Source organism: Thamnophis sirtalis, unplaced genomic scaffold (genome assembly GCF_051295495.1).
Source record: "Thamnophis sirtalis isolate CommonGarterSnake01/CBP01778 unplaced genomic scaffold, rThaSir2_p1.2 scaffold_11, whole genome shotgun sequence".
Taxonomy (NCBI): domain Eukaryota; kingdom Metazoa; phylum Chordata; class Lepidosauria; order Squamata; family Natricidae; genus Thamnophis; species Thamnophis sirtalis.
The window spans coordinates 3,564,659-3,707,296 of NW_028261391.1; the positions used below are offsets into that span (position 1 = coordinate 3,564,659).

At 46.6% G+C, this 142,638-nt stretch overlaps 5 protein-coding genes across 6 annotated transcripts in view; 3 read left to right on the forward strand and 2 right to left on the reverse strand.

Annotated features, from left to right (window-relative positions):
- LOC106538168 (prothymosin alpha) overlaps positions 1-15,923 on the forward strand; it is a 16,964-nt gene extending 1,041 nt beyond the window's left edge. Inside the window, exons 2-5 of one of the 2 annotated variants that reach the window (XM_014052600.2) lie at positions 4,338-4,406; positions 6,011-6,101; positions 13,925-13,998; positions 14,978-15,923. In XM_014052600.2, coding sequence (XP_013908075.1) covers positions 4,338-4,406; positions 6,011-6,101; positions 13,925-13,998; positions 14,978-15,025 — 282 coding nt within the window. In that variant the 3' untranslated portion in view covers positions 15,026-15,923. Of the gene's footprint in view, positions 1-4,337; positions 4,407-6,010; positions 6,108-13,924; positions 13,999-14,977 lie in introns of both variants that reach the window. The other variant, XM_014052598.2, reaches the window with a different exon arrangement.
- A 13,583-nt stretch (positions 15,924-29,506) lies between these two features.
- LOC148043439 (retinal rod rhodopsin-sensitive cGMP 3',5'-cyclic phosphodiesterase subunit delta) lies at positions 29,507-56,330 on the reverse strand. The gene is made up of 5 exons (XM_087725071.1): positions 56,150-56,330; positions 37,319-37,407; positions 35,019-35,144; positions 33,745-33,850; positions 29,507-30,052 (listed from the first exon to the last, which is right to left on the reverse strand). Exons 1-5 carry the CDS (start codon positions 56,215-56,217, stop codon positions 29,971-29,973), a joined length of 471 nt encoding a protein of 156 aa, XP_087581197.1. The 5' UTR covers positions 56,218-56,330; the 3' UTR covers positions 29,507-29,970.
- A 6,166-nt stretch (positions 56,331-62,496) lies between these two features.
- On the forward strand, positions 62,497-78,582 carry COPS7B (COP9 signalosome subunit 7B). Its single transcript, XM_087725072.1, is given in 9 exon segments — positions 62,497-62,616; positions 64,047-64,259; positions 65,457-65,633; positions 68,148-68,223; positions 70,825-70,913; positions 72,275-72,477; positions 72,645-72,750; positions 78,354-78,444; positions 78,447-78,582. Coding segments are annotated over 7 exon segments (795 nt in total). The 5' UTR covers positions 62,497-62,616; positions 64,047-64,259; positions 65,457-65,471; the 3' UTR covers positions 78,515-78,582.
- Positions 78,583-87,776: 9,194 nt separating this feature from the next.
- Positions 87,777-99,356, reverse strand: NPPC (natriuretic peptide C). The gene is made up of 3 exons (XM_087725073.1): positions 99,168-99,356; positions 97,999-98,437; positions 87,777-88,691 (listed from the first exon to the last, which is right to left on the reverse strand). Exons 1-2 carry the CDS (start codon positions 99,267-99,269, stop codon positions 98,036-98,038), a joined length of 504 nt encoding a protein of 167 aa, XP_087581199.1. The 5' UTR covers positions 99,270-99,356; the 3' UTR covers positions 87,777-88,691; positions 97,999-98,035.
- Positions 99,357-123,881: 24,525 nt separating this feature from the next.
- DIS3L2 (DIS3 like 3'-5' exoribonuclease 2) overlaps positions 123,882-142,638 on the forward strand; it is a 217,979-nt gene continuing 199,222 nt past the window's right edge. The window contains exons 1-2 of the mRNA XM_087725075.1: positions 123,882-123,969; positions 139,033-139,847. Coding sequence (XP_087581201.1) covers positions 139,130-139,847 — 718 coding nt within the window. The 5' untranslated portion in view covers positions 123,882-123,969; positions 139,033-139,129. The remainder of the gene's footprint in view (positions 123,970-139,032; positions 139,848-142,638) is intronic.

Below are 142,638 nucleotides of genomic sequence, written 5' to 3' on the forward strand. Positions count from 1 at the left end.
CATCTCCTCCTTCCCTCGCTACCTGCCTTACTTTACCCCCCTTGGGGTGCCAGCGGAGCGTGTCTGTGCGCGTCCGTCCCCCCTTCCCTCGTTACCCTAATTGGCCGGGGCTAATTGCGCGGAAACCGCTCGGCGACCCCCGCTGGCCCGGGAGACGATCGGAAGCGGTTTGGCAGGAGGAGGAGGAGGAGAGGCGGTGGGGAGGGGAAGGAGAGCCCTGGAAAAGGCTCTGCCCGGTCGTCGGAACAGGGCGATCCGAGGGCTCTGCCCGGCCGGCGCGCTTCTTTGTTTACAGCAGGCAGAGCGCGTCGCGGCTGCGGCTGTTTCCCGGTGCCTTTCCACGGGGCGATCGCTCCGGTCCCAAGAAAAAACCCTTTTCCCACGGAAAGGGAGCCAAGGCGACCCCCGACGGGGCTCCGAGGGCTGAATCGGGACTCGGGAGAGAAAAAAACGGGGGATCTTTCGCGGTTCCTTCTGCCCCCCACTTCCTTCCTAAAGTTGGGGCGCCCCCCTTTGAACTCGGATGGCCCCTAACCCTGCTTTTCCTCGGAGTTCCGACGTCGTGGGGGGGTGGGAGGATAAGCGGAGACGTCGGAAGGCGGATTGGAAGCTGCCCGGTTGAACTCGCGCGTCCCGACGGAGGAGGAACTGGTGGGGTGGGAGGAAAGACACGGAACCCCCCCCCCCTCGTCCGATTCGGGCTGCGCGGAGCCAGCCGGGCGATGCTGCGCTTTCGGGAAGCCCCTTCCTCGAAAAGCAGACGGTGCGAAAGGGAAAGAGGGCTTCGTTCCGGTCCGTTTCCCCGTCCCCCACCCCTCGTAGGGCACCTTTCCCTTTCGCGGGAGAGTGATACAATGTAGCGACAGCCGTCGTTGTTGGATGCCGGACGCCTGGGTGGGTGGGTGGAAGCCCTTGACGGGGGGGGGGGGTCGCGGTCTGGTTAGTCTCGGGGATGCCCGAGGGAGGGAGGGCTTCGCAATTCCGGCCCCCTTTTTCAGTGGGAAGGGGCGGCCGGGAACCCCCCTCCTCGACGCCGATCGTCCGGGACCCATCAAAGAATCCTAGAGGGGAGGGGGGGGAGATATTGTGGGAGGGGGCTTTTTGTTCCCGCAAAAGGGTCACCGTTGGGGCAGGTTGCAAAAGCGGGCGCCACCACCTGCGGAGGGGGGATCTCGACGGGGAGGGCAAGGGGGATCGGGGATCTCCCCTTGGGGAAACCCTTATTGGGGGGCGGACGTATCGACTCCCCCCCCCCCCCACTTTCTATCTTATCTTATTCCCAGTCCTGGGAAAGCCTTGCGCTGCTTTTTTTTTCTTTCCCTCTCGCTCCTCCCGGCATCTGGGCATTAAAATGCATTTACGAGCTTGAGATTGATTTCCAGGCGGGCGGCGGCTCTTCTCTCCAGCGCCGCCCCCGGCTGTCTGCGGGCCGCAGTAAACAGCGAGCGAGCGGTAAAAGCCAAAAGCCGCCCCACCACGTGCCGCTTTCTCTGCTGCTCCGGTCTCTTCCCCCCCCCCCACCCTATCCTCTCGCCCGCGCGCGGCGCCTCCTGGGAGTCGTAGTTCTCTCGCCGGCCGCTTTCCCCCCTTGACTGCGCGCTCTCCCGCTCGGAAAGAACTACGCGCCCCGGCGTGCCTAGGGAGGTTAGGGCCGGCTGGCCAATCGAAGTGGCGCCAACTGTGGCGCGCAGGTTTGAATTGGCCAGAGCGCATGGCCTTCCTTGCCCGCCGGGCGATGGGCCTCCCCTCTCCCTCTTGCGCCCCCTGCAGGAAGGAGGATATTGTTACTGCAAGCTCGGGTGTTTTTGTTTTTATTTTAATGGGCATTTGAAAAGCAAAGTAAAAGCTTTGAAAAACGAAGCCAAAATAAAACAAGACACCCACACAAACACACACATACTTGCCGACAGAAGCACTTAAGAATGCCTGAGTTAATAACTGGTGCATCAATGCACATTTGGCAGTGTGTGTGGTTTTTGGCTAAAAGCTGCAATCCTATTGGGGTTGTATGTCCTTATTATGCCTTCTGTTCTACTGCCTGTAATCTCTTGTTAGTAAATGGTATTCTTCAGAACTGGCTTCTGTATTGATGGGGGCTATTAATAAAACATGGTGCCTCTTATGATATACACAATGCCGGACCTGGCCTTTGTTCTGTGTTCTTTTTACTGCAAATATGCATCTTGTTTTTGCCCTGCCTAGATCAAAACGTTAGGACGTTTGTGGCTGTTGTAGCTGGCCTTAAAGCAGTAAACAGCTTTTCCCAGGCTTATAATTACAGGGAACTCTTATCAGGATCTTGTCAAAGACGTAAACATTTGACTTCAAACGTGTTGTTGCTTGTAAGCTGCAGGCTCTGTGGTGGGTGATTTTCTAGGAGATGCTGTCTAGGGAAAAAGAGAAAGGGGGGGGGGGAATTGTGATCTTGGAATGGCGTTGGAGGCGGCAATCACGGCTTTGATGGCCTCTGCATCAAAGGCAGATCGCTTGGGATAAAACCACCCTCTCCCTTGACACGAGAGTAAAGAGTTCAAAGTTAGGAAATCCGGTTCCTTTTCCGACCAATTTTGCTGCTTTCCCTACCCCAGAGCAAAGCCGGTTTTTTTTTGCTTTTTTTCAGAAGGGGTATCTAGGAATTAGGCATGCGGTGGCTAAGATGCTGAGCTTGTCGATCAGAATGCGGTTTGAATCCCTAGTGCCACATAATGGAGCGAGCTCCCGTCACTTGTCCCAGCTTCTGCCAACCTAGCAGTTCGAAAGCACGTTAAAAAATGCAAGTAGAAAAAACAGGGACCACCTTTGGTGGGGAAGGTCACAGCATTCTGTGCACCTTCGGTGTTTAGTCATGCCGGCCACATGACCACGGAGACGTCTTCGGACAGCGCTGGCTCTTCAGCTTTGAAAAGGGAGATGAGCACCGGCCCCCTAGAGTCGGGAACAACCAGCAAATATGTGCGAGGGGAACCTTTACTGGAAAGACTGCCACAATTCAACCCAGTTTTTGCAACCATTCAAGATGGAAAAAGTAGATTCAGTTGGCGTTTTTTTAAAGTGAATTCCTGATCCTGGGGTCCCACTTTTGGCCACAGTTTTGAGGCACGTGGCAGCTAAGATCTGTGAGCTGTATTTTTTTGGGGGGGGGTGTAGCGTGGTCTAAAGCTGCTAATCGGGTTTGGGTTTGGCTGGAAGCTGTTCCGTGCTGCCCTGAGAGGTTTAAGGAAGCTGCTCGTCTTAATAATCTGTGGGAAGAGAAAAAGGGGACTTCCTTATTCCTTGCCATGCCCGCCTCTGGGCATCTTGTTTTTCCCTCCGCAGGCCAGCCAGGAGTGTGTCTTCTCGCTGAATTGTGTGTTTATACGAAGGCTCCCTCCCCTTTTCCGGTGGGGGAACCGGGGGAAGGCTGTGTTTCGTAAATCTGTAGCGTGCCCTTCGCCTTCGCAGCTCGGAACACGCCAAGACACAACAATGCAAGGGTTTTTTTTAGGAAGGGGGGGGTTAGTTGTTTAGTGGCAGGTCAAACTTCCTCGCCAAGGAATTGCACGCTCACTTGTAGGGAGAGGGAAGCAGATGGAGAGGCCTTTGAAAATGAAAATAAAGTGAATAAAAACGCATAACAAAACACACTTTGCCTCGGGAAGAGTTTTGAGTCCGGTTAATCCCCTCTGTGGGATGCGGTGGCTTCAGCGGTGAAGACGCTAAGCTTGCGGATCAGAAAGGTCCGCAGTTCGAATCCCTAGCGCCGCGTAACGGAGGGAGCTCCCGTGACTTGTCCCAGCTTCTGCCAACCTAGCAGTTCGAAAGCATGTTAAAAAATGCAAGTAGAAAAAATAGGAGGCACCTTTGGTGGGAAGGGAACGGCGTTCCGTGAGCCTTCGGTGTTTAGTCCTGCCGGCCACATGACCACGGAGACGTCTTCGGACAGCGCTGGCTCTTGGGCTTTGAAATGGAGATGAGCACCGCCCCTTAGAGTCGGGAACGACTAGCACATATGTGCGAGGAGAACCTTTACCTAATCTCCTTTCTTGGAGAGGTTCGTGTTGGCTGTATTGAACGAAATTGGGGGCTGCAAAGGAAGCCGAAATGTAAAAGTCTCCATTCCTATGTAGTAGTTAGTTGTCTGTCTTGTGTTTGTTTTCCGAGTTTTTAATAGATTTTTCGAGTTTTAATAAAACTCGAAACTTGTGTATGTTTTGTTCCCCCCCCCCCAAAAAAAGGAGGGAGGGAAAAGGGTTGTCTTGTCATTCTCCCTGCCTGGGAATTTGCGCCAATAATGTCAAGGAGGCTGGAATCCCAATGATTCACTCTGGTTTCTGTCTTTTTGTTTTGCCCCTTTTAAGGATTTGAAAGAAAAGAAGGAAGTTGTCGAAGAAACAGAAAACGGCAAGGAAGCCCCCAACGGCAATGCCGTAAGTATCTCGGCTGGGATGAAATTGGGGGAGGATGGGGGGGGGCAGTTGACAGGAACATGGAATAATTGAATTGGAATGGAACTTGGAAGAAGAAGCCGGCGAACTCAGATTGAATTTTCCTAAGTAGGAGAAACTTTTTGCAAAGTTTTTTTTTTTTTAAAACTGCTCGGTCCTGCTGTGAGACTTCACTTGCTTCCCGACTCACACAACCCCTCCCAGGTATGATTGATATAACTTGGGCCGTTCGGGCTGGGATCCTAAGCCTAAACCATTAAGAGTTTAATAATCTGAATTAGCATGTTCTTTTCTATGGCAAATCTGCTTGGTTTAATTTAGCGAAAAGGACTTAGGGGAGACATGATAGCAGACTTCCAATATCTCAGGGGTTTCCACAAAGAAGAGGGAGTCAAACTATTCTCCAAGGCACCTGAGGGTAAAACAAGAAGCAATGGGTGGAAACTAATCAAGGAGAGAAGCAACTTAGAACTAAGGAGAAATTTCTTGACAGTGAGAACAATTAACCAGTAGAACAGAAATTGCCTCCAGAAGTTGTAAATGCTCCAACACTGGAAGTTTTTTAAGATGTTGGACAAACATTTGTCTGAAGTGGTGTAGGGTTTCCTGCCTAGGCAGGGGGTTGGACTAGAAGACCTCCAAGGCCCCTTCCAACTCTTGTTATTCTGTTTTGGAGGATGTATGTGAACCCCATGATATTTAGTTCCTTTCCTGTAAGGAAGGAACGCCGGCCCATATTTCGAATTATTTTATCGATAACAGGGAGTAGAAAGTAGTGGATCTTAATCGCAGTCCCTTGAAGACGTGTGTGCTGACTTCAACGCCCAGAATTCCCCAGCCAATTTATGATGCTGAGCAAGGGAGGGGGGGGGGGACACACGACCTTTTTATAACTTGTGGACTTCAACTCCCAGAATTCCTGAATCAGTCATTGGGTGTAGAGACAATAAGATCAGAGGTCTCCAACTTTGGCAACTTGACGACCTGTGGACTTAAACTCCCAGAATTCCTCAGCAAGCATAGACCTGTGGACTTAAACTCCCAGAATTCCTCAGCCAGCATAGACCTGTGGACTTCAATTCCCAGAATTCCTCAGCCAGCATAGACCTGTGGACTTCAATTCCCAGAATTCCTCAGCCAGCATAGACCTGTGGACTTCAATTCCCAGAATTCCTCAGCCAGCATAGACCTGTGGACTTCAATTCCCAGAATTCCTCAGCCAGCATAGCTGGCTGAGGAATTCTGGGAGTTGAAGTCCACAGGTCGTCAAGTTGCCCAGTTGACATGCAATAGGCAGGTGTGTTACAGAAACTTGGGGGGAAGGGGTGAGGGTCTCTTAGCAAAGTTGTATCCCCCTCCTTGTGCTCCCTTTTAGTTTCCGCGAACCACCCTTGTAAATGACAATTCTTACTTTGGTCACAGCTATGGGGACACCGTGGCGCCTTTGCTACAGGCCACAGGGTTCTGCCAGGGCCTATTAAGTCCCGGGGGGGGGGTTGGTTGTGAAGTGGGGAGGGGGGGTTGGTAGGCTCCCCGTTTTGGTTTTTTTTAAATTTTTTTTAAAAGTGTGCTTCGTTTCCGCGAAGGCGAACGAGGAAAACGGCGAGCAGGAGGCGGACAACGAGGTAGACGACGAAGAGGAAGAGGTCGGCGACGAAGAGGAGGATGAGGAAGAAGGTGACGGTAAATTCCACGCCACCACTCTTCTCCCCCCCTCCCCTTTGGGAAATGTAGTCTATGCAAATGGAAGGGGCGCCTGGTTGGAGAAGATTTTAGTAGCCTTTAGCGCTTGGTGGGAAGTGTGGAGGGGTGTGCGGCTCCCCCTGGTGGCCGCTTCTGCACAGCGCACGAGGAGCACGTCGATTTCGTGTTTTTACACACCAAGGGGGGAGTGATCTCAGCATAGGGAAAGCTGCTAAGTAGGATTGTGTGTGCATTTGCACAACGGGTGCCAAGAACTGGAATTCACAGAAGTCTCCAGGTGCAACCACTTGGGGGATGGGGGGGATTAATAGGAACTATCCTCTTAAATGACATGGAGGACCGAGCATCTCCATAAGATATTCACCATCTCCTGGTTTCTACACTGGTGTTTTAATCACAAAGCCAAACTGGGCTCTCACATATAAAGCACTACATAACCCAACCTAAGGTGGCTCAGTGGCTAAGACGCTGAGCTTGTCGATCAGAAGGTCGGCGGTTCGAATCCCTAGCGTTGCGTAACGGGATGAGCTCCCGATACCTGTCCCAGCTTCTGCCAACCTAGCAGTTCGAAAGCACGTAAAAAATGCAAGTAGAAAAATAGGAACCACCTTTGGTGGGAAGGGAACAGCGTTCCGTGCGCCTTCGGCATTGAGTCATGCCGGCCACATGACCACGGAGACGTCTTCGGACAGCGCCGGCTCTTCGGCTTTGAAACGGAGATGAGCAGCGCCCCCTAGAGTCGGGAACGACTAGCACGTATATGCGAGGGGAACCTTCTCCTTTTATTCTGTTAAATCTCTTGCCTCCTTTTAAACGGAGTTTACTTTTTTAACCTTTTCTTCTAACCCTGATTGCAGCTGGTAGGTTGAGACTAACCATGGCGACATGCAAGCTTATATCTCCCGTCTCTTTCAATCCATCGGTGCTCTCATTCCAACCAGGAATCTCTTGAAAAGAAAAGTTTTTTTATTTTATTTATTTATCCCACGTTTGTCTACAAAGATCGTCAGTCGTCCAGGTTATAGTTTTTCCAAAAGTTCTTTTTTTTTTTCTCTTTTCGGGGCAACTGGCAAATTTCCTCTTGAAAAAGCACCTTTGGGTCCCACATTTATTATTTTCATAAATACACACAAACACCTTCGTTCTTCTGTTGTCTTCCTACAACAAGGCTGAGACAATGATGAGAACCCAGCTGGCTTCCCAGCCTAAGGTGGGACTAGAACTCACCGTCTCCCAGTAATTGGCTCAACATCAATCCAATTGGCTGGCTTTCACGTGAATAGCCGGATTAGAATTTATTATCTCTTTGATGATGATTGGCCCAAAGTCACCCAGCTGGCTTTCAGAAGGCTAAGGCAGAAACTAGAACTCGCCGTCTCCTGGTGATTGGCCCAAAGTCACCCAGCCGGCCTTCCTTGCGTAAAACGAAACTAGAACTCAACATCTCCTGATTTCTAGGCCTTAACCAGTAAGGCAAACTACCTATCTCATATATATACCTCGGAAGGATGGAAGGCTGAGTCAACCCTGAGCCGGTGAGATTTGAACCGCTGACCTGCTGATCTAGCAGTAGCCTGCAGTGCTGCATTTAACCACTGCGCCACCTTGGCTCTTCTATATATATGAGATAGGTAGTTTGCCTATATATATTTAGTGTCACAACCCCTGGTAAGCCCCAATTATGGGAGGAAGCTAACTGCTTCCATCATCTGTCAATCGGCTCGTCACAAGAGTCCATCACGACAGAAACCCAATATTTTTACTGTTGCCTTTGTTAGATTTGTGTTTTATTTGTGCTGATAAATAAAGGGAGACTAGTATAGATCAGTAGTATATACTAGTATATGATCTATACTAGTCTCCCTTTATTTATTTATCAGCACAAATAAAACACACACACACACACACACACACATATATATATATCATATATCATATATCATATATATATATATATATATATATATATATATATATATATATATATATATATATATATATATATATATATATATCTCCGTTATCAGCGAAGCCAGGGTGAAAGGTATCTATTAGATTTTTACAACCCCTGGTAAGCCCCAATTATTGGAGAAAGCTAACGGATAAGAGCCTGTGGCCTAATGGCTAAGATGTCTGCCTAGTATGTAATATAGCCCAGGTTCAAATCCCAGTAAGGGTATGGCTAGCTGATGAGAGCTAAATAGCTTGAAATAGATCTATACTAGTCTCCCTTTATTTATTTATCAGCACAAATAAAAAACAAACACACACACAGACATAAATAATTTGCCATTCTCTTCTCAACTGTTTGCCTTCCGGCACTGAGAAAGCCTCAATTCTGGAGCTTCTGTTGGAGTTGAACATTTATTAGATTTTTTTAAAAAAAAAAACCACTCCATAAGCCAGACCTGTCTGGGCAATTATCCATAAAACCCGTTAAAATTTCAGTGCCGATAAAAGCAGATGCAGTTAAGATCAATAAAAGGCAAAATGAAAAACTCTGTTCTGGCTTAAGGAGCCCGTTCAGAAGCTGAGATGGTTTGTGTTAAATAAAAGAACAAGTTTTCCAGACCAAAAAGTCTAGGGAAAAAAAAGCAGCTAAAATGATGACAATTGGGCTTTTTTTCCCCTATTGCTAAACGAGGTGTTTGTTAAAAGTGAGTTTTCTCCCACGTGACGACCTTCCTTGCCACCGTTGTTAAGTGGATCGCTGCAGTGCTTAAATTAGCATCCCCGGGAGCTGAAGCGGATTGCTGCAGTTGTTATATGAGTCCAGCCGGTTGTTAAAGCGAATCTGGTGCGCAGACACACACCCACACACACACACACACACACACACACACACACACACACGGGCTCTGCCCCTCAAAACGTCGCAAGAAAGGATCCTCTGACTTGGGACGCTGCAACCGTCATAAATACGAGCCAGTTGCCAAGGGCTTGAACTTTTGATCAGGTGACTGCAACCATTGTAACTGAGAAAACCGGTCCTAGATCACCCTTTTTTTCCCCAGGGCCGTCGTAACTTGGAACCGGTCACTAATGGAACGGTTGTAAGTCGAGGACTACTCCAAAGTTGTTAATTGGGTGGGGTTTTTTTGCCAGTAGGATCATGCAGGCCTGTATTTGCAAAGTGCTGGTGTGCAGGTGAGGGAAACATCTGTTTGGCAGAATTCTCCCGGCAATTTTGCAATCTTCCATTTGGGTGTTTTCGGCTTCAATCTTTCATGGGTCGAAAAGAGTTTTAAAAAATGAAAAGGTACGTCGTTCCCCACCGCGGGATAAAACGACGACACTGCCTTCGCCTTGAGGGGCAACTCCAGCCTTTTGTGCCCTGGGGGGGGGAGAGAATGTCCTTCGCGTGGCATTTCCCCCCTACAGGTCGTCCTCAACTTACGACCATCCTCGAGCCCTGAAGTTCCGTCGCTGGGTGAAACATTTATTCAGCGAATTTTACCTCAGTTTATCAGCTTCCCTTGCTAACGGCGGTGAAGTGAATCACTGTGTTTCTAAAAAGCTAGTCACAAGGTTAAGCGGATCCGGCGTTGTCCGGAGGTCGCAAAAGGGGATTCCGTGTCCGTCATAAATATGGGTCCGTTGCCAAGCAGCCAACGCTCGATCACGTGGACGCCGCGACGGTGCTAAGTCCATTTTTTTCCAGTGCCGTCGTAAATCCCAGTGGTCACTAAGTGAGCTGTTTGTAAGTCGAGGACTATAGCACGGCGGGGGTCTCTTTTTCTGGATGCCACAGGTTGGAAAAAGCTGCAAATATTTCGAGCTCCAAGCGCCCAGCCGTTGCCCGGCGGACGTTTCCTCCCTTGGCTTGGCTGCGCTCCCCCCGTCAATGGCTTCGGTGCCAGCTGGAAGACGCCCACGAAATGCCAGCTGCTAAGCCGACCCTGCTGCCCGTCAAGGAGGCGGCTCTGCCAGGGCTCCGAAAGATGGCTGGCTCCGATTTGGCTCCGGTCGAATCGCCATCGATCCTCTGGCATCTCCGGGTATTGTTTTTTTTTCTAGCATCTCGGTTGCCGGGTGGGGATCGTTGCCTAGATACGCTGCCCGCTGATGATGGAGGCGGAGGAGGAAGGACGGGGGGGTGGGGAGGGGTGGTGGGATGCCTTGCATTGCCAGCCCCTCCCCACCACCCCCTCGGTGGGTCTGGGCTGCTGCTCCCCCCCTCCCTTCTCAGGATTGGCTTTGCGTGCCAAGATATTGAAGACGCTAATCTTGCGAGGCGGGGCGGTGAAAAAAGTTATTCTCGGGTGACCCAAATCTCCTGCCGATCCCAAGGCCACTTAAACCAGATTATTGGCCTGTCCTGGAAGGGTCAGCCAAGCCCATTGGTTTAAATACCCAGAGCCTTAGTGCCTTCCCCACCCAGTTCTGGGGCTTGGAAACTCTGGTGGGGGGAGATCTTCCTCTCCGTCTGATTTTGGGGTGTCTGTGCTTTTTCCCCCCATCCTTTCTTGAATCAAGTGGCGTTCAGTTCCACTTCTCTCTATTTTTTTTCTTCCTCTTTCCTTCTCTCTCTCTCCCTTTTCTCTCTCTCCCCTCTCTTCTCTTCCCTCTCTCTGTCTTCTGCCTCCTCCCCTCCATCTGTCTTTTTCTCCTCTTCCCTCTCTCCTTTCCACCCCTCCTTCTCTCTCCTGTCTCCTTTCTGTTTTCCTTTCTCTTCTGTCTCCCCGCCTTCCTGATTTTCCCCCTTTTCTTTCTTCTCTTCCCACTCCTCTCTCTCCCTTTTCTCTCTCCTCTGACCTTCCTCTCTTCTATTTTCTCTTGTCTTCCTCTCCTCCCTCTTTTCGCTCTCTCTGTCCCTCCTATTTTCTCTCCTCTTCCTCTCCTCTTGTCTTTCTCTCTCTGTCCTTCCTCTCTTCTATTTTCCATCCTGTCTTCCTCTCCTCCCTCTTATCTTTTTCCCTCTGTCCTTCCTCTCTTCTATTTTCCATCCTGTCTTTCTCTCCTCCCTCTTGTCTCTCCCGTTTGTTCTCTCTCTTTCTTCTGTTTTCTTTCCTGTTTTCCTCTCCTCACTCTCTGTCCATCCTATTTTCCCTCCTGTCTTCCTCTCCTCCCTCTCGTCTCTCTCTTTTCTCTCTCTGTCCTTCCTCTCTTCTATTTTCCCTCCTGTCTTCCTCTCCTCCCTCTTGTCTCTCTCTCCCTTTTCTCTCTGTCCTTCCTCGCTTCTATTTTCTCTCTCTCTCTCTCCCCTCTCTTCTCTTTCACTCCCCCCTTCTCTCTGAGTTTGGGAAGGAAAGGGTTGGGAAGCTTGTGCTGGCTCTCCTCCCTCATTAAAGAGAGGCTTATAGTGGAGAAGAGATGCAGAAATAATATGGTTTTGGCTGGGACTCCCTTGGCCGCCCCGGGGCCTCGGGTGGCCTTGCTTGGAAGGCCTCCATCCGTCCGCCTGCCTTTCCCACGAAGAAGGCCTTCGCCCCGCGGTTCTTGGAAGGAACTGGTTGCAGGGCTTCCCGTCTCCAACGCTTAGTAGCTTAACTCTTACTCAACGTCCCCTTTGCAAAGGATTTGAGCAGCTGGGATCCGGGAGGGGAAAAAAAACGAACACGGATTGAGTAACCACGTTTCATGCGTGGTAGAAATCGTCGGATAAGCCTTCAGCAACAACTTCCTGTTTTCCCCGAAAATTAAACCCTCCCTGGATAATAAGCCCAATCGGGCTTTGGAGTGCATGCGCTAAAATAAGCCCTCCCCAAAAAATATTGTAGCACGCCAGCAGCCATGAGGTGACAACGCTCTCCTCCTCCTGCACCTCAAAAATAATAGGACCTCCCCGAAAATAAGGCCAAGCACTTATTTCAGGGGGGGGGTTCAAAAGAAAAAAATAAGACCCTTGTGTGTATACGCAAGCCTAATAGGTTTTTTAAAACGGCTCCCCAAAATTAGGTTGTGTGGGAATACTGTGTTTTCCCGAAAATAAGACCGGGTCTTATTTTCGGGAAAACACGGTATTCCCACACAACCTAATTTTGGGGAGCTGCTTTTTTAAAAAAAAAAGATGTTTGGGTACAGTTGGTCCTTGGCTTACAGCAGTCTGCTTAGTGACCGTTTGTGGAGTTATGACGGCACTGAAAATTAGAGACGTGTGACTTCCATGCTTAACAGCCGTTGCAGCCACACACACACCCTGTGGTCATGTGATCAAAATTCAGAGGCTCGGCGGAGACTGAACTCGTAGTTAACAGCGGTTGCAACAGCCCCGCGGTCGTGCCGATCCGTTTTTCGACCTTCCGAGGAGAAAAAGTCCAATGGAGAAACCGGAGTCGAACTTTACAACAGTTGTCACCGAACTTGAACAGCTGCAGCAAAATTCACGCGAGAACTGTGGCGAGGAATGTCGTGAAAGGGGAGGGTGGGATTCATTTAACGACTATCTCGCTTAGCAATGGAAATTTTGGTCTCCATTGGGGTCGTAAGTCGAGGACTTGCCTGTATTTGGAAAGGAACCGTACTGGGGAAGGTTGTGTTCTGACCTAGGCTTCCCCAAGCAGCACGAAGCCGAGTCCTCGTCCCGATAAACCCCTTTTATTTAATTGACAGTGAGTTCCTCTCCAGCCAAGTCTTTCCTCTCCCACCGTCTTTCCAGAGAGTTCCCAATTCCTGACCTTTATCAGGCTTGGAGAGGGGCCAGGCCGAGATCTTTCAGATGCCGCAATGCTTTGGCAAAAATGCAGGAATGGACTCATGGCCTCCTGCAAACTCCACTCCCCTGTCGCTCCTCTTTTATTCCCTCTGGGAGGGGCCATTCACCGTCCCCCTGTGGCCTTCCTCCCAAGTCGACCCCTGTTCTTTAGCTCTTCCCTTCGTCTGGCAACTCTGCGCATGCACACACTGGGAACAGGCTCCAGCTGTTCTTCTGCCTCACTGATGTCTGACTCTGAAGGCAGCTGGTAACTGCCGTACGGCCCTTCCCCAGATTCCAGGACTGGCCCATGTTCCTCCCCAAACTCCTCACTGTCTGAATCTTGTGGGTCTGACATATACACACGGCTCTCGGATTGGAAGGCCTTGTATGGTTTCTACATTTCCCTAGAAGCAGCACATTTTTAAAAAAAAGAACTTTATTATTATTTTAGTTACACCAAGAAGCGTGCGCCATGTTTCCTTACGCAGTGCGTCATCTGGGTACAGGCGTCTCTATGCCGCATCGTTCCTCTTTTGCCACCGTTTCCGCGTTCCTATTAACACTGTTTCCCCGGATTTAGTATGATGATATATTGAGCATTTAAACGTTATGGAACTCTCCCGTTTCTCTCTCTATATATATAAATTTCAGGTAAAATTCCTAGCGGAAATGTTTCTGGAAAAGCAACACATTTCTTTTGTCCTGGGGTTTTTTCCGCTTTTGAATGAAAGCCTCCCCCGCCCCCAAAAGACCCTTCCCAGGAAGAACTCCCTTCCAACAAGCTTTGCAGCTTCCTGTAGCCACCTGGTGTGGCCCGAGGACGGGAAACAGGATGCTGGCTTAGATAAGCCTGGCCCGTCTCTTCTCTGGGGAGAGGTGGGGACACACACTTTGAGGACACAGGTTTGGAGAAAGCCCGAGATGGGCCTGGAAGCATGCAGATAACAGAAGAAGCTGGTTTGGGTCCAGGATAGTGGTGGGTTTCAAAAAAAATGTTGGAACCTCTTCTGTAGGTGTGGCCTGCTTTCTGGGTCCACTGGTGGAACCTCTTCTAAGCGGTTTGGTAGATTTGACGAACCGGTTCTACTGAACCAGTGCGAACTGGTAGGAACCCACCTCTGGTCCAGGAACTCTTTTATCAAACTCCTTCCTTCTCTAGGCGAAGAAGAAGATGGCGATGAAGATGATGAGACTGAAGGTCCAACTGGCAAGCGGGCAGCTGAGGACGATGAGGTGAGTCAACCCGCCCGAGAGAAGGCAGGAGGAGGAGGTTTCAGCCCCATCTCTACCGCTCCTCATTTTCCACTTAGCTCATCGCCACGTGAAACGCAGAAATGCAAAGCAAACGATAACAGGAATGTAAAATGCTTCATCGTTTTTGGTGCCCGAGCTCTCCCATGTACACACCAAAAGCTATAAGTGTTAAATCACGATCCTAGTCATCCTAAAAAGATTCTTTTTTTTAAAAGGTTTTTATTTTTATTCTCTTGCACACAGTTACAGGTAAACATTCACATAAGTTATAGTTCTTATTTATATTTTATCACTTTTACGCATTTGTTTCCCCATATAAAAAGTTAAATTATACTTGTTGCTTTATTTACCATCCCGTGCATCTATTTTGTATCATCACAACTCTTCTTTTCCTTTCTTTTCTCCCTCCCTTCTCTACTTCCTTTCTTCCTCCTTTCCCTTCCCTTCTTCCCTTACCTCTCCCCTACTCCTCTCTTCTTCCCCTCTCTACCCTCTCTCCTTCTCGTCCTGTCCCTTCCATCCTTCCTCTTCCTTCCTCCTTTCCCTTCCCTTCTTCCCTTACCTCTCCCCTACTCCTCTCTTCTTCCCCTCTCTACCCTCTCTCCTTCTCGTTCTGCCCCTTCCATCCTTCCTCTCCTTTCTTCTTCCTTCCTTTCTTCTCTCTCCTCTTCCTTTCTCTTATTGTGGTTATCTCTTTTCATCTCTCAAGTGGTGTATTTTCGGGATGGTATTCCCACAAGCCTAGATATAATTTATCATAAAAAGACATTCACGGTGAATCCCAAGGTACAACATGTAGTGACACTCACAGGATACTAAATAAGCCATCAAACATAACTCATGCTAGGAAACTAAATAAAACAATACAAATCGTAACGATGCAAGGAACAAAGTTATAGTGGAAACCCCTCTTCTCCCTGTCTCTCTGACCACCTTCCCACCTTCCTTTTCTTTTCAGGACGACGACGTGGATCCGAAAAAGCAGAAAACCGACGAAGACGACTAGGGGGAGTTAGGATAATAGAAAGAGAAACAACTTTTTTTTAAACAAAAAAAAAAAAGAGGAAAGAATTTTTTTAAAAAAAGAAAGGCCAGCGTGACCTGCTTTTACCTTTGAAAACTTTCTGTTACAAAAAGAAAAAAAAAATTACGTCCCCCCTCGTTGCTAATGGTCACCGTCATAAAGTAGAGCAGACAAACATGGGAAGGAAAAAAAACACCCCCCAGTAAAAGACGCCGGGCGTAGAGATGCCATTTCCCCCCCCCAACTTGTAAAAAACAACCCCCCCAAACCCCAAAATCCTCCCTCCTTCCTCCCCTCCTTTCCCTGTCACACGGGTGAATGGGGTGCGGGAGAGTGGTTGACTCAAGTCTCTCCCCTTCTTCCCCGCCCCAACGTAAAGTTCACGGCCCCAGCTTGATTTCTTAAAAGTAACTTTAAAAAAAGGAGAATTTGTTTGTATTTTTTATTTACATTTTATATTTTTGTACATATTGTGATGAGGTCGGCCATTTTTAACGCGATCTCCGATTTGACCAAAAGGGGGGGGGGTGGGAGGAGGGGAAGGGCTTTTGAAATGTACTTTGCTTTCTTTTTCTCTCTCTCTCTCTCTTTCCTTTGTTCCTATAAATGAATCAACAACAACAACGAAAAAGATCTAGACTTTACTTGTGGTGTGACCGTGTCCAAAAACCATGATCTCAAAAGGAGAAGAAAAAAAGACCTTGTAAAAAAATAATAATAATTTCAAAAATGCAAAAAAAAAAGAAGTCCAAGATTTATAATGAGCATTCCAGTAACAATTTTATTTTGTGTGTGTCTATGTACTTTTGCCTGTACCATAAAGTAGTGGGTTTGTATGAAATGGCAAGGCCAAAGATTAAAAAGGGTTTTTTTTCCTTTTTTTTTTCCTTTTCGTTCTTTTATTTTATTTTTTTTGTCTTAAGGCAAGTGGTTCCCAAACTTGGCAACTTTAAGACTTGTGGACTTCAACTTGAAGTCCACAAGTCTTAAAGTTGCCAAGTTTGGGAACCATTGGTCTAAGGAGTTGCTGTTAATTTTTTTTTTTTTTTGGCCTGTTTGATGTATGTGTGAAAAACAATATTGTCCAACAATAAACCGGAATTTTATTTTGTTGAGTTGTTCTAACAAAGCTGGTTGCACAACTGCTGTGTAGTTTATTTTTTTTAAGCTCCGCCCAGCCAAGTAAATTGAGGATTTCCCAAATACTTTTCCTAGATAAAGTGGAAACAAAACCTTTGCGTTGGTGGTATAGGTAGTGCTTGACTTTAACGACCACAATTGAACCCTGTTGTCAGGTTTCAAAAAAAAGGCCCTAATTAATTCATGAGCCTCGAGCCAAGTTTCAAAAGAAAACCAGTCATGTATTAGGAACGTCATTTTGGCAAGACCCCATTGCAGTCAGATCTAAACCTCGTTTTAACTATCGCTGAACTTTATCTCTGTTCCTTCTCAGTCTGTGTCATAAATCACATTCTCCAACGAGGTGCACGCCTCACAAGCCTGTAGTAATCTGAGATCCGACTCTACCCGAAGGCATGTGTGGAATGTGTTCCCTCCCGCATTCCTCACCATGGCAACCTATAACTTGATGAGTTGACATTCGGCTCCCCTCACTTTCCGAAAGCTAAATTGGACAGTTTATAATTTTGCCCCGTTTTGCGACCTTTCTTGCCCCAGTTAAGTGAATCTCGGTAAATTAGTAAGTTACAGGATTATTCAGTGAATTTGCTCATCCGAAGGTCGCAAAAGGGGATAACGACTCTGGGACACTAACTGTCATAAGTGTGAGTCGGTTGTCAAGCATTTAAACGTAAACCGCGTGATCATGGTGATGCCACAATGGTCATAAGTGAAAACCGGTTCTAAGTCACTTTTTCCAGGGCTCTCGTAACTCAACGGTCACTTAAACGGATGGTCGTAAGTCGAGGACTACCTATAGAAGCATTCCTACTAATCCTGGAACAACTGGGGAAGTACCTGAGGATTGGAAAAGATCTGATGTGGTTCCCATCTTCAAGAAAGGGGAAAATTGACACCCAGGAAACTACAGACCAGCCTAACATCAATACCTGGGAAGATCCTGGGGAATAAAATAAAAAGATCTGCCATCTTTTATTTTTAAATAAAGTTACAACTAGCGGCCAGCACAAGTTTGTTAAAAACATGCCAAGCCGATCTTTTCATTCTTCGATAAAAGTCACTACAAATTGCTGGACCAGCAAAATGCTGTGGACATCGTATACTTAGATTTCAGTAAGGCATTTTGGTTCCACCACAAATCCGCGAAGCCCTTATCCGTGGAGACATAAGCGCGAAGACTAATTCGCGCCGTTCGAAGCGCTAAGGAAAAACGCGACCCTAACGCGATGACATAATCGCAGAGGGCAAATCCGCGCATTCCCAAGCACTCAGTACCCTAAACCTAGCCCTAAACCTAACCCTAACGCTAAACCTAACCCTAAAACAAACCCCTAAACCTAATCCTAACCCTTACCTTAATTGAAATCGGCTTTCTGCCGCGGCGCCGTTTTAAAGCGCCCTTCTGTTGCCGCGCTGTTGTCACGGCGGTGATGACGCGCGGTGATGATGTTGCGGCTTTAGCGACGCGCTTATGTCTCCGTGGATAAGGGCTTCGCGGTTTTGTCGTGCCACGAAGCATTTGACAAAGCAGACCACAATTCTCTTGGTAAACTAGAACAATGTGGAATAGGTCTCGCCACCCCCAGATGGATTTTGTGGTGCTTCCTACAAACTAGGAAGCAGTGGGATACCCACAAGGGTCCCCATCTTAGGCCCAGGACTCCCGATTTGGATCAGTAATGACTTAGATGAAGGAAGAGAAGGGGAAACGTATTAAATTTGTAGATTTAAACTAGCAGGAACGGCCAACTCCACAGAACGCCAATGCAAAAAAGATCTTGACAAAACTTGAACAATGCGCCCTGCCCAACAAAATGGATTTTAACCTGGAGAAAAGCAGTTTTGCATTTAGGCAGTTGGGGGGGGGGGGGATCAAGTACAGTATATGTGATACCTTGCTCAATAGTAGCAACTGAGAGGGACCTAGTGGACGATCCCTTAAACATTAAAAAAAATAATGTGTTGGGACCTTGGAAAAAGTTCAGAGAAGAGCAGCTAAGATTAAAACATGAAGAACGACTGGAAGATTTGGGTCTGGCTAGTCTAAAGAATTAGGGAGTGACGCGATAGCAGTATTTCAGTATTTGAAGGGCCGCCACAAAGGAAGAGGGAGTCGAGCTATTCTCCAGAGCACCTGAGGGCAGGACAAGAAACAATGGGTGGAAACTAATCAAGGAGAGAAGCAACCTGGAATTCAGGAGAAACTTCCTAACAAGTGAGGACGATTAACCGGTGGAACAGCTTGCCACTAGAAGTCATGGGTGCTCCATCACTGGAGGTTTTTTAAGAAGGGACTGGACAGCCATTTGTTTGAAATGGTATAGCTTCTCCTGCTTGAGCAGGGGGCTGGACTAGAAGACCTCCAAGGTCCCTTCCAACTCTATTCTAAATTGGTGATACTGAGGGTCAAGAGATGGGAGTCACAACTTCCCAGGACACTGGAGAGAGAACCACCTTGATGTACGGATGAGTTATGTTTGGTCTTGGGTAGATAATTTTCTGGGACGGTACAGGGTCTCCTGCTTGAGCAGAGGGTTGGACTAGAAGACCTCCAAGATCCCTCCCAACTCTTATTATTCTATCTGCTATGTTCTCCATGGGCTCAGCTTGAGGAGGCTTTGGGGGGGGTCAACCTGTTCTCCAAAGCACCTGAAGGCAGGGCAAAAAGCCAACGGGTGGAGATCATTCAAGGAGAGAAGCAACCGAGGTGGCGCAGTGGTTAGGGTGCAGCACTGCAGGCCACTTCAGCTGACTGATCTGCAGTTCGGCGGTTCAAATCTCACCGGCTCAAGGTCAACTCAGCCTTCCATCCTTCCGAGGTGGGTGAAATGAGGACCCGGACTGTGGGGGCAAGTTGCTGACTCAATTTGCTTAAAAAAATCTGTAAACCGCTTAGAGAGGGCTGAAAGCCCTATGAAGCGGTATATAAGTCTAATAAATAAATAAATAAACAAACAAACCTGGAATTCAGGATGAAACTTCCTAACAAGGCAATTAACAAGTGGAGCAAAAGTTGCCTTCAGAAGTTGTAAGTGCTCCATCACTGGATGCTTTTAAGAAGAAGATTGGGCAACAATTGTCTGGAATGGTTGAGGGTCTCCGGCTTGAGCAGGGGGTTGGACTAGAAGACCTCCAAGGTCCCTTCCAGCTCTATTTTATGTTCCCCACGAGCTCAGTTTGAGTAGACTTTGCCTATTCTCCGAAGCATCTGAAGGCAGGACAAGAAGCAATGGGTGGGAATTAATCCAGGAGAGAAGCAACTTAGAACCAAGGAGGAATTTCCTGACAGTGGAGAACAATTAACCAGTGGAACTACTTGCCTCCAGAGGTTCTGGGTGCTGCAATACTGGAGGTTTTTAAGAAGAGATTGGATGGCAGGAGTGATAGAGGGGGAGGGGAAGTAGGAGAGGGGAATGTTGGAGGGGAGAAAGGAAAGTTGGAGGGGGGTGAAAGAAAAGGTGTATGGAGGGTTGAAGTGGTATATTGGGTTTGTATTTTGGGGAGTATTTTTGACAAGGATGGCTGTGTTTATTGCTCAATGTTATATGGCCCCGGTTATGCACAGTATATATGTGACTGTATGAAATGAAAATGAAAATAAAACATATTTGAAAAAAGAAAAGAAGAGATTGGATGGCCAATTGTCCGTAATGGCACAGGATCTCCTGCTTGAACGCGATGGGGGTGTTGGACTAGAAGTCTCCAAGGCCCCTTCCTTCCAACTTGGTTCTTCTGTTGTTCGGATTTTCCGCCCTCCTTCTGGGAGAAATGTCCCAGATTCCCACCAAGGACTTCCGTCCAGCTCCATGCAATCGATGCCGCCCGGATTCTGCTTAGAACTGATGGAAAAACCAGGGAATAAATTCGATTGGCAAGCAACTCCGAGCAAAGAGTTGCTTTAACTCGGACAAGCCCCCAGCCAGGAATGGCTCAAAAAAAATTTAAAATAAAATAGGGCAGGAGGAAAAAGGGAGGGCAGAAAGGAATTCGCATCCCAGAGGGAATGAAGGAAGACATCCGGGTGGTATATCGACAAACACACGCATATACACATACACCGAGGCTCCAGGAGCAAGACACTGCAACAGCTTAAGATTTTTGAAATTTGAAATTTAATAAAACTTGTATGCCGCCCGCTCCCATGGGACTCTGGGCGGCTTACAGACAAGGTAAAAAACATTTAAGAATTAAAAATAAAAATACAATTGCTAAAATTACACCTCATCCATTCTGTCTAAGTGGGGCTGGATATTAATCAACAGCCCCAGGCCGGCCGGAACAGCCAGATCTTGGTGGCTTTTCGGAAGGCCGGGAGCGTGGTAAGGGTCCGGATCTCAACGGGTAGATCGTTCCAAAGATAGATAGATAGATAGATATTTTATTTGTATGCCACCCTTTTCCCTGGGGGGACTCAGGGCGGCTCACAGTTCAGGGGGAGGGAGGACAAACCATGTTAAACACATAAAACAATACATCGTTAAAAGCACAACATTCATACAATTCGGGTGGGGTCAATATCTTTAACCCCAGGCCTGTCGGGACAGCCAGGTTTTAAGGGCTGTGCGGAAGGTCTGGAGGGTGGTGAGGGTATGAATCTCCACGGGGAGTTCGTTCCATAGGGTCGGAGCTGCCACCGAGAAGGCTCTCCTCCGTGTGGTTGCCAGTCGACACTGACCGGCAGATGGAAGTCGGAGGAGGCCTAATCTATGTGATCTAATTGGTCGAGTGGAGGTGATTGGCAGTAGGCGGTCTCTCAAGTACCCAGATCCAATACCATGCAGGGCTTTGTAGGTGATAAGTAGCACCTTGAAGCGTACCCGGAGATCGACAGGTAGCCAGTGCAGCTCGCGGAGGATAGGTGTTGTGTGGGTGAAACGAGGTGCACCCACGATCGCTCGCGCGGCCACATTCTGGACCAGCTGAAGTCGCCGAATACTCTTCAAGGGCAGCCCCATGTAGAGCACATTGCAGTACTCCAGCCTAGAGGCCTGGAGACTAAACCATATGAAGAATGACTGCCGGTTTTGGGCCTGGCTAGTCAAAAGAAGGACTAGGCGAGACATGATAGCAATGCTCCAGTATTTGAGAGGTTCCCACAAAGAAGGAAAAGGGGGTCAAATTATTCTCCAATGCACCAGAGGGCAGGGCAAGGAACAATGGATGGAAACTAATCAAGGAGGGAAGCAATCTGGAATTAAGGAGAAACTTCCTAACAGGGAGGACAATTAACCGGTGGGACAGCTTGCCACCAGAAGTCGTGGGTGCTGCTCCATCCCTGGAGGTTTTTAAGAAGAGACTGGAAATCCACTTGTCTGAAATGGTCCTAGGATTTCCTGCTTGAGCAGAGGGCTGGACTAGAAGACCTCCAAGGTCCCCTCCCGGCTCTATTCTGTTCTGAATTGGGGGTGGGGGTGGTGGGGAGCCTCTCAAATCTGGGCATTCCCGAACATTGCAAGAGGGGTGTGTGCATACAAACGCCCCTTGATCAAAAGAATGAAAATATTGTGTTAGGTTTCAGCCCAAAGCCATTGTTGGGGGGGGCCTGTGTGTGTTTTACAGGATTCTATCAAGCTGGGCATTCCCAAACTTTGCAAAAGAGCTGAGTGTGTTTTCTGTGATACACAAACACACACACACACACACCCTCCAAAAGAATGAAAAATCAAAAAAATTTCTTAGGCCTCAGCCCGAGCGATAAGTAAATATGTCCCCTCTGACTTCTAAGCATTCCGTTTTAACGGATTCCATCAAAGGCAGCGAGGAGCCCAGTCCTCAACTTACAACAGTTCATTTAGTGACCATTCTAAGTTTAGGTTTTATTGTCGTTTGTATGCCGCCCACTCCCTAGGGACTCTGGGCGGCTTACAGAGAAGACAAGGGGACATATAAATTTAAAAATAGACATACAATTTTTAAAAACTACACATCATACAAACTGGTTAGAGTGGGGCTGGATAATAATCAACAGCCCCCAGATCTGCCGGAACAGCCAGGTCTTCGTAGGTTTACAGAAGGCCGGAAGGGTAGTGAGGGTCCGGATCTCTACGGGTAGATCGTTCCATAGGGCCGGAGCCGCTACAGAGAAGGCCCTCCCCCGGGGAGCCGCCAACCGACATTGTCCGGACGACGGCACCCGGAGGAGGCCCAATCTGTGTGAACTTATCGGTCTTTGGGAGGTGAATGGCAGGAGGTGGTCTCTCTCAGGTAGCCAGGTCCTAAACCATGTAGGGCTTTAAAAGTAACGACTAGCACCTTGAAGCGTGTCCGGAGACCGATGGGAAGCCAGTGCAGCTCGCGGAGGATAGGTGTAACACGGGTGTACCTAGGTGCACCCACAATCGCTCGCGCAGCTGCATTCTGGACCAGCTGCAGTCTTCGAACACTCTTCAAGGGCAGCCCCATGTAGAGCGTGTTACAGTAGTGGCAACAACTCTAAAAAACATGGACTTGTACCTGTTTTTCACAGCTGCAACCTTTCTGCATTACCCCCCACCCGGTCGCGGGATCAAAATTCAGGCGCTTGTTTGGCAACTGACTCATACGACGGTCGTAATGTTGACGCGGGGGGGGGTTACGTGATCCCCTTTTGCGACATTCTCACCAGCGAAGTCAATGGGGACAGCCAGATTTGCTTAACAACCGGCTTGCTAATTTATCCACTGCAATGATTCCCTTAACGACGGTGGCAAGGAAAGTCGTAAAACGGGACAAAACCCGCTTAACGGATGTCTCACTGAACAACAGACACGTTGGGCTCAATTGTTGGTCGTTGAGATCCCAAGCTCCTTTTCGGTTCAGAGAGCTGCTGAATCCATATACAGCCATTCCTCGACGACCGCCACCATTGAGTCCAACATTCCTGTTGCTAAGTGAGACATTCGTTAAGTGAGTTTCCCCTCCTGTGAGAACCTTCCTTGGCACATCTGTTCAGGGAATCAGCGTTATCACGGTTGCTAAGCGAGTCGAGCTCCCCCCCACCACCACTTGGCTTCGCTTGTCAGAAGGCCGCAACGCGGGATCACGTGACCCGAGCCCACAACAACCGTCATAAATTTGAGACGGTCGCTAAGCACTCAAATTTTGATCACTGAACCATAGGGATGCTGCAATGGTCGTAAGTGTGAAAAACAGTCGTCGGTCACTTTTTCCCGTGCCCTTATAGCTTTGAATGGTCACTAAATGAACTCTCGTAAGTCTGAGGACTACCTACAATTTAAATCAGTGTTTCTCAACCTTGGCTACTTGAAGATGTCCGGACTTCAACTCCCAGAATTCCCTAGCCAGCATTCGCTGGCTGGGGAATTCTGGGAGTTGAAGTCCAGACATCTTCAAGTTGCCAAGGTTGAGAAACACTGGTTTAAAGGTAACAGAGGAAGTTGCTAGATTTATGAATCAAGAGTGCCCCCTGGTGGGTGAGATGGGACAAAACATGTTGTAAACCAGATACAAATCACAGACTGGACGAGGAGATTTTCAATAACCCCAGAACTCTGTTTGATCTTTCTGACAATTTGAGGCTTCTTTGTGCTGCCCCGATATTTTGTCATCCGTGCAAAGACTGAGATTCTGCTAAACACCCCGTTTTGCAGAAAGACTCAAAAGTATTCTGCAGATCAAGAATTATTCACAGGCTTATCGAACCATAACAGAGGAATTATTATTCTATCCCTTTGTTAATGTCGTTTTAGGATTGGGTGGTGTTTTTTGGAAGGAGCCAGCCGTGGGCAGCAGCTGCCAAAAAAGCCAACATAGTTCTAGGCTGCATCAACAGAGGGATGGAATCAACATCTCGTGAAGTGTTAATACCACTTTATAAGGTCTTGGTAAAGCCACACTTGGAATACTGCATCCAGTTTTGGTCGCCACGATGTAGAAAAGATGTAGAGACGCTAGAAAGAGTGCAGAGAAGAGCAAGAAAGAGGATTAGGGGACTGGAGGCTCAAACATATGAAAAACAGTTGCAGGATCTAGTTGGGTTGATCTTTAAAAGGTGGGGAAAAAGGGGGACCAATAGAACAGAATAATAAAATGTTTCTGCCTGTGATAAAAGTCTAACTAACGTCTGCTGGTCTGGGGTGTTTTTTTTTTAGCCTCAAATGGAAGGGAGAGGAAGCACTTTGCAAATCAAATTAGGTTAGATTTGATTAGTTGACCACGTCTGGAGCAAAATGACGCTCCGGCTGTAAGAAGGGGTGGGGGTGGGGGGGTGGGCTGGGAAACCGAAGCTGCTCCTTGAAAAGGTAACAGTATTTGGACCGAACCTCTAGCAGAAGCACCAAAGGACCAAAACCTGCCCGCAAAATGCATGGTTTGTTTGTTTTTTGCTACTTGAGGTGGAAAAATAGGATTGAAACCTTTAGCGCATCGCAGGATTTGAACGGATGTCTGGTTAGGGCTTTCAGGGACTGGCCCAAGCATGAGGGGAGGGGACAGAGGGGTTAAAAGCCCAAGAAAAGGTGTACGGCACCGGCCCCCCCAAATGTGGAAAATGATAGCTAGGGCCATTTGGGTCTAGTGGTTGAGGTGTTGGCCTGGAACCAGGAGACGGTGGGTGCCAGTCCAGTTTTTAAGCAGGAGAGCCAACTGGGTGAGTTTGGGGCCAAGGACTAGGAGACGGTGAGTTCTAGTCCTGCCTTAGGCATGCAAAAAGAGCTAGGTGACTTTGGGACAGCCTCTCCCTCCCCCCTCCCTTTCTCCCTCTGCCTCATATTAAACATGTTCGCCACCTTGAGTTACCAAAGCAGGATAAAAATCAAATCAATAAATGGATTGCAAGGATTTACCCTGCTCACTGCAGGCATTGTTAATGCAGAACCTCACCATATATATGTTATCAGACATGTTCATTCCGTCATTTTGGACATGACGCTTTCTCCCCTACTCTCCTCTTTCCCTTTCCCTTCCTCTTTCCTCTCCTCTCCTTTCCTTCCTTCCTTCCTTTCTTCTTATCCCTCCTTCCTTCCCCTCCCTCCTTCCTTCCTTCTTCCTTCCCTCTTCTTTCTTTCTCCCTTCTTTCTTTCTTTCTTCTCCCTCCCTCCATTCCCTTCCCTCCCTCCTTTCTTTCTTTCTTTCTTTCTTTCTTTCTTTCTTTCTTTCTTTCTCCTTCTCCCCGTCCTTTCCCATCCCTTTTTCTTTTCTTTCTCTTTCTTCTCCCTCTCTCCTTTCCCTTCCTTCCTTCTTTCTCTCTCCTTCCCTCTTCTTTCTTTTCTTTCTTCTCCTTCCCTCCCTCCATTCCCTTCTCTTTCTTTCTTTCTTTCTTTCTTTCTTTCTTTCTTTCTTTCTTTCTTTCTTTCTTTCTTTCTCCTTCTCCCCCTCTCCTTTCCCTTCCTTCCTTCTTCTCCTTCCCTACTTCCTTTTCCTTCTATCCCTTCTCTCTTTCTTTTTCTTTTCTTCTTTCTTTGCTTTCTTTTCTTCTTCTCCCTCCCTCCCTTCCCTTCCCTCCTTCCTTCTTTCTTTTTTCTTTCTTTCTTTTTCTTTCTCCTTCTTCTCCCCCTCTCCTTTCCATTCCCTCTTTCCTTTCTCCTTCTTCTCCCTCTCTTTCCCTTCCTTCCTTCTTCTCCCTCCCTACTTCCATTTCCCTCCCTCCCTCCCTTTTCTTTCTTTCTTTCTTTCTTTCTTTCTTTCTTTCTTTCTTTTTCTTTTCTTCTTTCTTTTCTTTCTTTCTTTCTTCTCCCTCCCTCCTCTATTTCTTCCCCTCATTTCCCTTCCCCCCCTCAAGTTTCCTGGTATAGTTTTAGGTGAGAAATTCAGATAGGAAACGGAGCGGGCACTGTGAAGTTTGTAAAACTGGGTGCAACCATGCTAATGAACTTCTCTCTGAGTAAACCAGCTGATGGACGTAGGTACTACCCACGCGGGCAGTAATTTCTTGGGTGACCCATACGAGATGGGGAGAATGGGTGCTGAAATCTGACAGAACCAGGGAAAGACAAAAAGGAAGTTAAAACTGTATTGCTCAAACTTGGCCATGTGAAGATGCATGGACTTCAACTCCCAGAATTCCTCAGCTGGCATTTCCCCCCCCCCTCCCAAGGCTGGCTGGGGAATTCTGGGAATTGAAGTCCTGGCACCTTCATGTGGCTGAAGTTCAGAAATTTAAGAAGTTTGCTTCTCTTTGAAAGAACTGTTGTGTTTTGCTGCCATCTAGCGGTCGTATTAGTGAACAGCTCTGAAGGACTCTGAGCGATGGAGCGTATTGATGACTGGTTTATAAATCATAAATCGACCGTCCCTCTCTTAGGCTGCTCAGGAGCCAGGAATCCTGGGAGTTGAAGTCCACCCATCTTCAACTGGTCAAGGTTGAGAAAGGCTGCATTGGAGGCCAATGAACTGCATCCTGAAAGGGACTAAAACAGTGATGGCGAACGTTTTTCGCCTGGGGTGCCAAAAAGCACGAGCGTGCTCGCTTGCCCACCCCCATAATTTAATGCTCCCCCTTGCACTGTGCTCCCTGCACATGCGTCCATGACACCCACCCACCCACTGCTCCATGCAAGCGCATGGCTTTCTTGGAGCATGGGGAGGGCGAAAACACCCCCCCGCTGCCTCCCCAGATGCCGAAAAACAGCCTGTTTTCCAACTTCTGGTGGGCTCAGGTCTGTTTTTTGCCCTCCCCAGGCTCCGGAGGCTTTCTAGGAGCCTGGGGAGGGTGAAAACAGCGTCCCCTGCCCACCTGGAGGCCTTCCGGAGGCCAGAAATGGCCTGTTTTCCGACTTCCGGTTTGCATGTTTTTTGAATTTTGAAATTCTTTTTGAAAAATTTTGAATTTTTTTTGGAAAAATCGTGACTGTCCCGCCAAAAGCGGGACGTCTGTTCACCTTAATGTTGGGCCGTTTGTCGCCCTCCGGAGGCTTCAGGGAAGCCTCCTGAAGGCGAAAAACGGCCCAACACACAAACCGGACATTCGGGAATGGACTTCTGGGTTGCCCATTGGGCCGTTTTTCCCTGAAGGCTCTGGAGGGCAAAAAAACGGCCCAACACGCAAACCGGAAGTCCGTTCCTGAACTTCTGGTTTGCGCGTTGGGTTGTTTTTCACCCTCCGGAAGCCTCCGGAAGTCTCCGGAAGCCTCAAAATGGCCGAAAATGAAGGCCAAAATCAGCTGGAACTGACAGGGCATTGCCTTGCGTGCCGTAAGAAATTGCTTTGCATGCCACGTGTGGCACACATGCCAAAGGTTCGCCATCACGGGACTAAAACCTCAGAACATCCTTTCAGGAGCACCTTTTCATAATAAAGAAGTCCTTGCTTCTTTGTGAACTGCAGCACGAGCCTGTTAGGTGCTGCTAATCCTCACTTCTCCCACAGGGTTGGAAAGTGGAAGTAATTACACCCCAAACCTTTAAGCGTCATCTTTTGAGAACTCCCGGAGGACGGGTGGGCTTCCAGGAGAATGAAAGAATGGAAGAATGGAATGTCTTCTCAAAGGGGAAGAAATAGATTGTAACTGACTAAGATATGGAAGGGACCTTGTAGGTCATCTAGTCCAACCCCCCATCCCGCCCAAGCAGGAGAGCCTACCCCATTTCTGACAGATGGCAGTCCAGTCTTTTCTTCAAAGCTTCCAGGGATGAAGCTCCCACAACTGAGAACATGAGAAATTAATTCCCATCAGCTTGTCCTCTATCTCTTGAAACAACGTGGCCCCTTTAAGAACTTGTGGACTTCACTTCCCAGAATTCCTCATGCTGGCTGGAGAATTCTGGGAGTCCACAAGTCTTAAAGGGGCCACATTTCGATAGCCCTGGTCTGTCCTGAATAAAATCTTTCAGCCTAAGACACGGAGAGGGTGAGAAATGGGAGAAGAATGCAACAATTAAGATTAATTTCTCACAAGGTGGCTCCGCCAGACATCTTCTTTTACATGTTTGGTAGCTTTAAGTCTTAAAATATATATATATATATCTGATTTCAGAAATGAGGTGCCCACTGCAAATTGGGGGTGCTAAAGGATGCTAATGAACAGATCATAATCAATCCCCTCCCCCCCCCACACTCCTTACCTGGGATTCCCGCCATTTCCCACTTAATAACCTGAAAGTCTTGAGGTTACGACAGCAACCGGGTTAGCCAACCGATGTCCTAACACAAGGACTATTTGTAATCTGTTTTTGCCCTCTTCCATTTCAGACAAATGGCTGTCCGGTCTCTTCTTAAAAACCTCCAGTGATGGAGCACCCCCAACTTCTGGTGGCAAGCAGTTCCACTGGTTAATTGTCCTCACTGTTAGGAAATTTCTCCTTAATTCCAGGTTGCTTCTCTCCTTGGTTAGTTTCCATCCGTTGCTTCTTGTCCTGCCCTCAGGGGCTTTGGAGAATAGGTGGAGCCCCTCGTCTTCTTTGGGGCAGCCCCCCAAATATCGGAAGATTGCTATCCTATCATCCATTGCTAGGAATATAATCTAACGGTTGGGTGGGCAATATATAAATCATGTAACAATACTATACCTGTTTCTTTAAATCATACTGTAAATGTGATTGGTTGCTGTTTCCTCAATCGGCCATAAGATGGAGCCAGAATCACTGTTAGATGCTGATCTGATCTGATCTGAGTGTTTTGGAAGCTGGCTGTTAGAAGTGCTGTATAATGATCAGGGCGAGCTATTCTAAGTTTTGCAACTGCTAGCAAACTTTGTATACCAGACTGTTTGTACGATTATGGACTATGTTATTTGGATTATCCCTTAACTGAAAAGGCGTTGATGACTGACTGTCTTATCCGTGTATGACTTGGACTGTTTGATGGACTCGGATACCTCTATTTCCACGAAAGTAAACGCCTATTTAAACTGCAGTGTCTCTGTATGCTGGTTTGTGTGTTCTCCAACTCAACTCTCACAACGCTTCGCTGAACGTACTCGCTCTCCCAACGGGGAGCTTACCTAACACCTAACACCTAATTCTTGGAAATAAGGAGGACTGGCCCCACAGGGAAACACTCGATGGCAAAAATTTCCTCTTGGCATTCTGTCCAGGAATCCAGAATATCTGGAAGACACACCAGGCGGAGGAGGACAAAGCTAGACAACCCGAACTTCGGATCGTTTCGTGCTTATTTTCTTCCCCCCCCCCCCACGCCGTCCTCCTGGGAAAAGCGTACCCCCGGAATGAACTCCGAGCAAAACCAGGCAAAAACGCTTGCTTTTCAATCAGAAATTTATTTATTTTTTTAATTACATTATGTAAGAATATTGCAGTCTATTTTACAAGTTGGAGGAAACGGGGGCGGTGGAAGAAAATGAATCTGGACCAGTTAAACGGAGAGTCGGAATTTAAAAAATGGAGAGAGAGAGAGAGAGAGAAAAAGAAATAGAGAGAGAGAGAGAGAAAAAAAAGGGGGGGGGGAGCCGAACAAGTGAAACTTAAAAGGAAGAGAGAGACCATGAAGAAACCGAGTGGACAGGCAGCCTGCCGAAAAGGCGACTAAGTATAGGGAGACATAGAAAGATCTAGAAAAAACAACAACAACATCTCTCTCTAAGTCCCATTTACAATCTCGATCCTTCTCGCCAGCCGGGTGCCCCCCCCAAAACCAGTCCTTCTGCCCCCCCCCCCTCCCATCCACCTTTCCAAATATCCGAGCAGATGCTCTCAAGGTGTTGCAGGCTGGCCTTGTCCCGGGCAGGAGGGCAAGAGAAGGGTGGGTGAAGGGGATGAATCTCGCCAGGGCCCCTTACCTCCTAAAAAAACAGTCTTCCGTCACTGGGGAGGAATTGGGGATTCGGCCCCGGGAATCGGGTGAGGAGGGGAGGAACTAAAGCCAGGCCCAAGCCCTGCCCCGGCTTTTTCTCTCAAACGTAGAACAGTCTTACTCTGGAAGTGCTGACGAGGAGGTCGTCGTCGTAAAACTTGGTTTCTATGATCACGTTCCCACTGCAGAGGGAGGAAAGGAAGCAGGGTAAAAAAAACAACAACGTGAAATGGCGAGAGAGAGACAATTTAAGGTTTTAAAAACTGGGCAGCGGGCCCGAGCCTAGGGGCTCTGAATGGGCTAAGCCCGTGATAAAAATAGAATAAGAAAGTTGGAAGGGACCCTGGAGGTCTTCTAGACCAGTGTTTCTCAACCTTGGCAACTTGAAGATGTCCGGACTTCAACTCCCAGAATTCCCCAGCCAGCCTTCGCTGGCTGGGGAATTCTGGGAGTTGAAGTCCGGACATCTTCAAGTTGCCAAGGTTGAGAAACACTGTTCCAGACCAACCCCCTGCCTAGGCAGGAAACCCTATACCGTTTCAGACAAATGGATATCCAACATCTTAAAAACCTCCAGAGTTGGGGTATCCACAACTTCTGGAGGCAAATTCTGTTCCACTGATTCATTGTTCTCACTGTCAGGAAGTTTCTCCTCAGTTCTAAGTTGCTTCTCTCCTTGATTAGTTTCCACCCATTGCTTCTTGTTCTGCCCTCAGGTGCCTTGGAGAATAGCTTGACTCCCTCTTCTTTGTGGCAACCCCTGAGATATTGGAAGACTGCTATCATGTCTCCCCTAGTCCTTCTTTCTATTAAACTAGACATACCCAGTTCCTGCAACCGTTCTTCATATGTTTCAGCCTCCAGTCCCCTCATCCTCTTTGTTGCTCTTCTCTGCACTCTTTCTAGAGTCTCCACATCTTTTCTACATCATGGTGACCAAAACTGAATGCAGATATCCCAAGTGTGGCCTTTCCAAGGCTTTATAAAGTGGTATTAACCCTTCACGTGATCTTGATTCTCCCCCTCTGTTGATGCAGCCTAGAGCTGTGTTGGCTTTTTTGGCAGCTGCTGCCCACGGCTGGATCCTATTTAAATGGTTCTCCACTAGGACTCCAAGATCCCTCTCACAGTTACTACTGTTGAACAAGGCACCACCTATACTGTCCCTGTGCATTTCGTTTTCCTTGCCTAAATGTAGAACCTGACTCTTTTCACCATGGTGTATCTTTTTGGCACCGAGTGCCAAAAAGGGAGCACTTCGTGTGCGAGGAGCAAAAATGTACTTCCGGGTTTTGACGCGCGCTTGCGCCCTGCCCAACAAGTCTTCTGGTTACTGCTGCGCATCTGCGTGGGCCGGTCAGTTGGCTGACACACATGCTCACACCGGAAAACAGGAGAACAGCTCTTACGGTTTCTGGCAGTGCCACACGGAAAAAAGGCCAGCTGATCGTCACAGACGCATGCGCGCCAGAAACCCAGAAGGAGAACGGGTGACACCATGCGTGCCAAGCGGCATGCCAATTCAGCACACGTGCCATGGGTTCGCCATCACAGTGCTCAGGGCTTTACTGTTATTTATTTGATTTTTATTTTGCTTTTATGGCTTTATAGATAACCCCAGGTGGCAAATACTCCTCCTTTCATCTTATTTTCATCATCACCACAACCCTGTGAGGTGGGCTGGACTGAGAAAAAATGACTGGCTCAAAGTCACCCAGTTGGCTTTCATGCCTAAGGCGGGACTAGAACTCACAGACACCTGGTGATTGGTCCAAAGTCACACCTGGTGATTGGTCCAAAGTCACTCAGTTGGCTTTCATGCTTAAGGCGGGACTAGAACTCATAGACACCTGGTGATTGGTCCAAAGTCACCTAGTTGGCTTTCATGCCTAAGGCAGGACTAGAACTCACAGACACCTGGTGATTGGTCCAAAGTCACAGCTGGTGATTGGTCCAAAGTCACCCAGTTGGCTTTCATGCCTAAGGCGGGACTAGAACTCATAGACACCTGGTGATTGGTCCAAAGTCACAGCTGGTGATTGGTCCAAAGTCACCCAGTTGGCTTTCATGCCTAAGGCGGGATTAGAACTCACAGACACCTGTGTTTGTAGGCCAGCACCTTAACCACTACACCAAACTGCTTAAACTAGTGAATTATTTCAGTTGCTGTCTATATTTATTTTGGATATTTTTATTGTTTTAGATGGTTTTACTTATTTACTAATGGTTTTTATAGCTTTAGCACTGAGTCATTGGTTGAGATGGGTGGCTATAGAAAGTGAAGGACCAAATGACTTGCTGGAGCCTGGGGTTGTGGAAGCCGTCCAGCCAGGCTCCAAATAATAAAGAATTGATCATTTCAAGGCCGAAGGAGCCAACCGCAAAGATTCAAAGCCAAAAGCTGGAGGCTATTATTTTTATTTTGTATTTTACTGCCCTCCAAAAAAGTTGGAAGCCCATGATTTTTCTTCTCTCTCATCCCTCACTCTTCCTTTCTCTCTTCCCATTTTCCTATTATCTTTATTTTCATTTGTAATTTTAAATAGGACTAATCGGTTGGATACCCGTGCTTTGCTCTGGAACTATGTGATTGGGCTTGATAAATGGACAATTAAAGCTTGAACATTAATGAGTAGTTACAATCAGCCTCTCCTCTCCCCTTCTTTCCCTCAGGCTGGCCCCACAGAAGTCTCCCCCCCTCCCCTTCGCTCCCTCAGACTTGCCCCACAGAAGTCTCTCCTCTCCTCTCTCCTTCTCTCCCTCAGGCTTACCCCACAGAAGTCTCTCCTCTCCTCTCTCCTTCTCTCCCTCAGGCTGGCCCCACAGAGGCCTCTCCTCTCCCCTTCTCTCCCGCAGGCTGGCCCCACAGAAGTCTCTCCTTTCCTCTCCCCTTCTCTCCCTCAAGCTTGCCCCACAGAAATCTCTCCTCTCCCCTTCTCTCCCTCAGGCTTGCCCCACAGAGGCCTCTCCTATCTTACCCCTTCTCTCCCTCAGGCTTGCCCCATAGAAGCCTCTCCTATGTTATCCCCTTCTCTCCCTTTCAGGTGGGGAGAGGAAGTAGAATGTCTAAATTCCCAGCCGGCAGGCCGGATGCGTCACACGCTGGCCATGCCCACACACACGTGGCAGTTGGAACAGAGTTCTTTTCAGGTGGGAAGGGGGAGTGGAACGTCTAACTCCTTAGCACCAGAGCGTGTTAATAATAATATAAGAAATACTAAGGATCTGATGGTCATTTTGAAAAACCCTTTCTTAGCGAGCACCTAGAAGTCAAGAGGAATATAAGCGCCAAATTTCAAGTTTGTAGGCTTTATGGTTCTGGAGATTTTGCGATGATGGATGAGTGGTATTTCGCTTTTATATATATATATATATATATATATATATAGATAGATAGATAGATAGATAGATAGATAGATAGATAGATAGATAGGTAGATAGATAGATAGATATAGAGATAGAGATAGAGATAGAGATAGAGATAGAGATAGAGATAGATAGATAGATAGATAGATAGATAGATAGATAGATAGATAGATAGATAGATAGATAGATAGATAGATTAGAGATTTTATATATATATATATATAATCCTCCATAAAAAAAATTAAACCAAAAAAAAATCAGGTGAAGCTCACCTGTGAACACAAGCTGGGATGTTTCGCAACTCCCTCCCCCCCACTACCAAAATAATAATAAAAATAATAATCTGAAAATTAATGGCTGCTCTGCAAACTTCATCCCTGATTGGAGCCTTCGGCTAAAGAACAGACTACTTCAACATCTGAATTGGGATCCACTCCGCCCTCTCCGTATTTTGGGAAGTCAATGACTTTGGCCTGGGGTTGTGGGAATGAGAAACGCAACCACTCACGTGAGAACATTCGCTGGCATCATTTGCGACTCTGGAGCGGCTTCTATCAAAGACTGCCAGGTGTTGGTGGAGTTTGGGATGACAAAGCCAAACTCAAAGAACCACTCTGCAAAAATAAGGAGGCGGTGAGCGCCATAAAGAGCCAAATTCCCCCCTTTACGCCTGTTGTGCAGCTAAGTAATGGCCTGGAAGCTGGCCATCCCCCGGCACTTAAGTCTCCTATATGGTCAGGATGAGAAGTGTTTTTTCAACCTTGATAAGTTTAAGATGTGTGGACTTCAACTCCCCGAATTCCCCAACCAGCACAGTGCGTGAGTGTGCACAGATTTGTTGTTGTTAGTTGCAAAGTCATGTCCGACCCATCGTGACCCCATGGACAACATTCCTCCAGGCCTTCCTGTCCCCTCCCATCCCCTGGAGTCCATTGAAGCTCACGCCGGCTGCTTGGGTGACTCCATCCAGCCACCTCCTTCTCTGCCGTCCCCTTCTTCTTCTTTTGCCCTCCATCGTTCCCAGCATGAGGCTCTTCTCCAGGGAGTCCTTCTTCCTTCTCCTTAGATGGAACAAAGTCTTTGAGTTTCCTCTTCAGGATCTGGCCTTCTAAAGAGCAACCAGGGTTGATCTCTTCCAGGACTGACCGGTTGGATGGCCTTGCAGTCCAAGGGACTCAATGCAGGAGTCTTCTTCTCCAGCACCAGAGTTCAAAGGCCTCCATTCTTTGGCGCTCAGCCTTCCTTACGGTCCAACCTTCACAGCCATCCATTGCGACTGGGGAAACCACAGCCTTGACTATGCACACTTTTGTTGGCAGGGTGATGTCTCTGCTTTGTAGCATGCTGTCCAGATTTGCCATTGCTTTCCTCCCTTGGCTGGGTATATATGTATACATACATACATTAAATACATACATATATACCCAGCCCATACCCAAATCTCCCTAGAATAAATTTAGTTTAAATAAAGTGTCAGCAAACACACACACAGTCACACACCTATTTGCTGACATTTTATTTAAACTAAATTTTGTGTATCAATGACCTCTGTAGATGTCATAATAAATAAGCCTTATTTATTATTGGTGCTCACTTCTGATAGGGCAGAAACATGTTAATTCTTTCTGCTACATCTCTCTCTCTCTCTCTCTCTCTCTCTCTCTCTCTCCCTCCCTCCCTCCCTCCCTCTCTCTCTCTCTCCCTCTCCCTCCCTCATTCACTCTCTTTCCTTCTCCCTGGTGAAAACCCAGCCCAGATCCCCCTAGGAGAATACAACTGCACCTTCTAGACATTGTCCCTTGAAATAAACTTTCTGTTCCAGGCGGAATTTTTCCATCTGCTCCGTGGAGGAAAAATTCAGTTCCCGAGATACAGCCTTGCATTTCAGAATCTTCTTAGGAACTCGAGCTGGGGGTGAAAAGAGAGAGAGAGAGGGAGAGAGAGAGAGAGAGAGAGAGAGAGAGAGAGAGAGAGGGAGAGAAGACAGTTGGTAGTTGGTAGAAATTAATATTCCAAATAATAAGCCACGGTCTGCTGTGGCCAAAGGCATAAGAATGTCAGCATAAGCCAAGAGGGGTTTCTGAAAAAATTGTAAAAAAAATGCAGGCAGTGAGGGCAAACCTATGAATGGAAATCTCACCCTTGACGGGAAAAGGAAAAAAGCAACGGTTAGGAAAATCCGTTTTTCATTCAAAAGTGCGTAAAGGATCTCAAGCACAAAGGAATTGTGTCTTTCGATGCATCCCTTCCTCTCAAAGGGACACCTGAACGGTCTTGTTGAATTACCTTCATGGACAAACAAGCTGCCTCCGCTTTAATGCTTTCAGCCTTTTAAACAGGCTGTGGTTCTTGTAAATTATTCAGCAGGATAGTAAAATGATTCCCCCCCCCTTTCAGGAGAAAATGATCTGTATAATAAAGACTTTGAGATCTGGAACCTAACAGCAGATTTTTGGGGTGGGTGGGTGGGGGGGAGCCAACAGCCAGATTAATGGCTTGACAAAACAACTGATGCTGATGTTATCCATTCAATCATACCCAACTCTTCACTCTCGTTATAATCTTCCTTCCTTCCTTCCTTCCTTCCTTCCTTCCTTCCTTCCTTCCTTCCTTCCTTCCTTCCTTCCTTCCTTCCTTCCTTCCTTCCCTTCTTTTTCCTTCCCTTCTTTTTCCTTCCCTCTTCATTCTTTCTTCTTCCTTCCCCTCTTTTTTCCTTCCTTGCTCTCTTCCCATCAACACTCCTGCTGACTGACAAGGAGTCCACTTCCCAGGCTGTTTTTGTGCCTGCTCGGCCAACAATCTTAGTAGCTGAGAAATTCCACGTACTCAGCTTGCAACAGTTCATTTAGTGAGTAAGTTGCGTCACTGAAAAAGGTGACTCGTGGCCGTTTTTCACACTTACAACCCTCGCACCATCCCCAGGGTCAGGTGATCAAAATTCAGATGCTTGGCGACTGACTCATATTTATGACAGTGGCAGGGGTCACCCGGTCCCCTTTTGCGACCTTCTGAAAAGCAAAGTCAAATGGGGAAGCCAGTTTCCCTTAACCACCGGGTTACTCATTTAACAACTGTAGTGATTTGCTTAACAACTGGGGCAAGAAAGGTCGTAAAATGGAGGAAAAACTCACTTAACAGATGTTTCACACAGCAAGATAAATTTTGGGCCCAATTGTGGTCGTAAGCTGAGGACTACCTGTATGTCCTCCTTCGTTGCAATGTGAGGCTACTAAACTGACAGCTAATAACTAGGTTATTTCGCTCCCTAGATGGGTTAAATGCAGCTCCTGCGCCAGTTGGGGGAAATCTTTGCAGCCTCAAGGGGTCAGAACAGGGCGAGCATCTATGGCAGGGGTGTCAAACTCACAGTGTTGTGGCGGTGTCACATGACGTATCAGGACTTTCCCCCCCTTCGCCAAACCAGGCGTGGGCGTGGCCCGTGTGTGACGCGTCTGGCCCGTGGACGGGAAGTTTGACAGCCCAGATCTACGGGAACTTCATAACCTGTGGACTTCAACTCCCAGAATTCCTGAGCCAGTCATGCTCCTTGGAGAATTCTAGAAGTCTCCCGATCTTAGAGGGAACTCGGTGTCAGGCCTGCGGCCATCTTTTCTTTCGGATCTTTGACCTGCCACACTTTCTATTGTTCTGCTATTCATTTTCTACTGTGGGAAGAGGGGGGATTGTACGGATGCGATGTAGCCATAACAACATTCTTTCTAGAAAGTCAAGGTCATCCTTTGTCTTTGCACCTCTGCTCCTGACCGGAATTGGATGGGTGGAAGCTGCCAGCATGGCAGTGGGAGATTGGGTCATGGGATGGACTTGTGGGTGTGGAGGGGGGGGGCGCAAGATCTTGAACTTTCAACTGGGAGGGGCAAACCGGGAAGCTTTCAGATTGGGCTTTTCCCAGATGTGACAACATGGCTCTGTTAATAAATTGGAACTTTGAGCAATACTTTGCCTTGGACTCTGATTTACTTTTGGATGCTATTTGGAACCCCGACGCTCTGGGAGTTGAAGTCCATATTCCTTGAGGTTGAGATACCCTACCCCAGAAACTCCACGCGGCCCCATGTTACCTTCATGCTCCACTCCGGGGACGGAGAGATCTTCTGTTCCTTGCCAGAGGATTTTCCCGGTTTCTGCATCTCGGAGATTCATCCAATTTCTGTTTGCGCAAGAATTAAGGAGGAAAACACGAAAAGGAAACGCGTTCCCGGGCGGTAGCCTCAGTGTCAAGTTCTCCCAGCACTCGGAAAGGAGGACGATATGTCCAAGTGACACGAGGCAAGACGGCTTCCATCGGGCAATGGGTTGGGGAAGCTACAGAACTGGGGGGGGGGAGGGAACCAATAAAAACCCGTCTGCAATATTAAACGAAGCCAGCCCAGCTCTCCAGTGCGAGCAGAAACAGCTTCTTGAAGCAACAAAGGATAAATCTGGAAATGGGCAAAATTCGGCATTCAATCCCCTTTCATCCCCCCTCCACCCGAATGCTCTCAGCACTTGTATGCAATGTAATTTCATTCTAATGTAGGCCAATTACTGTACATTCAAAATGACAATAAAGTATTGTATTGTATTCCATTCCATTCCTTATTCTATTCCGTTCTGTTCTGTTCTATTCTACTCTATTCCTTATTCTATTCTATTTTCTATTCTGTTCCGTTCCATTCCATTCTATTTCTATTCCATTCCATTCCTTATTCTATTCCGTTCAGTTCCGTTCCATTCCATTCTCTTCTCTATTCTATTCTCTTCTATTCCCTTCTATTTCTATTCCATTCCATTCCATTCCTTAGTCTATTCCGTTCCGTTCCGTTCCATTCCATTCCACTCCATTCCATTCTCTTCTCTATTCTATTCCCTTCTATTCCCTTCTCTTCTCTATTCTATTCCCTTCTATTCCATTATATTTCTATTCCATTCCATTCCTTATTCTATTCCGTTCAGTTCCGTTCCATTCCATTCTCTTCTCTATTCTATTCTCTTCTATTCCCTTCTATTTCTATTCCATTCCATTCCATTCCTTAGTCTATTCCGTTCCGTTCCATTCCATTCCATTCCACTCCATTCCATTCTCTTCTCTATCCTATTCCCTTCTATTCCATTATATTTCTATTCCATTCCATTCCTTAGTCTATTCCGTTCAGTTCCGTTCCATTCCATTCTCTTCTCTATTCCCTTCTATTCCCTTCTATTTCTATTCCATTCCATTCCTTAGTCTATTCCGTTCAGTTCCGTTCCATTCCATTCTCTTCTCTATTCCCTTCTATTCCCTTCTATTTCTATTCCATTCCATTCCTTAGTCTATTCCGTTCCATTCCATTCCATTCCATTCCACTCCATTCCATTCTCTTCTCTATTCTATTCCCTTCTATTCCCTTCTCTTCTCTATTCTGTTCCCTTCTATTCCATTATATTTCTATTCCATTCCATTCCTTATTCTATTCTGTTCAGTTCCGTTCCATTCCATTCTATTCTACTCTCTTCCTTATTCTATTTATTCTCTATTCTGTTCCCTTCCATTCCATATTCTATTCTATTCTATTTAAAATGGGTGAGGGCACTTCCAGTACTTGAGGGGAGAGCAAGTGGGGGGGGGGTGTTTGACTTATTCTCCAAAGCACCTGAAAGCAAGACAAGACCCAAGGGATGGAAGCTTTTAGAGAGAGATCCAACCTTCCCGTGATGCTGCAACCGTCCTTAGAGTCAATTTTTCCCCAGTGCCCTTATAAACTTCTAAACGAATGACTGCCTGTACATTAAACGCTAAGGATAAGGTAAAGTTTCCCCTCACACATATGTGCTAGTCGTTCCTGACTCTAGGGGGCGCTGCTCATCTCCGTTTCAAAGCCAAAGAACCAGCGCTGTCCGAAGACGTCTCCGTGCTCATGTGGCCGGCATGACTCAATGCCAAAAGTGCGCAGAACGCTGTTCTCTTCCCACCAAAGGTTTGGTTTCTATTTTGCATTTTTTTTTGTTCTCCAAAGGTTTTATTTCTTTTAAAACACAAATATTTCATCATTCGTCAATCATTAAAACATCGAAGTACATTTTTTTTTTGTCTTTGTGCCCCTCCCTCCCTCCCCCTCTCCCCTCCCTCCTTCCCCCACCCCTGACTTCCCAGAACCCGTACACGGTATGGATTTTTAACAAACACAGTCTAAAATCTATTGGGAAAAAAAGAAATAAAGAAATTAATGACATTCTGCATTGACCTTAGCTTCTTCTTGCTGAACTAACTTTAAACAATTTAAATCATTTCTGATCTTAAGCATAGGCTAACTGGAATTTCTTGGTCCCATATTTATTTTGTATATAGTCAATAGGTTCCTATTTTGCATTTTTTAACGTGCTTTCGAACTGCTCGGTTGGCAGAAGCTGGGACAAGCCACGGGAGCTCACCCCGTTAGGCGGCGCTAGGGATTCGAACCGCCGAACTGCCGACCTTCCTGATCGACAAGCTCAGCGTCTTAGCCCCTGAGCCACCGTTTCCCTAATGCTAAGGATGGTGGGGCCTCAACTCAAGAATGAAATGTGATTCATTCTTTTTTTTTAATTCTGTTTTTTTTCCTATTTGATTTTGTTTAGATTCCCCCCTGCTCCTGTTGGTTACAGGATAGGAACCACTGGATTCCCCCCCACCCCCCCAGTAAGAAAAGGGGTTTGTAATGATTCCTGCCCATTTCCAAAGGCAGCTGGAATAAGGGAAGGGAGAGGATTATTTCCGAAAGACGAAATAATGGCCACCTCCAAGGGAACCTTTGGGCTCAGCGTTTCCTGCCTCTCTCCCTTAAGACCCGGCTGTTTCCCAGGCAGCATCTCCACCCAGGGGCCTGGAGAGCCAACAGGGTCCTTCTCACCCAGCCCAGCTCGGAAAAATAACACAAAAGAACGGGCAGAGATGCCAAGGGGGAGGGGGGGTGCTTGCAGGAGCCCAGAAATCGGGATTTCTCTTCGCCTTTCATGCCTAAGGAAAGACTAGAACTCCCGCTCTCCTGGTGGTCGGCCCGAAGTCACCCAGTTGGCTTTCATGCCTAAGGAAAGACTAGAACTCTCCCTCTCCTGGGAGACTGGGTGACTTTGGGCCGACCACCAGGAAATGTTGGGTCTCCATTGTGGTCATAAATCGAGGACTGCCTCTGATCGTGTGTTCAAGTGACTTTTGTGGTGGTCTTGTTGGGCGCCAGTAGTGTAGCTACAGGTTGTCCTCGACTTACGACCATCATGGTGTCCAACATTTGTCACTAAGTGAGAAATTTGTTAAGGGAGTTGTGCCCGACTCACTTAACAACGGTGTTACTAACTTAACGGCTTCGACAATTCACGTCGCAACTGTGGCGAGACAGGTCACAAAACGGGGCAAAACTTAGTTAACAACCGTAGTCTTGTTTAACCACAGAAATTCTGGGCTCTGTTTTGGTCGTAAGTCCAGGACCGCCTGTAAAAAAAACAAATCTCCTGGAACAGTTTGGATATCTAGAAACCCTTCCTCAGCCCCAGAAGCCCTGGCAGCCTGCTAGGAGCACGCTAATATCATGGCAACGGCATGACATATGTGTGTGCTTGGCCCCCTAAGGATCTGTGCTTTCACAACGGGGGGAAAAAACACCAAATTGGTGCCGAGGGAGATCGGATTTGCTTCTTTCAGGCTGTGAATTGTTCTGTTTCTTAGCTACCGAGAGCAGGGGGCGGCTTCCCTTGCTAAACCAGAACCTTGCAAAAACATACAGGGAGTCCTCAACTTACGAGGGTTCACTTACTGACCGTTCAAACTTACGAGGGCAGGGAAAAAACCCCGACGTAGGGCGGTTTTTCACATTGACGACCGCTGCAACATCCCGGGGTCACGAGATCAACATTCGGATGCTTGGTGACTCGTACTTATGACGTGTGTGTGTGTGTGTGTGTGTGTGTGTGTGTGTGTGTCCTTTTGTGAACGTCTGACAAGCCAAGTCAATGGGGAAGCCAGAAAACCATTTGTCCGAAATGGTATAGGGCAGCGGTGTCAAACTCAATGCCCGCAGGCCGGATCTGGCTTGCGGGGTTCCACCACAAAACTGCGTTCGACTAAAGCGCGCTCGACGAAACCGCGTAGCTGACGTCATCACAGTGCGACGCTGTAAACGCTAAAGCTAAAATTAACCCCTAAACCTAAACCTAACCCCCCCTAAACCTAACCCTAACCCTAACCCTTACCTTAACTTGAATCGGCTTGCTTTCAAAGCGCTATTTAAAGCGCCCTTTTTTCTCCGCGGTCGCTGTTGTCGCGCTGCTGATGACGTCAGCGACGCGGTTTAATCGGGAGCGCTTTAGTGGAGCGCGTTTTTGTCGTGCCACGATTTTCTGGAGTATAAGACACTTTTTTTCCCCTCAAAAAAGAGGCTGAAAATCTGGGTGCGTCTTATACATTGAATACAGTATTTTTGGCCTCCTGAAACCCCGTCCCTTTGCAAAAATGGCTGTGCATAGCCTTTAGGAGGCTTTCAGAGTGCTCCTAGAGGCTGGGGAGGGCAGAAATGAGCAAAAAATGGGCCATTTTTTGCTCGGTTTTGCCCCTCCCCAGGAACACTCTACAAGCCTCCTAAAGGCTATCCATGCCCTTTTTTTAATACCAAAAATGTGCCCCTTTTCGCGAAAAACAGGCCGTTTTGGGGAGGTTTGCAGAGTGCAAAAACTTTTTTTTTAAATTTGCCTCTTCAAAACCTTGGTGCATCTTATACTCTGAAAAATACGGTAAATCTGGCCCGCTTGGAAATATCAAAGGACCGGCCCAGGGCATCTCTGCCAGCCAAACTGGGCTGTCGGGGAGGGGGGGAACGTGCGGCCCCCGCGTGGCCCATTTTTGTCTTCCCTGGCCTCCAGCAGCACTCTGCCGGCTAGAAACGGGCCACGCGGCAGCCTCGTGGGGCCTCCACTCTGCTGTTTTTGGCAAGCAGAATGCTGCTGGAGGCCGGGCAGGACAAAAACAGGCTGTGCGGGGGTCTCCTGGGGTGTCCACGCAGCCCAATTTTGGGTGGCAGAGTGCTGCTTGGAGGCCGGGGACAAAACAGGTTTTTTTCGCCCGAAACCAGCAGGAAAAAAATGCTTTAAAAAGTGCGGGAAAAAGCTTCCCACGATCGCACAGCTCACAGAACCAACGACAATTGTCCCAACTCCCAACCAGTAGCATTTCACCCCTGGGTGGACTTCAACTCCCAGAATTTCTTGCTGACTGGGGAATTCTGGGAGTTGAAGTCCACACATCTTTTTAAAATTGACTGTTAAATCGAGGATTTCCTGCAGTTCAGATTTCTAGATGATTTCTCAGAAAAGCAGGTCGTGAAAAAAAAATTCCTCTTTTTGACGTAGCAAGAATCTCTCTTCTCTTCTGCATTTCCCTGCATAACTTTTCCTTCTTTCCTTCCTTCCCTCCTTCCTTCCCTCCTTCCTTCTTTCCTTCCCTCCTTCTTTCTTTCCTTCCTTCCCTCCTTCCTTTCCTTCTTTCCTCCTTCCTGGCGCTGATGAGGTTACCAAGTTGGGTCGTGAAACGCCTGCAAGAAAACAATCAACCAAGACCACCAAAGACTCCTCCTCCTCTTCCTTTCTCCTCCTCTTCTTCCGCCCTTTCACAAATCCCACGCCCTTGACGACAGACAGGTAGTCCTCGACATACAACGGTTCACTTAGTGACTGTTCAAAGTTACAACGGCACTGAAAAAGGCGAATTAGGGATCGTTTTTCACATTTACGGCCATTGCAGCATCCCTAAGATCACAATGATCAAAATCCTTGCAACTTGGCAACTGACTCATATTTATGACGGCTGCGGCATCCGGGGGGGGGGGGGGTGGCGGGGTCACATGATCCCCTTTTGCGACCTCCTGACCAGCAAAGTCGGGGGGGGGGGAGACAGATTCACACTCCGCCACCAGGCGACTAACTGAAGAACTGCAATGATTCACTTAACCGCTATGGGAAGAAAGGTCGTAAAACGGGGCAAAGGGTCACCTAACAAATGTCACACTTAAGAACAGAAATTTTGGGCTTATTGTTATGGTTGTAAGGCGAGGATTACCTATAAATACTTTTTTTTTTCCTGGCAAGAAAGTGTCAGGCATGGAAGCCATCTTTTGCAATTCAATGCTGTGGGGAAATGGGAAGGGGGATTATATGGAGTATGGGATATATATATATATATATATATATATATATATATATATAGATAGATAGATAGATAGATAGATAGATAGATAGATAGATAGATAGATAGATAGATAGATAGATGATATAGATATATAGATATAGATATAGATAGATAGATATAGATATATGGATTAGATATATAGATTAGATAGATAGATAGATAGATAGATAGATAGATAGATAGATAGATGATATAGATAGATATAGATAGATATAGATAGATATAGATATATAGATTAGATATATAGATTAGATAGATAGATAGATAGATAGATAGATAGATAGATAGATAGATAGGTAGGTAGGTAGGTAGGTAGGTAGGTAGGTAGGTAGGTAGGTAGGTAGATAGATAGATAGATAGATAGATAGATAGATAGATAGATAGATAGATAGATAGATAGATAGATAGATAGATAGTCATATGGGGGATATATATATAGTGTCACAACCCCTGGTAAGCCCCAATTATGGGAGGAAGCTAACTGCTTCCATCATCTGTCAATCGGCTCGTCACAAGAGTCCATCATGACAGAAACCCAATATTTTTACTGTTGCCTTTGTTGTTATCTGTTGCCACAAATAAAACACACACACACACACACATATATATATATATTCATAATAATATTCCTTTCTCAGAGAGTCAAGGCCATCTTGCCCTGCGCCTAGAGGGGCGTGACTGGGAAGCATCTCCAGTTGGGACGGGGCATTGATTGGGCCATGGGATGGACATGAAGGTGCCGGGGAAGGGATTTGGACTTTCGTTTGGGTGGGGAAATCCTGGGAGCTTTCAGATTTGGGTTTTCCCAGATGTGCCAATGTGACATCTCTAATAAAATGGAACTTTGAGGAAACTCAAGCTTCGGGGGTCTTCTTTCGTTGGGGGGGGGGGGTCTTACTTGGGGACCCTGCCAGAAAGATGATCCGAGGGTGTTCTGCTCTCTCAGGAAAAACAATTAAAAATCACAGCCTGTCCAAAACTCCAGCAAACTTTTCAGCTTCGGTTCCTTCTTTTCAGCAACAGCCTTGCTGGACAGTTCCCTCCACCTGAAACTGACTGAGGTGAGCCGATTTCAGAAGTACCGTATTTTTCAGAGTATAAGACGCACCTCCCCACCCAAAAAAGAGGGTGAAAATCTGGGTGCGTCTTATACATCAAATACAGCATTTTCGGCCTCCCAAAAAACCGCCCCCTTCACAAAAATGGATGTGCAGAGGGTTTGGGAGGCCTGCAAAGGACTCCTGGGGACTGGGGAGGGCGACCCCCCCCCCCACAGCCCCAAGCAGCACTCTACAAGCCTCCCAAAGCCTATGGATGCCCTTTTTTGGGCAAAAAACAGGCCCGTTTTCGCAACAATTGGGCGATTTTTTGCTCGTTTTTGTCCCCCAGCCCCCAAGAGCATTTTGCAAGCTCTCAAACTCTCTGCATGCCCCGTTTTTCACCAGAAAATGAGGTGTGGAGAGGGTTTGCAGATCTGCAGAGTGCAAAAACTTTTTAAAAAAAATTATTTCTTCAAAATCCTGGTGCATCTTATACTCCGAAAAATATGGTAATTTCAAAATACAGGAATCCCAAAGAGGCAGCTACACCAGGACAGGTAAACATTGGCAAGGTTTGATCTTAGCAACTCCTTTTTTCTTTTTTCTTTGGCTAGGAAGGTGGAGAGAAATACAGGCAGTCCTCGACTTACGATGGTTCATTTAGCGACCGTTACAACGGCACTGGAAAAAGTGACCTGTGACCGTTTTTCACAGGTACGACCGTTGCAGCATCCCCACGATCATGTGATCAAAATTCAAGAGGCTTGACAACTGACTCGTATTTATGACGGTTGCGGACGGTGTCCCCAGGGGTCATGTCATCCCCGTTTGTCACCTACTGACAAGCCAAGTCAACAGGGAAGCACCAGATTCACTTAACAGCCAGGGTGCTAACTTATCAACTGCAGTGATTCACTTAACAGCGGGAACAAGAAATGTTGTAAAATGCGGGGGGTGGGAAACGCACTTAACAACAGAACAGTCTCACTAAACAACAGAAATGTTGGCTCAGTTGTGGTCATAAGTCAAAGCAAGATAAAGATAAAGATTCCCCTCGCACATATGTGCCTCTCCGTAGTCCTGTGGCCGGCATGACTCAATACCGAAGACGCATGGAACGCTGTTCCCTTCCCACCAAAGGTGGTTCTTATTTTTCTCCTTGCATTTTTTACCTGCTTTCGATCTGCTAAGTTGGCAGAAGCTGGGACAAGTCACGGGAGCTCACTCCATTATGCGGCACTAGGGATTCGAACTGCCGAACTGCTGACCCTTTCTGATCAACAAGCTCAGTGTCTTAGCCACTGAGCCACCATGTCCCTATATAAGTCGAGGTGTCAGCCCTGCAGCCATCTTTTATTTTGGGTCTTTGGCCTGCCACACTTTCTATCATCCTACTATGCATTTTCTATGGTGGGAAAATGGGAGGGGGGGATGTACGGAGTTGGATGATATGTAGCCATAACAACATTCTTTCGAGAAAGCCAAGGTCATCCTTTGTCTTTGCACCTCTGCACCTGACCGGATCTGGATGGGTGGAACTGCCAGCGTGGCAGGGGAACACTGGACAATGGGATGGACTTGTGGGTGTGGGGGAAAGATCTTGAATTTTCAACAGGGTGGGAAAAACGGAGAAGCTTCAGATTTGGGTTTTCCCAGATGTGCCAACATGGCTCTCTTCATCAATTGGAACTTTGAGCAATCCTTTACCTCGGACTCTGATTTAATTTCGGATGCTATTAGGAACCCTGAGATGAGGACACCCTGTAAAACAACCGAGGGTCTTCCCAATTCCCCTCCAAAAGATTCAAACTCACAAGGACCGCCCAATGGTCAGTTTTCTTCTTCACCAGCCAACATGGCGACCTTCTAGAAACAAGAGAAGACAACCAGATTTTCTGCGGTGCCGCACCTTACTGGCATGATGCTCCTAATGCTGACACTGAATTCCAGCCAAGCTCATTATGTGGCACAGTTGCGGTGAACTATTTTAGCCTGTGCCACTGCCTCCCCCACCACTTCCTAGCTCCTGATCTCAAGGTTATAATCTTCTTTATGCTTCTCTGATCCTTCTTCGTGGGCTGCCACCAACAAGAGATTCTGCAACTGCACTACGGGCTCTGGGTGCGGAATCTGAGAGCCCAAATGGCACTGCCCATTTCCTTTGAAAACTGGCTTCCGAGGTTCCTCACTGAACGAGGAAGAAGAACTTTTAAATAGTTAGGCTGGTCTTGCAGATAAATTCGGAAGCGTTAGAGTGCAGTAATTTTTTAAAAGAGCCCCATATATTTATTTCTTTTATTAAATTTCTATGCTGGGCATCTCTCCTGCAAGATAACTCTGGGAGGTGTGTGTGTGTGTGTGTGTGTGTGTGTATGTATATTGCTATATAAAGAGAGAGCATTAGACCCTTCCATGCTATATAGCGTATTGGGCAGCTAACCTGGGTTAGGGAGATGATAGATAGATAGATAGATAGATAGATAGATAGATAGATAGATAGATAGATAGATAGATAGATAGATAGACAGACAGACAGACAGACAGACAGAGAGAGAGAAAGAGAAAGAGAGAGCGAGGTATGATAGATAGATGCAGATGGAGAGAAGTAAGTAGGTGTGATAGCTAGATAGCTAGATAGACGATAGAGGCAGAGAGACAGACAGACAGGAGAGTGGTAGGTAGGTATGACAGATAGATGATAGATAGATAGATAGATAGATAGATAGATAGAGACAGATAGACAGACAGACAGACAGACAGACGAGAGGTGAGTAGCTATGATAGATAGATAGATAGATAGATAGATAGATAGATACAGATGGAGAGAGGATGATACATAGATAGATAGATAGATAGATAGATAGATAGATAGATAGATAGATAGATAGATAGAGATGGATAGATAGAGATAGATGGAGAGAGGATAGATAGAGATAGAGATAGAAAGAGAGAGATAGAAAGATAGAGAGATAGAGATAGAGAGAGAGAGAGAGAGAGAGACAGACACACACACACACACACATCGTATTTTTCAGGGTATAAGACACACCTTCCCCCCCTAAAAGAGCATGGAAATTGTTGGTGCATCTTATACACCGAATACAGCCATTTTTGCCCCCCCCCCAAGCCACGCCCCCGCATCCTATCTTTGCAAAAAACAGACGTAAAATGGGTCCTTTTTTTGCAAAAAACAGAGGCGTTTTTGCCGTTCCCCCAGCCCCCAAAAGCACTCTGCAGGCTTCAGCAGGGCTTGGGGGGAGGCAAAAACGTCCCCATTTTGGTGAAAAAGAAGCCATTTTTTTTGCAAAAAGGGGGGCATTTTTGCTTTCCCCGACCTCAGCCCTGCTTGAAGCCTGCAGAGCGCTCCTGGGGGCCAGAGAGGACAAAACCTTTTTTTACCGCTTCCAAATCTTGGTGTGTCTTATACACCAGTGCATCTTATAGTCCAAAAAATATGGTAGGTAGGTAGATGATAGATAGATATGGATAAATAGACAGACAGTAAGACCTCAACTGACAAGAGTTCTTTTAGTGACCGTTTAAAGTTGCAACGGCAGTGATAAAAGTGACCTGGCCATTTTTCACACTTACATCCGTTGCAGCATCCCCATGGTCAAGTGAACAGATGCTTGGCAGCGGATTCATATTTATGACGGTTGCAAGATCGACAAGCGAAACCAATGGGGGAAGCCGGATTCACTTAAACACTCCTCTGGCTAATCTCACGAGTGCAGCGATTCACTTAACAACAGTGGCAAGGAAGGTCGTCCAGCGGGGCAAACCCTCACTTCACAAATCCCTCACTCCGCCATGTAAATGCTGGGCTCGACTGTGGTCGTAAATCGAGGATGACTTGCATATGGATGTCACTTTAAAAAGAAAAACTGAGGATTTTTTGTGTGAACCTAAAAGATGATAAAGATAAGTCAGGCTATAAAGAGAAAGGCTATTTAGGGATGCATCTGTCTTCAGGCCCAGCCAACGTGAAAATAAAACAAGCAAAGCACAACCCCACATACTGAAAAATAAAACCGCCACCTCTTCAGAGGAACAATCGGATTACAAATTGTGGCTGGAATGCAGAAAACATGACTGCTTAAACAAAACAGAGAAAGAGTCCCAGGTCTGGACTGTGTAAACATTTATCCCCCGCACTAAGGTTCAGAATAGAATAGAATAGCATAGCATAAATATTGGAATATAGAATGGAATGGAAAGAATAGAATAGAACAGAATAGAACCGAATAGATAGCATAGAATAGAATAAAATTGGAATATAGAATAGAATAGAACAGAATAGAAAGATAGCATAGAATAGAATAAATGGAATATAGAATGGAATGGAATGGAAAGAATAGAATAGAACAGAATAGAATAGATAGCATAGAATAGAATAAATATTGGAATATAGAATGGAATGAAATAGAATAGAGTAGAATACCAGAGTTGGAAGGGACCTTGGAGGTCTTCTAGTCCAACCCCCTGCTGAGGCAGGAAACCCTATACTGTTTCAGACAAATGGCAACTTCTGTAGGCAACTTCTGTTCCACTGATTCATTGTTCTAACTGTCAGGAAATTTCTCCTCAGTTCTAAGTTGCTTCTCTCCTTGGTTAGTTTCCACCCATTGCTTCTTGTTCTGCCCTCAGGTGCTTTGGAGAATAGTTTGACTCCCTCTTCTTTGTGGCAACCTCTGAGATATTGGAAGGCTGCTATCATGTCTCCCCTGGTCCTTCTTTCCATTAAAGTAGACATACCCTGTTCCTGCAACCGTTCCTCTCATGTTTTAGCCTCCAATCCCCTAATCCCTTTTGTTGCTCTTCTCTGCACTCTTTCTAGAGGATCTAGATTTGAGAATGAAGAGTGGGCTCCAATCCAGAATTTCTTCATTTAGCTTTTCTCAACCCATCTTTACTTTTACATCAAGGAGAGAAGCAACTTAGAACCGAGGAGAAATTTCCTGACAGTGAGAACAATTAATCAGTGGAACAGAAGTTGCCTCCAGAAGTTGTGAATGCCCCAACACTGGAAGTCTTTAAGAAGATGCTGGATAGCCATTTGTCTGAAGTGGTGTAGGGTTTCCTGCCTGGGCAGGGGGTTGGACTAGAAGACCTCCAAGGTCCCTTCCAACTCTGTTATTCTATTCTATTCTAATTTCATTCCATTCTATATTCCAATATTTATTCTATTCTATGCTATCTATTCTGTTCTGTTCTATTCGAAGATTAGAAGACCTCCAAGGTCCCTTCCAACTCTGCTATTGCATTATTGTATTGTATTCGGTGTTCCTGGCAACAGGTGATGCTGTTTCTATTTGTCATGGAAATAGAGGACAGCTCTTGGGAGATACAGTTTTCTCCCGAATGAGACCTCACCAAATGTAGTGAGCAAATCAGATATTGCAGCAGTCCTCAAGCTAGCATGCTCTATATCTGGGGTGTCAAACTCCAGGCCTGCGGGCTGGATCTGGACAACAGGGTGCTTAGATCCAGCCCGCAGGGCCACCCTGGAAAAGTGAGGGACTGGCCCAGCAAAACGGGCTCCCGAGCTCAGTTTACAGCTGCAACGGCCTCCTGCAATCCTCTGACAGCTAAAACAGGCTCTCGAGCTCTGTTTATGGCTGTGAGGGCCTCCTGCAAACCTCTGACAGTTAAAACGGGCTCCCGAGCTCCATTTACGGCTGCGATGATCTCCTGCAATCCTCTGCCAGCAAAAACAGGCTCCTGAGCTCTGTTTCCAGCTGTGATGGCCTCCTGCAATCCTCTGACAGCTAAAACAGGCTCCCGAGCTCCGTTTACTGCTGCGACGGCCCCCTGAAACCCTCTGACAGTTAAAACGGGCTCCCGAGCTCCATTCCTGAGCTCTGTTTCCAGCTGCGATGGTCTCCTGCAATCCTCTGCCAGCAAAAACAGGCTCCTGAGCTCTGTTTCCAGCTGTGATGGCCTCCTGAAATCCTCCGACAGGGAAAATGGGCGCCCGAGGTCCATTTCCGGCTGCGATGGTCTCCTGCAACCCTCTGTCAGCAAAAACAGGCTCCGTTTCCAGCTGTGACGGCCTCCTGAAACCCTCTGCCAGCTAAAACCGGGTCCCGAGCTCTGTTTACGGCTGCCACGGCCTCCTGCAATCCTCTGCCAGCGAAACGGAGGTTCAGAGCCTGTTTTTGTTGGCAGAGCACTTGGGCTGCCACAGGGACCCCCGACATGAGTGACATCAAGCAGGACACGCCTACTCTGGCCACACACACACACATGCACACACAAACACCGTGACCCGTCAAAACCGCGGTCCACAAAAGCGCGATCGCCGAAAGCGCGCATTTGACGTCATCACAGCGCGACGAAAAAAATTAAAAATTGAAATAAAAATAAAATTAAAGCAAGCCGATTCACATATAGGTAAGGGTTAGGTTTAGGGTTAGGGTTAGGTTTAGAGCGTTAGGGTTACGTTTAGCGTTAGGTTAAGGGTTAGCGTTAGGTTTAGCGTTACGTTAACGGTTAGGTTTAGGGTTAGATTTAGGGTTAGGTTAAGGGTTAGGTTTAGGGTTAGGTTTAGGGTTAGGTTTAGGGTTAGGTTAAGGGTTAGGTTAAGGGTTAGGTTTAGGGTTAGGTTTAGGGTTAGATTTAGGGTTAGGTTAAAGGTTAGGTTTAGGGTTAGGTTAAGGGTTAGGTTTAGGGTTAGATTTAGGGTTAGGTTAAGGGTTAGGTTTAGGTTTAGGGTTAGGTTTGGGGGGGTTAGGGTAAGGTTTTCGCTTTATTTTTACATTTTTCGATCACAGCGCGATGTTTTCGTCGCGCTGTGATGACGTCAAATGTGCGCTTTCGTCGACCGCGATTTTGTCCTCCGCGGTTTTGTGGTGGAACCCACAAACACACACCCAGGATCAAACACAACCCTGATGCAGCCCTCAATGAAATTGAGTTTGACACCTCTGCTCTATATCAACCCCACCACCCTCCTATTCTGCTCCAAGCCTGCATTTGGTTTACTAGCAACACGCCAAGCGGGAGGCGCATTCACGAGATTAAAAATACGCTTTTGACCTTGTCTTGGGGGGGGGGGGAATGCAACGAGAGGGAAGGTGGAAGAGCATTTGCTACCGACAGGAGAATTTTATGTGAGTGGAGCCTCATGGGATTTGTTTTTAAGGGAGGCCAGTTGTTACAACTCGAGGTCTTTTCGACTTGATGTGCCATTTGGCTCGCTCGCTCGAGCAATTAGCTCTGTAAGGGTTCTCCGTGCAACACGCTCCTTCCTGCGCTTACAACCGAGGGAGAAGGATTTGGAGGGTGAATTCCACAGCAGACATCTACACAATCTCACCAAAGGGTTGTGGGGAGGGGGGAAGACAGGGTGTAAAAGCAGGAACTTTGGATTAGTCTACCTTACTACAGCCCCAGTTAGTACTTATTGTAGATGCCTGGTAAGCTGTTAAGAGGGGTTCCTTGGTGGTGTCAAGAGGGATTTGCACAGTCAGTTGACAGATGCTCTCTTGAGCTGGGGGCTTGTCTTTTTTTTTGCAGACGTTTCGTTACCCAACTAGGTAACATCATCAGTGTTGTAAGGGAGTGGAGGGTTGCATTGATGATACCTAGTTGGGTAATGAAACGTCTGCAAGAAAACAAGCAAGAGCGGAGAGCACCAAGGAGCCCATAGTCCTTTTCCTCCTCCACCACCTCTTCTTTCTCCTCCTCTTCCCCTTCCTCCTAGCACTGATGACGTTGCCTAGCTGGGTACTGAAATGTCTGCAAGAAAACAACCAAGCTCAGAGAGCACCAAGGGCCCCACAGTCTTCTTCCTCCTCCACCTCCTCCTCTTCCTCTCCTTCCCTCCCTCCTCCCTTCCTTTCCTCCTCCCTGCCTTCTAGCACTGGTGATGCTCCCTAGTTTGGGTAATGAAATGTCTGCAAGAAAACAACGAAGCTCAGAGAGCACCAAGGGCCCCACAGTCCTTTTCCTCCTCCTCCTCCCCTTCCTCCTTTCTTCTAGCACTGATGTTGCTGCCTAGTTGGGTACTGAAACGTCTGCAAGAAAAGAAGCAAGATCAGAGAGCACCAAGGGCCCCACAGTTCTTTTCCTCCTCCTCCTCCCCTTCCTCCTTTCTTCTAGCACTGATGTTGCTGCCTAGTTGGGTACTGAAACGTCTGCAAGAAAAGAAGCAAGATCAGAGAGCACCAAGGGCCCCACAGTTCTTTTCCTCCTCCTCCTCCCCTTCCTCCTTTCTTCTAGCACTGATGTTGCTGCCTAGTTGGGTACTGAAACGTCTGCAAGAAAAGAAGCAAGATCAGAGAGCACCAAGGGCCCCACAGTCCTTTTCCTCCTCCTCCTCCCCTTCCTCCTTTCTTCTAGCACTGATGTTGCTGCCTAGTTGGGTACTGAAACGTCTGCAAGAAAAGAAGCAAGATCAGAGAGCACCAAGGGCCCCACAGTTCTTTTCCTCCTCCACCACCTCTTTCTCTTCTCCTCCCTTCCTTCCTCCTTCCTCCCTTCTAGCACCGATGATGTTCCCTAGTTGGGTACTGAAACATCTGCAAGAAAACAAGCAAGATCAGAGAGCACTGAGGAGCCCCCAGTCCTCCTTATCCTCCTCCATCTCCTTCTCCCCTTCCTCCTTTCTTCTAGCACTGATGATGTTCCCTAGTTGGGTCATGAAACATCTGCAAGAAAACAACCAAGCTCAGAGAGCACCAAGGACCCCTCATTTCAACCCATAACTACAGAGGTTCCTCATTGAAACTGCCAAGAGGAGGTATGGATCCCTTATGTTTCCCATCAACTTGTAAAGCCTATACCAGGGGTCGGCAACCTTAAACACCCAAAGAGCCACAAAGGTGCTAACTGGAAGTCCCCCCCACCCCACTTCCCTGTTCAATTCCGGAGCTGACCGGAAGTCCGCTTCCCTCACCATAGAGTCTCCTCCTAGCGTGAGGTCCTTTTTCCTCTACCTGCCCTAACCAAAAGCACTATCGATTGTGGAGCCAACCGGCAATAAGGAGCCACGGCAGAGGGATGAAGGAGCCATGTGTGGCTCCAGAGCCCTGTGCGGCTCCAGGGTGGCTGATTGTGGCCTATACTTAAAACTAAGTGTCCAAAAAGCGATTTGGGAAGTCCTCCAAACAAATGTTAGATAGCCTAAGAAGAAAGGCCACAGCTTCCCCAAACACACTAACTGCATCCATGCATCTTATTTAGATCTGATCCCAGCATTATTTCTGGGTTTGCACCATACAGGTAAGTCCTCGGTTTACAACCGAATCGAAGTCTGATCGAAGTTACAATGGCACTGAAAAAAAATGACTTATGACCGTTTTTTTTCACCCTTACGACCAGCATCCCCCACAGCCATGTGATCAAAATCCGGATGTTTGGCAACTGCCGTTTGTTTATGACGGTCGCAGTGTCCCAGGGTGGTGTGATCCGCTTTTGCAACCTTCAGAAAAGCTGGAAGCCAGGTTCACTTAGCAACCGTGTTGCTAACTTAACTACTGCAGTGATTCACTTAACAAAGGTGGCAAGAAAGATCGTAACATGAAGCAAAGCTCCACTTAACCAACGTCTTGCTTTGCAACAGAAATTGTAGGCTCAACTGTGGTCATAATTCAAGGAATACTTGTATAGGGCAGCATGAAGCAACCACGCCAGCTGGGCTCAGACAATAGATTAACCCAGTGTAGGAAGTTAAAACCCACCCCTCTCCTAGAAAAATGGAATATCCTGGGAAAGATTGAAAAAAGGCAGAATATTATATTTTCAGAAATGGAGAAACATGTTTTTAGGCAGGAAGCAGGCTCACTCTTAATAGCCCCCACCATTGTCAATGGCCATTAAAAGGCCTGGGCCAGTCTACTCTACATAACAAAGACCTCTCCCCCCTTCAGCTGCAGGGTGATGGGATGAAGGCATGATAGTCTTAGCCCTTTACCCATCTCACCACAGGGCACCTGGGAAGAAGGAGAATACTGAGCTTAAGGTAAGATATGTTCACCTGACAACCATTAAATGCTGGAATCCTTAACTTACGACAGTTCATTTAATGACTTTTCAATGGCACGGGAAAGCGACTTAGGACCGTTTTTCACACTTACGACTGATGCACACTGTCCCCCACGGGATCCACGTTCAGACGCTTGGCAACTGACTCCTCTTTATGACGGTTGCACGCGATCCCCTTTTGCGACCTTCTGACAAGCCAAGTCTATGCGCAAGCCAGATTCACTTAACGACCGAGTGACTTAACTTCACAAATGCGGCGATTCACTTAGCACCAGTGGCAAGAAAAGTCATCCCATGGGGGCAAACCTCACTTAACAATTGTCCCGCTTAGCAGCAGAAATTCAAGGCTCAATTGTGGTCAAAACTTGAGGACTACTTCTATAGGGGGTAGGAACCGGAGCCACAAATTAATAAGCAGTATTTACCCTGGCAACCTCACAGCCCCCAAATTATTCATTCACCTGGTAGAGTTGGGGGGGGGGGGGAACAGGAATTCCAGCCAATACAGGCAGTCCTTGACTTACGACCACAAACTTTTCAAGTGAGAATTTAAGTGAGTTTCGCCCCAGTTTACAACCTCTCTTGCCAACGTTGTTCATTGAATCGCCGCGGTTATTAGTCAGACAGTTGTTAAGTGAATCTGGCTTCCCCATTGACTTTGACAGTCAGAAGGTCGCAAAAGGAGATCGCGTGACTCCCTGGGATGCTGCCACGGTCGTTAAGCATGAACCAGTGGCCCAGAGTTTGAATTTTGAATCACTGAAAAGGTCGCCCCTGTGAAAAACGGTCATTATTGGTGGAACGCAAAGGGAATAAACCTACTCAAGAATATCTGTTGTTTTGAAGGGGATAAAAGGCACAATTGGAATATATTGTATATCTAAGAAATCTACGGGAAAAATTTAAACAAGGGTCATTAGGGGGTGGGGGGGTACGGTGCAATAGGAGGGGTTTTTCCCTTCTTTTTTGTCTTTCTTTTTGCATTCAGATATATATGTACTGTTTGCATTATTTGTGTCTCAACCCCCCCCCAAAATGGTCCTGTCACTTTTTGCAGCGACGGTCACTAAATGAACTATTGTACTGTATTGGGGGACCCTAGGGCAGCTCAAGACACTTCCTCCCCGCTCTCCCCCAGGAGAGCACCCCAAAAATCACTGCCCCGTTGAAAAATGGGTCCTGTCACTTTTTTTCAGCGACCGTCGCTAAACGAACCGTTGTAGGTCGAGGACTACGTTTTGGGGGACTGCAGGCAGCTCAAGACACTCCTTCCCCACCTGCCCCAGGAGAGCCCCCCCCCCAAATAAGCCCCCTATTGCTCATCACCCTGGTACCGTATTTATCTAGCCCCTCTTAAAATAGGGGTCTCCAATTTCGTCCCCTTTAAGCCTGGCGGACTTCAACTCCCAGAATGCCCCAGCCAGCAAACTTGGCTGGGGCATTCTGGGAGTTGAAGTCCACCAGGCTTAAAGGGGACCAAGGTTGGACTGCTATGAACCATCCCTCCCAAGTACCGTAAGTCACCAAATAAAAGCGCACACCACCCCCAAGGTAGCCCCTAGAATAGAACGTCACCGTATTTCTTCTTTGGACGCTCCCTCCTAAATTCGCCCCCCCCCCTCCCCGCCGCCGCCGCATTACCGTATTTCCCGGCCGCCCCGCTCCCTCGCGCGCCTCCCAGGCAGGCCGGATACAGTTTGAATCCCCGGAGGATCTCCTTGGCCCGCTGCTTCTCTTCCTCCTCTTCCTCCTGGCTCGACATGGTCCCGCTGGGCGCCCCTGGCAGGCCTGGCCGAGGAGGGGAGCGAGGCGAAAAGGCAGAGCTCGCCGGCCCGGACTCCCCTGCGCCCGCCAGTGTACCAGCTGAACCAACCCACCCAGGGGAGGGAGGAGCCGACCCGCGCCGACCAATCGCCGCCCGAGGATGTCGACGGGCGGGCTCGGCGGCCAATCACAAGGCGAGGAGAGGCTTGAGGGGGCGGCGACGCCCCACCGGTCGCTATGGAAGGGACGCCCCCCCCCCACCGCTTTCGCAGCAACCGCAGGCGGCTGGAGACGGGTGCCGCCGCGGGACAATCTTCTCCAAAAAGCGTGGATTCTTGCCCGCAGTGGGAGACGCCGTTGCTGCGGGAAGCGCTGCGGCGGAGCGCGCCCCCTGGCGCCCAGAGGCAATAGCAATAGCAGTTAGACTTATATACCGCTTCATAGGGCTTTCAGCCTAAGCGGTTTATAGAGTCAGCATATTGCCCAAACAGTCTGGGTCCTCATTTTACCCACCTCGGAAGGATGGAAGGCTTTTGCCCCTTCCACGCGTGGGCTTTCTCGTTGCTTCGTGGTTATTTCGGGCAGGGGGTGTGTAGCTCCAACTTTGGCAACTTTAAGAGTTGTGGACTTCAACTCCCAGAATGCTCTAGCCAGCTATGTTATGTTGGCTGGGGAATTCTGGGAGTTGAAGTCCACAGCTCTTAAAGTTGCCAAGTTTTGACTCCCTTGTTTTGGGGGCAACTTCAGTTGGGAAACTCCATGTTTCCTCCCTTGTGATTTCTCCCCATTCTTTTAACTTTTCCACTTTTTTAAAAAAATAACTTTTCCCCCCCCTCTCTAAAGGCGTGGCTGGGTTTATTCATTTACCTAAACAATTATAACTCAGTATTCTAGTTTTGATATATTGCAGCATGGCTGTGTTTATTCATTTACCTAACATTTAGTGTTTATCTCTTCCCACATGACTATACCCATGTTGCTTATATCTTTCAATTTATATTGTTTTATTTGTTTGCTAATACAATTTGACCATCACTAAGTGTTGCATCTTTTTATTCTTGGTGAATGTATTTTATTGTCCTTATGTATCTGAAGAGCATAGGCACCAAAGACAAATTCCTTGTTTGTCCAATCACACTTGACCAATAAAGAATTCTATTTTATTAGAAACAGTTTTTCCCTCAATAAAGAATTCTATTCTATTAGAAACAGTTTTTCCCTCATGCCATCACTCTGCTAAACAACCAATTCCCACAACACTGTCAAACTATTTAGCAATAGCAATAGCAGTAGACTTATATTATATACCGCTTCATAGGGCTTTCAGCCCTCTCTAAGCGGTTTACAGAGAGTCAGCATATTGCCCCCAACAACAATCTGGGTCCTCATTTTACCCACCTCGGAAGGATGGAAGGCTGAGTCAACCCTGAGCCGGTGAGATTTGAACCGCTGAACTGCTGATCTAGCAGTAGCCTGCAGTGCTGCATTTAACTACTGCGCCACCTTGGCTCATTTACCAAGACACTTCTCATTCTTCCTATTATCTATCTTCTTTTCTACTTATGACAATAACTTTGTTGCTTGTATCTTTACGATTTATATGTTTTATTTAGTTTCCTAGTGTGATTTTGATTGCTTATTTAGTATCCTATGACTATCACTGTTGTATCTCATGATTCATAATGAATGTATTTTTATGGTGACTATGATCATGATTTATCACATATCTTAGTGACTATCACTGAGTGTTGCAACTTTTTATTCTTGGTGAATGTATTTTATTCTCCTTATGTACACGGAGCGTTTATGCACCAAAGACAAATTCCTTGTATGTCCAGTCACACTTGGCTAATAAAGAATTTATTCTATTCTATTTTATTTTAATTTTGATACTGTGGGAAGTTATCATCCAGTCCTCTCCCAGGAAAATGAAATATCCTAGGAAATATTGAAAAGGCAGAATATTTCTCTGGATGCGATAACAAAGAAACATGTTTTAAAAAACAGAATAGTTGCCTGTAGCTTCCTGCCCATCCCCACTGTTAATGGGCCATTGAGAAGGCCAAGCTAGTCCACTTTACATAATAAAGAGTTCTCCCCTTCAGCTCCAGGAGGATGGGATTAAGGCATGATAATATTGGCCCTTTTACCCAACTCGCCACATGGCATCTGAGAACTCAACCAAACCTGGGTTCAAAACACAGCCTAGAGAGTTGCCCCTGCATGGCTCCATGGGAGTCTGACAACCAATTAGAATACATTTCTTACACAGGAACAGGAAACAGAGAGGTGGACTAAACAGGGTATAAAAAGCCTAGCAAGCCCCTCCCTCAGCCCTTCTCTTCTTCTCCACCAACATTGAAGCATGTGATCACCTTTCCTGTTCAGGGCTCAAGCCATGTGGTCCTGTCCACCAATAAACCATCTTTCCAAGCAGCCTCCATGTCTCCAGTGTCTTTTTCCCCACTTGGAGCTGAACCCAGAAGGACATTTCTTCCATCAATACACTGCAGGGTGGCTGGGTTTATTCATTTACCTAACAACTCTATATCAATATTCTAGTTTTGGATACACTGTTCCAAGCATCCACATTAAAACAGAAAAGGAAAAAGTTAAAAATTCCATCTATCCACCCAAATGTTAGCAAAATTAAGCTACTAAGTGGCCTTGGAGCTTAATAGGCAAACAATATTGTATGACCTTTATCAAACAGGTAACGAGTGTGTGGCAGGCTGGTGGTGACTGATGAACTAGGGAACACCTCATCACTTTCTCCTGTTAAATTTGCTCGCTCCCTCTCCATCCTGTTTGAATTTTTAAAATGTGAGATCCTCATTTATTGTTTTAATGTTTATCCTGGATGTTATTTAATGTCTGTAAGCCACCCAGAGTCACCTTTGGTGACATGGGCAGCATATAAGTTTGATAAATAAATAAATGTGGTTAACCTTTTAAAAAAAAGTTGCCATATAAAAGCAGGGATCTTCAAAAGATTAGCCAACAATAAAATTGTTAGCTGGGGCTGCAATTGTTTAATATGTTTTACCCGTAATTAACTTATCTGTGGTTTGTTCACTTAACTCAATTTCCTGGTAGTAATTTTCCCCAGCTTCCAAGTTGTTGCTCCTGTTCCTTGTTATTAAAAGGGCAACACTTGACCAAAAAGAAAAAAAGAGAGAGAGAGAGAGAGAAACAAACAAATGAAAATTTAATGTCACAACACAACAGAATTTAGGAAAATAGTTTTAGAAGCCTCCTGCTGTTTTCACCCATCGCTACATAAACAAATCATTGTCAAGAACTTCGGGGAGCCATCAAAAAGCAGGTATTTCTAATGTCGGGCCCCGAGAAATGGATCAATGGTGATGAATTTGCACCTACTGCTGCTACTTTTTAAAAGCCAAAGCAATCTAATCTATTTATCTGAGAAGGCCTAAATGTCATCATATTCTCAGTTGCTACAGAAGTTAATTAAAAGTTAAGAAACAGCTAATGTTCTGGAATGCAGAGGTTTGTTTATTTATTTTTTAAATGCAATAAGACTGCCACAGAGAGGAGGGGAGGTCAAGCTATTTTCCAAAGCTCCTGGAGGCCAGACAAGGCATAATGGATGGAAAGTGGACAAGGAGAGATTCAACCTGGAAATAAGGAGAAATTTTCTGAAGGTGAGAAAACCCATGGAACAGAAGTTCCCTTCGGAAGTTGTGGGAGTTTCATCACTGGAGGCTTTCAAGAAGAGGCTGGACTTCCACCTATCAGGAATGGTGTAGGTAGGGTCTCCTGCTTGGGTGGGGGTTAGATTAGATGACCCACCAGGTCCCTTCCAACTCTGTTAATCTGTTAAAGGCTGCCTAGCTCCAACCATGAGATGCTGGGTGAAATAAGTAGTTTTGTTAAATTCCTTATGAACAATTTGGTCTATACCATTTCAGACAAATGGTTGTCCGATCTCTTCTTAAAAACCAGAGCATCCACAACCTCTGGAGGCAACTTGTTCCAGTTGACCAATGTTCTAACTGTCATGAAATTTCTCTTTAGTTGCAGATTGCTTCTCTCTTTTTAAGCTTCCATCCATTTCTTCTTGTCCTGCCTTCAGGACGCAGAGGTGGTATTCAGCAGGTTCTGACCAGTTCTGGAGAACCGGTAGCGGAAATTTTGAGTAGTTTGGAGAACCGGCAAATACCGCCCCTGACTGGCCCCATCCCCATCAATTCTCTGCCTCCTGGGTCCCAGCTGATCGGGAGGAAATGGAGATTTTACAGTATTCTTCCCCTGTCATGCCCACCAATCAGTTCAGTTTATTGTATTTGTATGCTGCCCTTTTCCCCCGAAGGGGGACCAAGCCATGCCTACCAAGCCAAGCCAAAATTTTGAATCCCAATACTGCTTCAGATACTTTGGAGAACAGATTGGATCCTGGCTACCTTCTTTGTGACAAATCCTTTGAGTATTGGAAAGCTGCTATCATGTCACCCCTTTTCGTTAAACTAGACATCCAATTCCTGCAATTGTAGTTAGCAATAGCAGTTAGACTTATATACCGCTTCATAGGGCTTTCAGCCCTCTCTAAGCGGTTTACAGAGTCAGCATATTGCCCCCAACAATCCGGGTCCTCATTTTACCCACCTCGGAAGGATGGAAGGCTGACTCAACCCTGAGCCGGTGAGATTTGAACAGCCGAACTGCAGAACTGCAGTCAGCTGAAGTAGCCTGCAGTGCTGCATTTAACCACTGCACTCTGTGGCTCTGAGTTGAGTTGGGTTAGTAGCTGGGTGTCCATCTTTGCACAGTAACCAGGATCTCTGGTGAGACTGGCGTCTAAATAAGCTACTTCAGTGTTTCTCAGCCTTAACAAGTTGGAGATGGGTGGACTTCAGCTCCTAGAATTCCCCAGCTAGCATGCTGAATTATGCTTTGCTATTGTTGGAAGAAATATCCATCTGGTTCAATTTCACGCCTGGGGAAAGGCACTGGAAACATGGGAGGGTGATTAGAAAGATGGTTTAATGATAAAGCAGAAGCACATGGGTTTGAGATTCTGGTGCAGCTGACCACTTGGAGTTGAGCGTGAGGGGTTTTTATACCTTCTCTTGGGCTTTGCCCTTGAGTTTCCTGTTCCTGTGCAAGAACATGTATTCTATTGGCTGTTGTCAGACTCCCATGGTGCCATGAGGGCTCATGTTTGTCTGATTCAAGTTTGGTTGAAGTTTGGAGGTTAATGCAATGAAGGGGCTTGTTGGGCAATTCCTATTGTGGCTGAGGGTTAACCCTACCTTTGCTCAGGGGAATTTGCTTATGAATAGTGCTATCTATCTCTTAAGCGCTGACATCTGCTGAGAGCTATTAAGGAAGGTGGGGACTATTAAGAGTGAGTCTACTTCCTGCCCCTAGAAAAGCCCACATGTTTCTCTATTTCTCATCCAGGGAAATATAATATTCTGCCTTTTTAATATTTCTCAAAATATTCCATTCTTCTAGGAGATGGGTGGATGCTAACTTTCTACACTATTCTTATAGAAATAAAGAAGGACCAGGGGAGACATGATAGCAGTCTTCCAATATCTCAAGGGTTGCCACAAAGAAAAGGGAGTCAAACTATTCTCCAAGGCACCTGAGGGTAGAACAAGAAGCAATGGGTGGAAACTAATCAAAGAGAGAAGCAACTTAGAACTAAGGAGAAACTTCCTGACAGTTAGAACAATTAATCAGTGGAACAGAAATTGCCTCCAGAAGGGGCTTTGATTAGAAGATCTCCAAGGTCCCTTCCACCTCTGTTATTCTATTCTATTCTATTCTATTCTATTCTATTCTATTCTATTCTATTCTATTCTAAACACTATAAGTCCATGTATTTGCCAAATAAATAAATAAAGATACATACATACATAGTTGATAGATAGATAGATAGATAGATAGATAGATAGATAGATAGATAGATAGATAGATAGATAGATAAATAGATATATAAATAAACAAATAAATAATTTAAAGGGTTAAGGCAGTGTTTCCCAACCTTGGCCTCTTGAAGAGGTCTGGACTTCAACTCCCAGAATTCCCCCAGCCAGCATTCACTGGCTGGGGAATTCTGGGAGTTGAAGTCCAGACCTCTTCAAGGGGCCAAGGTTGGGAAACACTGGCTTAAGGCGAAGGTCCAAGCGAAGTGCATCATGGGAGGCCAGCCCCTGATTCTGAAAAGGCGGCTCCCTCACTTCAGCCGCTGGGGGGAATCTTTCGGGTGGAACCTTTGTGTCGGAGGAGCAGTTTCCGGGCGGGGGACGGACGGACCGTCGGACGCACCTGCGAGCGGCGCCCGTTTGGGCACGGCGGCTGTCATGGCGGCCTGAGGCGCGGTGCGGCCAAGCGGAGAATCAGCCGGGAGACAACGGCACCTTGCCCGGTAAGAACCGCGACCCCGAGCCCGGGACGGAGAAGGACGCGACTTCTGTCCTCGGAAAAGACTTCGTTCTCTCCCTCCAGAGGTAGCAGGCGATCGGCAAGCGGGCGGGGAAGCATTTTCCTTTGCTGCCTCCGCTCCGCTGAGAGAAACTCCTCAATCTCCGGAGGATGGGAATGATGGGATTTGTAATCCAAGCGGTTGAGGGACGGGGGGGACGGCCCTACTCCAGCCGGATGGGAATGATGGGATTTGGAATCCAAGCGGTTGGGTGGGGTGACGGCCGTACTCCAGCCGAATGGTAATGATGGGATTTGGAGTCCAAACGGTTGGGGGAGGAGGTGACAGCCCTACGCCAGCCGGAATGGAATGATGGGATTTGGAGTCCAAGTGGTTGGGGAGAGTGACGGCCGTACTCCAGCCAGATAGGAATGATGGGATTTGGAGTCCAAGCGGTTGGGGGAGGAGGTGACAGCCCTACGCCAGCCGGAATGGAATGATGGGATTTGGAGTCCAAGCGGTTGGGGGAGGAGGTGACAGCCCTACCCCAGCCGGAATGGAATGATGGGATTTGGAGTCCAAGTGGTTGGGGGAGGAGGTGACAGCCCTACCCCAGCCGGAATGGAATGATGGGATTTGGAGTCCAAGCGGTTGGGGGAGGAGGTGACAGCCCTACGCCAGCCGGAATGGAATGATGGGATTTGGAGTCCAAGCGGTTGGGGGAGGAGGTGACAGCCCTACACCAGCCGGAATGGAATGATGGGATTTGGAGTCCAAGTGGTTGGGGAGGGTGACGGCCGTACTCCAGCCAGATGGGAATGATGGGATTTGGAGTCAAAGCGGTTGGGGGGGGACGATCATATGACAGCCGGATGGGAATGATAGGATTTGGAGTCCAAGTGGTGGGGGGGAGTGACAGCCCTACGCCAGCCAGATGGGAATGATGGGATTTGGAGTCAAAGCGGTTGGGGGGGGACGATCATATGACAGCCGGATGGGAATGATAGGATTTGGAGTCCAAGTGGTGGGGGGGAGTGACAGCCCTACGCCAGCCAGATGGGAATGATGGGATTAGGAGTCAAAGTGGTGGTGGGGGGTAATGGCCGTACATCAGCCAGTTGGGAATGATGGGATTTGGAGTCCAAGTGGTTCGGTGTGGGTGAAGGCCCTAAGATGAGGTGGAATCCAGACCAGGGGAATAGCCTTAAGGAAAAAGGCGGATTGGGTGGCTGGGGATGATGGGTGTGGTAGTGGGAGACCTAAACAACTGAAGAGTGACAGGATAACTGTTGGCAAAGGTGCAAGTGAGTTATCCAAACATACTGTAAGGTTTGAAAATACCGTTTAGACCCATAGAAGTTTGAGAATACATCCAGGTCACAGGCAGGCCGGATCTAAAGCACTTTTGTTGACTTCTCTCCTCTCTCTTGCAGGGAACATGTGCAGCCACCGAGTCCCTTAAACACAGCAGGTCGTGTGGTAACCAGTTGTGTGCTCTGTCCATTTCTTTCTCCTGGCCTGTATTTCTGAGCGCACTGGAACCTGAAGTAACAGCGGTTATTGCCTCTGGGACATTTGGACAGAAGGCTCTGAATCTTCAATATCGAGTGGATACCTTCCTCACTTTCTTTGTAAGCCCCTGGCTGGTATGTATGTAAGTTGCTTATTTATGAATCCCAACTGTATAATCCAAACTTCGGACGCTTGGCAGTGGGCTCATATTTATGACGGTTGCAGTGTCCCTTTTGAGACCTCCTTATGAGCAAAGTCGATGGGGAAGCCAGATTTACTTTACAACCGTGCTACTAACTTAATGTATGCGGCATAAAAAAATGTAGAATGGGGCCAAACTCACTTAACAACTGTCTTGCTTAGCAACAGAAATTTTGAGCTCAGTTGTGGTCATACATTGAGAACTACGTGTATGTAAAAACAATTTAAGACTTCTTTTCCCATATATGTATACATATTTTTCCATTTTTCTCTCTCCTGTAAATGATATACCCTGACAATGCACTGTATCCAAAATGTTTATGAATAAAATAACAATAATAACAACAACCACAATAATAATAATTGTAACAGTGATACCCCTTGTCATCGGGGCACTTGGTACCATGTCCACGAATTTTACGAGATACATCAACAAATTGCAGCTTCCTGCAATAACACCAGTGGAACTGCAAAAAACTGTACTACTCGGAACATTGTATATTTTAAGAAGGTTCTTGGTTGATACCTAGAATGATGGCAATTGCACTTAGACTTATATACCGCTTTACAGTGCTTTGAAGCCCTCTCTGGGCAGTCTGTAGGGTTGGGATGTTGCCCCCAATGATCCTGGTCCTTATTTTGCCGACCTCGGAGGGATGGAGGGCTGAGTCAACCTGGAGCCTGATGAGATTTGAACTACCAAATTGCAGTCAGCCGTCAGTCAGCGGAAGTAGTCTGCTGGTCTGCATTCTACCCACTGTGCCATATAGTGGCTCAATAGAGTATTAGAGTGTTATTACGGTCTAGTTAATATTGTATAAATTCCACTGAGCCCTAATGTATAATGTACTACGGTAGTTGTGTTTTTACAATCAACGAGAAAAGCAGAAATGTGTTAATATTGTCACCCTTCTTTTTCCCAGCCTTCATAAATGAATACCGGTACTTTGGGTCCCGTCCTTCCCTCTTTTAGGGTTGAGGATCTCTTGACATTAATTGCTCCTTTAGGACTATACTTCTTAAGATATGAAATAAAGCTGAAGTGTTTTCATTCATCGTACTGGCTTCTGTCACAATATCCCTTTTGAACCAAGCATTGAACAGCAGCTGTGGCACTTCTGTTTTTGCAGTGTTAAGCATCGAGAATGGCAGGGGAGCAGAAACCAGCCTGCAACCTCCTGGAGCAGTTCATTTTATTAGCCAGAGGCACCAGTGGCTCAGCTCTGATTGCCCTCATCAACCAGGTGCTGGAGGCTCCTGGGATCTACGTCTTTGGAGAACTACTGGAATTAACTAATGTGCGAGAGGTGAGTGTTGGATACGTTGCTTTTTTCGCTTGTTTCTACGCGGGGGGAAAATGTTGTAATACGATTCCGGTAGAAGAGAAATGTGTAGCTCAGGGTTGAACTATGGGGTTCTTGATGCTCTTGGAGCTGGTGGTTTTCTTGCAGACATTTCATTACCCAACTATGTGGCATCATCAGTGCTAGCAAGTGTAGGGTTTTCTTTCTGTTTTTATACAGTAGCTTGTCCTATGTTGGTTGTTGTTGTTAGTTGCGAAGTCGTGTCCGTCCCATCGCGACCCCATGGGCAACGTTCCTCCAGGCCTTCCTGTCCTCTACCATCCTCTGGAGTCCATTTAAGCTCACGCCGGCTGCTTCGGTGACTCCAGCCAGCCACTTCATTCTCTGTCGTCGTATTCTTTTGCCTTCAATATTTCCCAGCATGAGGCTCTTCTCCAGGGAGTCCTTCCTTCTCATTAGGTGGCCAAAGTACTTGAGTTTCCTCTTAAGGATCTGGCCTTCGAAGGAGCAGTCAGGGTTGATCTTCTCTATGACTGACTGGTTCGATCACCTTGCAGTCCAAGGCACTACCTGTGTTGGTAGGGGTGTGGTTTTCTCCTCAATAGCTTTTACCATTCTAGCAACCAACATTCAGGGATGGAATTTGTGTGCAACTTGTGTAGCCTGGGAGAATCTCAATACCTCAAGGTCGTACGATGAGACCCTTCCGAGCTGGGCAGACTGTGTCCCAAAACAGAGAGATTGTGCTGGATTGGTGGACAGTGAACATGTGGGTGGCCCAGAGGGGGAAAGGGGGGATTTTTAACTATGCAATTTGTGTGGGAAAGCCCCAGAAATGGCTTCGCTTCTTCCGTACCATGTACAGATCTATCAAGTAAAGTTATACTCTTGGTAAAATAATGTCTCTTTTGCTGCATATGCCAAGGGGATGGTTGACATCAGCCTTGGTTAAGTTTGGGAGAATCTTGTTATTGGGAACGAGGGGCTGCCTCAAGTAAAATTCCATTCTTGATTTTTTAAGCTGTGCCAAAAGAGTGGTATCCAAACCATTGGTGCTGCTTCCTAGATTTGAAATCTAGCAGTGAAGATGGTGTCCTCTGGTACTGAAATGCAGGTACTCCTCGACTTACGACCAACATTGAGCCCAACTTTCTGCTGCCAAGTGAAACATTAGTTAAGTGAATTTGGCCCCATTTTATGACCTTTCTTGCCCCCCGTTGTTAAGCGAATCACTGCAGTTGTTAAGTTAGTAATGTTGTTGTTAAGTGAATCCGGCTTCCCCGTTGACTTTGCTTTGTCAGATGGTCGCAAAAGGGGATCACGTGACCCCCGGACACTTCCACCGTCATAAATAGGAACCTGTTGCCAAGCATCCAAATTTTGATCACATGATTATGGGGATGCTGGAAAGGTCTTAAGTGTGAGAAACAGTCCTTTTTTTCAATGCCGTTGTAACTTTGAGCCTTCACTAAATGAACAATTGTATCTCGAGCACTCGCTGTAGTAGTCTTTGTGCCCCATCTTGATTCAGCTCTCTGTGCCAGTGTTTCTCAACCTTGGCAACTTGAAGATGTCCGGACTTCAACTCCCAGAATTCCCCAGCCAGCGAATGCTGGCTGGGGAATTCTGGGAGTTGAAGTCCAGACATCTTCAAGTTGCTAAGGTTGAGAAACACTGCTCTGTGCTATCTTGTCCTCTGATACCGAGCCCTGGCTGAGTCTGTTCTCTTTGTCCATGGGTTAATAACACATGAATAACCCAAAGGTGCTTTTTTTCCCCAAGAGCCATCTGAATTTCCTGTTTTTTCTTTGACGATATTTTTCTCCTCATCCAAGAAGCTTCTTCAGCTCTGAGTGGATGGTGGGGAATGGAAGGATTTAAATTCCTTGCAGGCAGCTGGTCATTTGCATCCTTTTAAGAGAGCCGTTGAGGCCACTTGGAGTCCCAACAGTGGTTATCAAGAGGCACCTAGACTTTTTTGTTTTCTCTTTGAAGACATTTTGCTTCTCATCCAGGAAGCTTCTTCAGCTCTGACTGGATGGTGGGGAAGGGAAGGATTTAAATTCCTTGCGGGCAGCTGGTCATTTGCATCCTTTTTAGAGAGCCGTTGAGGCCACTTGGAGGCTTATCTTTTAGCTATATAATTTGGGATGAACACCCTGTGAATGGTATGGGAGTAGGAATGGATTTCCAGAGGAAACAAAATTGCAGACTACAGGAACCAGGAGCACCAGTCAGGTGACCCTGAGGACACAGATAAACCTCCAAGTGGCCTCAAGGACCCTCTAAAAGGAGGCAAATGGCAAGCTGTCTGAAAGGAGTATCAATCCTTCCATTCCCCACCATCCAGTCAGAGCTGAAGAAGCTTCCTGGATGAGAAGAGAAATGTCTTCAGAGAAAAAACAGAAAGTCCAGGTGCCTCTTGAAAAAGGACCTTTGGGACAACCGTGACCTTGGATGACGGAGCATCTCCATAGACACATGAATAACTTTTTTTTGCTTTTCTTATATCTCCAGATTGCTGAAGGACCCAATGCTGCTTATTTTCAGCTGCTGAATTTATTTGCCTATGGAACCTACCCGGATTATGTTGGTAAGAGTGTGCTGGAACTATAGAAAACTTTGACCTGGTGTAGGTAATCTATACCATATTTTTGGAGTATAAGATGAAACCTTTTTCCTCAAAAAGGAGGGTGAAAATCTGGGTGCGTCTTCTACACTGAATAGAGCATTTTTGGTCTCCTGAAACCCCTCCCCTTTTTCCCAAAATGGCCGTTCATAGCCTTTAGGAAGCTCCTAAAGTGTTCCTGGGGGCTGAGGAAGGCAGAAATGGGTGAAAAATGGGCCTTTTCCCCCCTCGCTTTTGCTCCCCCAGCCCCCAGGAGCACTCTATAAGCCTCCTAAAGCCTATGTATGCTCTTTTTTGGATGAAAAATGTACCTTTTTTGCTCAATTTTTTTGGAGGGGGGCCAGGAGCACTCTACAAGCCTCCTAAATGCTATGCATGCCCTTTTATTTGACCAAAAAAAAAATGTTTTTGGGAGGTCTGCAGAATGCAAAAACTTTTTTTTTAATTTGTCTCTTCAAAATCTTGGCGTGTCTTGTACTCTGCCTGGATGGCTCCTAGGGTGAGCCGATAGACAGAAAAGGGAAGCAGTATGCTCCCTCCCATGTTTGGGTATACCAGGAGTTATGACACTATATATATATGTGTGTGTGTGTGTGCGTGTTGCATTTGTGCTGATAAATAATTAAAGGGAGACTTTCTGTCGTGATGGTCTCTTGTGATGAGCCGATAGACAGAGAAAGGAAGCAGTATGCTTCCTCCCATATTTGGGCATACCAGGGGTTGTGACACAATACATACATACATACATACATACATACATACATACATACATACATACATACACATACATACACACGCAAATATATATACATATATATATACATATACACACATATCTCTTTTATTGTTATTGTACAAAATAAATACAACGAAATTGCTTAGTAGCAATATCTGTCTGTCTCTCTAATGATAAAATTTATACAGGCAGTCCTCGACTTACAACAGTTCCTTTAGTGACTGTTCAAAGTTACAACGACACTGAAACAAGTGACCTAGGACCATTTTTCACACTTAACGACAGTTGCAGCATTCCCAGGATCACGTGATCAAAATTCAGATGCTTGGCAACTGGTTGACCGTTGCAGCGTCCTGGGGTCTCACTTGAGACTTTCAAGAAGAGATTGGACTGCCATTTGTCAGAAATGGTGTAGAGTTTCCTGCTTGAGCGGAGGGGGTTGGACTAGGTGACCTCCAAGGTCCCCCCCCCAGCTCTATTCTGATTGATCGACATCTTCTGACAAGCAAAGTCAGTGGGGAAGCCAGATTCGCTTAACAACCAAGTGACTAACTTATCGACTGCAGTGATTTGCTTAACAACTGTTGGCAAGCCAGGTTGTAAAATGGGAGAAAGCTCACTTAACAAATTCTCACTTTAGCAACGTAGATTTTGGGCTCAATTGCAGGCGTAAGTTGAGGACTACCTGTATAACTGCTCTTCTCAGTAAAGCCAATTGAGGGTGACACACAATGATAAATGCTGCGTTTCTAAGCTTTACCAGAAAATTTATTTCTCAAAATAATCCGGTTATGGTTGATTAAAGGAAGATCACACAATATGTCTGTCGATTTCACTCTGCTAGGCTTAATCTGTTGTCCCGAGTGGCTTTACTGGTTGTGTACAATGAAGGAAAGGGACAGAGTAATAATACAATAATCCGAAATGGTATAGGGCCGGGATGGCGAACCTATGGCACACGGAGCCATTTTTCGGGGCACGCGAGGCGTTGTCAGCCAGCCAGCGCGCATGCATGCACTGGCCGGCTGACTTCAGCCTTTTTTCGAGGCCATTTTTTGCTCTCCACAGGCTCCAGAGGCTTTATAGGAGCTTGGGGTGGGCGAAAACAGCCTCCCCCCACCCCGGAGGCCTTCCGGAGGGTTCAGGAGTTTCCCTGAAGCCTCCGGGGTGCAAAAAAACAGTCCTATGGGCTAACTGGAAGTTCAGAAACAGACTTCCATTTTTTCTTGTAGGGCCAGTTTTAGCCCTCTGGAGCCTTCAGGGGCCTTCCGGAGGCTTCGCTGAAGGCTCCGGAGGACGAAAAATGGACCTACGGACAAACCGGCTTACAGCTGTTTTCTGATTCTGAAATGGGATAGGATCTCCCGTTTGAGCAGGGGGCTGGATTGGAAGACCTCCAAGGTCTCTTCCATCTCAATTCTGATTCAGATGGTTGCCTTGTCCTCACTTAGCAACGCACAGTGATTTGCTTCACAATGGCAGTCAGGACTCCCAGGATTTCCATCACTTTTAAGAATATTGTGGTTTGTAGGAATGCATCGCTTAGTGGTGGAAATTCCACATTTCACCATCGTTAAATGAGGACAGCCTGTACTTGCATCTTAAAGCCCCTTCAAGTCCCCTCCCTTTGCCCTCCCTTCTCTTCCTGTTGATGATTATGACCCCCCCCGCCAAACTGTGCCCCCTCTCTTCCAAAACGGCCTCGGGTTGGCAGTCTTTGACATTTGCCGGGGTGTTAAGGGGAAACGCAAGGACTTTTTGACCCCCAACATACATTTCAGTTTCACCCGTAATCTGAGGGAGTTGTTGAAATTTGATTTCTCGGACAGCGAACCAGAGCAACCTGCCAGCTTTGACGGGGCCCCAGAAGAACAAGTTGAAGCATTTGACGATTGTCAGCTTAGCTTCCAGAATGAAGGTAAAGTAGAAAAGCTCTCAATTTTTAAAAAAAGCAGAAACGAAAACCAGTTATTTTCTGCAGGGGGAGCCAGTGGCAGACATACATGCAGAGGTCACCTCGATGGCTCTGCTCTGTTCTACTGAAAGCTAGAGAGTAGATGCCCACTCGGGACTTCCGTAAGGGAATCAACAAACTGGCCAAATTGGAACTTTGGTGCCTGAAGTATTGCCCTTCTATTTAGCCTTTGGACATGGGCCTGTTAGACAGACTTTCTTTCATTCTTTGTTTCTTTCTTTCCTTCCTTCCTTCTTTCTTTCTTTCTTTCTCTCTCTCTCTCTCTCTCTCTCTCCCTCCCTCCCCCTCCCTCCTTCTCTCTCTCATTTGTCTCTATCTATCCTTGGTATTCTTTATAATGCCTTGGTAAGGCCACCCTTAGAATACTGCATTCAGTTTTGGTCATCTCCACGATGTAAAAAAGATGTTGAGACCTTGGAAAAAGTTCAGAGAAGAGCAACTAAGATGCTCAAAGACCTGGAGACTAAAACATATGAGGAACGGTTGCAGGAACTGGGGATGTCTAGTTTAGTGAAAAGAAGGACCAGGGGAGACAGGATAGCATCTTCCAATGTCTCAGGGGCTGCCCCAAAGAAGAGGGAGTCAAGCTATTCTCCAAAGCAACTGAGGGTAGAACAAGAAGCAATGGGTGGAGACTAATTAAGGAGAGAAGCAACTTAGAACTGAGGAGAAACTTCCTGACAGAACAATTAATCAGTGGAACAGAAGTTGCCTCCAGAAGTTGTGAATGCCCCAACACTGGAGTGAAGATGATGTTGGATAACCATTTGTCTGGAACGGTATAGAGTTTCCTGCCTAGGAAGGGGGCTGGACTAGAAGACCTTCAAGGTCCCTTCCAACTCTGTTATTCTAAATCTTTTCTATCCCTCCTTCCTCCCTTTTTCTCTCTCTCTCTTTCTGTCTCTTTCTCCTTCATAAGGCGATTGGCCATTATACATAAAACCGTAAAGACACAAAAGCCATATTTAAATATTGCCATAAAAACCCGCATTCCTTTTAAAACACAAGCATTATCCGTGGGTGTTGTTTTCTGCATTTAAACGCAGTTTTTGGAAAAGATGTCCATGGCAGGAAAGCTTTAGGAACCCAGCCGTGCCTTTTGGGAGGAGTGTTTGCCTGGATCATAGCAAAGGCGTTTGTGGCTTAAAATTATAACAGGCGAGCGCGAGATCTACAAGCCCCCTTTTTTCCAGTGCAGTTGCAACTTTCAACGGTCACTAAATGAACCGCCGTGACCGTATAAGCCTCAGGGCTTTTGCTATGCCTCACTTCCGGCTATTCCTCCCCCCCCCCCCGCCCCCCAGTGCATCCCATATTCGGTGCTGCTGAAAGACCTGGAGATGCGGAACCTCCGGGAGCTGGAGGACCTGATCATCGAAGCCGTTTACACAGACATCATCCAAGGCAAACTGGATCAACGGAATCAAGTGCTGGAAGTGGATTTCTGCATCGGGCGTGACATTCAAAGGAAGGACATCAGCAACATCATTAAAACCCTCCATGAGTGGTGAGCTGTTCCCCTCCTTCCCTCCCTCTCTCCCTCTGGCCCGACAGGTTGTGGTGGGGGGTAGTGGTATCGCCCCTCTCCCTAATTTAGGCAGCATGGTCGTTTTTCCTCTCCTCCCTTCTCCCCCCCTCCTCCCATCCGTGATGGTGGAAGTTTTGTGTTGGCAGGTGCGACGGGTGTGAAGCCGTCCTGTTAGGAATTGAGCAGCAGGTACTTAGAGCCAACCAGTACAAGGAGAACCACAACCGAACTCAACAACAGGTGGAGACGGAGGTAAGTGTCTTATGCCGGCCCCGGCGGCGCAGTGGTCAGAAGGCGGTATTGCAGGCAAGCTCTGCCCACAGTCTGGAATTCAATCCTGGAGTTCAAGGTTGGACTCGGCCGTCTATCCTTTTGAGGTCAATAAAATGAGGACCCGGATTGTTGGGGGACAAGAGGCTGGCTCTGTAAACCGCTTAGAGAGGACTGTAAAAGCACTATGAAGCGGTATATAAGTCTAAGTGCTATTGCTTTCCCTCCCTCTCTCCCTCTCTCCCTCCCTCTCTCCCTCCCTCCTTCCTTCTGTCCATGGTGAAACAGTGTTTAGAAAGCAGTGTTGCAGGCTAACTCTGCCCACAGCTAGGAAGTTCGACTCTCACCAGGCTCACAATTGACTCCACCTTCTGTCCTTCTGAGCTCAATAAAATGAGGGCCCAGATTGTTGGGGTGAAGAGGCTGACTCTGTAAACCCCTTGGAGAGGGCTGAAAAGCACTAGGAAGCGGTATATAAGTCTTAAGTACTACTACCCTTCCTTCCTTCCTCCCTCCCTCCCTCTCCCTTCCTCCCTCCCTCCCTCCCTCCCTCCCTCCCCCTTCCTTCCTTCCTTCCTTCCTTCCTTCCTTCCTTCCTTCCTTCCTTCCTTCCTTCCTTCCTTCCTTCCTTCCTTCCTTCCTTCCTTCCGTGGTGAAACAGTGTTTAGAAAGCAGGGTTGCAGGCTAACTCTGCCCACAGCTAGGAAGTTCGACTCACCAGGCTCACAATTGACTCCGCCTTCTGTCCTTCTGAGCTCAATAAAATGAGGACCCAGATTGTTGGGGTGAAGAGGCTGACTCTGTAAACCCCTTGGAGAGGGCTGAAAAGCACTAGGAAGTGGTATATGTCTAAGTACTACTACCCTTCCTTCCTTCCTCCCTCCCTCCCTCCCTCCCTCCCTCTCCCCTCCCTCCCTTCCTTCCTTCCTTCCTTCCTTCCGTCCGTCCGTCCGTCCGTCCGTCCGTCCGTCCGTGGTGAAACAGTGTTTAGAAAGCAGTGTTGCAGGCTAACTCTGCCCACAGCTAGGAAGTTCGACTCTCACCAGGCTCACAATTGACTCCGCCTTCTGTCCTTCTGAGCTCAATAAAATGAGGACCCAGATTGTTGGGGTGAAGAGGCTGACTCTGTAAACCCCTTGGAGAGGGCTGAAAAGCACTAGGAAGCGGTATATAAATCTAAGTACTACTGCCCTTCCTTCCTTCCTTCCTTCCTTCCTTCCTTCCCTCCCTCCCTCCCTCCCTCCCTCCTTCCTTCCTTCCTTCCTTCCTTCCTTCCTCCCTCTCCCCTTCCTTCCTTCCTTCCTTCCTTCCTTCCTTCCTTCCTTCCTTCCTTCCTTCCTTCCTTCCTTCCTTCCTTCCTTCCTTCCTTCCTTCCGTGGTGAAACAGTGTTTAGAAAGCAGTGTTGCAGGCTAACTCTGCCCACAGCTAGGAAGTTCGACTCTCACCAAGTTCACAACTGACTCAGCCTTCCGTCCTTCTGAGCTCGATAAAATGAGGAGGCAGTGAAGCCGCTGACTCTGTAAACCGCTTAGAGAGGGCTGTGAAGCTCTGTGAAGCAGTATATAAGTGCTGTTGCTAGGTGGAGGATGGTTCTCATCAGGAAAGCAAACCCCAACCCCCATTTTTGAGATTGTCACACTTCTTTTTAACTGCCCCTCGCCCGCCCCCCCCCCACCTCACTTCCTCCACATCCTCTCTTGGAAGCCCAAGAATAAGCCGGCATTTTGAGCTCAGCATGTCAGAAATTCAGAAAATGCCTAACTTGATATTGCTGGTGTGTCGTACCCGAGAGAGGCAGTTCTCTTGGATATGACAGGCAACGCAAATGACATTGTAAACACAGGCAGTCCTCGATTTATAGCAGTTCCATTTAGTGACCGTTCAGAATTAAAACGGCCCTGGAAGAAAAAAGTGACTTGTGGCCTTTTCCACACAACCCTTGCTGCCACCCCTTATGCCACCTGATCAAAATTCAGGTGCTTGGCAACTGACTCACACTTACGACGGTCACGGGATTCCCCCTCTTGCCACCTTCTGACAAGAAAAGTCCATGGGGACGCCAGGTGATTCACTTAACAACAAGGTTACTGATGTAACTGCGGGGATCCACTTCACCCCCAGTGGGAAGAAAGGTCATTCAGTAGGGCAGAATTCACTTAACAACTCTCTCACGTAGGAGCAGTCATTTTGGGTCCCATTGTGGACGTAAATTGAGGACTACGTGTACTTTGAAAATTCAGCTCATCGCTTCTGTGGGCTTCTTCCTGGCCACAGAAGGCCGAATTGGCTGAAATCATGCTGACCCACTGCCCAATTTCCTCCTGCCCCCTGCCGAGGTGGTGCAGTGGTTAAATGCAGCACTGCAGGCTACTTCAGCTGACTGCAGTTCTGCAGTTCGGCTGTTCAAATCTCACCGGCTCAGGGTTGACTCAGCCTTCCATCCTTCCGAGGTGGGTAAAATGAGGACCCAGACTGGGGGGGCAATATATGCTGACTCTGCAAACCGCTTAGAGAGGGCTGAAAGCCCTATGAAGCGGTATATAAGTCTAACTGCTATTGCTATTGCTATCTATCTATCTATCTATCTATCTATCTATTGGATTGTTGGGGGCAATATGCTGACTCCGTAAACCGCTTAGAGAGGGCTGAAAGCTCTATGAAGCGGTATATAAGTCTAACTGCTATTGCTATTGCTATCTATCTATCATCTATCTATCTTTCTATCTATCTATCTATCTATCTATCTATCTATCTATCTATCTATCTATCTATCTATCTATCTATCTATTGGATTGTTGGGGGCGATATGCTGACTCCGTAAACCGCTTAGAGAGGGCTGAAAGCCCTATGAAGCGGTATATAAGTCGAACTGCTATTGCTATTTCTTAAGCCTGCCTTTCATTTCCTCCACTCCTAGCCCAGCTGTTCCCCTGACCTTCCTGGAGCTATTTATTTAGAGCAGGGGGTCTCCAACCATAGCAACTATTCTGCCTGGAGGACTTCAGCTTCCAGAATTCAGCAATCCCAACTTTCTATTTTCATACAAATAATTTTCTCTATTACATTTTATTTCTAGTAATAGTTCCACTTGGGAAGGAGTCAGTAAAAGACCATGTGCCTTTCGCCTTCTCCCCATAAATAAGGGTTTGAGTGCCATGTCCCAGAAGGTGGCGCTGTGCCCATATATTAGACTCGAGACGAGCGGTGTGGTTTATTTTTTATTTATTTTTTACTTTCCTGACCCCCCCCCCCCCAAACATCAAAAGCTGATGGATGGATGGACTCCCCTCCTCCTAATTGTTTCTCGACTCTTGTGCTTCTGCTTGTCTCTGCTGTGTTTTTGGGTTGATTTATTTTCCTTTTTTTAAAAATAGATTTTTATTTTAAACACAGAAACACATCAACAGAAACAGACACATGACTTAAAACAACATAGGAACAATAAGTTCCATCGTATATCATACCGCAGTTCCGTATCAGTTTCTTTGCAGTTAGTGTTTTCCCTTCTATACATTTCTATCTTGCATTCATGGTCCCCTTATTCGTTATCCATTTTTATGTACACTTCTATATTTGCTTATACTTAGCTATTTATAACAAAATATTGTTTACCTATATTGTGCTTTATATTCTTACTGTCATTTATTCTCTTACGTACAATTATAGGTATACATTCACGTATTTTCCTATTAGCTTGGTATCCGCGTAGGTAGTCCTCGACTTACAACAGTCTGTTTAATGACCGAAGTTACAACGGCACTGAAAAGACTCACGACCTTTTTACCAGATTTTTACACCTACCACCGTTGGCATCCTCCCTGTGGTCAGGCCATCGGAATTCATATGCTTGGCAACTGGCAAGTACTTGTGACGGTTGCAGTGTCTGGGGCGGGGGGCGGGGGGGGGTGTTCACGTGATCCGCTTCTGCGACCTTCTGACGAGCAGACCCAATGGGGGAAGCCCGATTCACTTTGCGACCGTGTTAACTACCTTAACCAGCTGCAGTGGTTCGCTTCATAGATGTGGCAAGAAAAGGACGTAAAATGGGGCGAATCTCACTTGGCGGCTGTCTCGCTTGGCGAGAGAAATGTGGGGGGTTCGACTGCGGCCGGAAGTGGAGAGGATTACCTGCAACGTCAAACGGTGATTAAGAGGCCCGCCATAAGTCAAGGACTACCTAGAACCGTGACGGCAAACCTATGGCATGCATGGCCAAAGTGGGACGCACGGCGTCGCCCATCCCTCTTCCGGGTTTCTCTCGCGCATGCGCACGCAACAATCGGTGGTCCTTGTGCATACGGCAGTGCCGGAAACGGAAGAACTGGCTCTTTTGTTTTCCAGGGATGAGCACATCTGCCGGCCAGCTGATCAGTGCGCATGCATGCACAGCAGTAACCGGAAGGCTTTGTAGCCGGCACGCATATAGCAATAGCAATAGTTAGACTTATATACCGCTTCCTAGGGCTTCCAGCCCTCTCTAAGCGGTTTACAGAGTCAGCATATCGCCCCCAACAACAATCCGGGTCCTCATTTTACCCACCTCGGAAGGATGGAAGGCTGAGTCAACCCTGAGCCTGGTGGGATTTGAACAGCCGAACTGCTGAACTGCAGTCAGCTGAAGTAGCCTGCAGTGCTGCATTTAACCACTGCGCCACCTTGGCATGCCGGAAACCGGAAGGTCATTTTCCAGGGCATGTGTGCCCCTGGGCAGCTCCTCTTCCGGGTTGCAGCCCAGGCAAGCATGCCCACGCAAAGCGCTCCCTTGTGGGCCCCTTGGGCCGTCGCCTGCCCGTGGCTCCCTTTTCACCCTCGCTGACCTATAACTTCGAACTGTTACTAAGAGGCTGGACATAAGTCGAGGACTACCTACAGAGAATCAGGCTGAGCTGAAGTTCTTTTCTCCTCTTCCTCCTCCGTCTTAAAGTGAAGAGAAGGACGCTCCCCCTGCTCTCTGTCCCTCATGTCGAAGGCGATGGAGCGGCCTGGCGGTCACAGAAACGTGGATGGCTCCCCCCCCTCTTAGATTAGAATAGCAGAGTTGGAAGGGACCTTGGAGGTCTTCTAGTCCAACCCCCTGCCTAGGCAGGAAACCCTACACCACTTCAGACAAATGGATATCCAACATCTTCTTAAAAACTCCCAGTTTGGGGCATTCACAACTTCTGGAGAAAAAATTGTTCCACTGATAAATTGTTCTCACTGTCAGGAAATTTATCCTCAGTTCTAAGTGGCTTCTCTCCTTGATTAGTTCCACCCATTGCTTCTTGTTCTGCCCTCAGGTGCCTTGGAGAATAGTTTGACTCCCTCTTCTTTGTGCAACTCCTGAGATATTGGAAGACTGCTATCCTGTCTCCCCTAGTCCTTCTTTTCATTAAACTAGACCATCCCCAGTTCCTGCAACCATTTCTCATATGTTTTAGCCTCCAGTCCCCTAATCTCTTTCTTGCTCTTCTCTGCACTCTTTCTAGAGTCTTCACATCTTTTCTACATCGTGGAGACCAAAACTGGATGCCGTATTCCAAGTGTGGCCTTCCCAAGGGATTATAAAGTGGTATTAACCCTTCCCTGCTTTGCTTCCTTCCAGGTCCTGAACATCAAGAAGACCTTGAAGACCACCGCCTCTTCCTCCTCTTCTGCCCAGGAGATGGACCAGCAGCTGGTCGAACGGGAGTGTCCTCCCCAGAGCAGAGGCAGCCCACCAAGAAGCTCTCCAAGGTCAAAGGGCTGGTCTCCAGTCGCCACTAGTGGCCAGAGCTGCTGCAGGGGGGGGGTAGGCTGCCTGGCGGGGGGGGGGGGGGGGCTCAGTGACTCTGGAGGGATGGGGTCCCGGGCCTCCCCGGCTTACCTGCCCCCTTTCCCCCACCAGCCCCTCCTTCTGCCAGCTTCTGCACCAGTGGACACTGCCAACGTTCTCCCGCGGAGCTTTGCATAAGGACTTTGGGGGGGGGGCTATATTTGGGGGGATGGGGGGGGTTAGGCGCTGAATAAGGAGGTGGCTAACTTTGGGGTCTTCCCATCAGGGGGTTTGGTGCCCATGGCACCTGGCAGCAGCGCACTTCCCCGGATGGCAAAGGGAGGTTGGGTTTTCCAGCCAACGGCCCAAGGGAGCACACACCCCTCCTTCCCCCCCCTCCTTCTCCTCCTCCTCTTCCTTCTCCTTCCCTCCTCCTCCTTCTCTTCTCCTCCTCCTCCTCTTCCTCCTTCTCTTCTTCCTCATCCTCCTCTTCCTCCGCCTTCTCCTCTTCCTCCTCCTCCTCCTCCTCTTCCTTCTCCTCTTCCTCCTCCTCCTTCTCTTCTTCCTCCTCCTCCTCTCCTCCTTCTCTTCTTCCTCATCCTCCTCTTCCTCCTCCTTCTCCTCCTCCTCCTCTTCCTCCTCCTCTTCTCCTCCTTCTCTTCTTCCTCCTCCTCCTCTTCCTCCTTCTCTTCTTCCTCATCCTCCTCTTCCTCCGCCTTCTCCTCTTCCTCCTCCTCCTCCTCCTCTTCCTCCTCCTCTTCCTCCTCCTCCTTCTCTTCTTCCTCCTCCTCCTCTTCCTCCTTCTCTTCTTCCTCATCCTCCTCTTCCTCCGCCTTCTCCTCTTCCTCCTCCTCCTCCTCCTCTTCCTTCTCCTCTTCCTCCTCCTCTTCCTCCGCCTTCTCCTCTTCCTCCTTCTCCTCTTCCTCCCTCTTCCTCCTCCTCCTCCTCCCCCCCTCCTCCTCTTCCTCCTCCTCCTCCTCCCCCCTCCTCTTCCTCTTCCTCCTCTCCTCCTCCTCCTCCTCCGTCTCTTGGGCCTTGATCTCCGAAGTCAACTCTCTACCTCAGGGCCCCCCCAAACTTTCCAGCTTGCAGATCGGCGGGCGGGGGTGGGTGGGGGAGAGGGGATGGTTCCACGCGAGCGTCGGGCGAGCGAATGCACAGCTCCCTGTGAGCGAAACGGCGCGCGCACGCCTGCCGCTCGTCCTAACGGAGCTTGTCAGCCACTTCCGCAGCCCACTAATGAATGGCCCGTGGCCTGGTACTGGTCCACAACCCCCCTCCCCCGGGGATTGGGTACCCCTGCTCTACCTCACGCTGGCAGGCGCCAGACATGTTTACTCACCCCCTTCTCTGGCTCTGCTTTGAAGCCCAGGTGCTTCTACCTGTGATAGCTCGGGTCCCTTCCTTGAGGTGGAGAGGGACGGGGGGGGGGGGCAAACAGCTGCTATTTCAACCTCCTTTCTGGCCCCACTTTTGTGTCTTGGATTCCCCACCCCCCAAGGCATGGCTGCCCGAGGAACATCGCCTAGTTGCCCCCCCCCTTCTCAGTCTGTCCTCCGCCCACATGTTCTGTGCTACCCCTTGGCTCCTGCAGCAGCTCTTGAAGACGCCCGTGGGCACCAGGGGGTGGGGAGGGGATCCAACCAAGAGGTCTCTATCCCAGTGTTTCTCAACCTTGGGGACTTTTAAGTCCTGTGGACTTCAACTCCCAGAATCCCCCAGCCAGCACAGCTGGCTGGGGGATTCTGGGAGTTGAAGTCCACAGGACTTAAAGTCTCCAAGGTTGAGAAACACTGCTCTATCCGACCCACCCCCACCCTCCCATCCTTCGCTGATCCTAAACTCTTAATTTGGGCCATTAACCCTTCGTTGGAGGTTCGGAACTTGAATTCTTTCTAGTTGTCTCTGACCCTCCTTTTTTTTTTTACGTTTCTTAAGATGGTTTGGACATTTCAACTTTTTTTTTTTTTTATTGATAATCTGTACAGACTCACGCAAGGTGGCTTGATCAGAAGGATTGTTTTCTATTAAAAAAGAAAGAAAGGAAAAAAGAAAGTCACCCCTGACTTCAGAGGGTGAGGCTTTATGGGTCAGTTTTGTCACATCTGGAGTTCCGCTTTTGGGGGTGGGGGCAAAATCGTGGGCACGCCAGCTCAAATGAGATTGCTTTTCCTGGATCTTCACCAGGGAGCCACGATCTCCCCACATGATAAGCCAGGGTTCCCCAATCTGGCCATCTTTTCTGATGGGTAGTCCTCAATTTACGACCGGTCACGTAGCATTTTCAGCACACGGCGACCGGCCTGCGTTCCCAGCTGTTTGCAACATCCTGCGGTAATATGACTGTTCATTATTATTTTTTTCCAAAACTGGTGTTTACGTCCGTTTTCCTGGCAAAAAACAGCCGAATCCACTGATGCGTCTGCATAGGTATTGCCTTTGCTTTATGACCACTGCAAAAGAGCCAAGGTGGCGCAGTGGTTAAATGCAGCACTGCAGGTTACTTCAGCTGACTGCAGTTCAGCAGTTCGGCTGTTCAAATCCCACCAGGCTCAGGGTTGACTCAGCCTTCCATCCTTCGAGGTGGGTAAATGAGGACCCGGATTGTTGTTGGGGGCAATATGCTGACTCTGTAAACCGCTTAGAGAGGGCTGAAAGCCCTATGAAGCGGTATATAAGTCTAACTATTGCTATTGCTATTGTCATAAAATCAGGTAAACCACAGCGTTACGACCGTCATGATTTACACCTTTAATTGCTGGGCTCAATTCTCGATTTCTGCACTGTCCCTTTGTGTGTGTTTGTGTGTGTGTCTGTGTGTGTGTTTTGACACAATCCCTTTTGCAACCTCCCGACAAGCAAAATCCATGGGAAGGCAGATTCACTTAACAACCGTGTGACTTAACAGCTGCAGTGATTCACTTAACCACGTTGGCAGAAAAGGCCGTCGAACGGTGTCAAAGCTCACTTAAAAAATGTCTCACTGAGCAGCGTACATTTTGGGCTCGGCTGTGGCCGTAAGTCGAGGACTACCTGTACAATAATTAAAAAAATGGAATTAACCAGCTGGAAACCCACAGCACCAACTTGCACAATCGCCTTCAATCCCAAGAACGCCGGTGGGCAAAAGAGCTGCTTGGGAGTAGCAAAAGTGGTAGTGCTTCCTTTCACCCCCCAAGCCCCCCCCAAATATAAGGGGGCACAGACAAGAAAATGGGTCAAACCAGAAATTAAAGGTATGGACATAAAAAAAGGAGCCATATAAATTACAGGCATTTGCCAGACGACGTGGTTTTTATCCTGGAAGACCCACAAGAAAATGGACTGAAAACTTAATTAGGAAAATTGAAGAATACAGTGAAGTAGCAGGACCGAAAATAAGCAAGGATAACACTAAAATGATAGTTTAAACCAGTGTTTCTCAACCTTGGCAACTTGAAGATGTCCGGACTTCAACTCCCAGAATTCCCCAGCCAGCGAATGCTGGCTGGGGAATTCTGGGAGTTGAAGTCCGGACATCTTCAAGTTGCCAAGGTTGAGAAACACTGGTTTAAAATGTCCTAGTTTAGAGTTTCTCAACCTTGGCCACTTTTAAGATGTGTGGACTTTGACTCCCAGAATTCCCTAGACAGTTTTAAAATGCGTGGACTTCTGGGGAATTCTGGGAGTTGAAGTCCGGACATCTTCAAGTTGCCAAGGTTGAGAAGCTTTTAGCTTTAAAGAAAAAAAAAAGCCTCACCTGAATTGCAGGGAAAAAATAGGTAAAACCTTAAAGGTGGCTTAAGACACTGAGCTTGTCAATCAGAAGGTCGGCATTCTGGTGGTTCGAATCCTTAGTGCTGCGTAATGGAGTGAGCTCCCGTGACTTGTTCCAGCTTCTGCCAACCTAGCAGTTCGAAAGCACGTAAAAAATGCAAGCAGAAAAACGAGCCACCTTTGGTGGGAAGGTAACAGTGCTCCATGCGCCTTCGGCGTTGAGTCATGCCGGCCACATGACCACAGAGACGTCTTTGGACAGCGCTGGCTCTTCGGCTTTGAAACGGAGATGAGCACTGCCCCCTAGAGTCAGGAGCAAGCAGGGGAACCTTTACCCTTTAGTTTGTGGAAAGAACTAGGGGAGCATCTTCCCAATATTTGCTCCAAATTAAGGGAGTCAAGCTATTCTCCAAAGCATCAGAAGACAAGAAGGAATGGATGGGATCTCATCAAGGAGAGAAGCAAGCTAGAACTAAGGAGGGATTTCCTGACAGGACAATGGCGGTAAATCAGCGGAACAAATCGCCTCCGGAAGTTGTAGGTGCTTCAACACTGGAAGTCTTTAAGAAGAGATTAGACAACCATTGTCTGAAGTGATGTAGGGTTTTCCTGCCTGAGCAGGGGTTGGACTAGAAGACCTCCAAAGGCCCTTACAGGCTCTGTTATTCTGAAATAGTTAAATGTGGCCTCCAGGATCACAAGAACAGCTTTAGATCAGAGGTCTCCAACCGTGGCAGCTTTAAGCCTGGCGGACTTCAACTCCCAGAATTCCCCAAAGGGGAATTCTGGGAGTTGAAGTCCGCCAGGCTTAAAGCTGCCAAGGTTGGAGACCCCTGCTTTAAACTGCAGCCGATGTCCCTTAAAGCTAAGAAAAGAGACATTGCCCTCCCAAGTTTACGTTCTATTGCAATATTGTCGTCCGGTGTTGGGAACCGAGCGTGTCCTTATTTATTCTCGACCAAAACCTTGGTTTGCTCCTTCCCATCTTGGGCAGCCTGGCTGTCAGCAACCGACCGTCGCATCGTGATGGCTGCAGAATCCCTTCTGCGATATTTAAGGCACCTGTTCCTTCACTCCGCTGAGGGATGAGGGATCCCAGGGCCAAGGGAAGGCTCCTTTGGAACCAGCGGGGGTTCCCTGGGCATCCTCTGCCAGAGAGAAGAAAGAAAGAGATTCTGCCAGCCTTGGCAAGTTTATGATTTGCGGACTTCATGCTGGCTTGGTGTTGTGACCTGTTTAGTGCCCAGCAGAGCGGGCCATAGATTCGGATGGTGAGGAGGTTGGGGAGGAAGATGGGTCAGTCCTGGAGTCTGAGGGAGGCTCGGACGAGGGCTCTGGGTTGGAGGCAGAGAGGGGCCAGGGCCGTCCGACAGTTATCAGCTGCCTTCAGAGTCAGACATCAGTGAGGCAGAAGAACAGCTGGAGCCTGTTTCCCACTATGCGCATGTGCAGAGTTGCCAGACGAAGGGAACAGCTAAAGAACAGGGTTGACTTGGGAGTAAGGCCACAGATTGGACAGTGAATGGCCCCTCCCATAAGGGAATAAAAGAGGAGCAACAGGGGAGTGGAGTTTGCAGGAGACAATTAGTTCGCTCATTGGTTCGTGACTCTCCGAGGCTCCTTGCCAAGTTTTGCAGAGATCGGCCTGGCAGCTCTCCAAGCCAGATAAGGTCTGTGACTGTAAATCCTCCCTTGAAAGACCTTTGCTGGATGAGAATGAGCAGAATTCACAGTCAATGAATAAAAGGTTTTTTTGTCGGGACCAGGAGTTTTGCTTTCCTGCTTTCGGTCTGAACACGGGGGAATTCTGGGCGTTGAAGTCCACAAGTCTTAAAGGTTGCGCGCGCGCACACACACACACACGGTTTATACCAAACCTCACCTGGCTCCTGAATGAATTCCTTTAGAACATTTATCTGGCCGCCCACTCACAGCAACCCCAAGTACAGATATTTGGGAATGAGAATTAACCTGTTTTCTGAGTTTCGTTTGCATAAATAAAATGTACGGATTCGTCTCTTTCCTGGTTGTGTCTCCCCATTGTGTTAAATCCAGCAAGGGAGGCACACCCCGGATCCCATCCGTGTCAAATGTCAGGCACAAGAGCTTTTTCTGCCATGGCACCTGCCCTCTGGAACATCCTCCTCCCCCCCCAAAAAAATATTAGATTTTCCCCAATCTTCCTGGCTCTTCACCCCCAAAACCTGCTTTTGCCATCAAACCTGAGGCTCTGAATCACATGGGTGAGCCTGTGTTGTGGCTTCTTTCGGAGTCTCTGTTTTCATGTCGTTTTGGTGTCTGGTTGTGTTTAAATTCTGTTTTAATTGCAAGCAGCCAGCTGAATGAGACAGCTGGTCTTATCAACTGGACGGAATAACCAGAAAACTCTGGTTCAGGGTTTAACTTGGTCGTTTTCTTGCAGGCGTTTCGTGACCCAACTAGGTAACATCATCAGTGCTAGTCAGGAGTGAGGTTTGCAGAGAGGAGGAGGAGGAGGACAGTTGTGGGGTCCTGGGTGCTCTCTGAGCTTGGTTGCTTTCTTGCAGACATTTCATCCCCCGATTTGATAACGTCATCAGTGCTAGAAGAGAGGGGGTTGTGGAGAGGGGATTGGGGGATGGAGGGGGGAATTGTGGGGTCCTTGGGTGCTCTCGGAGGTTGGTTATTTTCTGCAGACGCTTCATGACCCAACTAGGTAACATCATCAGTGCTGGAGAGAAGGGGTTTGTGGAGAGGAAAAGGAGGACTGTGGGGTCCTTAGCTGGTTTGTTTTCTTGCAGGCGTTCGTGACCCAACTAGGTAACATCATCAGTGCCAGGGGGGAGTGGGGTTGTGAAGGGGGAAGAAGGAAGGCAATGACACCTGTGGGGTCCTTGGTGGTCTCTGAGCTTGATTATTTTCTTGCAGACGTTTCATGACCCAGCTAGGTGACATCATCAGTGCCAGAAGGGAGTGGCATGTGTAGTGAGGAGGAGGAGGACTATGGGATTCTTGGCGTCCTCTGAGCTGGTTGTTTTCTTACAGATGTTTCATCACCCAACTGGATAACATCATCCGTGTTTGCTCCCTACTGTGAGCAGACAGTAGCTTGCCCTGCCAGCGAGGTGGGGGTGTGGTAGACCCATAGAGATAAACCACACGTTTGCGCACCATTGAAAGGAGCCAACAAAAAGACGAGAAGACATCCTCTCCAGCAACCAACACCCAGATAAGCGGGGATTATCACCAGACAAACAATCGGGCGAAAACAATACTCGATCCAGGAACTACCAAAGAGGAAACCACGCCCCCATCAACGCCGGCAGGGAAATCTACTTTGTATAAACCAGGAGCAAACTCCACACCTCTTCAAGTTGCCAAATTGGGATTCCCCCACTGTTAGGTAGTCCTCGGCTTACAACAGTCCCTTTAGTGACCGTTCAAAGTTACAACAGCCTTGAATGAAGTGACTTATGACCGTTTCCCACACGTATGACCCTTGGGGGCATCTCTCTGGTCGTGTGATCAAAATTCAGGCGCCTGGGCAACTCATATTTATGACGGACAGAGTGTCCTGGGGGGGGGTCACGTGATCCCTTTTTGCGACCTTCTGACAAGCGGAGTCAGTGGGGAAGCCCGGTTCGCTTAACAGCCACGTTGCTAACTTTAAAAAAAGAACCGTAATGATTCACTTAGCAACAGTGGCAAGAAAAGTTGCAAAACGGGGTAAATGTCTATGGAGATTTCCTGGTTCTCCCAAAGGGGCTTTTTTTTTCAGGAGGCAATTGAACTTTCTTGTTTTTTCTTTCGAAGAGGTTTCGCTTCTCATCCAAGAAGCTTCTTCAGCTCTTATCTTCGGAGTTGAAGAAGCTCCTTGGATGAGAAGAGAAATGTCTTCAAGGGGGGGGGGGGGAAAGGAAGTCCAGCTGCCCCCTGGGGGGGGGGAAACATTTGGGACAAAACAGGGTAAAATTTACGTAACAAATGTCAGAATTTCTGGCGGCAATTGTGGTCGTAAGCCGAGGACTCCCTCGATTTAGTCTGAGATTTAGTTTCAACCATTAAAGAAGAAGGGGATAATATTCATTGGCCCTCAAAGAGAAATTGCTAGATGAAATTTAGCAGTTGTAAATTTAGAAATTTAGCAGTTGTGTTAAAGGTAAAAGTTCCCCTCGCACATATGTGCTAGTTGTTCCCGACTCTATAGCAATAGCAATAGACTTATATACCGCTTCATAGGACTTTCAGCCCTCTCTAAGCGGTTTACAGAGTCAGCATATTGCCCCCAACAACAATCCAGGTCCTCATTTTACCCACCTCGGAAGGATGGAAGGCTGAGTCAACCTTGAGCCTGGTGGGATTTGAACAGCCGAACTGCTGAACTGCAGTCAGCTGAAGTAGCCTGCAGTGCTGCATTTAACCACTGCGCCACTGACAATGGGTATTATGATTATTATTAGCTCCATACGGAGCGGTGCACTTAATAATTAAAAATACCTCCACAGGGGATTCAAATAGCAATAGCAATAGCAGTTAGACTTATATACCGCTTCATAGGCCTATCAGGCCTCTCTAAGCGGTTTACAGAGTCAGCATATTGCCCCCAACAACAATCCGGGTCCTCATTTTACCCACCTTGGAAGGATGGAAGGCTGAGTCAACCCTGAGCCGGTGAGATTTGATATCTCTAGGGGGCAATGCTCATCTTTGTTTCAAATCTGAAGAGCCAGCGCTGTCCGAAGACGTCTCCGTGGTCATGTGGCCGGCATGACTAAACGCCAAAGGCGTACCCAACGCCGTTACTTTCCCACCAAAGGTGGTTCCTATTTCTCTACTTGCATTTTTTCACATGCTTTCGAACTGCTAGGTTGGCAGAAGCTGGGACAAGTCACGGGAGCTCACTCCGTTACGCGGCGCTCGGGATTCGAACCACCTTTCCGAGCGACAAGCTCAGCGTCTTTAGCCACGGAGCCGCCACGAAGCAGTAGCGTTAACGAAACAAAAGAAAGGCCGAAAGACTTCCAGTCTTAGTGAGTTTAATTGGGACATTTTTGAAAAGTCTCATTGTAATTTCGGTTAAAACATCAGGTTCCTTTTGAAACCTTTGGTAACTAGCATGCAAGTTCTTATTTTTTTTTTTACAAATTTGCTTTTTATCCGCGGTTATCTAAAGCCTCGTTCCAAACCCACAATTTTAAAAGAAAAGATTTGCCTCCGATTTGAAGAAGAAGAAGAAAAAAGACAAGTTTTATCAACCGTACATGGATTTTTTTCCCCTTTTCTTCCAGCAAATCCAAATCCAAATATTCAGGATGAGAGGGAAATGGGGGGGGGGGGGGCGGGAGGGAGGGAGAACAAAAAAGAAGTTATACAATACTCGGCCCCTTTTCATTTCGTTTACATAAATAAATTTTTTCTTCTTATAAATATCTCTTTATAAACAATATATAAATAGCTTTTACAACTTAAATACATTTATGCGTGACACGAATGTACAAACAGCAATTTCGATGGCATACCCAGCGGGGGTTTTTTCCCCCCCTCCGTCTCCAGAAAGGGTCCTATGTTGTGTGTGTGGGGGGAAAAGTTGTGCGTGGAGTAGGTGGTCCAGTGGTGGGTTCCGGATCCCCTTCCAACCGGTACGGTTGGAACGGGCTCGGCGACGTCCACAAGGACACGGGCAGTGGGTGCATGGATCTTAGCGCCTCCACAAGGCTCAGCGAGGCTCCAGCTGCTCTGCGGAGCGTCGTGCAGATGCTGTTATGCGCCATGTGCATGTAGGGAAGCCTTAAAAGACTGATAAGGAGCTTGGGCGGGCAGGTGGGCCCTCCGGAGCACCGTACCGGAACGATATCCGGTGCTCCGGGCTGGCTCCGGTATGCCCGTACTGGGGCGTACCGCCTGCAACCCAACATTGGTGTGGTGGTGTTATTGTGTTGGTGTCTGTTGATTTATATGTATATATACATATACATATATATATGTAGGTCTTTGGTGATTCGGGTTTTCTCCCGCGTAAAATTGGAAGTGTCTTGGCGACGTTTCGACGAAGTCTCATTCGTCGTCTTCAGGCGTGCTTGCTCGGCTTGGTGCTGAAAGCACCAAGCCGAGCAAGCACACCTGAAGACGCCGAATGAGACTTCGTCGAAACGTCGCCAAGACACTTCCAATTTTACACGGGACAAAACCCGAATAACCAAAGACACACACACAGACACAAACACACGGCGTCTATGTATGTATTAGGTAAGAGAGGAAGATTTGGGGGGTGCAAAACTCAATCCAGCCCTACCCAGCCCCCTCCCACTCAAAATGGTCGTTTCGGCTTCAGGCTCTTCGTACCGACAGGAGGCAGGCTGTGTGGGCCTTGGGGTCCCGCCAGTCGGGCCCTGGGTGACTGCAGGGGATGTCCAGAAATGTCCGCGGATGGGGGTGGGGTGTCCCTTCAAAGATCTGGAAATAAAAAGCATCGAGAGAGTCATAAGGGGGACGCTGGCCAAGGGAGGAGCAACCTGGAATGAAGGAGAAACGTCCGAACAATGATTAACCAGCGGAACAGCTTGCCACCAGAGGTTCTGGAGGTGAAGCTGGATGAAGCCACTTGTTCTGGAATGAGATAGGGTGCCCTGCTTGAGCAGGGGGCTGGACTAGATGACCCCCTAAGGTCCCTCCAAGCTCTATTTTGATTCTGAAATGGGATAGGGTCTCCTGCTTGAGCAGGGGGCTGGACTAGATGACCCCCAAAGTCCCTCCCAGATCGATTTTGATTCTGAAATGGGATAGGGTCTCCTCCTTGAGCAGGGGGCTGGACTAGATGACCCCCTAAGGTCCCTCCCAGATCGATTTTGATTCTGAAATGGGAAAGGGTCTCCTCCTTGAGCAGGGGGCTGGACTAGATGATCCCCTAAGGTCCCTCCCAGCTCAATTCTGACTCTGAAATGGAATAGGGTGTACTGCTTGAGCAGGGGGCTGGACTAGATGACCCCCAAGGTCTCCCTCCCAGCTCAATTCTGACTCTGAAATGGGATAGAGTGCCCTGCTTGAGCAGGGGGATGGACTAGATGACCCCCAAGGTCCCTCCCAGCTCAATTCTGACTCTGAAATGGGATAGAGTGCCCTGCTTGAGCAGGGAGATGGACTAGATGACCCCCAAGGTCCCTCCCAGCTCTATTTTGATTCTGAAATGGGAAAGGGTCTCCTCCTTGAGCAGGGGGCTGGACTAGATGACCCCCTAAGGTCCCTCCCAGCTCAATTCTGACTCTGAAATGGAACAGGGTGCCCTGCTTGAGCAGGGGGCTGGACTAGATGACCCCCAAGGTCCCTCCCAGCTCGATTTTGATTCTGAAATGGGATAGGGTCTCCTGCTTGAGCAGGGGGCTGGACTAGATGACCTCCAAGGTCCCCCTCCCAGCTGTATTCTGACGGATCGACATCCAACCTCTTTACAGAAAAAAAAAAGACCGCAGGTAGCCCTCGGCCAACGACCCCAGCTGAGTCTCAAATTTCCGTTGCTAAGCGAGACATCGGTCAAGCGAGTTTTGCCCCGTTTTACCACTTTCCTTGCCCCCCTTGTTGAGGGGAATCCCTGCAGCAATTAAGTTAGGGACCCGGTGGGACGAAGTGAATCTGTCTCCCCCGTGGATTTGGCTTGTCCGAAGGCCGCAAAACGGGGAATCACGTGACACCCCCTCTCCCCGGGACGCTGCGACAGTCACAAATATGAATCAGTTGCCAAGCATGTGATGTTACGACGGCTGTTAAGTTTGAAAAAGATCGTAAGTCGCTTTTTTCAGGGCTGTTGGAAGTTTGAACAGTCATTAAACGAAGTGTTATAAGTTGAGGACTACCTGTAACAGTTGGAAGGGACCTTGGGGGTCATCTAGTCCAGTGGGCCTCCAAACTTGACAACGTGAAGACTTGTGAACTTCAACTCCCAGAATTCCCCAGCCAGCAAAGCTTCACAAGTCTTCAACTTGTCAAGTTTGGAATTCTGGGAATTGAAGTCCACACCTCATAAAGTTAACTAAGGTTTGAGACCCAACTGTACTAATCTCAAGCAGTAATCCTCAATTTATGACCACACCTGGGGCCCAACTCTCCCTCCCTAAGCAAGGCGGTTGTCCAGTGCACATTTTACGACCTTTTTTCGCTAAGCGAATCCGGAGGTTGTTAAGGGAAACATGCAGTCATTAAGCAAATCCGGCTCCTCCCCCCGTTGGCTTTGCTCTGGGTGCCGCATCCGTCATAAATGGCAAATGGTAAGAACGGTCGTAAAATGAGGCAAAGTCCCCTTAAGAAACATCTCGACAACCGAAATTTTGAGCTCGTAAAATCATGGTCGTAAGTCGAGGACTACCTATATAGCAGCGTTTGAGGCCTAGAAAGTACAGAGAGTCCTCGAGTTACGACCCTGATGGAGCCCGGAATGTAACTCTTGCTAAGCAAAAACATTGGTTAAGCGCGTTTAGCCCCATTTTACGACCTTACTTGCCACGGTCGTTAAGTGAATCACTGCAGTTGTTAAGTTAGTCACACGGTTGTTAAGTGAATCTGGTTTCGCCATGGGTTTGGCTCGTCGGAAGGTCGCAAAAGGGGATCGCGCGAACCTGGGATTCTGCGGCCGTCACAAATACGAGTCGGCTGCCAAGCGTCTGTGTTTTGGTCACGTGATCCTGGGGATGCTGAAAACGGTCGCAGCTATGAAACACGGGCCTAAGTCGCGTTTCTCAGTGCGGTTGTAACTTCGGACGGTCACTAAACGGACTGTTGTAAGTGGAGGACTATCTCTGGCAGGCTGAATAGCTTTATCGTCGTCCAGGAACAAAATCAACCCACTGTACACGGCCCATCAAGATTACGGCCTCTCAATACAGCCAGTCCTCGACTTATGACCACAAGGGAGCTCAACAATTTCTGCCGCTAAACAAGACGTGAGCTTTGCCACATTGGACGGCCTTTCTTGCCACAATTGTTAAATGAACCACGGCAGTCGATAAGTTAGTCACACAGTCGTTAAGTGAATCCGGCTTCCCGATGGACTTTGCTGTCAGAAGGGCGCAAGAGGGCATCATGTGACACCACCACCACCACCCCGGGACACTGACCGTCATAAGTATGAATCCGTTGCCAAGCGCCTGAATTTTGATCACAAAATGGGGGATGCTGTAACGATCGTTAAGTGTGAAACACGGTTTCTTAGTGCCGTTGTTACTTGAAACCGTCACTAAATGAATTTTGTGCCCAGGCCCATTTGTGTCATGTTCATCTTAATTTAAACATCTTTAATAATAAGATTTATTAGGGATTTAGGAGATGCGCACCCACAGAATTGCTTGCATTCTGTGGGGGGGAAATTCAATCAACCGGAATCAAAGCTGGAAGGGACCTTGGAGGCCTTCTAGTCCAACCCCCTCCACAGCTGAACCTTCTCCATCTGGTCTTCTTCTCATCAGATTGCAAGTCACGAAAAGCACCTTCCATTGACTTCATCCCTACATTCCCTGTGCCCACAAATCATGAACGGGACAACAGAGTGGAAGGGACCTTGGAGGTCTTCTAGTCCAACCCCCTGTTGAAGCAGGAGACCTTATACCATTCCAGACAATGGGCAATCTCTTCTTAAAAACTTCCAGTGATGGGAGCTCCCACAACCTCCGGTGGCAAGCAGTTCCACTGGTTAATTGTCCTCACAGTCAGGAAATGTCTCCTTTACTTCTCAGTTGCTTCTCTCCTTGATTAGTTTCCACCCATTGCTTCTTGTCCTGCCCTCAGGTGCTTTGGAGAACAGGCTGACCCCCCTTCTTTGGGGTAGCCTCTCAGTTATTGCAACCCATCGTTCCCAGAATGAGGCGCTTCTCCCGGGAGTCCTTCTTCTTTCTCATTAGGTGGTGAAGTATTTGGGTTTTAGAAGATGATAGATGATAGATAGATAGATAGATAGATAGATAGATAGATAGATAGATAGATAGATAGATAGATAGATAGATAGATAGATAGATAGATAGATAGATAGATACTGTAGATAGATAGATAGATAGATAGATAGATAGATAGATAGATAGATAGATAGATAGATAGATAGATAGTGTAGATAGATGATAGATAGATAGTGTAGATAGATGATAGATAGATAGATAGATAGATAGATAGATAGATAGATAGATAGATAGATAGATACTGTAGATAGATAGATAGATAGATAGATAGATAGATAGATAGATAGATAGATACTGTAGATAGATAGATAGATAGATAGATAGATAGATAGATAGATAGATAGATAGATAGATAGATAGATAGTGTAGATAGATGATAGATAGATAGATAGATAGATAGATAGATAGATACTGTAGATAGATAGATAGATAGATACTGTAGATAGATAGATAGATAAATAGATAGATAGATAGATAGATAGATTGATAGATAGATACTGTAGATAGATAGATAGATAGATAGATAGATAGATACTGTAGATAGATAGATAGATAGATAGATAGATACTGTAGATAGATAGATAGATACTGTAGATAGATAGATAAATAGATAGATAGATAGATAGATAGATAGATAGATAGATACTGTAGATAGATAGATAGATAGATAGATAGATACTGTAGATAGATAGATAGATAGATAGATAGATAGATAGATAGATAGATAGATGATAGATAGATAGATACTGTAGATAGATAGATAGATAGATAGATAGATACTGTAGATAGATAGATAGATGATAGATAGATAGATAGATAGATAGACAGACAGACAGACAGACAGACAGAATGATTGATAGATAGATAGACAGACAGACAGAATGAGAGAGAGAGAGATACTGGAGAGAGAGAGAGAGAGAGAGAGCTTTGGTGACTCCATCCAGCCACCTCCTTCTCTGCCGTCCCCTTCTTCTTCTTTTGCCCTCCATCGTTCCCAGCATGAGGCTTTTCTCCAGGGAGTCCTTCCTTCTCCTTAGGTGGCCAAAGTCTTTGAGTTTCCTCTTCAGGATCCGGCCTTCTAAGGAGCAGTCAGGGTTGATCTCCTCTGACCGGTTGGATGGCCTTGCAGTCCAAGGGACTCAATGCAGGAGTCTTCTTCTCCAGCACCAGAGTTCAAAGGCCTCCATTCTTTGGCGCTCAGCCTTCCTTACGGTCCAACCTTCACAGTCATCCATTGCAAGTGGGAAAACCGTAGCCTTGACTATACACAATTTTGTTGGCACAGTGATGTCTCTGCTTTTTTGTCGGCTGTCTAGATTTGCCATCGCTTTCCTCCCCAGGAGCAAATGTCTCTTAATTTCTTGGCTGCATGTCCCACATCTCAGGGCATAAAGCATGGCTAACTTTTCCAAAGAGCTTCCTTTTTTAAAATAAAATTAAAAAGTCCACTTCAAAGAGGAATTGCAAATGCCATCCTGACTCTTTTAAAAAATGTCCCGACACAGGAAAACAACGAACAACAACAACAACAACATCCAATTCACACGAGGGCCTTCTGTAGACAAAATAGCTTTTTGTGCAACTTGCTAATGAAAAAACAATTTGTTCCCAGCATCCACCTGGTTAATGACCTGGCCCTAAATTTAGGATGCTCACATCCTAAACTTCCTCTGGGCTCTTTCTTCAAAGCAACCCTGCCAAGTTGAAAAAACGCACAGTCCTCGACTTACAACGATTCACTTAGTGACCGTTTGATGTTACGACGGCCCTGGGGAAAAAGCGACTTAGACCGTTTCCCCTCCTACACACACACACACACACACACACTTGTGACCTTTGTGGCATCCCCGTGATCCAAACTCAGCGGCTTGGCAACTGACTCGTACTTACGACCGTTGCAGTGCCCCATGGTCACGACATTCCCGACAAGACAACGGGGAACCTAGATTCACTTAACAACGGTGTTACTAATTGAACACCAGCAAGGGTTCGCTTAACCACTGTGGCGAGAAAGGCCGTCAAAGGGGACGAAATTCACTGGGGATGCGTCTCACTTAACAACGGAAATGCCGGGCTCAATTGCCATAAGTCGAGGACTAATTGTAGGATGCTAATAGCCTAAGAATTCCCCCCCCCCCCCCCACAACCTCGGCAGCTTAAAGACAGGTGGACCTCAACTCCCAGAATTCCCCAGCCGTCTGGCTGGGGAATTCTGGGAGTTGAAGTCCACCTGGCTGAACAAGGTTCAGAGATGCAGATGTATGCTGATTTTTCTTCCAGCTGTTCGCTCCCTATTTCATCCCACCTCCTTTTTTTTTTTTAATCATTCTGCTTTGCCAGGGATTTTTTTTCTTCTTCCCCAAACGAGAATTTGCGGCTAAGCGAAGGCGAAATAAAGCTGGCAACCTGGTATTAATATTCGTCAGCCTTTTAATAAAGCCTTTTAATTAAGACCTACAAAAAGAACCAGAAGAATTTCCGTGGGGGGGGGGGAGGATTAAAAAAGCACCTGTCCAGGGTTTTGGCATGGCTGTACGAGACATCAAACATAAAATAAAATAAATAAAAACGTGGCAATTTGGAAGCTTAAAAGAAATTAAAATTTGTCGTTGGGGAAAAAAAAAAGACTTTCGAGAACGACTCCTTCAGAGGTTCTCAAGTTTCAGCAGTTCATTTAGTGACCGAAGTTACAACCGTGTCACTAACTGAACCACCGCAATGATTCCCTTTCCAGCCATGGCAAGAAAGGTGGTAAGGTAAAGGTTCCCCTGGCACATATGTGCCAGGCGTTCCCGTCTCTAGGGGGCGGTGTTCATCCCTGTTTCAAAGCCGAAGAGCCAGCGCTGTCCGAAGACGTCTCCGTGGTCATGTGGCCAGCATGACTCAATGCCGAAGGCTCACGGAACGCTGTTCCCTTCCCACCAAAGGTGGTTCCTGTTTTTCTACTGGCATTTTTTACCTGCTTCTGAACTGCTAGGTTGGCAGAAGCTGGGACAAGTCACGGGAGCTCACTCCGTTATGCGGCGCTAGGGATTCGAACCGCCGAACTGCCGACCTTTCTGATCGACAAGCTCAGTGTCTTAGCCCCTGAGCCACCGCGAAAGCGGGCAAGATGGGACAAAACTCACTTTAAAAATGTCTCGCTTGGCAACAGGAATTTAGGTCTTAATTAAAAGGCTTTATTAAAAGGCTGATGAATATTAATAGCAGGTTGGCAGCTTTATTTCGCCTTCGCTTAGCCGCAACAGGAATTTTGGAATTGTGGTCATAAAGCGAGGACAAGCTGCATTCAAAGGAACCTCGCTGGAGGTGAACCTACTGCAGAGGTTCCAGATCTGCGGGAAATTCTAGATCACAGTTCCCATCGTGCACAGCGGCATTATCTGAGGATGACGGGAGCACCTACCCAGGAAAAACCGGCGTGCAGAGGCTTAAAATAAAACAATTCGTAAAATAAATGCGACCAATAAGACACATTTCATGCCGGGATCCATCCTCTTTGTTTTAAGTTTTCTCATGCCGAGTTGGGGCTGGAACCATCCCCGCTATGCAACAGATGTGCAAAGAAGCTCTCGCAAAGCCGTCTGCATATATTTATATGTATTTTATTTTAAATGGACAAATAAAAACTCTTTCCAGAGTTAGAAAGCTAACAAAGCCAGCTATAATTATGCCCCGGCGCTTCATTTAGCCAGAAACAGGTGGCAGCCAAATCCGAGGGTTGTTTTTTAGGGGTGAAAAAAAAAAATTTGCACTACCCTTTTGTGCAGTTTGGGATCCGAGATATTGTTGTGTCTGGGGGGGACGGGACAGGGAACACCCCAAATTCTGCCCCTTTCCTTGTGCAGGAAACCCTGGAGAAATTTATTCAGCCTACGTTATAAGAAGCATCTTTGGAGAAATGGGAATTTTGGTGCAAAATTGGCTGCCCAAATTTGAACGGGCTGTAAAATAACTCGCGCACCGGCTGTGCCAGCTTGCAGCCGTTCCCGGCATTGAAACAACTCTTAAGAGAAATCTCTCTTCGGCCTTAAAATTGGAGCGTTTCTTTTTTAAAAAAAGAACTTATTTCATAATCGCTGCTGATTTTAATATTTCATGCTTTTTACGAGGTTTGCAAGCAGACAAGCGATGGTCGGTACATAAATTCAATGAATTAATAAAAATTGGAAAGGCGGCACAGGCCGGTTTTTGCCGCGTCGTTCAGCGGCTGAAGAATTTGGAAGGAAAACAATGTGCGACCAATTGCACATTTGCTCACAATTCCGTTACACAACCAAGAGAGAGAAACATCGGTTGTCGGCCATCTGCAGATGTCTGCAGGAAACAGGACCAGTCTCTCTACAGGTGGTCCTCAACTTAACCACCACAACGGAGCCCAAAATTTCCGTTGCTAAGTGAGACGTTTGCCAGGTGAATTTTTGCCCCATTTTCTGACCATTCCTGCCGCACTTGTGATGTGAATCACAGCGCAGTTCGTGAGTTGCGCAGTGAATCTGGATTCCCTCTTGACTTCGAGGGTCAGAAAATCGCAAAAATCCAGCTGTGCTGGCTGGGGAATTCTGGGAGTTGAAGTCCACCCGGGTTAAAATTGCTACGCAAAGACAACGTTCCACACCTTGAATCCTTTTCCAGTTGTTCAAGACTTCAACTCCCAGCATTCCCGGCGGGTTTCCACCATTTGCACACATACCCCCGTTTACGGGAAAACAACACTTAGCTCAAAAAAACTACAGATGATTTGATTGATACCAAGATCTCCCCAATCCTATTGTCTACACCAGGGGTGTTCAAAGTTGGGAACTTTAAGACTTGTGGACTTCAACTCCCAGAATTCCCCAGCCAGCATGGTTGGCTGGGGAATTCTGGGAGTTGAAGTCCACAAGTCTTAAAGTTCCCAACTTTGAACACCCCTGGTCTACATGAAAGGCAGGATAATAGACAATCATGGATGGAATAAAACATTTAAACAATGAAATAGGCTCCATTCACACAACACACTTAACCCAGGTTAATTAAAAACTTCTTTCCAACATCCTTAGCTTGCATTTCTTCCCAAATTTAAGGTTGGGCCAATCTTAGCAGCTTCCTTATTTTACAGTCCCATTGTCAATATAAGAAATTGGCAGCTAATAAATTTAACAAATATATAATAAACACAGGTAGCCTTCGACTTACAACAATTCACTTCGTGACCGTTTTAAGTTAAGACATCGCCGGGAAAAAAAGTGACTTATGCGGCCGTTTTTCACTTACCACTGTTGCAGCAGCATCCCCACATGATCAAAATGTGGACGTTTGCCAAGTGACTCGTATTTATGACAGTTGCGGCGTCCCGGGGTGGGTGGGTGGGTTTCACGTGATCCCCCCTTTTGCGACCTTCTGACATACAACGGGGGAAGCCAGGTTCACCGAAGAGGGAATTACTTAACGAGTGCGGCAGTCCACTTAACAACGGTGGCCAGAAAAGTCGAAAAACGGGGCCCCAAACTCACTTAATGACTGTCTTGCTTAGCCGCAGCGATTTGGGGCACCCTTGTGGTTGTAAGTCGAGGATGAGCGGTCCATAAATTGTGTGAATCCCAGGAAACAGATTCGGGAGGCGGGGAAATCCCATCTGAACGCTCAGCGGGGTCCCCCCTTACGCCAGTCTTTTAAGCCCCTCCCAAACACCCCCCCCCCAATTTCTCTATCCTGACGACAAACGGAGGTATCAAAGGAGCAGCCCTGACTTTTAAGGGGAAACCCAAGATTTTGATTTTTTTTTTCCTCTCGACCCATTGCCACCACTGAAGCCACTGAGGCCAGGCGCGCTTCCCACTCACCGCCGCCAGGTGTCGCCGTCGGGCCGCCCTCGACGGCTCAGCAGCCCAGGCCGCTCATGGAGCCGATGCGGTCGAGCTTCAGGCCGAAGCAGCCCTTGCCCAGCGCTTTCTTGCCCGGCCCCTTCAGACGACGCGAGCCTCCGCCGCCGCCTCCTCCTCCGCCGCCGCCGCCGCCTCCTGCTTGGTGCTCGGGGTGCACCATCCGCCCCCAGGCGGCCCGCGACTGCTTGCCCTCGGTGCGCAAATCCCGTAGAAGCCGCGACGCGGCCGAGGCAGCCGCCGCCGCCGCCGCCCCTTTGCTCTTCGGCGGCGTCGGGGCTGCGTTGCCCGCCTTGGAGCCGCTGCGCCCTCCGCCTCCTCCAGCCGCGGGACCCGACGACCCCTCCGGCTGCTGCTCCGTCAGCTCCCGCTGCAACGCCGTCGTGCCGCCCGCCGGAGCCTGCAAAGCAACAAACGGGACGGTCATACAGCGGAGCCGCCCCGACGGGGCGACCCTTCCTCCCCCACCCCCCGATCGAGAGTTGGGTGGTGGGAGCGTCGCCGTGGAGAGGAAAAAGAGGCGACGGCGCCGGGAATTTGCAGGAAAGCGGATCAGACGGGGAGGGTGCAGGGGTGGGGGGAAGAGGAAGCGTCCTGCCCCCCCCCCCGTCTGTTTTCCCCACCACCAACCGACCCCCCCCCTCCACCGCTTCCCACCCTCCCGCCGCTTTCCAGCCTGCAAACGTCCGTCGTAGGCGGGGGACGATGGAAGCTGTAGTCCCCTCCTAGGGTTCCTCAACAACCCCCCCCCCCCCACCTAGCCGCTTTCCAGCCTGCAAACGTCCGTCTTAGGAGGGGGACGATGGGAGCTGTAGTCCCCTCCTAGGATTCCTCAACACCCCCCCCCACCTAGCCGCTTTCCAGCCTGCAAACGTCCGTCTTAGGCGGGGGACGATGGAAGCTGTAGTCCCCTCCTAGGATTCCTCAACAACCCCCCACCCAGCCGCTTTCCAGCCTGCAAACGTCCGTCTTAGGCGGGGGACGATGGGAGCTGTAGTCCCCTCCTAGGATTCCTCAACAACCCAACCCGCCGAGCGCCTGGACGGAGCCAGAACAGCCCCGTCGGGGAAAAGCCGGGCGAGCTCTCCCACGACGCCTCTCCACCTCCCCGGCAAGAGCCCGTGGCTCACCTGGTGCAGCGGCTGCGGAGGAAGCGCCGGCTTGCCGTCGAGGGCCAGAGCCAGCAGGGCCAGCAAGAGGAGCCCGCCGGCCGCCAGACGGGAGGCGAACATGCCCGGGCTGCGCAAAGGCGGGCGAGAACGGCTGAGCGAGCGAGAGAGAGAGAGAGAAAGAGAAAAAAAGAGAGAGGATCCTCGACGGTGCGGAGCGCTGAACCGAAGTGAGCAGATCCGAGAAGCGGGCGCTTTGCTGCAGGAGCGTCTCGTCGAGCGGCTCTCAATTGCCTGCCCGGGTCCGCTCGCAGCGCCTTATATAAGCGACCTGCAGGTGACGCACCGACGGCATCCCCCGCCCCGGCCGGCGGGGAGAGGGAGGGAGGAGGAGGGGAGGGAGAAGGAGCTGCGCGGGGGGGGGGAGGGAGCCGTCGCCATCCAGCGATCGATCCTTCGCTTTGCCCTCCTTCCCTCCCTCCCTCCCTCCTTCCTCCCCTTCGTCTGGCCTGGAGGGGAGGGGGCGGGATGGGCCCCGAGGGGGCGCTCTGGGGCAGAAGCTCAGCCGCTGCCTCTTCTCCCTCCGACCAGGCGCTCGCAGAGCCTCCTCCGCCTCCTCGTGCGGCCGGGAACCATTGGCTTGGGAGTGCATCGGGCTTCCAAACGGCTCGAGTTGAGGGAGGCTGGGGGAAAAGTTGGGGTTAAGAGACCCCCCCACACACACACACACCTGGGAAGGGGGGGGAGGAAGCAGGTATGCTGCAGTCCTCTTCTGCTGTCGTTCCTTCCTTCCTTCTTTCATTCTTTCTTTTTTCTTTTTTTCTTTCTTTCTTCCTTCCTTCCTTCGTTCCTTCCTTCTTTCTTTCTTTTTTCTTTTTTTCTTCCTTCCTTCCTTCTTTTTTTGTGTAAAAGTTTTTTTATTTTTTTATTTTTAAAACAAACATTTCATCAGTGTGTCTTCTGAGTACAATTTTTGTGTGTTATAATAGTTATAGTTTACCACCGAATTCTTTATATACATCTGTTCTTATTTTAACATTACAACTGAACATATCTACTGTTAGAACATTTCTCTTCCTAAATGGTTTCATTTTATACGTTTTATCCATATTCATTTTCTAACCAATGATAAAATAACCCCCATATATGATAATAACCTGATCCTTCCTTTCCTTTAATTGCTAGTGTTAATCTACTTATTAACAATCTAATATTTTCTTAATCACATTTTCATCTTTAGGGATTTCTTCAGCTTTCCAATTCTAGGCACAGTTATTACGTTTCTTTCTTTCTTTCCTTCTTTCTTTCTTTTCCTTCCTTCCTTCTTTCTTCTTATTTTGGGGATTAGGGATTTCTTCAGCTTCCCAATTCTAGACGCAGTTATTACCTACCTTTCTTTCTTTCTTTCTTTCTTTCTTTTTCTTCCTTTCTTCTTTCCTCTCATTTTGGGGATTAGGGATTTATTCAGCTTCCAAATTCTAGATGCAGTTATTACCTTTCTTTCTTTCTTTCTTTCTTTCTTTCTTTCTTTCTTTCTTTCTTTTTCTTCCTTTCTTCTTTCCTCTCATTTTGGGGATTAGGGATTTCTTCAGCTTCCCAATTCTAGATGCAGTTATTACGTTTCTTTCTTTCTTTCTTTCCTTCCTTCCTTCCTTCCTTCCTTCCTTCCTTCTTTCTTTTTCTTCCTTCCTTCCTTCTTCTCATTTCAGGGATTAAGGATTTCTTCAGCTTCCCAATTTTGCACAAATACAATTCTCTGCAGTTATTTTCTTTTTTTTCTTTCTTTCTTTCTTTCTTTCTTTCTTTCTTTCTTTCTTTCTTTCTTTCTTTCTTTCTTTCCTCCCTCCCTCCCTCCCTCCCTTCCTTCCTTCCTTCCTTCTTCTCATTTCAGGGATTAAGGATTTCTTCAGCTTCCCAATTTTGCACAAATACAATTCTAGCTGCAGTTATTTTCTTTTTCTTTCTTTCTTTCTTTCTTTCTTTCTTTCTTTCTTTCTTTCTTTCTTTCTTTCTTTCTTTCTCTCTCCCCCCCTCCCTCCCCCCCTCTCTCCCTCTTTTCTTTTTTTTAATGTGTCAAATTCCAAGCGATTGTGGGGGAGGAGAGAGATACTTAGAAATCCGATTAAATTCCCATTGAGACAAGGGAGGTTCTTCTCACCCAAAAGCTGGTTGGGAAATCCCCCCACCCTGAACTCCAAGGATCAGAAATTAAGGGAGGGGGCATCCTAATCAGACAGTCAGTTTGGGGAGGGGCTCTTCTCGTGAACGGCAAGATAATTTAACTGGTTCTTGATTTCTCCCACTTTCGGGGTTGCGTAGCACAGGGAGTCCTCAATTTACGACCACGATGGAGGCCAAAGTTGACGTTGCTAAGCGAGAAGCTTGTTAAGTGAGCTTGGCCTTCCTTGCCACGGTGGTGAAGCGAATCGCTGCACTTCTTAAACGAGTCGCACGGTCGTTAAGTGAATCTCCTGCGGCCTTCCCCCTTGGACTCGGCTCGCGAGAAGGTCGCAAAAGGGGTTTGCGTGACCCCCCCCCCAGGACACTGCAACTGTCATAAATATGAATCGTTGGCTGAACATCCGAATTTAAATCACGTGACCACGAGGACGCCTCGACGATCATAAGTGTGAGAAAATGGCTCTAAGTCCCACATTTCAGTGCCGTTGTGACTTTGAACGGTCACTAAATGAACTGTTGTAAGTCGAGGACTACCTGTACATTGAACAAATACTCTGACAACGGAAGTGAGCCTTAACCCAGCTTTAGTTTTGCCTGTTGTGTAAATGCAGGCCTTGAGTTTAACACGACCTGCCTTGGTTAAATTTTACCTCACGAATGCAGCCAACATGGCTGTTTCTTGTTCATTTATTTATTAAATGTAGTAGCCCGGTATTTACTTATAGGGGGGAAATGACATTATTTCTAATGTTGGATTTTCCCCCTTACGAGCGGGAGCCCCCTTGTGGAGGACTGTGAAGCCGTTACCATGGCAACTCCACTGGGCTGTACAGTAGAAGCCATTTTACGGCACAACAGGCTGTATCTTAACAGAACACCCATCCTGAGGGGTGTTAGGGGTGTCTTACCTCCACTGTTTACCCCAAACAGTGGATGGTTCCCAACATAGGAATTTATGGTCTCTCTGAATGCAGCTGTGGTTTTTACACCAGGGTTAGAGAGCGCATGGGTGTGTACATCCCTGCATTACGCAGACTTTTGTCCCACAGCTTTTAGCTCATCTCAACCTGTGGCTCTCCCTGTATAATTTGAGCCACTTTAGTCTAATGGTGACGGCATCAGACTAGAAACCAGGAGACGGTAAGTTCTAGCCCCGCCTTAGGCATGAAAGCCAGCTGTATGGTTTGCCAATTGCTAGGAGACGGTGAGTTCTAGTCCCGCCGTAGGCATGAAAGTTAGCTGGGTGATTTTGAGCCAATCACCAGGAGATGGTGAGTTCTAGTCCCACCTTAGGTACAAAAGCCAACTGGGTGACTTGCCAAACACCCAGAGACGGTGAGTTCTAGCCCTGCCTTAGGCGTGAAAACTGACTGGGTGACTTTGAGCCAATCACCAGGAGATGGTGAGTTCTAGTCCCACCAGCCGACTGTCTTGCCAATCACTAGGAGATGGTGAATTGTAATCCTGCCTTAGCTGGGTGACTTTGAGCCAATCTCCAGGAGACGGTGAGTTCTAGTTCCACCCTAGGCACCAAAACTGACTGAGTATCTTGGCAATAGGAGATGGTGAGTTCTAATCCCAAAGTAAACTGGGTGAATTTGAGCCAATCAGCAAGAGACAGTGAGTTCTAGTCCCGCCTTAGGAACAACAGCTGACTGGGTGATTAGCCAATCACTAGGAGGCAGTGAGTTCTAATCCCGCTTTAAGCCTAAAAGTAAGCTGGGTGACTCTGAGCCAATCACCAGGAGACGGTGAGTTCTAGTCCCGCCTTAGGCACGAAAACTGACTGAGTGACTTGGGCTCATCGCCAGGAGAGTTCTAGTCCCACCTTAGCCATGAAAGCCAACAGAGTGACCTTGGGCCAGTCCCTCTCTCCTAGCTCAGCGCAGCCCACCTCACAGGGTTGTTGTGCCGAATATACGACCCGGAAAGTGTGCCGGATATTTCTGCTGCCTTGAGTTATTTGTGAAACTCGTAAAGGCAGGGTACAGATAAAATAAATAAAAAAAATTCCCTGGCCAAAGCAGACTGGGCTCGGAGAGGTGGCTGTAGAAAAGGAAAGCCGTGATTAAACGGTGGGATTCCTTGGTTGGGACACCACCAGGAGATCCCATGGTAGTAGAAGAAGGCCACAGTACCCATATCCACAAATGCTTCCTAACGCTATCTGGATCTGTCATGAAATCACCAGAATGGAAGTTCTACGCAAGAGGAAATTTATCTTCTAAAGCAGGAGTTCCCCAAACTTGGCAACTTTTAAGACTTGTGGACTTCAACTCCCAGAATTCCTCAGCCAGCCAGCTGAGGAATTCTGGGAGTTGAAGTCCACAAGTCTTAAAGTGGCCAAGTTTGAAGACCTCTGTTCTAAAGAGATTCCTGTTCTGATCTAAATTCTCATCAAAGGGAAAAAACAGGCTCCCAGATTATGAAATTCACACTCTCTTAACAACAGGGGTCTCCAAAAGCAGCCATTTTTACAGCTTGTGGACTTCAACTCCCAGAATTCCTCAGCCTGCCAGCCAGGCTGGCTGAGGAATTCTGGGAGTTGAAGTCCACAAGCTGTAAAAATGGCCACGTTTGCAGAGCACATCTTAGAAGAAGCTCAATTTTTCCCCTTTCCTTCCTACTTTTAGGCCAAGTAAAGTTTGAAACCAGTGGTGGGGAGTCGGCTTGGCCTTGTTTGGTTCTTCCTGTCTCTCCCCCCCCCCCCCACTTCCCTTTTGCAGAGGCTGGGCGTCACTTCCAGAGCGTCTGATGCTGTCACCGCTGCTGCTTATCTAGAATTGCCCACACATGGGGAGGGGAGGGTTACGAAAACCAGTTGAGGTCAGAGGTATGTGCCTAGCAATTGCCCCGGGGGCAGTTAACACCATTCCCGTAAACTGAACAGGGCTGCAAAGGGAGGGAACGAACGAAGCATCTTTATGTGGCACTGTGCGCATAAGTGTGCAATTAACATAAAACCTATGCGGGCATTGGCTACGGTTTTCCCACTTGCAATGGATGGCTGTGAAAGTTGGACCGTAAGGAAGGCTGAGCGCCAAAGAATGGAGGCCTTTGAACTCTGGTGCTGGAGAAGAAGACTCCTGCATTGAGTCCCTTGGACTGCAAGGCCATCCAACCGGTCAGTCCTGGAGGAGATCAACCCTGTCTGCTCTTTAGAAGGCCAGATCCTGAAGAGGAAACTCAAAGACTTTGGCCACCAAAGATCCCCCCCCCCCAAAAAAACCCCATATCCATGTAAAAATGTCACCGGTAGCAGAAATTTTGAGTAGTCCAGAGAACTGGCAAATACCACCTCTGGCTGGCCCCGCCCCCATCTATTCTCTGCCTCCTGAGTCCCAGCTGATGGGGAGGAAATGGGGATTTTGGAGTAACCTTCCCCTGCCATACCCATCAAGTCATGCCCACAGAACTGGTAGTAAAAAAAATTGAATCCCACTACTGGGTCCAATCCTGACCGACTCAAAAAGCATTCAGCCTTCCGTCCTTTCAGAGTCAGTAAAATGAGGACCCAGATTGTTGGGGGCTAGAGACTGACTCTGTAAACCAAGGGCTATGAAGCACTGTGAAGTGGGTTATAAGTTTAAATATTGCCCTTCCTTCCTTCCTTCCTTCCTTCCTTCCTTCCTTCCTTCCTTCCTTCCTTCCTTCCTTCCTTCCTTCCAGTGGTGGGATTCATGTTTTTTTACTACCGGTTCTGTGGGCGTGGCTTTGTGGGCGTGGCAGGGGAAGGATACTGCAAAATCCCCATTCCCTCCCCACCCCACTAACCTGCTTTCCAGCTCTGTTCTCCTGTTCAGGGCAACAAAAGAAGATCAGCTGGGAGGCACCAGGGGCGTGGCCAGCCTATTTGCCTGTTCTCTGAACTACTCAAAAATTTCCGCTACCAGTTCTCCAGAACTGGTCAGAACTGGCTGAATACCTCTGCTTCCTTCCTTCCTTCCATTCTTGGTGGCACAGTGGTTAAAGTGCATTATTGTAGATAAGCTCTTCCCACAGCCAGGAGTTCGATCCTGACCAGCTCATGGTTGACTCAGCCTTCTTTCCTTCTGAGGTGGGTCAAATGAGGACCCAGATTGTTGCAGATAAACTCTTCCCACAGCCAGGAGCTCGATCCTGACCGGCTCATGGTTGACTCAGCCTTCTTTCCTTCTGAGGTGGGTCAAATGAGGACCCAGATTGTTGGGGGCAAGAGGCTGACTCTGTAAACCGCTTAGAGAGGGTTGTAAAGAACTGTGAAATGGTATATATGTCTAAGTGCTATTGCTATTTGTTACTCTTAGCACTAGTCCTGATTAATCTAGTAGAGATGTGCAGACTTCAACTCCCAGAATTCCCCAACAAGCTGGCTGAGGAATTCTGGGAGTCGGAGTCCATACACATCTTAAAAGTCATTGAATTCTGGGCAGTGGCGTTATACAAAGCAACGAATCTGACCTCCCATAGAAAGAGAACACCGGATTTCTTTTAAAGTCATGTTTCACCCTTGGTGACTTCCATGTAATTTCCTTTCCCGGAGGTTACAAAACTTAGATTTTTCTTTTAATTGGAGTTTAGCCTACAGCAGTAACTGTCTATTCACACTTGCAAACGTTGGCTCGCTACTGCCCCCTAACTGAGCCAGGAAAAAGAATGACAAGTCCCTTGGGAATATGGGGGTACAAAGGAAATTGAACCCCAAATTTCTCCAAAATTCTTGAGAAAAATCCTGAAAACAGCACACACGGACATCTCTGGCAAGTGGGGGCATTCGCTGTATAATCGGGTCAATTAAGGAAATTTGGGGACATGGTGGGGGGACTAGCATGTTTGATTTAGCGCAAGGGTCTCCAGACTTGGGAAGACTTAACAGATTAACAGAGTTGGAAGGGACCTTGTAGGTCATCTAGTCCAACCCCTGTCCAAGCAGGAGACCCCATTTCTGACAGATGGCAGTCCAGTCTCTTCTTAAAAGCTTCCAGGGATGAAGCTCCCACAACTTCCAAAGGCAACTTCTGTTCCATGGGTTGATTGTTCTCACTGTCAGGAAATTCCTCCTTACTTCCAGGTTGAATCTCTCCTTGGTCAGTTTCCATCCGTTATTCCTTGTCCGGCCTTCAGGTGCTTTGGAGAATAGCTTGACCCCGCCCCTCTCCGTGGCAGCTCCTCAAATATTGGAAGATGCTCTCCTGTCTCCCCTGGTCCTTCTCTTCAGTTGACTAGCCAGGCCCAGTTCCTGCAACCCTCCATCATATGTTTTAGCCTCCAGCTTCCTAATCAGATTCAGACTTAATAGAGTTGGAAGGGACCTTGTAGGTCATCTAGTCCAACCCCTTGCCCAAGCAGGAGACCCCATTTCTGACAGTTCTTCCACAACTTCTGAAGGCAACTTCTGTTCCATGGGTTGATTGTTGTCACTGTCAGAAAATTCCTCCTTACTTCCAGGTTGAATCTCTCCTTGATCAGTTTCCATCCGTTATTCCTTGTCCGGCCTTCAGGTGCCTTAGAAAATAGCTTGATCCCACCCCTCTCTGGGGCAGCCCCTCAAATATTAGAAGATGCTATCATGTCTCCCCTGGTCCTTCTCTTCTCTAGACTAGCCATGTGTCCCTTTTTAATTATTTTTCCTTCCTTCCTTCCTTCCCTCGCTATCTCCCTTTCTTTCTTTCTTTCTTTCTTTCTTTCTTTCTTTCTTTCTTTCTTTCTTTCTCTCTCTCTCTCTCTCTCTCTCTCTCGCTATCTCTCTCTCTCTCTCTTTCTCTCTCTCTCTCTCTCTCGCTATCTCTCTCTCTCTCTCTCTCTCTCTCTCTCTCTCTCTCTCTCTCTCTCTCTCTCTCTCTCTCTCTCTCTCTCTCTCTCTCTCTCTCGTGCTTTAGAAAATAGCTTGGCTCCTTCCTCTCCAATATTGGAAGATGCTCTCATGTCTCCCCTGGTCCTTCTCTTCACTAGATTAGCCATGTCTCTCTCTTTTTAATTATTTTTCCTTCCTTCCCTCCCTCGCTATCTCCCTTTCTCTCTCTCTCTCTCTCTCTTTCTTTCTTTCTTTCTTTCTTTCTCCCCCTCTCTCTCTCTCTTTCTCTTTCTTGTGCTTTAGAGAGAAGGGGAGAGGAGAGGATCAATGGGACCAGCCTGAGGAGAGAAGGGGAGAGGAGGGGATTCTGTGGGACCAGCCTGAGGGAAAGAAGGGGATAGGAGAGGCATCAAAGGGACCAGCCTGAGGGAGAGAAGGGGAGAGGAGAGGCCGATCATAACTACTCATTTATTTTCAAGTTGTAAGTGTCGATTTATCAAGCCCGATCACCATAGTTTTGTAGCGGAGCATGGGTATTCAGCTAGTATAAAAATATAATATAACCCCCACAGGGTTGTTGTTGTGGGAAAATAGGAAGAGGAAGTTGGGTTATATATATTTTGGGCAACTTGGGTTGTTTAAAGGCGGAATATAAACCAATATTGTGCACAATATTTGGGGTTGAGAGTCCCAAAATTTTACAGCATTTGAAGGAGTTGGAATGCCAGCTGTTGGAAAAAGGATGTGATATGAAGAAGCCTTTAGTCTGATCTTGAAAATGAAATGTTTTTTATCTTCTGTTTTCTCACTGATCATCCTCCGAAAGCAATCCCCCGCTGGAAAAAGTGGCATAGAAAGAATTGTAGGTGACTGAGATATTGGGAGACTGCTATCATGTCTCCCCTAGTCCTTCTTTTCATTCAACTAGACATCCCCAGTTCCTGCAACCGTTCTTCATATGTTTTATCCTCCAGTCCCTAATCCTCTTTCTTGCTCTTCTCTGCCCTCTTTCCAGAGTCTCCACATCGTCTCCTAAACAGAGGCATAGAATCAAAATCACGTGAAGTATTTGTACCACTGTGTAAAACCCTAGTAAGGCCACACCCAGGATACTGCATCCAGTTTTGGTCACCACATTACAAAAAAGACGTTGAGACTTTGGAAACAGTGCAGAGAAGAGCAACTAAGAGGATTAAAGGCCTGGAGACTAAAACATAGGAAGAACGCTTGCTGGATTTGGGTTTAGGTAAGTCTAAGGAAAAGAAGAATTAGGGGGGACATGATCACAATATTTCAGTATTTGAGGGGCTCCCACAAAGAAGAAGGGGTCAAATTATTTTCCAAAGCACCAGGAGCCAGGGAGAAGAAATAATGAATGGAAACTAATCAAGAAAAGAAGCAATTAAGGAGAAATTTCCCTAACAGTAAGGACAATTAACCAGTGGAACAGCTTGCCACCAGAAGTTGGTGGGGGTTTCATCCTTCTGCCTCGGCAGCTTCTGCCAAATTCGAAAGGACGTAAAGTAGAAAAAATAGGGAAGGGAACGGCGTTTCCGTGGGCCTTCGGCGTTGAGTCATGCCGGCCACATGACCACGGAGACGTCTTCGGACAGCGCTGGCTCTTCGGCTTTGAAAGGGAGATGAGCACCACCCCCTAGAGTCGGGAACGACTAGCACATATGTGCAAGGGGAAACTTTACCTTTACTTTTACCCTAAAAACAGTACATAAATATTTTTAAAAAGTGGAATCTTCCATAAGTCTTGGGGGGGGTGGGGGAGATTCTTTCTTAAATCCCCCCCCCCAATAAGATTTTTTTTTCTCACTCTTGCCCAGTTTATCACACTTTTCTTAGCCAGTATTTCTGGCTCTGTTAACCCTGTTTTGATATGTTGATTAACCGAAAATGTTTTTTTTTTTCTGCTTGTGCAGTTTGTCACGTAGACGTATTTTGCAAAAGCAAACAAAACTTTTTTCCCTTTCTTTCTTCTTTTTGTGTGTTTACAACGGGGGGGAAAGGTGTAGCAGCCGCCCCCTCCTGACCCCCTCCTGCACCTGCTCCCCTCGCACCCCGGCCAAACGGCCCAGTGGGATCAGTGGGGGAAGCCCAGGAGCTGCGACCCCCACCAGATTTATGGGCTCCAGATGTTGCCTGCCGCAGCCCCTGTACAAATGTCCCGTCTGATAAGAGGGGGGGTCCTTGGCGCTTGTGACATGCATGAGAAACAAAGCAGCTGGGCTTCCCGTCCTGTCCCCGAGATGGAGCTTGGCCTTTGCGCGCCCCAAGACGGGATGCCCAGCTCCTCCCATCTCTCAGCTGCTCCGGCTTGGGACGTGCTCCGGGACACACAGAGACACACACACACGGCCCCCGCTTTGTAGCCAGACGGAATAACAATGGAGGGAGCAGAAGAATAGGCCGGGCGCTTTTCGGGGAAAGTGCGCACATGAACTTGGACTGATAAATTACTCTGGCAGCCCCCTGGGCCTGGGGATCCCCCTCTGTCCCTGGGGTGGCTGGGGGTCAGGATTCAGAGCTAGGGCAGGTGGCAGTTCCTTCCAGATTGATCCATTCTGTCTGTGTGTCTCCTGCCCTCCCTCCCTCTCTTTCTCTTAACTATATCGATATCAGCTCTCTCTCTGTCTCTTTCCATTCATCCATCTATCTACCAGTATATCTCTCTCTCTCTGTTCATCCACCCATCCATCCATCCATCCATCCATCCATCCATCCAATTATCTACTGGTATCTATCAATATTTATCTATCTATCTACCTCTCTCTCTCTCTCTGTCTACGGTATCTATCTGTTCATCTGTCTGTTCATCCATATCTTGCCTGCCCTGCCTGCCTGCCTGACCCCCATCTATCTATCTATCTATCTATCTATCTATCTATCTATCTATCTATCTATCTATCTATCTATCTATCTATCTATCTATCTATCTATCTATCATCTCTCTCTTTCTCTCCATCCATCCATTATCTATCTATCTATCTATCTATCTATCTATCTATCTATCTATCTATCTATCTATCTATCTATCTATCTATCTATCTATCTATGCATCCATCCATCCACCCATCCACCCATCCAATTATCTATCAGTATCTATCAGTATTTATCTATCTACCACTATCTCTTTGTCTCTGCCTACGGTATCTGTCTGTCCATCTGTCCGTCCATATCTATCTATCTATCTATCTATCTATCTATCTATCTATCTATCTATCTATCTATCCATCCATCCATCCATCCATCCATCCATCCATCCATCCATCTATCTATCTATCTACCTATCTATCATCTAGCTAGCTAGCTAGCTAGCTATCATCAGTATTTATCTATCTACCATATCTTTCTGTCTCTTTTCTACGGTGTCTGTTTGTCTGTCCGTCCATCCGTCCACACACCCATCTATCCATCAATCCAATTATCTACCGGTATCTATCACTATTTATTTATCTACCAGTATCTCTCTCTCTCTCTCTCTCTCTCTCTCTCTCTCTCTCTCTCTCCCTCCCTCCCTCCCTCCCTCCCTCCCTCCCTCTCTCTCTCTCTCTCGTGTACGGTAACTGTCTATCTGCCTGTCAGTCAAAAAATATGTATGCACGAAACTTCAAAAATTCTGCAGCAGCCTCAAATGAATCCCTACTTTCAAAAAGAGAGGAGAGTGGGGGGGGGGAGGGAAAGGACCCTGGGAATTCCAGACCAGTAGGAGTGACATCAGGCGGATACTGTAGCTGGGAGCATGTTCATCCAATCACCCAGCAACCTATGTGCAAGCACTCCGTAAACAGTGCAGTAATTATTAGTGGTTTCTATGTACCTGTCAATAGTAAATCTCACCCGATGGAGCTTATCTCGTTTCTCCATCACGTTACTTCCCTAGTAGATAGTGGGAAGGTTGCCAGTGTAATATATTTGGATCTCCACAAAGGTGACACTCCGAGGAAGAAGTCAGCGTGGGCTGAAGGACACATCAATGCCGATGGATGTGAAGCTGGTGGGAACATTACTCACAAAACACGCTCACATCAATAGTTCCTCATCAGCCTGGAATGAGGGGTGAAATGGGGCGCGGAGAGGTTCAAACTTGACGTTTTAAAAAAGCAATGAGTTTTAGGAGGAAGTGGAAGGGATTTTTCCCCAAACTGCACTGGATCCAAAATTAGGTGGGGTCGGTACATGTTTTAAAAGCAGGGGTTCCTGCCAATTTGGCAACTTTAAGAGGCGTGGACTTCAACTCCCAGAATTCCCCAGCCAGCCATGGCTGGCTGGGGAATTCTGGGAGTTGGAAGTCACAAGTTTTAAAAGTTGCCAACGTTGGACACTTCTGCTAGAGAACACGATTTTCTAACAAAACCTATTTAATTTGCAGTTTTCTTTTCTCACCCACACATATTTGGTGGACAGTTGACGGTCTCAAGTCTTTTTTGAACAAGGTTAACAAAAATAAATACAAATAGGTAAAAGTAAAAAGATTCCCCTCGCACATGCGTGCTAGTCGTTCCCGACTCTAGGGGGCGGTGCGCATCTCATTTCAAAGCCGAAGAGCCAGCGCTGTCCGAAGACGTCTCCGCGGGCATGTGGTCGGCATGACTAAACGCCAAAGGAGCGCGGAACCCCTGTGACCTTCCCACCAAAGGTGGTCCCTATTTTTCTACTTGCATTTTTTAACGTGCTTTCGATCTGCTAGGTTAGCAGAAGCTGGGACAAGTCACGGGAGCTCACTCCGTTACGCGGTGCTAGGGATTCGAACCGCTGACCATTCTGATCGACAAGCTCAGCATCTTGGCCACTGAGTCACCTCTCTCCCATTTTTAATACAAATATGTGTAATTCTAATTTTCCAACTTCAACAATACTAGTCTCTTTTATATAATCTTTTATCATTTTCTCCCACTGATTCATTTAAACATAAATAACGTTTCTGTATACCAAGTTCTGGAGGCAAGTTGCTCCACTGATTAATTGTTAGTAAATTTCTCCTAGTTCTAAGTTGCTTCTCTCCTTGATTAGTTCCCACCATTGCTTCTTGTTCTGCCCTCAGGTGCCTTGGAGAATAGCTTGACTCCCTCTTCTTTGTGGCAACCCCTGAGATATTGGAAGACTCCTATCATGTGTCCCCTGGTCCTTCTTTTCATTAAATTACAATACAATACAATACAATAGCAGAGTTGGAAGGGACCTTGGAGGTCTTCTAGTCCAACCCCCTGCCTAGGCAGGAAACCCTATACCATTTCAGACAAATGGCTATCCAACATCTTCTTAAAGACTTCCAGTGTTGGGGCATTCACAACTTCTGGAGGCAAATTCTGTTCCACTGATTCATTGTTCTCACTGTCAGGAAATTCCTCCTCAGTTCTAAGTTGCTTCTCTCCTTGATTAGTTTCCACCCATTGCTTCTTGTTCTGCCCTCAGGTGCCTTGGAGAATAGTTTGACTCCCTCTTCTTTGTGGCAACCCCTGAGATATTGGAAGACTGCTATCATGTCTCCCCTGGTCCTTCTTTCTATTAAACTAGACATCCCCAGTTCCTGCAACCGTTCTTTGTATGTTTTAGTCTCCAGTCCCCTAATCCTCTTTGTTGCTCTTTCTCTGCACTCTTTCCAGAGTCTCCACATCATTTTTGTATTGTGGTATATGATGCTATATGCAGTAAGCATCACTGCTCCAAAGAAAGATAACATTTTCAACAGGACTTTTTCTCAGATAAATATTTCAGATGGCAGTTGTTGAGTTGATTTTATTTTATTTTGTACTTATTTTACCACTAAAAATAATAATAATGAGATCATATTCCCGGAAAACGGTGTTGGGAAGCCTAATGAAAGCACAACATTGTCGCAACTGCAAAACATAGTGGAAAAACACAATCAGAGTGCCACTAAGTAGTAAAGGCAGCCCTGATAATTCAGGAAACTAGACCTCATTGTATACACAGACAATCCTCGACTTACAACCACAATTGCACTTAAAATTTATGTTAATAGTGAGACAGTCATTAAGTGAACTTTCCATCCTTCCGAGGTGGGTAAAATGAGGACCCAGATTGTTGGGGGCAATATGCTAACTCTCTGTAAACCGCTTAGAGAGGGCTGAAAGCCCTATGAAGCGGTATATAAGTCTACTGCTATTGCTATTGCTATTGCTATTGTCTCGTTTTACGGCCTTTCTTGCCACAGTTGTTAAGTGAATCATGGCAGTTGTTAAGTTAACAACACGGTCTTAACTGAATCTGGTTTCCCCATTGACTTGGGTTGTCAGAAGGTCGCAAAAGGGGATCACGTCACCCCAGGAAGCTGCAACGGTCGTAAACGTGAGTCTGTTGTCAAGCTCTGCATTTTTTTTCACATGACCATGGAGAGGTTGCAACGGTCGTAAGCATGAAACACAGTGCTAAGTCTCTTTTTTCAGTGCCGTTGTAACTTTGAACGGTCAGTAAATGAACGGTTGTAAGTCGAGGACTAGCTGGAGAGCAGCAGAAGGAAGACAACGGTTGAAAAGCAAAATTCGCGGAAGCTGACTTGATTTGGGTGTTCAATCAGAGGTTGAAAACTGACAACAATGGGACCAGAATTTCCGTCATTAAGCAAGGCAGTTGTTAAGTGAGTTGCGCCTGATATTTTGTCGTTAAGCAAATCCGGCTTCCCCCTATTGGCTTTTGCTTTTCAGAAGCTGGCTGGGATGATTGTTTTGAACCCCATGTTGACGCCCGGATGTTGCAACTGCGGTATAGCCATGCCGGTTGCCCCCAAATTTTGATCACATGACCATGGGGATTGTGGAATGGTTGTAAGTGCGAGGAGTGGTCCTGAGTCGATCTTTTCTATGCTTTTGTAACTTTGAACATCTGATCACTGTACGATTGTAAGCCAAGGGTTGGTTGAATATCGGCATTTAATTTTGTTGTACAAGGTGCAATGACAATCAAGTAAACTAGAGCCGAGGTGGCGCAGTGGTTAGAGTGCAGTACTGAAGGCCACTACAGCTGACTGTTATCTGCAGTTCAGCGGTTCTAATCTCACCGGCTCAAAGGTTGACTCAGCCTTCCATCCTTCCGGAGGTGGGTGAAATGAGGACCCAGACTGTGGGGGGGGGGGTGATATGCTGACTCTGTAAACCGCTTAGAGAGGGGCTTAAAGCCTATGAAGCGGTATATAAGTCTAACTGCTATTGCTAAACTAATCCTAATTTAACACAACCCAACCATAATCTAATCTAATCTAATCTAATCTAACCTAATTTAACCTAACCCTAATATAATTAGTCTAATCCAACCCAACCCTAATCCTAATCCTAATCTAATGCAGCCCAACCCTAATCTAATCCTAATCTAATCCATCTAATCCTAATCTAATCCTAATCTATCCTAATCTAATCCTAATCCTAATCTAATCCTAATCTAATCCTAATCTAATCCTAATCTAATCCTAATCTAATCCTAATCTAATCCAATCCAACTCAACCCAACTCAACCCAACCCAACCCCAAATCTAATCTAATCTAAACCAATTTTGTTGTATTTAAGTACAATGACAATAAAAGATTATACTTAATTTAATCTAGTAGTCTAGTCTAATCTAATCTAATACTAATCTAATCCAATCCTACTCAACCCAAATCAACCCAACCCAACCCTAATCTAACCCAGCCCAACCCCAAATTTAATCTAATCTAAACCAATTTCGTTGTATTTAAGTACAATGACAATAAAGATTATACTTAATTTAATCTAGTCTAGTCTAGTCTAGTCTAGTCTAATCTAATCTAATCTAATCTAATCTAATCTAATACTAATCTAATCTAATCTAATCTAATCTAATCTAATCTAATCTAATCTAATCAGAACCTCAAACAGAAACACCTGAGATTTTCACACCTCCAGTTCTCAGCAGAGAAAAGGGAGAGTGGAAAATGGCATTCCAGCCGCCGTGGGTCATCGGGTCCACAGATGAGGTCACTGCGGAAAAATTCCTGATTCTCGGCCAAATACAACCATAGGTAAACCCCTTCCCACCTGGATCTCTCCCCCCCCCCCCCCCGGACACAGAAAGCAGCAACTTTAAGACCAGCCAAGAGAGAATTTCACAGTTTCGGTCCAGCTGTTGGCACCAGCTGGCCGGCCTTGCAAAGCCCCAAACTCCCTGGCTAAATGCCAACATCTCGTAAGGCTGATTTTAAAAGCGTTTTCTTGGTGGCCAATCAGCGCCAGGGAAGTGTTGGCTAATATGTGTTCCTTTGTCTTCCAGCGGATACCTTTGATTTTATTTATTTGTACCAATAAAGGAGGATATTTGTCGCTCAGGGTGGACATGAGGGGTCCTGAACTTGCTTATTTCCTTGCAGACGTTTCATGGCCCAACTCGGTAACGTCATCAGTGCTGGGAGGAAGGAGGTTTGCACCAGAAGTAGTATTCAGCCGCTTCGGACCAATTCGGGTGAACCAGTAGCACTAACCATCACTTGGCCTGGTCCACCCGCCCCTTCCTTCCCCTGTCCTTTATTTCCTGCTTTCTAGCACATCTCAATCGTACGCCGTGGTGGGATTGTACAACCACTTCCGTTAAGATACAGCCTGTTGTGCCTTCAAATGGATTCTACTGTACTGCTGTAAAATGGCTTCTACTGTACAGCCCAGTGGAATTGCCATGGTAATGGCTTCACAGTACTCCATAAGGAGGCTTCCTTTGGTAAGGGGGGGAAATCCAACATTAGAAATTATGTTTGGTCCGGACATTTCCCCCCCCCCCCCTATAAATAAATACTCAGGCAATGCCACGTTATCGGCTAGCTAGTCATGAATAAAATGAAATCATTTGGTGGAGGAAGAAAGCAGGAGCCATCTGTCTTTTGGCTCAAAGGAATCTGTACCCAGACAGCAACCTGACCAGAGCCAAAAGTGTTGTGAAGACACAACAGCCAGTACTAAAAAAAAGGGCAGAACAGGTGTATAGTGCAGTGGTTAAGAGGCTAGGATTAAATTCCAACTCAGCCCTCAGGCTGAAGTAGACTCTTACTCCCTACTTTGCAAGGTTGTTGTTATAGAACCGAATTCTTTACTGGCCAAGTGTGATTGGACACACAAGGAATTTGTCTTTGGTGCAGAAGTTCTCAGTCTACGTAAAACATACATTCCTCAAAGAACTTAGCAACTTAGAACTGAGGAGGAATTTCCTGACAGTGAGAACAATGAATCAGTGGAACAGAAGTTGCCTCCAGAAGTTGTAAATGCCCCAACACTGGAAGTCTTTAAGAAGATGTTGGACAGCCATTTGTCTAAAATAGAATAGGGTTTCCTGCCTAGGCAGGGGGTTGGACTAGAAGACCTCCAAGGTCCCTTCCAACTCTGTTATTTTATTCTATTCCTATTCCTATTCTATTCCACTGTATTCTATATTTATTCTATTCTATTCCATTCCACATGCCAATATTTATTCTATTTCTATTCTATTCTATTCTATTCTATTCTATTCCACACGCCAATACCTATTCTATTCTGTTCTAGTTCTATTCCTGAATTCTATTCTATTCTCTTCTAATTTCTATTCTATTCTATTCCATTCTATTCTATTCTATTCCACATGCCAATATCTATTCTATTCTATTCTATTCTTCTATTTCTATTCCTGAATTCTATTCTATTCTATTCTATTCCATTCCATTCCATTCCACTCCACATGCCAATATCTATTCTATTATATTCTGTTCTGATTCTATTCCTGATTCTATTCTATTCTAATTTCTATTTTTATTCTATTCCATTCCATTCAATTCCATTCTATATTCCAATATTTTTTCTATCCTATCCCATCTCATCCCATCGTATCCTAAATTGGCCAAAAAGGTTGATATTTGGGGTCACCCGATAAAGTCACTGCCAAAATTGTGAGTCTGTTGCCAAAGGCTCAGTGGGACCCCTGAGAAGTTGCGGCCTCAGAACTTTGAAATCGGGCTCTGAGTACCTTTTGGATTGCCAACATGATGGCCAACTTCCAGCGATGGATATTGCATAAGAAGAAGAAGCAGAAGATTCTATTCTATTCTATTCTTTATTCTATTCCTTATTCTATTCTATTCTTTCTATTCTATTCCTTTATTCCTTACTCTATTCTATTTTTTATTTCTATTCTATTCCTTATTCTATATTCTATTCTGAATTCTGTTCTATTCTATTCCTATTCTATTCTTTTTTGTATTCCTTAGTCTATTCTGTTCTATTCTATATTCTATTCTATTCTATTCTATTCTATTCTATAAGCTGATGGAGAAATGAACAACAGTTAGGGAAACAAAAATCACAGGATCTCAAAGAAGTCCTTTTTTTCCACGGGAGCCAAAACCAGCTTTCTTTTATTGTCCCGGATTATTTACGGTAATATTCTCCAGGTTACCAGCAACACAACTGGAAAATCTGGACGATTCACCCGATGGAACTGCTTTGTCCTGTCGGATTATTCCTCAGGCTTGGTTCTGGATTCTCCCAAACTTGTTGACTTGGGAGGAAATTATTATTTTGGCGTTTCCAGTTGGCTATCTAGCGCAATCTCCCAGGGCAATCTGAAATATGCTGAGATTTATTTACGCCTACTTCCTGCGGCTGGCTCTCGTGGTTTCCCTATAATAACCAGCTGCCGATCCTTCCAACGAGCAAAACAAAATGTAAATAAATTGCAGTCTTCTTCCAGTTCACTGTCCGTCTTTCCTTGAGTTAACTCGATGTCCATTTCCTCACTTTTCCTATATACGGGTAGTCCTCCACATGCGACCGTTTGTTTCATGATCCTTTGCCGTTGACTACAGGGACTTTAGTGACCTCATGTCAAAGGGACGTAGTGGCTCAATGGCGAAGATGCTGAGCTTGTCGATCAGAAAAAGTCGGCAGTTTGGTGGTTCGAATCCCGAGCGCCGTGTAATGGAGTGAGCTCCCGTGACTTGTCCCAGCTTCTGCCAACCTAGCAGTTCGAAAGCACAGAAAAAAATGCAAGTAGAAAAATAGGGACTGAACTTTGGTGGGAAGGGAACAACATGCCATGCGCCTTCGGCGTTGAGTCATGCCGGCCACATGACCACAGTGACGTCTTCGGACAGTGCTGGCTCTTTGGCTTTGAAACAGAGATGAGCACCATTCCCCCTAGAGTTGGGAATGACTAGCACAGATGTGCGAGGGGAACCTTGACCGCTGCCTATAGTGACTTTATGACCAATACCAGTGTGGGAATCCAGACATCACTTTAGTAGGTTGTGTGAGCTGGAAATCATTACAGCTAGTTCTTGACTTACAACCACAATCGAGCCGAAAATACGACCACCCTCGAGCCGATAATTTCTGTTACTGATTGAGACCATTGTGAAGTGAGTTTTGCAGTCCAGTCTCTTCTGAAAAGCCTCTAGTGATGAAGCCCCCACAACTTGTGAAGGCAACTTCTGTTCCATGGGTTGGTTGTTCTCCCTCTTAGGAAGTTCCTCCTTAATTCCAGGTGGCTTCTCTCCTTGATTAGTGTCCATCCATTGTTTCTGGTGCTTTAGGAAATAAATTAGAATAAAATAGAATAGCAGAGTTGGAAGGGACCTTGTAGGTCATCTAGTCCAACCCCCTGCCCAAGCAGGAGACCCTCCACCATTTCTGACAGATGGCAGTCCAGTCTCTTCTTGAAAAGCCTCCAGGGATGAAGCTCCCACAACTTCCGAAGGCAACTTCTCTTCCATTGAATATAGAATAACAAAGTTGGAAGGTTCCTTGGAGGTCATCTAGTCCAACTCCTCCCACCCCAGGAAAAGACCCTACACCATTTCTGACAAGCGTGAAGTCCAGTCTCTTCTTGAAAGCCTCCAGGGATGAAGCTCCGACAACTTCTAAAGGCAACTTCCCTTCCATGAGTTCCATTGGACATCTCTGCGGAAAAACATCCGATGTTGAGAAAGAGGAGAAGAGGGTGATAAGGAGGAAGATGGAGGGACTCACAGTGAGATGGGGGGGCACCATGGACCAGACTGGGGACAGAATGTCCTGGAGAAATGTGATGGTTAAAAGTCAATACTGACCCAATGACATACAATCAATCAATCACTCACTCATTCACTCACTCAAAGACGGCTGCGGTTAAAGTTTCCTGCCTTGTGAGAATCCGTACAAAGTTTATGGCACAGTACAGGTGCAAAATGCAACCAGTTGTAGTATTTACATCTACCCCTGGTTTAGCCCAATGGTCAGATCAGGCCAAGTCTTGTAAGCCACCCACCCCCTCCCCAGGGGCCACAGCTGCAAATCTCTCTCTTTGCACCTGTCATTCCAGATCAACTGGCAATTGGAGCAGTTAGTTAGATGCCGATAATACTCGACTTAGAACAGGATAATGGAGCTGGAAGGGACCTGGGAGGTAATCCATCTGGGCCTGGTGATTTGAACTCATCTAGGATGGACTCTAGTAATGCTCTCTTACTATTTTCTTGCCAACATTAACTAGCGTTCCTAATCTGTTTTTTTTACGGAACTGTTTTTGATAGATTGGATTATTTATTTCCTTTTGTGTAAAGACGGATGCAAAACATGAGTTGAGCAGTTCTGCTTTCTTCCTGTTGCTTGACACCTTCTTGACAGTTTATCTCATTAATGGATCAATTGGTTCCTTGACTTTTTCTTGGGTTTTTTTAAACATGTTTTTCCTTGTTTTTTACATGATAAGAAGATAAGATAGGATATATCTTACAAAAGCTATTGTTGGGTGGCAGGATAGGGAATTCTATCTGATCCCTATGGATTTAGAATTAGAATGAAGAGTATAGAATAGAATAGAGAGTAGAGTAGAATAGGAATAGAATATTAAATTGGAATAGACTAGACTAGAAATAGAATAGAGTTAGAAATAAGAATAGGATAGTAATAAGAATAGAAAGAATAGAATAGAATAGAATAGAATAGAATAGAATTTATTTAGCTTATATGCCGTCCTACTCCCGGAAGACTCAGGGCGGCTAACAATAAGAAGAGAAGGAGGGTACAAAAATAAAAACAACAATTAAAAATTCAGCAACAGTCATAACATCGGATGGGGCTGGATAATTCAACAGCCCCAGACCTGCCGGAACAGCCAGGTCTTAGTTGCTTTGCGGAAGGCTGGAAGAGTAGTAAGGGTCCGGATCTCAACGGGGAGATCGTTCCATAGGGCATTCCATAGAATAGTAATAGTAATAAGAATAGAAAGAATAGGAATAGAATATTAAATTGGAATAGACTAGACTAGAAATAGAATAGAGTTAGAAATAAGAATAGGATAGTAATAAGAATAGAAAGAATAGAATAGTAATAGTAATACGAATAGAAAGAATAGGAATAGGAATAGAATAGGAATAGAATATTAAATTGGAATAGATTAGACTAGAAATAGAATAGAGTTAGAAATAAGAATAGGATAGTAATAAGAATAGAAAGAATAGAATAGTAATAGTAATACGAATAGAAAGAATAGGAATAGGAATAGAATAGGAATAGAATATTAAATTGGAATAGATTAGACTAGAAATAGAATAGAGTTAGAAATAAGAATAGGATAGTAATAAGAATAGAAAGAATAGAATAGTAATAGTAATACGAATAGAAAGAATAGGAATAGAATAGAACATGCATAGGCACAGAATAGAATAACAGAGTTGGAAGGGACTTGGGAGGTCTTCTAGTCCAACCCCCTGCCCAGGCAGGAGACCCTATACCATTTCAGACAAATGGATATCCAATATCTTCTTAAAAACATCCAGTGTTTGGGGCAGCCTCCACTTCCGGAGGGAAGACGTTGCACTGATCAATTGTTCTAGCTCACGACCAGAATTGAGCTCCAAGTCTCCATTGCCAAGCAGGGCAGTTGTTAAATGAGTCACGACCCATTTTATGACTGTTTTGCCATTGTTAATTAAATCAGCGCAGGGGTTAAATGAATAATGCAGTCGTTAAGCGAACCTGGCTCCCAGATTCTGCTTGTCAGAAGTTTCTTAGGAAGGTTGCAAACAACAGTCCCAGGAGCCTGGAATGCAGCAACCAACTTTGTTCCCCTGACCACAGGGAATGCTATTAACGGTCGTAAATGTGAGAACTGGTCATAAGTCACATTTTCAGTGCTGTTGTTAACTTTGAGTCTTTGACCGGTCATTAAACAAATGGTTGTAAGTCAAGGGCTAATAATCTGTATTTATTTGATATATTTGCAACCTGCCTTTTGATAAAAAAGGCATAGGACCAGAATAATTAAAATGCTCTGGCAAGATTTAAATCAAAAGCAGGCTAGATTATTCTTCTTTTTGTTTGACGATTCTGTTGTTTTTCCTTCTACCCCTCTTTATTTAAAGCATAGCAACTATAGTATAAGGCAATGTTTCTCAACCTTGTCAACTTGAAGATGTCTGGACTTCAACTCCCAGAATTCCCCAGCCATCTTCAAGTTGACAAGGTTGAGAAACACTGGTATAAGGCATGGATGGATGATTCCTGCTTTCCATTCTTGATTTGAACTGTCTTCTCCTATATCTCCCTCTCCATTCCTCTTTTTTTCCCCTTCTTCTCTTTTTGTAGGCAGGTGACACAATTAGAAGTTAGACATTTGTTGGAAGAAACGTCCTTCTGGGTTCAGTTCCAAGTGGGGGAAAAGACCCTGGAAACACGGAGGCTGCTTAAAAAGATGGTTTAATGGTGGACAGGACCACATGGCTTGAGCTCCTGAACAGAAAAGAGGGATTCCTTGCTTCCAGATGTTGAGTGAAGAAGAAAAGGGGGAAAGGGGGGGCTTGCTGAGAATTCCTGAGCTTTTTATACTTTCTGTTCAGCTCCACTTATCTGTTTCCTGTTCCTGTGTAAGAAATGTATTCTGATTGGTTGTCAGATTCCCAGGGGTGGGGGATCTTAGCTAACTATGTAGGTTGTGTGCCTTGTGAGTCCCAAGCTTGGTTGTGTTCCCAGGTGCCCTGTGGTGCGATGGGTAAAGGGCTAATACTAATACTATCATGCCTTAATCCTATCACCCTGGAGCTGAAGGTGGGGATCTTTGTTATGTAGAGTAGACTGACTCAGGCCTTTTAATGGCCCATTAACAAAGGTCGGGGCTATGAAGAGTGCGTCTGTTTCCTGCCTAAAAACACGTTTCTCCATTTCTGATCCAGGGAAAATATAATATTCTGCCTTTTCAATATTTCCCTGGATATTTCATTTTTTCTAGGAGAGGGCTGGGTGCTAACTTCCTACAATGGAAAAAAAAGCTTTTTAATATAGGGTGGTATGATTAAAAGCCAGAGTAAGAGAAGTAAAGGGAATATCAACGTATTACATTTCTATTTGATAAAATGGAAGTAATAATGAGAAATAGGTGGAAGAATTGAACAATGAGAGACTGTAACCAAAGCTAGATGTGTATTGTTATGGGAATATTTACAAGTTGATTGAAGGTATAATATTGTTTAATTGGGTTAGATTTGTTTGTATTGGAATATATGGCGCCCAGGGGCCACGCTGCTCAACATTGATTTGACATTTTTATAAAAACAAATTTAAAAATAAAAACTTAAAAGCAGACTATCCACAAGTCTTAAAAGTTAATAAGTTTAAATACCCTTGCATTGTATGTATGTATGTATGCATGTATGTATGTATATGCATATATGTATATATGTATGTGTATAGATGTGTATGTATATATGTATGTGTATATATGTATGTGTATGTGTATATATGTATGTGTATATATGTATGTGTGTATATAAGTATGTGTATACATGTATGTATATGCGTATATGTATGTATATAGATGTATGTGTATATATGTATGTGTATATATGTATGTATGTATATATGTATGTGTGTATATATGTATATGAATAGCCAAGGTGGCGCAGTGGTTAAAAGCAGCACTGCAGGCTACTGCTAGATCAGCAGGTCAGCGGTTCAAATCTCACCGGCTCAGGGTTGACTCAGCCTTCCATCCTTCCGAGGTGGGTAAAATGAGGACCCAGATTGTTGGGGGCAATATGCTGACTCTCTGTAAACCGCTTAGAGAGGCCTGAAAGGCCTATGAAGCGGTATATAAGTCTACTGCTATTGCTATTGCTATATGTATGTATATGCGTATATGTATGTATATAGATGTATGTGTATATATGTATGTGTATGTGTATATATGTATCTATGTGTATATATGTATGTGTATGTGCATATATGTATGTGTATATATGTATGTGTGTATATATGTATGTATATGCGTATATGTATGTATATAGATGTATGTGTATATATGTATGTGTATGTGTATATATGTATCTATGTGTATATATGTATGTGTATGTGTGTATATATGTATGTGTATATATGTATGTGTGTATATATGTATGTATATGCGTATATGTATATAGATGTATGTATGTGTATATATGTATGTGTGTATATGTATGTGTGTATATATGTATGTGTATGTGCATATATGTATGTGTATATATGTATGTATGTGTATATATGTATTTGTATATATGTATACATGTATGTATATGTGTATGCGTATGTATATACAAACACCTCCCAACACCCCCGCAATTTTTATTTATGTATGCACGAAACTTTTTTTTTATATAGGCACGAAGCTCTGGTTTTTAATTCCTCTGCGTACAAAAAGCTCTTTCGGGGCCCCCACAAACAAGGAGGCCACCGAAAAACTCTGGCGACAGCCGCGCGCATGCGCCTTCGGCGGCAATCCCGGCCCACCGACTCCTTGGCTCTCCGCTCGGAAGGCCTCGTCGCAATCCGTAGAAGGCCGTCTGCGTGACCCGGAAGGAGAGGCCAGCCGGAAGTGGGGAAGCTGAAGCCGATGCCGAGGCCAGTGCGGAATTTGGGCAGGTGAGTTAAGGGGGCTCCCCTTCCCCCATTGGGGGGGCTGCAACTTGGCGGGGGATTCTCCTTCCATTTCTCCCTTCTTTCTCTCCCCCCCGGGGAGGGCTGCCTGCCCTCGTTTCCCTTTCCCCATAGGGAAGCCCTGCCAGGCTGCCAGGCGATGCTATATGGGGGGTGGGGAAGACCCTCACATAGGCTTCCTTGCAAATCCCATATGAATTATTGCCCCTCCCCTCGTCCCCCTCCCTCCAAATTTCCCTCCTCTTCAACGCCCCCCTGCAATAATAATGTAGTAATAATGGGATGTGGAAAAGGGCACCTTCCCCAGTGAATTGCAATGAGCAAAATTGGGGAGGGGGGGAGTTGCACAGGGTCTCCAGGCAAGCCACAGTCCAGGGCAGCTCAGGGGGTGGCGTTCCCTGGGGCATGGGCCAGGTGGTAAGCTGACTGGGGTTGGGTGAGAGCTGACTGGGGTTGAGGGGAGGCCAGTTTCATGTTTAATGAATAAAGATGAATAATAATAATAATACCTAGGACGCTGGCAGCAAACCGTATCAACCATTAGCACCAGTCAATGGTATTTGTAATGCATTTTTGAATGTTCAGTTGGCTGAGCTTCATGTTTAATGAATAAAGTAAATATAATAATAATAACAATAATAATTAATGCTGCCAGATATCATGGTTGTAGAGGGCCGAAGTGTACAGTTTATTGATATCGCTGTTCCTGGAGATGCCAGAGTCTAAGAAAAAGAACTAGAAAAAATCATGAAGTATCGCGACCTGGCCATCGAAACTACACGGCTATGGATGAAGCATGTAAAAGTGGTACCCATTGTCATTGAGGCACTTGGCACCATGTCCAAGAATTTTACCAGATACATCAACAAATTGCAGCTTCCTGCAATAACACCAGCGTGTGAGAGTGAGCTTTCATTGGGAATACAAGCATTCTCACAATCCGATGGACCACTTCACGAATTCTAATTCCTAGGCTGCTTTGGCAATGAGACACGCACACACTGCAGACTGGGTGAAAAATGGTGGTTTCTGGCTAAACCAGAACACTTTTTATTAGGAAAGTTCAAAGAAAGCTAGTCAGCAGTTTAATACAAAGGATCTCACAGTATGTTACAAATCACTTCTTGATTACACATTCTGGCAGAAAGGGCAGGGAGGAGGGACAAAAGGTACTCTTTGATAGGGGGAAATGAGGAGGTATGGAATTGTACAGAGAGCTACATTAGGCATATGGGAATGACTGATTTGTTACACGAGGCGGCAAGAGGATGCAAGGCTAATTCTGTGTGTTTATATCTCAGATAATAGAGGCCTCTCATCTCTGTGTGTATCTGTGTATTGCTATTCACATAGACACCCGAAATGAATTCGGCTTCCTTATCTAAAAGCTTTCTCAGGACTGTTCTTTCCATATGGCTTTTTGGCAAATGTTCACTGGGATCTTTTTGATCCAGATAGAATTGATCCAGATATTCTATCCTATCCTATTGATCCCAGCTAATTTCACCCAGCCAATTATGGGGTAGTTTCCCACATCTCCTCCTTTTTTATTTTTTAAATGGAAGCAATTGCCATGGGTTGTTTCTTTCTCACAAATCCCCCTTCCATTGGGTATCCAGGGATTATTAATTCTGATGTGTTGACACTTATTAATAATGCGTGATGCTTCTGGATAGTCGCGTCCGCAATACTCTGCATAGTGGATCTCAATAATGGTATTATGCATGGCAACATAGTTAATCCCAAAAATATCATCCCAATAAAAAATAAACCTTGCTTCCAATTGTTAAAAATACCTCCAAGCCAACCGTCAGTGTCCAATATGCCTTTCCAAGTTTGTACAGGAACATGTGCAGTTTGTATCATAGTTCGAGTTATTTTTTCTATCACAATTCCAGAATCATCAATTTGTATACAACAATTACTAAGATTAAATTTACCACACACTCCGCCTTCAGCAGCAAGCAAATAGTCTAAGGCTAAGCGATTTTGCATAATATAAGTTCTTGACAATACACTTTCTTTTGCAAGCTTAGTTAATGCCAATGCAGTTTCATTTGTAATTATTTCTAATACAGCTTGTAATCTAATAATGCGATTTATCATGTATATGGGCGTTCTATATCCCCATGATCCGTCTTGTGCCCATGTCGCAGGATCATAATATGCAATAATTCTCTCGGGGCCACTCATCATCCTTCCAGTTACCTATTTTTATCCCTTTAGCAAGATCTATTGTACGTTTACGTCTTTCAAGAGTATCATATACAGGGACTCCCAGTTTTTGTTTTTTCTCTATAGGCATTAGGAAGAATGAAGGCTGAATCGCCCCTAAGATACATGACCCATACCAACCCGTGGGTAACATATTATAGGCAAAATTACCACATATCCAATATAACCCATCAGGTGAATTCCACACAATAGTATCATTTTCAGGGTCTGAAAGTCCTCGTAACTTAGTTACTTCCAGCAATGAGTTTTCAGGTTTGGTCATATTAGTTTGTGAAACCCAAGTGTTATTTTTCCACTCATTAGAACATTTTAAAAATCCCATAGGTTTATTTCTTTTAGTCTGATTATTTTTATTTCTGGTATAACATATGTGACCTATTATATGAGAGGTAACTTGCCAGGTTTCATTGAAGTTGTTATTAAAGGTGAAGTTCCCTTTCCATTGTGCTATTTCAGTATAGTTTGCTTCTTGTACATGCCATGGCCAGCGATCTCCCATAGTGGTTCCTCCACATACAAAACAATTTTTTAACATAAGTTCTGTAGCAACTTCTTGAGCCAAATTAATAAACATATTTTTTGCTTTTGGAGGTGTAGGTAGATCGTTAAGTTTAGCAATCTCCTGCTCATAACTCCAAAAAAACTTTACAGGTTGATTTGTCAATTTTGTTGCTTCAGTTTTTACAATGATGTATCCATAAGGATCCTTTCCTGCTTTATCTATACCAATACCATAATGATAGTATCGGGTGCCTAAAGTACCTGCTACCTGTGCAGAAAGGCAGAGTGGTGTGCAGTGATGGGATTGACAATCAGTAGTGACTGGAGTAATAGAAAGATCGAAATTGTTAGGTCCATAGCCACTTGTATACCAATATACACTCGGTTGGGTATAGCCTCCATGTGCTGAAAGTGTCAAGCGAGTGAATAAATATCTATGGTTTTGGATATATGATTGTTCCCACGACTGTCCTCCACAGGTTACCCCCGCGGATCCTGTTCCTTGCCCTATATCAATTGCTAAACATGTATCAAAACAAACAGTAATGGGTGCCATTCCCTTTGAAACATTATGGGCTATGTACCCTGATAATCTTTGTGCTGTAAGAAATTGATGTTTTAAACTAGATCCTCCTTTATAGCCATAAACATAGATGCTACTTGTTATAGGTCCTACCGCTTTTGGTTCATAACATTGTATCCCATTTGGTGTATAGCATTGATTGTATTGTGTATTATTATGTGTGCATGGTGGTATTAAGGTTCCATTGCATTCAGGTTTCATAGTATAATATATTAAGGTCATGGAAATAGTTTTGCCTTGTTTGGTTTTTTGTAAACAGGCTGTGCAAATGTCCTCTTTTATCTCTCTTGTTGTAAGGTGGTGAGAGCTGTCTCCTCCCATCTCTTGTTGATAACTCAATAGTGTTAAGAACCACTCACTAACTGGGGGAAATTTTATACTTGCTCTTGAGGTTACTTCTGTTTTTATTATTTTATTAGGTAACCCTTTTTGGTATTGTGTGCATTGATACCAACCTATAGAATTCTCTGTAATTTTAACTTTAATGTGTGATAAACAGCCGTTCTCTTTCGGGTGTGAAATACCTCTCACATTTTGGATTGCCTTTTTGAATTTTGCAGGCAAAAATTGCCATGTAATTAAACACGCTGCAGCTGGATTTTTCAAATAGCAAGTTAAGGTAACTTGTGTATTGGCTTCTCCGTATGTATTGTGAGGGTAGATGCATATCCCTTGAGAATTGCAGTTTTCCCCATTGGAGTATGGAATGATCGCTCTTTTTGAGTGGTTGTGTGTGAAAGGAATTTCTTGAATATCCTCCACTATTCCCTTCTTATTTTTGCGTTCATATTCACATGCCCCCCATACAATTAAAAGCACAATTCCCATCCCCAACATCATTAGCAAAAGGTGCAACAGAAAATGCTTACAAGACATTGGAGGAGCCCAAAAATCCCAAAATCCCATTTCCTGTCCAGGCGAAGGTCCTCTGAAAAATGGGCATCGGGGCTGACGTACTCTGGGAACATATGACCGGCCAATGACCTGTTCCGGATGGATTTTCATTTTTAGCACTAGATATCAAAAGAGGGGTCAAGAGATCTTTGGTGATAATCGTTAGAAAAGGGATTGTCAATAGTTTGTTGTACTGTGGGTGTAATATGGAGTTCACTGTGGGAAGGATTGGTATAGGAAAAATTTTCCTCAAGATACTGTTCAATTATCACAATGTCACACGGGATCCTGCAGTCAATGCACAGCTCACAGGAATAACAGTGGGAGCAGCAACAGGCTTCGCAGGGGCACGGGCAGAACCAGCACATTGGTCGCAATAGAAACTTTAGTCGTCTGTTGCTTGAAACAAAAGGGATAGGCTTGCTTCGGGATCCTTTTTATCATCTGTTTTTACCGGTCTTTCATGAAACGGTCGTATGCATCTTCCAGGAACCCACAGCACTCTGTCCGGGAGTTGTACAGCAGCGTATCCACGTCCCCAGGTAACGAGCTCCACTGGGCCCTTCCACTGAGGGTCTGGCAATTGTCTGTAATAAACAAGAGGGCGGGGAGAAACTACGCTATGCTGAAAATGTCTTCCCCCCGCTGTGGAAGCTATGGGTGAGCCTGTAAGATTTAAAAAATTCTGGGTGTATAAGGCTTTGCTTAAACGGTTTTGGATTTCAGGCAGCCCTATCTTAAAGGGGCCTTGCTGTTTGTCAAGCATCATTTTTAGTGTTAAATTTGCTCTTTCTACAATTCCTTGTCCTTGGGAATTGTATGGGATGCCAAATTTATGGACAATTTTCCATTGATCACAAAAGGTAGCGAATGCAGCGCTACTGTATGCGGGTCCATTATCTGTTTTAATCTCCAGGGGGCTTCCTAAGACTGAAAAAGAGCGCATACAATGGTTGATCACTTGTTTGGTTGTTTCCCCTCGCTGTGGGCTTGCAAAAATAAAACCTGAAAAGGTATCCACTGTGACATGAATATATTTCCAGGGTGTAAGAGAATGGTCCATTTGCCATATCTCACAACGTTTAATTCCTCGGGGGTTAACTCCCATAGGAATTGCGTTACCTTGCCTGCTACAGGTTGAGCACTGCTGGATAATCGCTACAGCCTCAGTTTTTGAAATTCCAAACATCTTCACTAAGGCTTTTGCATTTTGATGAAAATACTCATGGCTTTCCCATGGAGTTGCAAATCCAACAAAACTTTCCCTAGCGGCTTTGTCTGCATAATCATTTCCCTCTGTTAGCATTCCAGGAAGTGACTGGTGACTCCTAATATGAGCCACAAAATATTGAAATTTTCTATCCACAATTAATTGCTATAACTGTAAAAACATATCTAACAATTGCTTATCTAGGGCTGGTGAAAGATAGGCATCAAACAAATTATTAATCACTTGGTAAACATACAATGAATCCACAATTAAATTAAATGTTTGATCTTTTAATTTCTCAAATGCTAATATGGATGCAGCCAACTCAGAACGCTGTGCTGAACTCTGAGGGTGCGTGTGGTAAGTCACCCATTGTCCTGAAATTTGATACACACATGCACCCCTGTTCTTAGTTCCGTCAGCAAAAACTGTAACTGCATTTTTAATTGGCAGTTTACTTTGTAAGGAAGTCAATTGTAAATGTTGTAGATTCAGTAACAAAAACCTATAATCTGTGGGATAGTGGTATTTAATTGTCCCTAAATAGTCACTTAAGGCCAATTGAAGTGCGTCTGATATTTGAAAATATTTTTCCCACCAAGGTTCCCAGTACAGTTCGAGCTCTCTCTCTTAGCTTTATAATTATCTGGGATAACAATAGAGGTTTTGTTGAAACTGTTCTCCCCGGGCTATTTGCTAAGTGTATCCATTCAATCACTAACACTTTTTTCTGTTGTGTTTGCAACAAACACCCTGTGGGCAAGTTTTTGGTATTGAAAATAGCAGCTGAGATAGGAACGTGTGAAACCATCCTGTCCACCCATTTCTTTGCTAAGGGCTGCCTCAATCACCTGAATACACTCTTTTTCTTTGTCCCCTATGGTTAGTATAGCAGCAGGCTCCTTTCCTCCTGCCAGCAATGCAAATAAGGGTTGTAATTGACTCGTAGTTAATCCCATGTAGGGACGTGCCCAGTTAATTGAACCCAAATATTGTTGTAACTGCACCAAACTACATTTATCCATCTCAGGTAGTTTTGGAATTACTGGTGAGGCATGAGATGTCATGATTCTATGTCCCAAATATAAATATGGTGGCATAGTTTGAATTTTTTCTGAAGCAATTTTAAATCCTTTATCATTAAAATCTTGTATGATCTCTTTTATACAAAGCGTTGGGCTATTTAGCATTCCCTGGGGTAAAACTTTCCACTGATACCTTACTGTTGGCTCACTATAATTTAGTACAGGAATTGTAAATGCAATTAATACTCTGTCCTTTTTATGTAAAGGTATTGAGAAGAAGGCATCTTTTAAATCAATAACTGTTAAAGCATAATTTTGAGGAATGATATTAGGAGTATCATTTTTTAGCGTAAGCTTCATTAAGGGGTCCATTTCATTTATTCTTAATACAAAACATTCATTACCATCAATTCAAAAAGCTATACGTAAGCCAATGAGCTCTATTTTCTTACTGTCTCTCTCCCTCTAGGTCTGAAAGCAGTTACACACACACTTCTTTCTCTCCCCCCTTCTCCTGTTTCCTTTCAAGGAAAGGCTCAGGGGGAAAAAGGGGGGGGGAATGGCTGGGCTAACCTCTCACAAACTCTCCTTTGTTCTCACTTTGCCTTCTCTCAACAAGCTTGGAAATGATAACACGCAAACATACACACATACCATTAAACAATCTTTGCAACTTACTGTTTCTTTATTTGAAAGAAATCAAGGTACGTGCATACCAACTTTTACCATTTAACATACTAACACTGCAATCAAACTGCTTGTGTAAATAACTTCACATGCAAAATCCTTTGTCATGCATTCTTCAAACAGCAAGGAATTTCAGAGAGCAGTTTAAATCTTAACTACTCTTCTCACCCTCACGGCTTCAAGCCAAAACCCATTTACAAACTTCAAACATCAATTTAATTCAATTCTCCTCTTTCTCTTTACCTCTATTCACTTTATTTTTTCACTCTTTCTCTACCTTACTCCAAAGTTAGGGTTGCCCCAAACTGAGACAACAAATCTCTCCCCCACAAATTAACATGCAATTTTAAAATAACCGGTCGGATACGTGCCTTAATCACAGAACCTGGGATAGACACCTAAGAATCTTTTTAACAGACATTACATCAAAGTAATCAAGTCCAATTACCTAGGTCTTCCCATTCAGTCAGGCTTTACCTCATTACTTACTAAATTTCTTACTTTTCTTTTAAAAGACAACTATTACAGCTGCAACAATTTTCATCTGATGGTGGCCAGAAAGTCAACAAATTTGTTACAAAATTGAACACTTTAAAATCCCTGTCTTTTGGATTGAAAATATCTTATCTACAATTACCTTGAGGGTGCACAAAAACTTAGGCACACATTCATGCATGCACAAAAACATTTTTTTTTTCCATTCCAATTCAGATCTGACACGGGCTTTTGTAATTAGAGCTGCAAAGAGTGCAGGTTTCTGAGAAATGAAACATCTGTGAAAAAGTTTCAGGTGCTCAGGCAGAAGAATGTGCTTAAAGCAATCAGAAGAAAAATTAGATGAGTCAGTAAGAAAGGACTCCTTGAGACATGAAATCAGATGAGGAAAGACTAGGAGAGACATTGTAAGAGGGACATCGTGGGGGGTAATGGAAGAAAGGTAGCCGGAATCACCGGAAGAAATAGGAAGAGCCAGGCAGATTCACTTGCCAAGAGATTGAAATGAGAAGGAAAATAAAAGACAGCCTTTTGCGTGGGGCTAGCCGAATGCCCCAAAATTAATCTCCCGATTGTGAAACAGACAGAAGCGTAACGTTGAGAAGCTTCAAAGGCATACATACAAGGGAAAAGAAAGCCTTGGATTCAGAGTGAGAGTGTGAATTTAGCAAAGAGGTTTTCAAATATAGCAGGGGGGTGTCTGGTCCCCCCATCACGGCTTGTTCATGAGTTTTTAAACATTCCGTGATGATCTGCCAAGTGGAAAGTATTTTTGCTGCTGAGTACCATTCATTTGGCAATAAAACATAATTTTCAGACAAACTCTGCAATAAACCTTGCACATATGGAGACAAATCTTTTAAAACACTAGATGGCAAGGGAGTGAACACAGGATTTTGTCCTGTAAAATCAACAGGAAAAGCAGCCATTAATTTCAGGTCCTCCAGTTTCACGTCTTCCCCACTTCTCTTTTTTTGCATTCCTGCAGTGAGGGGACCGAGTGAGTACTCAGTACTTTTTAAAACTGGATAAATATTAGATTTTTCTTCCTGAGGAACTTGTTGTTTGATCTCTGTTTCCTTAATTTCCTCTGCAATTTCTGTTGTTACTTTTTCATCTTCTTGAGGAGTTTGCTTTAAAATCTCCTCTTTGCTTTCCCTTTTCTCTCCCCCTATAGCCTTTGTTGTTATTTCCTCATACTTGGGAGGGGCAGTGGGGTTTAAAGATGCTAATTCATCTGCCTGCTTTTTGGAAAGCGTGAATGTGTCTCCGTTATCCTTTAATATAATGTTGTGAGCTCCAACTATTTGTCTAATTTCCTTAAGGTGAGCGATCTGCTCTTTCTTAAGGCGAACCACCTGTTCTTTAGATAAATCTGTCCCCATACTTACGGATTGGCCTGGGTAAGAGATGGGGGTGTTGGGCACGCGATGAGTCCGTCCGACCTGTCCGGGCCTCCCTGCGTCGCACCTCTCGACTGATTCCTGGCGTTGTGAAATGGATCACGTCGGAGGTCACCACTTGCGAGAGTGAGCTTGCATTGGGAATACAAGCATTCTCACAATCCGATGGACCACTTCACGAATTCTAATTCCTAGGCTGCTTTGGCAATGAGACACGCACACACTGCAGACTGGGTGAAAAATGGTGGTTTCTGGCTAAACCAGAACACTTTTTATTAGGAAAGTTCAAAGAAAGCTAGTCAGCAGTTTAATACAAAGGATCTCACAGTATGTTACAAATCACTTCTTGATTACACATTCTGGCAGAAAGGGCAGGGAGGAGGGACAAAAGGTACTCTTTGATAGGGGGAAATGAGGAGGTATGGAATTGTACAGAGAGCTACATTAGGCATATGGGAATGACTGATTTGTTACACGAGGCGGCAAGAGGATGCAAGGCTAATTCTGTGTGTTTATATCTCAGATAATAGAGGCCTCTCATCTCTGTGTGTATCTGTGTATTGCTATTCACATAGACACCCGAAATGAATTCGGCTTCCTTATCTAAAAGCTTTCTCAGGACTGTTCTTTCCATATGGCTTTTTGGCAAATGTTCACTGGGATCTTTTTGATCCAGATAGAATTGATCCAGATATTCTATCCTATCCTATTGATCCCAGCTAATTTCACCCAGCCAATTATGGGGTAGTTTCCCACACCAGCGGAACTGCAAAAAACTATGTTATATGTTTATTATTATTACAAGTAACTCAAGGCAGGAAACATATCTTATACGCCATCCTCCTCCTCTTTTCTTTTCTTTTTTACCAACAATGATCCAGTGAGGTGGGTTGGGCTAAGAGACAGGGACAGGCCCAAAGTCACCCAGCCAGCTTTCATGGCTAAGGCGGGATTAGAACTCATAGTCTCCTGGTGATTGGCCCAAAGTCACCCAGCTGGCTTTAATGGGTAAAGCAAGACTAGAACTCTCCATCTCCTGGTGATTGGCCCAAAGTCATCCAGCTGGCTTTCATGTCTAAGGCAGGACTACAACTCACCATCTCCTGGTGATTGGCCCAAAGTCACCCAGTCAGCTTTCATGCCTAAGGTAGGACTAGAACTCCCCGTCTCCTGGTGATTGGCCCAAAGTCACCAATGTGGCTTTCATGTCTAAGGCGGGACTAGAACTCCCCGTCTCCTGGTAATTGGCCCAAAGTCACCAATGTGGCTTTCATGCCTAAGACAGAACTAGAACTCCTGCCTTAGACTGTCTCCTGGTGTTTCGCCCAAAGTCACCCAGACGGCTTTAATGGGTAAAGCGAGACTAGAACTCCCCGTCTCCTGCTCCTAATCTGAGGCCATCATCAATAGACCAAATTGGTTCTTGTTCCCCCCAAAAGTTGTGTGTACCACTTTAAGCCAGGACATGATGTAGCCCATGTTACGTTGCGTAGAAAAATGTGTGTATTGTCCCGTTCGAAGGACACAAAAGTAACATACAGGATAAAATGACCACAGCTGGGCACCTTCACCAAAACCTCCCTAATTCAAACTAATGCCTTTGTATTCACCTCCAATCGTAGTGACATTTTTACGATGTCCAGACAAAGTGGCAATCAAGCACAGCATCAATTCTCACCCAGGCAGGATAATTTTAATCGCTGGCAGAATATTGACATGGCCGGCCTCTGATGGGTGGCGCAGCTGCTAAGTTGTAAGGGGGCTTTTATTGTCCTTGTCTCATTCCCAGAATGTAGACTAAAGCTTCTCTTTCTGGGCTGGCCAAAGAAGCTTGAAATATGGGTTGGAATGGATGACCTCAATGGGAGTGGCCTGCTGTGCTGCGTTTGGCTTTATGGATAAGTGACCGCATTCTATTTGGATTCTGAAAACGATTGGCAGCAAATGAGGCACCGGGTTGGTGATGCTAAAACCGTCTTGTGCCTTGACTGGGTTAGTCTACAAGGGAAAGTCTCAGGTGGTTGTGTTGCAGACATCTTTGTGGCAAAGGGTCAAGACCTCCGGCCCTGGCCCCCTCTCTGCCTCCGACACAGAGCCCTCGTCCGAGCCTTCCCCAGACTCCAGGACTGGCCCATCTTCCTCCCCAACCTCCTCGCTGATTTGTGAGCCTACCTGATTTGTGAGCCGCCCCGAGTCCCTCCGGGAATAGGGCGGCATATAAATGCAATAAATTCAATTCAATTCACTGTCCGAGTCTGCCGCCAATTCCAAAACTTCAACCTTTCTCCGACAGTCTGAGCATACAATACCAAAGGTTGATGAAATATATAAGTGACAATTTGACTCGCGTAGACCAGAGATCAGTTTTTTGCTACAGTATGGATAATAAGGCTTTTGTTATCTGATGACATCAGCATAATATTTCTGAGACTGGCTTCAAGTCTATAATAACAAAGAGAAACTGAGATGACTCCTCTCTCATTACAGAGAGATGAAAGTAAAAATACTCGCCAGTCATTCAAATAAAAGCCGACGAAGTACGAAAGCTCACAGGTTGTCCTGCCCTCGGCAAACTCTTGTCAATTTGAACTTATTTTATTCCTATTAATATGAATACTTTTGTTTGTTAAGAATGGAAGCTGTTCTGACCGAGGCTTCCCGAGAGCATGAAGCAAACTCTTTGTCCCGACAAAAAAACCCCTTTATTAGTTGACTGAATTCTGCTCCTTCACATCCAGCAAAGTCTTTCAAGGGAGGATTTACAGTCACAGACCTCATCTGGCTTGGAGAGCTGCCAGGCCGAGCTCTGCAAAACTTGGCAAGGAGCCTCGGAGAGTCATGAACTAATTAAGTGAAATGATTGTCTCCTGCAAACTCCACTCCCCTGTTGCTCCTCTTTTACTTCCTCTGGGAGAGGCCATTCATTGTCCACCTGTGGCCTTACTCCCCTGTTCTTTAGCTGTTCCCTTCGTCTGGCAGCTCTGCGCATGCACACACTGGGAACAGGCTCCAGCTGTTCTTCTGCCCCACTGATGTCTGACTCCGAAGGCGGCTGATAACTGGCATACGGCCCTGGCCCCCTCTCTGCCTCCGACACAGAGCCCTCATCCGAGCCTTCCCCAGACTCCAAGACTGGCCCATCTTCCTCCCCAACCTCCTCACTCTCCGAATCTGCTGCCAACTCCGGAACGTCAACCTTTCTCCCACCTGGTGTCCTCCACACGTTTTAAAATTGTCCCAGTCTTAGATTATTCCTCTCCATTCATCCTGTATTTTTTATTCTATAGCAAATCTTATAGGGAAAAAAAATGGAAGTACGGGTAGTTCTTGAGTTACAACAGTTCGCTTAGTGACTGTTGGAAGTTACAATGGCACTGAAAAAAGTGACTCGTGGTCAGTTTTTCACACTTACGACCGTTGCAGCATCCCCTCAAAATCGCTTGTCAATTGATTCATGCGTACGATGGTTGCACTGTTCTGGGGTCATGTGATCCCCTTTTGCGACCTTCTGACCAGCAAAGTCAATGGGGAAGCCAGATTCACTTAACAACCGTGTGACTCGTTTTAAGAAATGCAGAGATTCGCTTAATAAACATGGCAAGAAATGTAATAAAAAGGGGCAAAACTCTCAACAAATTTCTCACTTAGCAACATATATTTTGGCCTGAATTGTGGTCATAAGTTGAGGACTACCTGTGCTTATGACAGTCACAGTGTTCACGTGATCCCTTTTGCGACCTTGTGACAAACAAAGTCAATGGCGGAAGCCAGATTCTCTTCACACCACGTTACTAACTGCAGTGATTCACTTAACAACTGAGGCAACAGAGTCGTAAAAGGGAGCAAAACTCACCTCACAACTGTCTTCCTCAGCAACGGAAATTTGCGACTCCATTGCGGTCGTAAGTTGAGGACTACCTATAATTGCTAATCTGAAGGCTAGAGTCCAATTTATATACAGGCAGTCCTCGACTTACAACAGATCATTTCGGGACTGTTGAAAGTTACAACGGTGCTGGGGAAAAAGGGACGTAATGGCTGGTTTTCACACTTACAACATCGCAGAGACCCTGTAGTCACGTGACCCAGATTCGGAGGCTTGGCAACGGGTTCATCTTTATGACGGGGTCAGCATCGCAACCATCCTGAGAAAAGTGCCACGGCCGTTTCCCCCCCCCACACACACACACTTCATGACCGTCACGGCATCCCCAGGGTCACGGGATCAAAATTCAGACCTGTGGCAAGTATGTGGCATCTATTTTATGACGGAGGCAAGGTCCCGGGGTCATTGATCAGGAGGTGGGCTGCTGCGGGTTCGGGCGATCATCTAATTAAGGATCTGCCCAGTTCGGCGAACCCGCAAATCCCACCCCTGGCTGGACACCCCCCCCATTCCCCCCCCACCCCAAGAGTCTCCACGCGGCCCGTTTGGGATGCCAGGTAAGTACAGGAAGCTCGGGAGGGGAAAAAACAGGCCTCCCGTAGGTTCCGGAAGGCTGGAAATGCGCCCCTTTCCAGCCTCCGGTACCCCGGGAGGCTGTTTTTACCCTCCCGGAGGCTCAACAAACACCTCCGGAGCCTGGGGTGGGGCGAAAACACCCCCAACGCCCTGGTGCAGGAACCCAACTAGGCCACGCCCACCATGGCCACACCCACCCAGCAACCAAGCAAGAAAAAAAACCCTTGCTAAAATTTTAGAAGCCCACCCCTGCATGGCAGAGGTGGGTTCCTACCAGTTTGCACCAGTTCGGTAGAACCGGTTCGTCAAATTTTTGAAACCCACCACTGACACAGACAGACAGACAGACAGACAGACTCACACAGAGAGAGAAAGAGAAAGAGGGAAAAAAAAGGAAGAAAGAAATAAATAAAAGAAAGAAAGAAAAAGTGACAGAGAGATGAAAGAAAAAAAAAGAAAAAGGGACAGAGAGACAAAAGGGAGGAAGAGAGAGAGAGAGAGAGAAAGAAAGAAAGAAAGAAAGAAAGAAAGAAAGAAAGAAAGAAAGAAAGAAAACACATGGCCGGCAAGCCACTCCCACAAAGGAGGCCACACCCACAGAGTAGGTTCGAAAAATTTTTGAAACCCACCACTGCTGCATGGGATCCCCTTTTACGACCGTCGTCGTCAACCTGGGTGACCGATGTCGCAGCCAGATCATGTGACATGTTTTATTGCACTGTGAGCTATTCAGAGTTCGTAGGTCAGCATATATCCTCCCCCTTACTAGAGAGAATCCCAGGGAGGGGAGGCCACTTTTAGGCAGGCTTCCTCCTCTGGCACTCAAACCCGCCTACCATGTGGCTGCCATGTCACGGGGACAGAATTACAGCTGTCATCTTGTACCAATCATTTGGAGGAATCTCTTAACGATTTCTGGATCGTTAATATTTACTCGCATCCTTTACGAACAGTTTGAGAACGTGTATTTTCTTAACAGGGATGTTACTATCCACTTTTAATGCCAATACTTTAAAAAAAAACATATATTGTAAAAAGCTATGTCTGTTGCTGGTCTTTGACTGTAATAAAGATATATTCTATTCTATGACCTTCACCATGTGGGGAAAAGCAGGTTCACTTAACCACCAGCTGGCTAAATGAACAGCCGCTGTGGTTTGCTTAACCATTGTGGCCGCCAAGGTTCGTAAAACGGGGCAAACGGTTCGTTTAGTAACATAGATTTTGGGGCTCCTTTGTGGTCCTAAGTCGAAGGGCTACCTCTACTGTCCTGGTGTACCTTTATATTTAGAATAGAATAGAATAGCAGAGTTGGAAGGGACCTTGGAGGTCTTCTAGTCCAACCCCCTGCTTAGGCAGGACACCCTACACCACTTCAGACAAATGGCTGTCCAACATCTTCTTAAAGACTTCCAGTGTTGGAGCATTCAAAACTTCTTGTGGCAAGCTGTTCCACTGGTTAATTGTTCTGACTGTCAGGAAATTTCTCCACAGTTCTAAGTTGCTTCTCTCCTTGATTAGTTTCCACCCATTGCTTCTTGTTCTGCCCTCAGGTGCTTTGGAGAATAGTTTGACTCCCTCTTCTTTGTGGCAAACCCTGAGATATTGGAGATATTTGTCCGCCTTTTCAGCCGGTAGCGTTTGGGGGAAATGGAGCCACACGGGTGCGTCAACAGCCCTGCGGGCCACGCCGGGAGAGAAGGGCCCAGCAAGCCGTACAAGAACGCTTACGCCCGGCTCGTGCAGAAGCACCACAGCGGCCGCTTCCGTTCCTACCTCAACCACATCGCGCAGAAGCTGCAGCTGGAAGAGGGCCTCTTGCAAGATCCGGACCCCGTAGTGGAGCCGCCGCCGCCACCGCCGAAAAGGGGTCCCGCCAGAGAAGCGCCGGCGAAGAACGGGATGAAGCCAGGCAGGGCTCCGCCGGCAGGCTCCTTGCAATCCATCCAGCCGGACCTCCGGAGCTTCGAGGGCCTGAGGAGCAGCAAAGAGGACAGCCCGCTCAACAGGCAGCCGCCCCACCCAGGCGATCCTGATGGCGGGAAGAGTGAGGAGGAAGAGGAGGAGGAGGAGAAAGAAGCAGCCGTGGAAGAAGAGGGCCCTTCTCATCGTCCCGGAGTCCCGCTGGGCTTCTTGAAAACGAGGCCTATCCCGGGCGGGCAGGAGGGCTTGTCCAGACTGGTGGTCTCGCAGCCGAAGGCCTTCACCTCTGGCGAGAGGAGCCAAGAGGAGCACTGGCGGAAGAAGGGGGGCGGTAGCCCTTCCACTCCCCTGGATGGAACCAGCGTCTGTCCAGCCGCAGGACCCCTGAGCGTGGAGCTGTCTCCTTCGGCGAACGCCGGCTTCTTATCGCCTCGGCAGATGTACGGTGAGTTGATGGTATCTATTCTGACCTAGGCTTCCCCAAAAAGCACGAGGCAGAGTCCTGGACCCTTTTATTAAACGCGAATGTGAATTCCTTTCCTTCACATTCAGCAAAGGCCTGGCAAACAGTCTTTCAAAGGCGTATTGATGACCACAGACCTTATCTAGCTTGGAAAGCGGCCATGGAAATATTGTCCAAATGAGGTGCTGTGCAAGGAAAGGCTGGGCACAGAGTCTCTGGGATTCACGGACAGATCTTCACACTCCCGAAACGAACGAACAAACGAATTGTTTCCTGCAAAAGCCCACTCCCCTTTTGCTCCTCTTTTTATGTCCCATGTCTACCCTGATTTCTGAGTTGTTCTTTTCTTCTGGCAGCCCCGTGCATGCGCACACTGGGGACAGGCTCCAGCTGTTCCTCTGCCTCACTGCAGTCTAGCTCCGCAGGCACCTGCTCACTTCCAGACGGCCTCGGCCCCGTCTCTGCCTCCGACGCAGAGCCCTCGTCCGAGCCTTCCCCAGCCCCTCCATGTTCCTCCCCATCCTCCTCACTGTCCGAATCTGCTGCCAGCTCTGACAGTTATCTCAGATGGCTGTCAAGATTAGTGTTCTGGGGCGAGGAGCCGTGGCTTTCAAGAGCCGAGTTGGAGGCCCAGCGCTGTCGGCGTGTGTGAGTGCACCTCGCGGTTGCTTGAGGGTTGCCGAGGGCCTTGGCGACTCTTGGTGGAGTGAGAGGCATCTAATAGAAGAGGCAATGTAAGAGAAGGACAAGGGCAGAGTGGGAAGGGGCTTGGGAGGTCTTCTAGTCCAACCGCCTTCTCAAGCCCCTAGAACAGTGATGGCGAAGCTTTCTGGCACCAAGTGCTGTAAAGGGGGCACTTCACGTGTGCGCTCATCTGGGGTGCAACCATGGAGAGGAGTTGCCCAGGGGGCTGAAAAATGCACGGGCTGAAAAATGTGCTCCCGGTTACTGCTGTGCATGGGAATGCACCAATCAGCTAGCCAGCGTGCATGCATGTTCGTCTTCCGGTTTCTGGCACTGGCGCATGCACAAAGGGCAGCTGATTGTTGCCTGTGCATGCGCTCTGGAAGCCTGGAAGTGGAGCAGCCGATGCTGCGTGTGCCAGGCGACACGGCTGTGCGTGCCACTTCAGGCACGCGTGCCATAGGTTCAGACTCATGGCCCTACAGCATTTCAGACAAATTGTTGCCCTCTTCTTAAAACCTTCCAGTCTCGGAGCATTCGCAATTTCTGGAGGCAGGTTGTTCCACTGATTCATTGTTCTAACGGTCGGGAAATTTCCCTTAGTTGCTTCTCTCCTGGATTAGTTTCCATCCGTGGCTTCTTGTCCTGCCTTCTGGTGCTTTGGAGAATAGGTGGACGCTCCCCTCTTCTTTGGGGCAGCCCCTGAGATATTGGAAGGCGGCTATCGTGTCAATCTTGTCCTTCTTGCAACTGTTCTTCATAGGTTTTAACCTCCGGTGTCGTCTTTGATGCTCTTCTCTGGACGCTCTCTAGAGTCTCAACGTCTTTTTTATATCGTGGCGATCAATTGGAAGCTTAGAGTTGAACTGTGGTTGAACTTTGGGGCTCCCTAAGCTTGGTGGTTTTCTTGGAGACGTTTCATTGCCCCACTAGGTAACCTCATCAGTGTTCCAAGAGAGAAGGAGGAAGAGGAGAAGGAGGAAGAGGAAGGACTAGGGGATCCTTGGTGTTCTCTGAGCTTGGTGGTTTTCTTGCAGACGTTTCATTGCCCAACTGGGTAACCTCATCAGTGTTCCAAGAGAGAGGAGGAGGAGGAGGAGGAGGAGGAGGAGGAGGAGGAGGAGGAGGAGGAGGAGGAGGAGGAGGAGGAGGAGGAGGAGGAGGAGGAGGAGGAGGAGGAGGAGGAAGGACTATGAGGTCCTTGGTGTTCTCTGAGCTTAGTTGTTTTCTTGCAGACGTTTCATTGCCCAACTGGGTAACCTCATCAGTGTTCCAAGAGAGAGGAGGAGGAGGAGGAGGAGGAGGAAGAGGAGGAGGAGGAGGAGGAGGAGGAGGAGGAGGAGGAGGAGGAGGAGGAGGAGGAGGAGGAGGAGGAAGGACTATGAGGTCCTTGGTGTTCTCTGAGCTTGGTGGTTTTCTTGCAGACGTTTCATTGCCCAACTGGGTAACCTCATCAGTGTTCGAAGGGAGAGGATGAAATTGTGGGGTCCTTTGTGCTGTCTGAACTCGGTTGTTTTCTTGTAGACATTTCATAACCCAACAAAGTAACCTCATCAGTGCTAGAAGGGAGAGAGGGGTTTGCTGCCCGTTGGTATGTCCCAGTAGTCCTTGACTGAAGATTGGAATCGGAAATGGACAGGCTCCATTATGGGTGTCAGAGCAGCCTCCTCCGTTCACGACTTTTGCTCCTCCTCGGAGTCCACAGTCGGCTGAAATGTGTGGAGGAGTGTGGAGTTTACACATCCACCTTGACGTAGGTGGGGTAATTTTATGTTTTGGAGACTTTTAGTCAATTGATTAATGACAGATTAATCTGGGTGTGAGATGGACGAGGGTGTAGCTTGCTTTCATGTCTCCAATGCTTCCCAGATAGGAAATCGAATACGGGTGGTTCTCGACTTACGACCGTTCCTTTAGTGACCATTCAAAGTTACCACGGCCCTGAAAAAAGTGACTTAGGAACCGTTTTCACACTTACGACCATTTGTAGCATCTCCAGGGTCGGGTGATCTCAATTCGGACCCTTGGCAACATACTCATATTTATGACGGTTGCCCTGTCCCGGGGCGACGTGATTCCCCCTTTTGCG

Bases quoted from the DNA above. Each gene is read 5' to 3' on its own strand.
- LOC148043439 (XM_087725071.1), bottom strand. From the start codon at position 56,217: ATGTCGAGCCAGGAGGAAGAGGAGGAAGAGAAGCAGCGGGCCAAGGAG. The intron at 37,408-56,149 runs GTATCCGGCCTG...TTGCGCAAACAG, and splicing joins ATCCTCCGGGGATTCAAACT to AAATTGGATGAATCTCCGAG. The intron at 35,145-37,318 runs GTAACATGGGGC...TTTCACCCCCAG, and splicing joins CCCCGGAGTGGAGCATGAAG to CTCGAGTTCCTAAGAAGATT.
- NPPC (XM_087725073.1), bottom strand. From the start codon at position 99,269: ATGTTCGCCTCCCGTCTGGCGGCCGGCGGGCTCCTCTTGCTGGCCCTG. The intron at 98,438-99,167 runs GTGAGCCACGGG...GTTGCTTTGCAG, and splicing joins CTCCGCAGCCGCTGCACCAG to GCTCCGGCGGGCGGCACGAC.